Source organism: Mercenaria mercenaria, chromosome 19, assembly GCF_021730395.1.
Source record: "Mercenaria mercenaria strain notata chromosome 19, MADL_Memer_1, whole genome shotgun sequence".
Classification (NCBI taxonomy): Eukaryota; Metazoa; Mollusca; class Bivalvia; order Venerida; family Veneridae; genus Mercenaria; species Mercenaria mercenaria.
In genome coordinates this window covers 26720168-26857405 of record NC_069379.1, presented here as the reverse complement: position 1 = coordinate 26857405, position 137238 = coordinate 26720168, and the positions used below count along the sequence as shown (strand labels likewise).

Here is a 137238-nt window from a genome sequence, read left to right as displayed (position 1 = left end):
GGGTTCTATAATATACCTACTATACTTACAGCACGGTCAGTATGTTTTTAGTTGAATTATTCGATAAATTCCGATCATGGTCCGTTTTGGTATTAGGTGTACACAAAAAAGGTCATTTGGCGACTTCCGAACTTAAATGGTGGAGGAAGACCCCACGAACTGTTCGAGCAATAGTCAGGAACGCGAGGGTACCTACATTGAACCTCCTCCTCGAACCAGTGGGATAGTTATCTTACAGTAAAACAATTCTACATTAGGAGTGAGGGAAAATGATTCCAAAAAAAAAGACCCCATTACCTTTCAGCCATAGAGACCACGGGTCACCTGAAATGCATATGTTGTGACGTGTGGGTAATGTCACCCCACCGCCCCCCCCCCCCTCACAAAAAAAAAAACAACAAAAAAAACAAAAAATCAAAAAAACATCATAATTATGTTTCTTCCATTTCTTGTCTAAAGTTCCGTTTAATATAATTCAGTATGAGAAATTTAGATGTAACTATTCAAGGTAGTGGTAATATTGATTGAGAAATTTAGATGTAACTATTCAAGGTAGTGGTAATCTTGATTGGGAAATTTAGATGTAACTATTCAAGGTAGTGGTAATCTTGATTGAGAAATTTAGATGTAACTGTTCAAAGTAGCGGTAGTCGTAATTTGTTAGATGTAACTGTTCAAGGTAGTGGTAGTCGTGATTTGTTAGATGTAACTGTTCAAGGTAGTGGTAGTCGTGATTTGTTAGATGTAACTGTTCAAGGTAGTGGTAGTCGTGATTTGTTAGATGTAACTGTTCAAGGTAGTGGTAGTCGTGATTTGTTAGATGTAACTTTTCAAGCTAGTGGTAGTCGTGATTTGTTAGATGTAACTGTTCAAGGTAGTTGTAGTCGTGATTTGTTAGAAGAAACTGTTCAAGATAGTGGTAGTAGTGATTTGTTAGATGTAACTTTTCAAGGTAGTGGTAGTTGTGATTTGTTAGCTGTAACTGTTCAAGGTTGTGGTAGTCGTGATCTGTTAGATGTAACTGTTCAAGGTAGTGGTAGTCGTGATTTGTTAGATGTAACTGTTCAAGGTAGTGGTAGTCGTGATTTGTTAGATGTAACTGTTCAAGGTAGTGGTAGTCGTGATTTGTTAGATGTAACTTTCAACAGTGGTAGTCGTGATTTGTTAGATGTAACTGTTCAAGGTAGTTGTAGTCGTGATTTGTTAGAGAACTGTTCAAGATAGTGGTAGTAGTGATTTGTTAGATGTAACTTTTCAAGGTAGTGGTAGTTGTGATTTGTTAGCTGTAACTGTTCAAGGTTGTGGTAGTCGTGATTTGTTAGATGTAACTGTTCAAGGTAGTGGTAGTCGTGATTTGTTAGATGTAACTATTCAAGGTAGTGGTAGACCTGATTTGTTAGCTGTAACTATTCAAGGTAGTGGTAGTCGTGTGGTAGTCGTGATTTGTTAGATGTAACTATTCAAGGTAGTGGTAGTCGTGTGGTAGTCTGATTTGTTAGATGTAACTATTCAGTTTGGTAGTACGTGTGGTATCGTGATTGTTAGATGTAACTATTAAGGATGTGGTAGCTGGTGCATTGTTAGATGTAACATTTAAGGAGTGGTAGTCGATGTAGTCGTGATTTCAGATGTAACTATTTAAGTGCTGAATAGTCGTAGTGGTAGTCGTGATTTGTTAGATGTAACTCATTTAAGGTAGTGGTAGTCTGATTTGCAATTTCCATTTGGTACGTATTCTCAAGATTTGAGTTCCGGTGGTTTTTGATATATTTAGCAGAATACCGTAGTGAAATCAGACATTACGTTAACGCAACGAAATTCGGCATTCAAATTTAATACCTTCATAACCAATGCCACGTATTTCAAATCTATGCAGCTATGTTTAAATTATCTTATTTAAATATAGTTAAATAGCGTCTATTTACTGAAACTAATCCTTATAAATTTTTAAATAAAATATGACTAGTGTTTCAAAGATGCAGTTCTTTTATACAAAATAATTACAACCTCATTTAGTAATATTGTATGAAGATGAGCACACACTTTTATGAACAGTATTACAGAGAAAAACGACACACGTATTAAACATACATTAAATCGGACATTATATGGAAGCTTTTAATTTCAACCTAGGAGCATTTCACCTTAAAGGTGGTCAATCACATTTAATCAACTTTTAGTACATTTTTTACTTTATGTATATTCTGGTAGAGAATTATCTAAGACAAAAGACCGATTACATAGAATAATTCTAGTTTGAATGATTTTGTTTCTTTTAATATCAAATTTTGTAAATACTCCCCTTTAATATGAAAGTATATAAAAAGCTGGGTATTTCTTTTAATTTCGATACAATGTCTAGTTTTACATTTGCATTTGATAGACATATCAACTATTGAACAATCTGAACCAAAATGCAAGTTTTAAAGCTGTGTGTAGCTTCTGAATTCATTTATTTCCAATCTATCTTGGTTGCGCAACCAAGATAGGCAAAGGGAGGTAATAATAATTTTTCAAACTTGCGTTTCTAATGAATTCCATCTAAATACATAATTTTTAATGCAAATATTTTACAAATATATTACAATATGTCTAATATTTATACATTTCCTTAGGCAAAGTATGTTTATCAAATTTATACTTATGATAAAATAACTCTATCTTGGTTGGGCAACCAGGATAGGAAAATGAAATTTTAAAAATACCTCCAGTGAAAATCTAATTTGTATTAAGTGTTAAGTGAACATAAATGAGTGTAAATGATCAGATGCTAAAGTTTCGAACAAATCCGTTACATGGCCAAAATCTGATTATCCACCTTTAAACTAGCGAACGCTAACAGTTTTTCGGCTCACCATCAAATATATCCAGTATTAAAACATCGTTTATGCCAGTTTATGACGTTTATCGGTGCCACAAAGGTTGTTTTTACACAAGAATAGCGGTAATGCATGTTTGTTTCTTGTTAAAATATGCGCAGAATCCCTCAGATACGTTGGTGCCCTCGGTCCTGCGGATACCTGCATATATTATAGATAACTGGTCAGTATTATCTGTAGTAAAATGCCAATAAGTGCATTTAAATAAAACTAATGCGGAAATAGGTCAGTCTTTCTGAACTGTTGAACTATTCAGGATGTACGATAGGTGTGACAGTATTCTTATGTCACAATAGCACATATTTCTAGCGGACGTAATTCCGATTCTTTTGCAATCCTTGAAATTTGGTGAATAGAAAAAGGGAAAGACGTCTAAAAACTTTTGACATCCACAATAAGCCTGACAAAGCGAACATTAAACATGTGCACAATAAATGCCATCATGATAAAACACTGTGGCGTGCGACCGCATATCCACACCTGCGCACGGGCAGTCGGTCAGATCCATGCTTTCCTAAGTTCTTTACTTGCATGACTTTGAAGCGACAGCATGGATCCTGACCAGACTGCGCGATCGCAGCTGACAGATCATGCTGGTCGCAAAGACACTATGTTGGTTTTCTCATGGCGCGGCTCATATATGTATTTTAAAGCGCAAATCACTAGATCTGCATATATTGTTTCATTTGTTTTTGATCGTAACTAAAACTATAACTTTGTTCAGCGTGTTCTTACCAGCATCTTGTTATAAAAGAACGCACGTAGTCTTTGACGTAACGTTAGTTGGTGAGGTAAACCAGAAAAAAGCATACTTGCTTCAAGTTTTCACTCTCATGATTCCTGTATTTTTGTACCTATAAAATACTTACTATGTCCCCGAAATAACAATAAAATTGCTCTTTTATCCAAGTATATACAACTGTTATATTTTTGAAGGCCACAAGCAACTAAATCTTTCGAAGGGTTATTTTTCATCGAAAAACAAAGATCGCATGTAACATAAACTGGATCGGTAACCATAGGGCAAACCTAAAATGATGTCTCGGTGGTTCTACCAGGTGCCCAGCCGTGATGAAATAATGCACGGAGGGGCATCTGGGGTCTTCCTCCACCATCAAAGCTGGGGAGTCGCCACATTACCTATAATTGTGTCGGTGCGATGTTAAACCTTACCAAACAAAGTTATGACGTTACGTACAAGTGATGGATTTCTTGATAAATAGGCTAACATTTTGGTCCAGGACATACGATTTCACCCTTATTTTTTCTAAATGAAACTTTTCCCCTAGAAAACACAGCAGAAGCTGAACTTGCCGAATTGATTACGATTTCGGACAGATTTTATTGTCCAAACTTTCAAGTTCCGTTTTCATTTGATTTAATCGCACGAAAAAGAAACATTAGAAAGAATCACATGAAATATTTAACAATCCGAACCAATTATTTTCTGTTTATCAATAAATTTGATGTGCTCGTAAGATTTTGTGATGAATATTTGGTTAGTTTTACTGTTGTTCAAACAACAGAAAGAATAAATCATCTTAAGATACATTTTTAACATAGACTATACCGATATCGACACGGACATTCGTCAATAAATTATTCATGACCGCGTTGTATGGAAACGCGGTAAAAAGAAAATTTCATTTCGGAGCCTGTGAATAATAGATGAGTTTCTAACACGGAATGCACGCTGAAATAATGTAATTGTTAACCGAAAAGAGGACTTAATAAGATTAGCAAGTGGTTTACTGCGCAATACAAAAATAAAACTTATACACACGACCAAGTTTGTTTGAAGTATAAGGCAGCACGAGTGGTATTTCATCATTGTAAGACTGCCCCAGGTCTTGAAGGGGTTATAGATGACAAATGTAACAATTCCTAGAAGTAAATTAAACAACAAGTCTGACATACTTTATTGATTTGTAATTTTGTCTTGCCAGTCTATTTCTCTTCAAGTAACAGTAAAGATGATTTACATACCTAATATAGGAATGTATACAGTGTTGCACTGACATACGCATATCACACACTTTGCCTATAAAACTTACGAAAATTTTAATGATATGTCACGATAATCAGTATAAATTGCGAAAATATGTGAAATTATATGACCCTTTCTTGACTTTGAATCACAGAAATGCACTTTTTTCACTTTGAATCACAGAAATGCACGTAACCCCTAATTCGGGTGAGCCAGTATAGACACTACCTTCTGACAGGTGATGGTTACTCTGATAGTGTCCTTTAAAAGGTCAAGAGACATTAAAGTTACTATTCCCGGGAAGGTCTGAGCGATACCGAATGGTATTTCTCTCTGTGTTGTGTCAAGTTAATGTCCGACGTCTGAGCGTCTGCGACTTCAAGTTTCACATTTCTGCCACGAGAATAAAGAAATCTCTAATCAAAGGTTAAAAGACAGGAGAGACTCAGTGAATTCTTTGGGATTGTCGGAAAGCTTTAGTGATACGTTTGTATGTGCAATCATAGGCATTTACTGATGCAGATACTTAGTGCAGTAATCTGGTTTTTATTCGCACGTGGAACTCCCTGATCTCACTTTCCATTGTATGATAACTTTGTGAAAGAGGTCTTTGGTATGGAAAACTTTTTGACAAATAGATCATATTCTCCCGCGCATATATGCGCGTGAACCGGTGATAAAGAGGACATTGTTTCACACGTGGAATGTATTTTACATACAACTGGACATTTTCCATGCTTATAATCATTATTAAAGACTACATGAAAAGTTTATTCTATAGATTATATAGCGATATCTCTTTTGTTAGAGGGATATCTTTATTGTTAAAGAGCTCTCTCTAATTTACGACTGATAGCTCTTTTTCTAGAGAGATATATTTCTTTGTAATACAGATAGCAGTATTCGATAATGATATATCAGTCAGGCTTTAACTGATTTAGCTTAACTCAGTTTAATTTTTAAAGGTATATTAAGAATTACACACAACTCCTAAATTAGCCCCAGCAGGCACAGCAACGTTGAATCAACGTTGAATTTTGGTTGGATTTATATTTGATTTTGAAAGTTGAAATAACGTTGAAGCTTCAACCATTATTCAACGTTGATTTTAAGGTTGGAATAACGTTGACTCAACATTGTTTCAACGTTGATTTAACATTGAATTCAGGCCCTGTGTTCACAAAACATTTTCAGTTTCAGCTGAGTTTGATAATGAAACTTTATTTCTCATTTATATCTAAATAGCATTTTTAAAACTAAATTTTTATGTTAATAACTATTTTCAAGTGGCGATTCAGTACTGATGGTCAGTCTCAGTTTGAATTTAACCTTGAAATTTTAGTAAAATTGATATTAAAATTTCAAACTCAAACTCAGCTGAGACCGAAAAATGTGTTGTGAACACGGGGTCATGTTGAAATCAACCAAGTATTATGTACTTTAGGTTGATTGTTAGATCCCGTATTGTCAATGGCTTGATATCTACAGATCTGATAGTTGGTCAAGGACTTGAGTAACTACTAAATTGGGATTGGCTAGACATTGAAATAACGTTGATAAATGGTTTTCAGGACTTATTCACTTCATATTTTCAGGATTAAAAAAAACAACAACAACAACAACAAAAAAAAAAAAACCAAAAAAAAAAAAAAAACCAACAACAACTGAATCAAGTCCAAATTTATGTCCAGTCATCCTCATTCAAGTAATCGTGTGCAGCATTTTTCTAAAAGTATAAAGTAATTTGGCTAAATATTGATAAATCATTACAACTAAAATTCAAGTCTTATAAAATTTTCATTATTTGAACTGGCATTTGTAGTTTACTTTGTACGTTTAATTTTCTAGTCAGGTTTACTAAATGCTCTTCCATAGCCATTATACATAGAAACAGTGTGTGTTATACTCATAAGTGCATCTCAGAATAATATCTAGTGTACTTAAGAAAGCACGAACAGTCTTTCATTTTTTTCTCCTTTCTAACAACTGTTATAACTATAACATTAAAGATGTATACAAAATACCATCAGAAATGTTAGAGAATTTTGTTTGCAAAAGAAATGATAATGTGTAGAATTAGGATATCATGGGATAAATGACCGATAGGTACAAAGGGAATGCGAGCAATCCCTTAAAAGGTTACACACTAATTCTGTTTATAAAGAGCTTATAGTAGATGCATGCTAAAAACCATGAGAGAAGTAAAGGAGAAATTGTCTGCAATTATTTTCGGTGTTTGTGATTTTGTTTAGACTATTGTGCGCATATTCTCGAGCTGGATTGTGTTTAGTTCTAATTTACCTTTTATTTACGGGTGATATTTTGAACTTGGAAATTCGATTATATCTTACACTTATTTAATGAAAATCGAGGAAACTGTTATAGAGTAACTATCTTAATTAAGTCGAAATATATATATCTGTAATTATGAATTTTACTAATAACTGTACAATTAACTAAAATCTCAAACTTAACTAGAGCTGCGTTTTAGAAAAGAGCATGTCTCCCACAACTGCTTATCATCTAGATTGGCATTTCTTCTCCATTTTGTATCAACCATGCATCAAGACCTGTAGCACTGGCACAAGTAATTTAGGTAATTCAAGAGCCATAATTCCGAAGTGCCTGGGCCGATTTGGCTAGTTATCGAACTTGGCCGAGGACTTATTGGCAAACGTATTTTGTTAAAGTTTGGTGAAGATCGGATGAGAAATGTTCGACTTAGAGCGCGGACAATATTTGTGACAGACAGACAGACAGACACACGCACGCACGCACGCACGCACGCACACGCGCATACACATACAGGTGTAAATCAGTATGTCTCCCACCACAATGGGTGTAGGAGACATAATCAAGATATGTAAAAATGTAGCATGTCACATGTTCACTAGCAACAATAAATAACATGTCTTTTAATGTCATACCGGCAATATGAGTGTACGAGTTAGGCAAGTCAGTACCGAACTTTAAACAAATTTCAAAGCACCTCTTTTGATCTTAACCTTGCAAGAAGGTTGAAACATGACCAATATTCAACGTCGATTCAACGTCAGGTAGCGACCAAACAGCAACAGAGCACCTCCTATGGTTGCTGAAAGTTGAAATAAGGTTGATCGACGTCAATACCAAGTTTCAACGTTGATTCAACGTTGTGTGCCTGCTGCGGCAGAAGTGTTCTGCTCAGTCTTACTTCAAGATGTAGCATGTGTCTTGTTACGCTTAAACCAAAAAGAGTTGCTTGCGTTGTCTGCTTAACGCTATGGTAACGCTATGGTAACGCTATCATTGTAATGGAACGAGGTATCTCTTTTTTTCAATTCAACAGACCTCTCCCCAAGCTGGAGCGAATTAATTTGAGCGTTTCTGATTGGTATGAAATTTAATTTGTATCTAGGATCAGTCATTTTCCTTACTTTTTTGTCCTCTCTTTCGAAAAATACTACTACTAGTACTTTACATCCTCAAGCTGTCTCTTTTCAATAAAATGCCAACGCTTTTGCTTACAGAACTACATTAAAACACTGCTGGCTCCTTCACGCCAACTGATCTCTCCTCTTATACGAAAGAGAACGTTAAGAGATATCACGATATCATATTTACGCAAAAAGATGTCTCCCAAGCGGCAGCACACAGATAGTTCTCATAAATGAAGTACTATATCTAAATGCATAATGCTGTAAGATATATCTTTATTATAAGCTGATAGCCTTAAAAATAATTATGAATCTCTTAATTTTATTTATTTTAAGCATTTTCTGTTGTCAGTCTCACTGGATAAATAAAAAGACTAATTGTTTGACTACGTTGTTTTGTAATGCGGGCCAGTTACTGAAATGCGGAAATGCCAAGATGACTTCATTTGCATTTCAGTCTTTTCAATTCGATTTGTTGAAGCAAATGTATCTGTGTGGACGTCTTGTGGAAAATAGGTCTATGACTGAGTGGGAATCTCGAATGTTCGCCAGTATCTATACAATGTCTGTTGATTCTTCTTGTAACAGCAATCAGAAGGAGGTATAAACATGGAAATTCAATAGAATTCAAAAGAAATACAATGTACAGAGTTATAAAATTATATGAAACATAAATTTATAAAAGGTACCTAGCTCAGTGTAACAGACCTTTTTTTCTCAAAGTGAAAATGTCATTATTTTTGCTTTAACTGACCACCTGTAATGTGTAAAAATTTGGAGTAACTTATGAGACGAATCAGATAATAATATTATATACATGCATCTGTTACACACGGCGAGTTGACACCTTTATTTTGTCGTATTTATATTCAATAACTATGTTTCGGCGCCGGTGAGAAAATTATATATAATCATTTTTTGTTTTGCATATGGGCAAAAATAGACACATATACCCAACCATATGCCTAGACCGCCGATTCATTTCGGTACATTACATATGTTCCAACTCGCATATTGGTGTGAACAGACGCAATTATATCAATTTCTTCAAATATTTATATACGTGTGTCATTATAAAATATCACATCTGTTCAAACCTGACAAATGGTTTTCATTAACCAGTCCCTTTTAACAATCTAGAAAATGTATCTCTTAATTTTCAAGAAATTTGAGGATTTTGAATTTTGGCAAAAGAAACTTTCAGATTCATGTAAGGGGGAACTTTGTTTTATTTTCGAAATAGGATTATTTTCTCTTTTTTCCCTTTGATGTTTACCTTTTATACAACCAAAACCAGTTTCTTATATAAGGCAAAATGTTTTATACTGTATATTATGAATAAAAGGGAGGTAATTTGGACGTTAGCTTCTAAAAGTAGTCCTCATCTTTATGTTGCCTTCTGAATATACAATTTTTCTACAGTTTTGATCCAGCTTTTTTCGTAACAAGTTTTTTTTCTTGATTTCTCTTATTTTTAAAACGACTTTGATATTTTGGTATTTTCAGTCGAAAGTTTCAGCCATTTTCGATAATAAAAAAAGTTTTAAATTTTCAGTTTTTATTTAATTTTTTGATAGGCTGGTATAAAACCATGGTATCTTGGTTAGGATAAAGGCATTTTCGAGTAAATTTTGTGTAGAATTTCTGCAAAAATGATATTTAAACATTTTTTTAAAATGATAAATCTAGGATTGTTTACGTGAATATTTTCATGTTTATGACATAAGAACAACTAAAACCATTCTATCTTATTTCAAATTTCCCTGAATATATAGCATTACTTTTGTTTTACATATTTTATTGACTAAAAAGTGTTTTTATAAATAAAAACTACCATAAACTAACGGAATCACTTTGAAAAAAATTCTGCCTATTGTAACTGATAACTGCAGACAGCATTTTCCGAATTTCGAAAACTTGAACTTGGAGGCATATTTATCCATAAACCGGTGTTTCATCCTTCTTAAAAAAAGTATGAAATATTCATTCTATTTGAATCATGATTAAAATTAAATGTGTACTCGAATCTCTAATAGTATTCTTTATGATCTATAGATTAGAAGATTCATACATTTAGAATAGACCTTTAAAGTGTTGTAATTTATCTAATAGATTCTATCACCTATTTTCTCTTTCTTTAACAACATTCAAAAGGATTGTATAGAAAATAGGAGAGAATTTAATTATCTCCCCTTTAGAAAATCTGAATACATCGGGTTGAATAAATACTATGAAGTATTGAACACTGAATATAAATAATCTTTTCATCGAGAACAAATGGGAATGGGTATGATGTTTGGTTTGTATGTAACACACATGTAAAGTATTCATGTAAAATTAATAAGGATATACATCAAGTACGTACATGTTTGAACCCTGGTCTGTCTTTTTTTCCAGTGTGGTAAATAAAATACGCTATAGTATTTTAAAATGATTTGCTCATACTTTTGTATTCTTTGTTAAGATTTGTTCTATCATTCCCCTTTCGTATACTTGACTATCAAACTGCTCGCATACCACAGACAATGGACTCTTGCCGTATACCCACGGCAGGATATAGCCAAAAAAAGTGATAGATAAACAAGATCTGTCGTTTTTCACTCAGAGGTTGTTGTACCAACGACTATTTACCTTATCCACAAATGAAACTGTTAATATAATTAATACATGAATGATGTATTTTGCCTATGACGTACGGCCGGTGAGATAATACCTTACAAAGATTTTGATCTGAATCGTGCAGTTTCACGCCTTGCAATGTTTAAAGTGATCAAGATGTACTCGGTTTGACTCTTATGCTGCGGGGATAGCCATACAATGTACCGGGGATAGTTTTCATGCGGAATAAATCATTTATTAAATGCACTTCAGTCTCGTCTTTAATTGATTAAATGTACGCTGTCTTACTGTACTACGACGTATGCCCCATTTCTCATTATTCCGAACATTCTCGTCGGCTTGAACCTGTCATTTGCTTATGTCTGTCTGTTTTAATATATAAAAGTTTTCCTTTGATATTTGAGCCGCGCCATGGGAAAACCAACATAGTGGCTTTGCGACCAACATGGATCCAGACCAGCCTGCGCATCCGCGCAGTCTGGTCAAGATCCATGCTATTCGCTAACAGTTTCTCTAATGGCAATAGACTTTGATAGCGAACAGCATGGATCCTGACCAGACTGCGCGGATGCGCAGGCTGGTCTGGATCCAAGCTGGTCGCAAACCCACTATGTTGGTTTTCTCATGGCACGGCTCATATCTAAAAGTTTTCCTTTGATATTTATTTTGACCGTAACCGGTTCAGTACATATGCTGAAACAGTTGTACCTTAATTATACAATGTATCATTCATCATTTAAACTCGGCTACATCTTTGTTTACAAGCATAGTACAACTGCACCCCATGCTGTCTTTAAAGACATTGCAATTTCACACTTGACTATGTAATCTTGCTGAATTTTGAACATGGGTATTTGCAGCTCTTATTTCAAATGTATATACATTTGTCTATAAACAAAAGTGTAACAAAATTATGTTTCTCAGAAATGTGAAAATATAATGCTCCTGGAAATGTACATAAAATAAAGAAGTATCGATAACAGCTTGTACAACGAAAGACCCGTGGTGACATTCAACTTCATTATTTCACGATTTCCACTTCATGAATTCACGAATTCACGATTTCTGCCTCCAGATTTCACGATTTCTACTTCACGAATTCACGATTTCACGAAAAAACTTCACGATTTCTTGATTTCACGATTTCATGATTTCTTGATTTCACGATTTCTTGATTTCACGATTACCACTTCATGAATTTACGATTTCACGATTTCTGCTTCCTGATTTCACGATTTCCACTTCACGATTTCACGAATTCACGATTTCACGAAAAAAAAAACTTCATTATTTCACGATTTCATGATTTCACGATTTCATGATTTCTTGATTTCACGATTTCCACTTCTTGAATTCACGATTTCACCATTAAACTTCTCGATTTCATGATTTCTTGATTTCACTTGTTCTTTCTGGCCAATCCATTCCGTTACTCTCCATTCAATGAAGTGTAAACGTAATGAATGGTCTGGGTTACAGAGGATGAGTTTATACTCCTGCATATGTCTGTGTGGAGATTGGGGAGGGATATTGGTGCCTGTACCAACACAGTATTGGGTACTTTCAACACTAAAACAGGTATGAACAAAATAAGATGCCCAAGTAGCTTTACTGTTTTAATTCCAAAATATATAAATATGTTTATTATGCCCACGCCATTTATGGCTACGGAGCATTAAGCCTTGCAGTTGTCCGTCCGTCAGTCCGTTATTTTGGAATCCGTCTTTCCGTCCCAAGACACATTGGTTTCAGTTCATTTTAAAAGAGAATGCTTGCATGGGTTGAATTTATATCTTGTATGTCATGATATTCTTTTCACGCCTCGAAGCCGCTTTTTTTACGTTTTAAACGGCCCTCGTGGTAAGGCCGTACTCTTGATCAACTCAGTTTGCATACCATTTACACAGCAGGTGGCAATAGCTTACATGGGAATAAGATGCATCGCTTTTCATTTAATAGCACAAAGATGAGGAGCTTACTAAAACCGAAAAAAGGGAATGGAACAATTTCACATTTTAAGCAATAATGCATTCTAAAAGTATTGTTTGTAAGTCTATTTCCTCATCAGTTGAGGCATTTTCGGCCAGTTTTCACTTTCAGTACCGAAACCTGGTTGTACAATTATATAACACGCCATCTTACATGTAGCGAATATCAACCGCGGTTTTCTACGTCATACTTTAGTCATGTGACTAATAAAATCGCGAAAAGTTGAAATTGTACTATAATTATGAAATCGTGAAATCGAGAAATCGTGAATTCTTGGAGTGGAAATCGTGTATTCGTGAAATCGTAAAATTTAATGGTGAAATCGTGAAATCAAGAAATGGAAATTGTGAAATTGTGAAATCGTGAATTCATGAAGTGGAAATTGTGAAATTGTGAAATCGTGAAGTGGAAATCGTGAAATCGTGAATTCATGAAGTGGAAATCGTGAAATCGTGAATTCATGAAGTGGAAATCGTGAAATCGCGAAATCGTGAAGTTTTATCGTGAAATCGTGAATTCATGAAGTGGAAATCGTGCAATCAGGAAGCAGAAATCGTGAATTCGTGAATTCATGAAGTGGAAATCGTGAAATCATGAAGCAGAAAGCGTGAAATAATGAAGTTGAAATGTCACCACGGGTCTTTCGTATACAGGGATAAAGTGTTTTCCTGCACTTTTTCACAATATTTTTATAATGAGATTTTTTTCCCGAGGTATTTTTTTTCTCATCTGAATAATAGATAAACAGTATCAAATCAAACAAAAAAGAATAAAAAGAAAAGCAAAAAACGAATAATGGCAGATTTGGAATAGTTCTCAGTTCGTTTGCTTTTTTGTTGTATTTTCTCAGAAGAAGCATATATCCGATGTACGTTTCCCCGCCGTGATATCAGTCTTTATTCTATATCTATTTTATTTATCCAATCGTGAACGTTTATTTACAACACGTGACCGTACAATATATTACCGTATTGGACGCACGTGCGTACAAAAATCCTATATTTTTTCTGTATTTGGACGGCTGGTTCCCATGTTAAACATACGATAAGCCCGACACGCTTAAAAATGTTCCGAATGTAAATCGGGGGAAGTAGCCGCTCTATGCAGAGAGTTTGATTATGCGTCTTGAAATCAGAAAAGGCAGAAAAACAATATTGAGTTAATTATTCTTAATAAAAAGTAAATAAAAAAGATATAGAATAAAAAGGTTATTTAACATCGTATTGCACAATACAAGATATATTTGGACGAGTACCCAGCTTGGAAAACCATATTGGACCTGGGAAAACCATATTGGACGAGCCCGTCCAATATGGTTTTCCAAGCTGGGTACTCGTCCAAATATATCTCCGTATTGTACAGAACAATGTTAAATAACCTAAAATTTGCTTATAGTTTCCGGAATAATCTTAAAAAAAGTATTACGATGTGAAAAAATCTGTCGATTTGGAACTTTGGTTTGAAAAAGACTTTTCCAACATTCAGGATTTGAAATCAGTACCTTGGTTGATGAATTTATTTGAAACAGACTTTAATTTAAGACAAGATAATTTGTGTTTTGAAAACGATATTTGTTTAATATGAGCGTACATCCAGTTTGAAGCAATTATTTTGTTTATATACAAATAATTCATATATCTTCTGAGACCAATAACGTTCGAAACAACAGCTAGTAAATGGTTTCATACAGTTCTCTCTATCACTTTATTTTGAAACACAGGCCTTCATAACTTTTTATTATGCTCAGCAAAAAGGAAGCACGTTACAAATGTAGTAAATATTGTCAAAATGTATAAGAAAATAAAGTAAACGCAGAAAAAGGATGACGTTTGAAAAAATTCACTTCTTTGGTCTGTTGGCACAACTAATCAATCAAAACTGACCAAGCCGTACCTCCCAGGTACACGATTACCTTACTGCCAGTAAATTCCCCATACTATTATAACTGGATGTCTCTGACCCATATTCTCTGAAATTCTCATAGACCAGTGTTTGTGGGACTTTCCGGGAACTTCTCGTAAAACCAGATGTAGAACACCTCGCATACCCACGTCAATGAACCTCTCGCATACCAGCCTCTCTGGACTTCTTGCAAACCAAATTCTGTGGACTTTTTCGGAACTTCTCACATACCCGAGTCTCGGAACTTTTCGCAAACCCGAGTCAATGTAGCTCTCGTATACTAGTCTCCGGACTTCTCCGGTACCGAGAGTTTCAAAACATTTTGCAGACCAGTGTCACCGAATTTCTCGCAAACCAGAGTCTCTGAACTTCTCGAAAACCAGAGTTTCAAAACATCTTCCAGACCAGTGTCACCGAATTTCTCGCTGATCAAAGTCCCCGAAATTCTCGTATACCAGAGTCACGGAGCTTTCCACATAACGATATCTTTGAACTTCTCACATACCAATAGCCTCAGTCTCAGTACTACATATAATTAAATGACATCATTCCTATGCTAGAAAGAAACACGGAAAATTAACATAAAAATAGCATCGGTCCATATTAAGTTTTTAATCTATATTGTACACGGAATACTATTTCCACCCGATACTGTCCTCTCACTCTACAACACTTATGCCATTCTCTCAAACTACGAACTGAAATCGTTCTCTAACATTGCTCTATACCACTTCAGTCCTCTTGCCCCGTTATCTAACACTGACTGCCTTCTGACACTGTTCTCTGACACTGCAGCACATATCACCCTCTGACACTGTTCTCTGACACTACAGCACATATCGCCCTCTGACACTGTTCTCTGACACTGCAGCACATATCACCCTCTAACACTGCAGCACATATCATCCTCTAACACTGTTCTCTGACACTGCAGCACAAAACGCCCTCTGACACTGTGCAGCACATATCACCCTCTGACACTGTTCTCTGACACTGTAGCCCATACTGTCCTCTGACACTGTCGCACATATCGCCCTCTGACACTGTTCTCTGACACTGCAGCACATATCACCCTCTTTTTCTGACACTGCATCCCGCTAGCAATGCAACCGATATTGTCCTCCAACGTTGCAGTTTCCTGACACTGTTATCTAACACTGCAGCACATATCACCCTCTGACACTGCAGCACATATCACCCTCTAACACTGCGGCACATATCACCCTCTGGCAGTCTTTTCTGACGCTGCATCCCACTAGCAATGCAACCAATATTGCCCTTAAACATTAAAGTCTTTTGACTATGTTCTCCGACACCGCAACTTTGTGACACTGTAGCCTTCTGCCACTATTCTCTGACATTGTCCATGAACACTGTTCTCCATAACCGACAATTGTCTCTGATAATGTAGCAAACACTTTCTTTTGACATTATTCTCTGACAGCACAACTCATTTTTCCCTCTGACACTGTTTTCTAACACTGCAGCACACATTGCCCCTTGGCACTGTTTACCTATTGCCCTCCCTGAAGCCCTATGACAGCGTTCTCTGACACTGCAGTCCTATGACACAGGCAGCACACACTTCTTTTCTATTATTTTGTGTCTTTCCGCCAACTGATGTCAATTTAAGATATTATTAGGTCATATGACTACTCTTCTATGATGTATTTCTTTTTCCTCTTTTGGCATCTATTGTAAAATTCAAGTGTAGGTTAAACAAACCTAACCCTGGTAACAAAGGGATCATCAACTGTTCATGCTGGAGTCTTTTATTTTATTTTCTCCAGGGAAATCAGGAGGAGTAACATTTTCTTAAAACGACATACATAATTCAAGAATTCCATGGAAAATTGCCGGGTAATTAAACTGATAAAACATAGTAATCAAGTTTATCGAGTAGAGTCTGTGCAAAAATTGATCAAAACAGCACATGCTAGTCTACTTCGTATAGATAATGCAGTGTACGAGCTGGTATTAGACTCGATTAAACCTTAATCTGATTATTAGATGATTTGAAGAAACGAGAGAACATGAGCTTTAAAGGATCACTTTTGATTGTTAAGCGGAAGTTCTTCATAATCACGCCTATTTCCGGTTCCTTAAACTGGGCATGTGCAATTTAAATAATATACATGTCGGCAGAAAATGCGGTGCGGCAAACACTACCATTCATCAGCGTTTGGTAAATTCGCGGTAACAATGTTATTGAAATGATGCGATGCCATCGGCAGATGGCAATGACTATGCGAAAACGTGATATCATCAGCAGTGAGCCGACTCCGATGACTTGGTATTGCGATGACATGCTATTATCAGTAGCGTGCCGTGTACGCCGATTCCCGATGGCAGGGACAGTGCGATGACGTGCCATTAACAGCATCGTGGCAGTTCCCGGTGGCAATAACGGTATGATGGTACGATATTTCCAGCAGTCTGTCGATTTCTGGTGGTATTATAAGTGCGATGACATGGTATCATCAGCAGCGTGCCAATTATCGATCTCATTGATGGTTCGATAACACGATGCCATCAGCACTGTGTTGATTCACGATGTCAGTTTAAGTTCGATAACGCGATCTCATCCGCACTGTTGCAGTTCAAGACTGTATTTAATTGTGATTACCTGTTGTCATCAGCGTTGTGTAGATCCACAAAAGCAATAACGCATCGATAGCGCGAGGTTATCTGCAATATGCGGATAATGAAGGTAATGCCATTACATTAACACTTTGTCGACTTTAGATTGCAATGATAGTGCAATAACACGATGTTATCGGCAATGTCATTACTATTTTGCTGATTCACGATGGAAGTAAGATTGTGATAACAACGACATCACCTTATTTTCAATTAACGGCGGCCATTACGGTACGATAACAGAATGTTTTCAGCACTCTGTCGATTCAAGGCGGTCACGATAGTACGATAACATGACGCCATCATCTTACTGTCAATTCATGGTGGTCATTACAGTACGACAACATAATATCTTCAGCACGCTGTCAATTCAAGGCGGAAACGACAGTACGATATCAGGACGCCGTCATCTTACTGTCAATTCACAGTAGCCATGGCAGTACGATAATAGGATGCCTTCAGCTGTCAATTCACCGTGGTCATGACAGTACGATAAAAGGACGTCTTCATCTTATTTTCAATTTTCGGCCGCCTTGACCGTACGATAACAGGACATCGTCATCTTATTGTCAATTCACTGTGGCCATGAGAATACAATAACAGGATGTTTTCAGCAAGTTGTGGATTCACGATTGCCATAGCAGTGCTTTAACAAGAGGTTTTCCGACTGTATTCCAGACTTGGGGTCAATAACAAGGCAAAGCAACTACTCAAATCATACATTACCTGGAAAAATCTCAGTTGAACTACATATTAAAAAACTCATATGTTATAGTAATGCATTGATGAATTACACATTTCTGTAATTAATTGTAATTTATGCACTGTGGCCAAGACAGTGCGATAATAGGATCACATTTCTAATGAAATGATCGATATGCAATATATTTATGCCAATGCGAAAACACAAGTGCGATAACACGATGTTATCAGCACCTTAACGATACTTGATGGTTCTGACAGAATGATGTCGATTCGCGATGACCGCGACAGTGCGATAACACGATGTTATCAGAACTATGTTGATTACAGACTGACATGGTAGTGCGTAAACATGAGTACGTCGAATCATGATGTTTAATGACAGAGCGATTACACAAATTGTGATAACGTGATATTTCCAACACTAGACCAATTCAGGATGCTTATGACAGTGCGATTACACAAATGCGATAACATAATTTCATCCGCCATATATCAATTCAAGATGCTTATGACATCGCTATAAATACACGAAATGCGATAACATAATGTCATCCGCCGTATATCGATTCAGGATGCTTATGACATTGCGATTACACAAACTGCGATAACATTTTGTCACCAGCGCTATGCCAATTCACAATACTCATAACTGTGCGGTTACATGAAATGCTAAACCACGATAACACCATTGTTATGTCGATTCACAATGCTTCTGAAAGTGCAGTTACACGAGATGCGATAACACTTAGTCACAAGCGCTATGTGGATAACATGAATCGTGATATCGCGATATCATCCGCACTATACCGATTCACAATGCTTATGACAGTGCGATAACACGAATTTGATAGCACATGTCATCAGCACCATGTCAGTTGAAGATAAGTGTGTCTTTGCTTTAACACGAAGTGCGATTAAGCGATGTAACCAGCACTTTGTTGATTAACATAACTCCAGAGAAACTTAGAGGATTCATCTGGTTATTGAACTTGATCAAGATATTATACCTATATACATATAAACATTATTACCAAGTTTGGTTAGCATTGGATAAGTACTACGTAAGTTAGAGAGCAGATACTGTAAATTTTCACAATTTTTGGTAATTCAAGGGCCATATCCAAGAGCCTCAGTGACAAGCCAACTACTTATTGAGCTTGGCCAAGATATTTTGCGCACAAACATTATGACCAATTTTGGTGAACGTTGGATAAGAACTACTCAAGCCTTTGAGAGCGGACAACTTTCATGGACGTCTCCGGCTCACCGCAGATCATCACATAATACGTCATGTTTCATAACTGAATGAAAGGGAAAAGATGGGGTGCCATTTTAATGCCAATAAACAAAATTAAGATATCATCCATTTACATAAAAAGCTATGTATTTTGGCGATATCCTTAATCATTTTATAATGTGATATCCTTATTGCATTTATAGATAATTATCACAATGTCATTTTATGATATCAGTAATTATTTTTGGATATCACTGAATGAATTTAAAGTTCCATATGATGACTTTTAATTTTATGTGAAAATAGATGAAGCAAATAGAGAACATGCATAACAACAAGGTTCGAAAAGCGTTACGTGTAATATTGTTATACTGTCAGAGTCATACAAGAGGTAATCAAAAAATGGATTCAGTAATTACTTTCTAATTAATTTAATCAAATATTCGAACCTATGCGAAATACTTGAGAAAACAATAATCGAAAATAGCATTAAACAAGAAATTGATATCTTGCATGCAAGACAGGATTTTCCCATGCTTTTTACCAGTGCTGGAAAAAATGCCGTGCTGTAACGTATGAATGAATGCGTAAATTCATACGATACTATAAATAAAACAGTGCTTAAAAAATGAAAAGAATTAATTTTACTCTAATTCATCTATTATTTGAAAATACGATATGCATGAAATAGAATATATTACTGGCAAAAGGTAAGGATGAAAATATCTTGCTCTCGGGTAACTTTTTTGCTGTAACTCGGCGGAGCCTCGTTACCGCCTGAACAGTTAACCATCGAGCCAGATATATCAATCTACACCATCAACCAGTAAAAGATTTTTATATTTTTTTGTACGTAACAAAAATGTGGCATACATTGTAAGCATTTAAATATTTATAGATATCTGTAATTTGATATACAATTTACATGTATTTCATATCTTAGAATCACTTTTATTCTATGATATCCGATAATCCATAGATCAGTTGGATTCTGTTATTACTCGTACAGCATCGAGTTATAGTAAGCTATACAATCACAAGCCTTTTTTTGCTTAAATGCTTAGAAAAAATGTAGATTTTTTACCCTGTAATGGGTTAAGAACTGGCAGATATATACTGATCTATAGTACTCATTTTATCGCATTGGGAGGGCTCGTCAAGTTTACTTGAATACTCATCTATTATTGAACAGCCAGGCCAACTTAATTATTGTGTGAAAGAAATCAATTAACGCAAGAGTTAATTAGATCATGCGATCATCTGACATTGTAAGGAGTCCCTCATGCACGCGCATGTTCTCTGTTTACCATTATGTGACTTATTCACGAGAACCACGAGTACATTTATATCATTACTTACTTGAAGAGTATCAATGGGGGATTGTTACGCCTGGCATATATTGCAGACAGCACCGGGCTCTTTGGGACACTATATTTCCTTTGTACACCAATAAGACGTACTGGTCATTAATCTATCTGTGGCTGTAGTCAAATTGTACTATTACTTTGCCAAGGGTATACAGAAATACGAGGGGATAAAATTATTCAAGGAAAACCTGAAATTTTTGGAACAATTTTCTGTTCCGAACTTTTTTCTTTCCAGCTTTTAGTCATATCGGATGTTTCTCATAAAATAACAAATCATGAAGAGAACGTGATATGTCGCCTTTTGCCGGTTTAGGTTGACACACGACAATGCGACACATCATTACGACAAAGCCACTCGAAATAACGACAACGCGAGGTGACATTTCGACATAACGACGTTACCGCACAATATACGACAATAAGACATTAAACACCACATCGCGACAGAACTAGTGGTGAGGTAGTTTATGATTTACAACCGGTAACAGTTTATTGTAATGTCGCTGAACTCCTTCCACTAGTTCTGTACGTGTAGACAAACAGAAAGTCATGACAGTCGTTTTCTCAGAAAATCTGTTACATATAATCTAATAAAGACGCTTCCTTATGTTCAAGTCAATGATTAAAATGTTCTGGTGTTCATAGGGAGATTAAATTTTCTTTGTATTCGCCGATAGGCTAAAGATATAACTCACAGGGGTCAATTTCACAGAAATAGAATTACGTGCTCTTCTTAGAAGCACAAAAAAGTGGCCTCCTATCGGCATGTAGTCAGTACGGAATCCAATTAGGGCCATCGTCAATCCGTCCGTTGTATCATTAAGGAATACGAACGAAAATGCTATGTGACATTAAGGTACCACGACGTATAATAGCGCAATACGACATTACGAAACGATATTTTTACAATGCGATACCACTGCCACACCCTATATAGCCCCCTTCGGATATATGACTCCCCGGGGAGGTATATTCGGAACACATCCTTGTACAAACCCGGATATGACTCCCTATACATGGGAAAATTAAAAAATGCTATAACAATATACGTACTGTTCAAGTAATACAAAACAAGATTATTTGGCAGAGTGTCATTTGGGTATAATATTTCCCACACCACTTGGGAGACAGGTGGGGATTTAAGTGGCAGGGGCCAGTTTCGCATTGTGCTTTTGTATAAAATAGGTACATGTACTTTAAAGACATTTATATTCAACTGTTTATTGATGATGTTTATAGAACTTAGGATTCCTGCGTACGAGTAAGTATTTTTTTAAATAAATATGAGCCGTGCCATGGGAAAACCAACATAGTGGGTGTGCGACCAGCATGGATCCAGACCAGCCTGCGCATCCGCGCAGTCTGGTCAGGATCCATGCTGTTCGCTTTTAAAGCCTATTGGAATTGGAGAAACTGTTAGCGAACAGCATGGATCCTGACCAGACTGCGCGGATGCGCAGGCTGGTCTGGATCCATGCTGGTCGCAAAGCCACTATGTTGGTTTTCTCATGGCGCGGCTCATATATGCTTGAATCGGTGTAGACGACCTGGGTCTAAAATTTTACCTCATGTAACGGAAGTCAGGCGAAATGGAAACGGTCATCAAGTGATCCAGATTCAGCTTAAATTTGCAACAAAATTAAACGGTTATGAGACACTTATCTTCCCACCATTATTTTCGTCTGGTCACATGCCTTAAAAATATACATACGTTTTATGTCCGTCATTTGCAGATAATACGGTACAAGTCGGACAAGGTGCGCATTTTGGGCCAGTTTTGCCTTAAAATTTAGTGTCCTGAAACCGGAGTTTTACTCGTTTCTTTCATAGAAACAACAGTATCGACAGGTTGAAAATGTCACATGATGAGTGCTTAGTATATGCAATTCATTCGCTCAACATTTCTCTGGAATTTCTCAAAATTGGATTTTTGTGTGTGTGTTTTTTTTTCGCACTGGTATCAAGAAAGATTTGTGAAATTTTTCAAATTTACTGTCCCTTGTCCCGTAATAAGTTTGATTTCTCGAGCCTTTCGTAGGTATGAGCTAGAGAGCGAGAGTGCGTAGGTACATAGTCCCGGATACAATAAGACCAAGAATCACCAACCTGTACAGAAAAATAATAACTGGCAATTAAAGTTAGGAACATGGGGTTAAAGCTTTGTATCTGGTCTAGCAGTTATGACCCTCGAATCCAAATGCATACTTGATCATACTGTGACAGGCACTCGTCGTCTGTACTATGTGACAGAATTATCAAATTTGGATCAAATGCTAATTAGGTGTACCTAAAGATTTTAGTTTTCTGTCGGACTTGACGAAATATGGTAGCTGCCCCAAAGTACCCAAACTGTCCAGAAATGTTGACTGGCAAACAGTGGTTTAGTACTAGTTATGACCCTTGCATTAGAAATATTTAACGAAATGTTCTGAATAAGCCACGTGGTCCATGTTACATAAAAACACCGAGGAGCTATATATGGAATAGCTACAGGTGTTCTGTTAATAGCTCCAGTTTAAGTAAGGGAGCTTTATACGGAGAAAATACGAAAAGGTGTTCCAAAGGTGTTTCCTAGGTCTTTGCTTCGGACTGCAGGTTCGCATCTGAACTGTCCTAGACCCTTTCTGACTATCCGAAATATCTAAAACAGCAATATATAGCAATTCTCTACCATCAGTTGACGTATAAAACGTGTGGGTTTGATATAATAAACTATTACATAAATGCATCATGTATCAGCTTGACAGATGTGGAAAGCTTATAGAAGTACTTCCTGACCTTATAAAACAACTTAAACAATTAAAATACTCTTTGATTATTTTACACTATGTACCTAAGGTCCACATTGTAGCAGCATTGTGTAGAAAAACGCCTTTACATTATGAAGAAACATCTTTACATTATGTAGAAACGCCTTTACATTATGTAGAAACATCTTTACATTATGTAGAAACGCATTTACATTATGTAGAAACATCTTTACATTATATAGAAACGCCTTTACATTATGTAGAAACATCTTTACATTATGTAGAAACGCATTTACATTATGTAGAAACATTTTACATTATGTTGAAACGTAGAAACGCCTTTACATTATGTAGAAACATATTTACATTACGTAGAAACGCCTTTACATTATATAGAAACGCCATATTGTGTAGAAACGCCTTTCCATTATATAGAAACGCCATATTGTGTAGAAACACCTTTAGAATATGGAGTGCTAAGTGCCTTTACAGTACTCACATGCACTGTAATATTGAAATGCCCTTAATATTGTGTGCAAACGTGTATTAAAATCATAAATCGTAACTAAGATGAAACGTCTTTATATTGTTTAGACACCTTTTTATATTGTAAAGAAACGTATTTATATTGTTTGGACACTTCCTTATATTGTGTAGAAACATCTTTATTTTATGCAGAAACATCCTTATTTTATGTAGAAACGTCTTTATATTATGTAGAGTCTTTATATTATGTAGAAACGTCTTTATATTATGTAGAAACGCCTTTATATTATGTAGAAACATCTTTATATTATGTAGAAACGTCTTTATATTATGTAGAAACGTCTTATGTAGAAAATATCCTTATGTTGTTTAGAAAAGACCTTATATCGTGTGCGGAACAAAAACATGGGATTACCTAAACAGGAGAAATAAAGTAACCCACAGAGGAATATAAATTGACATTGATGAGCTGATTGGTGAGACGAGTTGTATCTGAAGAAAAAAAACTATAATAAGAAGGTTAGCACTTTTTTCAGTTGCTTAACTTTTTTTCTTGTACCATACTATTTAAAAAGAAATCATACTCACCCCATTTTACCACTTACGAAGATAATATTCGGGATTTCTACCAGGCCCTACAGCATAATCAAAAGGGCCATGATGACCCTATATCGCTCACCTGACTAATGGGTATATGATTTCTTGGTAGGGGACCTCCACCAAATGATGTGTGAAAATCTAAGCTCTAGGACTTGATATTTTAGAGACACTCTTTCTACACAGGTCTATGTAAAACACGTTATCCCCGACAAGGCCAATTTTGACCTCAATGAATTTGGAAGAGGACCACTCGACAATGCTTCATACCAAATATTTACGCTCTAGGTATTGAGTATTTAGATAAGAACTTTAAAGAATAACTTGAATAAACAAGTAATCCCCAGGCATGGCAAAATTAGACCCCTTGGGCAAATATTGAACGAACTTGGTCGAGGACTACCAGACGATGCCACATACAAAATGCCTAAACTCTAGCTTCAGACAGGAATATATTTAAAGTTTTTCTTATATAAGTCTATGTAAAGCAAATGACATCTAGACGAGGAAACTTTTGACCTTAGAGACATGGCTCGAATAAATCTAGGAAACCTTGGAGAACCACTACACAATGTGCTACAAGCCAAATACCGTAACTAATCTCCTGGGCTTGAGGTTTTAGACATTTAGACCAGAAGCATGATTTGAACAAACTTGATAAAGGACTATTACACAACGCTACATGACAAATATCTAACTCAAGGGCTTGAGGTTTTAGACAAAGAGACTTTTAAAGTTTTTCCATTATAAATTTGAGCCCCGGAACAAACTTGGTTTTACACAATGCTACATGCCAACTATCTTTGCTATAGGCTTTCATGTTTTAGACAAGAGTTTTAAACGTTTACTGTCGATGTAAAACAAGAGGGGCCAATTTTGACTCAAATGGCATAATTTGAACAAACGTGGTAGAAATCTACAACACTATTCTACACGCCAAAAATCCTAGCTTTATGTCTTCAGGATTTTTTTAGAAGTATTCCCTATACAAGTATATGGAAAACAAGTGAAGGCCTGGGTGGCGCCAACTTTAACTGGGGTTAGGGCATGATCTAAGCACCACTAGGAAATGCTAAATACCAAATAGCTAAGCTCTGAGCTTTTAAGCTTTTAGAGAGAAAGATGTTTAATGTTGTTTTTTTTTAATATGTCTATTTGAAACAAGTGAGTCCCGAGCCATATTTGATCCCATGGGTATGCTTGAAATGAACTTGGTGGGGGACCACTACACATTGCTACATGCCAAATGTATATATGCTGTAGGCCTTTTGTGTTTGCAATATTGAAGCTTATATGGGTCATTTTTGGCCCAAGGGGCACGATTCGAACATAATTAGTACCGAACTATCAGACAATGCTACGTATCAAATATCTAAGTTCTTGGTCTTGCGGTTTTGGGAGTAGTCGGATTGCCATGGCAACCAGAATTCTGCATGGAATGGACTTCTTTGAGGACATCAAAGGGACATCCACGCCAAAATTTCAACAACTTTCACTAAATGGTTTCAGAGTAGATGTTGACGTGGAGGCAGGACGATAGACGATGGACAATGAACGCCGAACCATTCATATACTAATAGCTCAGCTTAAACAAGGGGAAAATCGAATTCATTTTGCCTGCACTTTTTACTTATGTTTATGTTAACTTATTTTATTACGAGCCTCATTCTTTATATAAAAAGAATTTGAAAAGTGAATTACATTTTCCAACCAAAACGATGCGCGAGTTTTCGTTCACAACTTGTGCGCTGACATAAATTTAATAAAGTAGTTCACGCGGTACTGGCTCAAATGTACATATTTCTCTCTCTCTAAAAAATATGTATTACCCTGATGAAGCCTTTCGGCGAAACGTCGGTATATTAAAATTGTAATAGTTTTTTCGTGTTTCGATGGTATTTTCCTACCATATTCATACTTCTCTAAAGGATAAGTATAAGGGTTGTTGATTCTGATAACCTAGAGAAACAAGTTTCAAGTTTTCTAGTTTCAAGTTTTTTTTATTTAGTCGGCATATTACATGCTTGAGACTATGACAACATAATACAAATAAAACATCAATGTGGAATGCATATGGTTGCTACTCATAGCATACCATGGCATAAGTATTAACTATTTCAATAGCTACAAATAGTTATATTGACTTCCATGACTAGAAAGGTTGCAAGATGTGACATTTGTCAGTAAGTAACAATGTAGGATATACATACGGATACTACATATAGTGCACAATCTGAATGCCTCGAAAAAAAAAAGTATGAAGATATGCCAAAATATGCTTTACACGGAGAATGAGTTGTATGAAATGAGGCTTAAGGTTTAGGAGTATATCACCAAAACACAGAAATATTTTATAAACGAATAACATCGTTACCAATATTTTACTTAACCATTACATGTTCTGCCGTACTGTCCCGTACTGAAAATATTCTGAAAAGTTGTCCCCCTTTGAAAATGAATGCAATTTGTAAAGAAATAAAAATAAACAATTGCTGAAAACTGTGTTCCACTTAATTATGTGAAATTTCAACACTCGCATGCGATTGCAAATGAATCAAAACTAACATGTGTAACAGTTCTTTGAAAATGGTGAGTTTTTGGAAGGCGTTTGACTGCCCGGAAGTGGGTCCCATTTAGCAGGCTGGTAACATTGCCCGATCGGGCTTATGATACAAAAAGTAATATTTCTTGAAAAATAATGAAGATATTTCTTTCAAACTTGGTCCATTTGTTAAGCATAACAAATGATACAAATTAGAATAAAAATAACTTGGTTGCCTTCATTTTTGGTAGAATTATTTCCCCTTTTCAGATTTTTATGACGCATAATCTTTGAAGTCCAAAAAAACAATGTTCTAATGCTAAGTTTGAAACAAAAAAGGGTTAAATGGCTTTCTAATGCTCTAAATTATTGCGCTAGTACATGAATGTAAACATTTTACTATGCTTTCACTTACAACGTTACAGAGAAATGTTAGTCCTAAAAAAATTGCTCATACATCTGCAACAGAAACAAAGTATTTACCCTAAATATATAGAATAAAGGTATTGGCGCACAAGTTTGGAGCACTAGAAAGCCATTGAACCCTTTTCTGTTTTAAACATTGCATTAAAACATAATATTTTTGGACTTCAAAAATTATGCATCATAAAAATCTGAAAAGGGAAGTAATTCTAACTAAACTGAAGGCAACAAAGTTATTTCTATCTTGATAAGCATTATATGTAATGCTTAATAAATGGACCAAGTTTGAAAGAAAAATCTTCATTATTTGTCAAGAAATATTACTTTTTGTGTCATAAGCCCGATCGGGCAATGTTACCAGCCTGTTTAGGCAGTCTTTTTTTCGGAATTCAATGTTTATATTAGTATACTGACACTTGTTTTGTTGTTTTTGTAATGATAGCGTGTATATTACTTATATTACTCTACAAAACAAGTGTCAGTATACTGATATAAGCATTGAATTCCGAAAAAAGAACTGTTTAAACAGGCCCCACTTCCAGACAGTCAAGCGCTTTTAAAAACTCACCATTTTCAAGGAACTGTTACACATGTTTGTTTTGATGCATTTGTAATAGCGTGCGAGTGTTGAAATTTCACATAACTAGGTGGAACACAGTTTTCAGCGATTGTTTATTTTTATTTCTTTACAATTGGCATTCATTTTCAAAGGGGGACAACTTTTTCAGAATATTTTCAGTACTGGACAGTACGGCAGAACATGTAATGGTCAGGTAAAATATTGGTAACGATGTTGTTCGTTTATAAAATATTTCTGTGTTTTGGTGATATACTCCTAAACCTTAATACAAGTGTGTTATCTGGCTAACTAAAACATGACATAATGGATTTACAGAACAGGTGAAGGTTTGTCATTGCAATTCATGAGTTTTTCAAATTTGTAGATATTTTGATTATTCAAATAGTGATGTTCCAAATATTTATTTCTGACATTTACAAATAACTGACATTCCATAATGTAATGATACTCGACACCGAGGTAGTTGTTCGGACATAAACCACACAGGCGCTGATCTCTTTCAATACTTGGCGTTTGCAATATGACTTCTTCTCGGCGATATATGACCATTTTGTGTCGATTCGCCGTAAAACCCAACTCACTCACTCACTCTTTCAATACCCAGGAACCTGCCTTTTTCAATCTGTGGTTTGTAGTACGAAACTTACAAAATGATAGAGCTTTTGTGGGTAATATACCAAGATACTCTACTCTTCAACGCAATATTTCTGCTTAAAAATACGATACATTTTGAAGATTCATTAACAGTGCTATTCCAGGACTGCAAGCACTGATCATATAACCTTGTTTTTACCAAAGCCTTGAAATGAGATACATTTTCAACTTTTTGATTTATGAAACACTCAGGCAATCCCAGTTCGTTCAAACAATTTCTAACATATACAATCCGTGGAGAGCTCAAAGTACCTGCATTATGTAAAGTTAACATCGTTCTATACAGGATTCTGCTTTGCATTCAATATCTTACCAATAACATAACAATCTTGCTTTAATAAGCAAAGTTATGGGTTTAATACCCAGATCACCATATAACATAACATTTGGTGTAGTAGAACTTTTAGCTGAAACTGTTCAATTATCTTGATGTTTTTTTCAAACTATCTAAGGGAAGAAACTTTTGGCAAATATTGATGTAGATTTCTTGGATGATTGTTTCCCGTTTTACTTCTGGTAATACTGACGATATCAAATAAATATTGTACAAAAAAACTGAACTACATAATTATCACAAACTACTTAAAACCATTAAGAAAACAATGAAACAAAAAGAAATTAGTTCTAACGGTAAAAGACCTTTTCAATCCTGCGCAGACATAAACAAATTGAGGTTGCACTACACCAATTCAGTTCCTTCTTTACTTCAAATTAAATCTTAAGACTTCGTTTTCAATACTTAACAGCGTTTCAATGATAAAAAAATAAAATATTGAGACGCTATGGTACATATAAAAAAAAATTTGAGCCACGCCTTGAGAAAACCGACAACGTGGCTTTGCGACCAGCATGGAACCAGACCAGCCTGCGCATCAGCGCAGTTTGGTCGGGATCCATGCTGTTCGCTGTCATAGTCTATTGCAATTAGAGAAACTGTTAGCGAACAGCATGGCTTCTGCTCTGGATCCATGCTGGTCGCAAAGCCACTATGTTGGTTTTCTCATGGCGTGACTCATTTGTTCTGTAAAAACCCACCCTCTGAAAATGCTTTCATGAAATTTGTCGTTTAGCCTTTACACACATGTAGACAGTTTCTCAATGAATAAAATTCACAATGAAAGTGGTCTAGATCTTTTCAATACGATAAGCAATAAAACAAAGCCAAACATATAACTGCCACGTCCTTAATTATATGACTCAGTATACCAGATTTTATCAACAACATGGAACTACATTTTGGACGACTATTATGCAGTGAATTTTTGTGTATATTGTTTATGATACAGTTATTGTTTTTGTATATCGCTCAGTAAGATTCTTAATCCTTAATTGTCATTTTGATTACAGACAGTTTTTTAAGCTTAGAAATTATGTTAAAAACGAATTTAGGGATCAAACATATAGCTAGATGGCATTTTTAGTATCCTGTCATTTTTGCATCTTAACACCTGTCATTTTCCTTTGATTTTAGCTTACAGCAAAGAAGTATCTTTATAGTTTGCTTAAAGCCAACAAATTAAAAGGGTTAAGATCTATCCAGCCATTAATATCTTAACTTTATGATTAAAAGCTTTACAGTGATAGACTCTTAAAGCAGTCTTAAGAGGGAAAATGGTAATTGCATATTAAGTCAAAACGATAAGAATTTTCGCACTACTTTCGGCCATCACGTATACCACTGGGTGGGTGTGTGGAAAAAAAATTACACTTACATGAAACGAGGGTATATTTTATAGGAGAAATAAAGTAATTAGATTAAAACTCGAAATTGCACTTATTTAGAAAAATGACTAGGCTATTAATTAATCAGATCTTAAATGTGTTAATGGGGTAGAAATCTGATCTTTGCAATATAATTAGTAGCTACTTTTATTTGTTCTCCGTATACATTAATATTTTTTCATAGTCGACGGTTAAATAAAAGCTCCCAAGATAAGCTACTTGCATTCTTTCTTGCGTGGTACGGAGAGTTACGGCATTTACAGTAATGCAGGGACTATGATTATCTCCCTTTTATTAGAAAACACCATTTGCAACAGATTGTTAGAAAACACGATTTCAAATGTCTTGTTTAGGAAAACATCCCTTTAATTTACAGGTAAGGAAAACAATTTTATTAAATTTACATTTTTTTTCAATATAATGTTTTTCTGAGAATCCATTTTTGCAATACATTTTTGTATATAATCTCATCAACGTTTACTTTCTAAAGTTTTTTACACCTGAAACACTCCACTAGTAATAACCACATGGTGAACGATAACTCTTGCATTAAAAAGAAAATGTCCACAAAAGATCGAAATGCGCACAATGGCTTTACAAACCTAGCATGATATTGTGTTGCATTGTGTGCATTTTAATTAAATGCTGTATGAAGTACACAACTGGAATATTCATCTATATGAAATCCCCAACAACAAACCCAATTATTACTGACTGTGACAAAATGCAGAGTTGGAGCGCTGGTATAAATTACAGACTCCGGTATATACCGGATTAACTAAATTGAACGCAAGATATCTTAAATATATCTATTTTGTAACCATGGTGGTACTAACCCTAACCTTTAGTCAGTATATTATGCATATTATACACTAAATGCAGGGGTTCCACTAGACCCGAAAACCCAAGAGTCCCAGGACCCTTGGGCCCAAATTTTGAAGGGTCCTTTTCCAAAATACAGGAGTCCTATCCCAACATGTCAATATAATTTACTATATTTTTTATTCAGTAATACGTAGATCTTTACCTAAGAAAACAATAAACCCAAGATCATGTTACAGCATAATAAAAATGTCAGTCTCAGGTCATATAGTCTCATATTGTAAACTAATATTTATCAAAATTCATGTTATTTTAATTAGGTTTTTCTTCAATATTTCATTTCATTTTTAATAACAGAACAGTGCTTATAACACTCTAGAAAAATGTATCCAAAATGTACTATCCGAATACTGTTACACTTTCAGAATGTCATCGGAAAGTAGTTTTTGCTCAGTTTATTTGGCAAACTAAGCTAAATCAGCGATAGTTCCTGAAATAATGATGCTACTTATCATAAAAATCTGCATTGAAAGTCAGGTTTTTTTAGGAATTTTGGAAATATGCATATGACATCGGGTGTAATTAGACCCGTGAACGGACATTCTAAACTTATTTTTGCTTTCGAAATTCATCAAAATTTGTGAAGTTTCTTGTTGAAATTACGATATGATCACTAAACAATGGTCTAATTTAAAGTTGGCATGAAAAAATCTTGCAGGGCACTTTTCACATGCTCGGTAATCAGCTGCTTACGATAATTTAATAATTGGCGCCTTTTTTGACAGTACACAGGATTCGCTTTATCAATTAATTAACACTTCATTGATTTCTTGTTACCTATGTGCACTCGCCGTGACGTAACTTGCAGATAAAAAAATCAGCGAGGCATGTCTACAGGAGAAAGGGCGGGATTTAGCAGAGATCAAAGGCAGGAGAGCATGACCGCGAGTGTTTATTTTGAATACACGTGCCTATCGTGGAAATGGTTTTACTGAAGGAAATTAATGATAAGAGAAAGGATTATCAAAGGAAAATGCCCCCGGGTCCCGAAGGACGCACAGGCAAGTATTCTGCCGGGTCCTTTGAGCGTCTTTTGAAAATCTCCCGGGTCCGGACCCGGGGTCCCGGGTCAAATGGAACCCCTGTAAATGTGTGCAGACATGCAAAAACATGCATAATTTTGCTGTGCGCTACAATTGATAATCATTTTCGGGCATGCGCAGACGACCGCTCCAACTCTGCAATGAGTTACATCGATTATTACTAGCAACCCCAGCTGATTTTTAAACTTATTCAAATTCCAAAAACAATCTGACAGTTATTTAGAGCTCTTCATGAGCTTTACAGAACAGAACACTTTTTCTTTTTAAAATATCTTTAAAAATAAAAAAGTTATGACCATTTGAAATTTGAAAAATAACGCGTAATTTTAGAATTTTTCCACTATATAAAATACAGCTGAACATGTCACGTTCGCGGCACCGAGAAGTGAATTTTCTCCATTGCCATAATAGAAAAATGGTCATATCTTTTTTATTTTTTAAGATATCTTCATGAAATTTGAAATAGTTGCAGATCTAACCCTGTAGCATTAAATGCTTTATTTAAAATCATAATATATGTGAATGAGATACAGAAACAACACAACAAATGTTGGCAATATACAATGGATTTTAATAAAACGAACGAGGTATCTGGTAATAAATACATCTTATTAAAATATGATAAAATGACACACTATATTTGATCACAGATCATCTATGACTAATCTCAAACTGTTTAACAATTTCCTAGCAATATATACAAGACAAATGAAGAAAATATATAAAACCTATAACAAATTTTCACAAATTATTTTTAATTTTTGACCGTCCAGTTGATTTTAATAAATCTACACATTCAAATAAATGTCTATACACTATCAAACATTAACAGACACTACACTGATAAGCATGTCAATTTGTGGCTCAAACAGATTCATTTTATGTACTCAATTACAGTATTCAGAAAAAAACAGTGGAATATTTCTTAAAGACACTGTCAATGGAGTTTGCCTCTTTGATTTTCCACATACGTCTGAAATTCATACAGTCTGATATGAAACCGGTTGACAAAACAAAACATTTCTCAACAATCTGAATGTCTTCACGGCCAGGCCAGCTGAAACAGCCAGGCTTACGGGTTGGTGTCATGAACTTAACAACAAAATTTTCATTGTCTGTCACTTTCACAACAATTCCTGGGTACCATGCATCCTGATATGCGATTACAACATAGTCATTTTCTGACACAGTTTGGTTTGTTGGAAGTATCTCTAACAGTCTTGCTTCCTCCTCTGTATCAGAATAGGTTTCGTTATCTTCATATTCATACCTGCCATTTTTTTCGGAGTTTTTAAGGTTCAAGTCTGCTTTCCTTTTTTTGTTTTCTTTCTTTTTGTACCCCCCGACAACAAAGTTGTAAGGGGGGGTATACTGGTTTCAGGTTGTCTGTCTGTCCATCTGTCTGTCTGGTCGTCTGTCCGTCTGTCCGTAGACGCAATCTTGTGCGCACCATCTCTCCTTATCCCCTTGACAGAATTTAATGAAACTTCACACAAGTGATCAGTACCAACAGTAGTTGTGCATGGGGCATGTTAGGTTCTTTTAGAAAAAAAAATTTGCAGAGTTATGGGACTTTGTTTTTTTGTTACTATACTATATACATAGACACAATCTTGTGCACACCATCTCTCCTCATCCCCTTGACACAATTTAATGAAACTTCACACAAGTGATCAGTAACAACAGTAGTTGTGCATGGGGCATGTTAGGTTCTTTCAGAAAAAAATTTTGAAGTTATGGGACTTTGTTTTTTTTGTTACTATACTATATACATAGGCACAATCTTGTGCGCACCATCGCTCCTCATCCACTTGACACAATTTAATGAAACTTCACACAAGTGATCAGTAACAACAGTAGTTGTGCATGGGGCATGTTAGGTTCAGCGACAAAAATTGCAGAGTTATGGGACTTTGTTTCTTGTTAACATACTATGTACATACAGTCTGCATATGCAGTCTTGTGCGTGCCTAATCTACCAAACCCTTGCGCACAATTTAATGAAACTTCACACAAGTGATCAGTACAAACCCTAGTTGTGCATGGTGCATGTTACATTCTTTTAGATAAATATTCTGCATAGTTATGGGACTTTGTTTTTTGTTACTATACTGTATACATACAGTCTATATACATACAGTCTGCATAATTATGCAGTCTTGTGTGCGTCAAATTGCAATGTACTGTGTCAGTGCATGCGGTGGTACTTTCATCACCTTTAGTGATAGCTCTAGTTCTTATTCAATAATATGTCACTATTAATTTCATTAAGTATATTCTTGTCACTATCCTGATGCTTTTGTCTTAATAGTTTACCTCCTTTTCTTGCAGATTTCAGTAGTTTTTGACGATCGCTTTCAGGCATTTCTGTCCACCAGTGCATCATTTGGGACTGGTTTCTTTTAAGAAGTTGTACTTATGAGTGGTGATGAAGAGAGGCATGTGGTCTTCGGCGCTGGGTACTGTCTAGGTCACCAAAGTGGTGCTCGCAACCTAAATTAGTGACATGAGCGAAGTTTGTTCTCTGTAACTCATTCTCTGTTGCCTCCTGACTGTACTGACCCTCATTTAGGAAGTCCACTAGCTGTTTTTCAACTGTACACTTCATTGCTCCTGAAACTAACTTAATGGTCACATTCAAAAGTTCTCGATACACTGGGTTTTCATTGATATTTTCAAGTTTTTTCAGTAGTAATTCTTGGTAAGGGGCTTTGTTAGTATCTATTTCACTGAAGGGGATTTCATGGAGAATGGTTGCTGGCTTAATTTCACCAGAAATTGGTGGAGGACTGCCTCGTGCAATTCTAGGTATGGCACATTGTTTCCAACAAGCAAATTCCAGTACGGACCGGTAAGCTTCAAATAAAACAGTCCTAAGCACTGCACTACAGTCATTATTGTGTCAGAGTGAGACTGAAGGTCTGCCAAAACAGACTGGAGTTTCAGATTTGGGGCATTAATTGTTTCTAGGACAGTGATGAAGTCTTCTCGGTGGAGATAAATTTCAGCAGAAGTCTGGAAAAGGGCATTAAAGCGATTGTCTTTGTAGTTCCCGATGACAGATTTCAGTCCATTCTTTGCGCAGTGGGCTTCCCATATATCACGTACACCATGGTGATCACCAGATGGCCCAAATACATCTGAAGTTGTGCGTAGAGCTCTCTCGACAACAGTTCCTTTCTTACTCCAGAATTTGAATACAGAAAAATTATCCCTTCCTAGCGGACCATGTTCTGCGACAACTGAACTTTGCTGAGCTTTAAGATCAGCACAAATGTAATTGTGGAAGCCAAGAAGTACATGACTGTATTCTATTGTTTCTCTGATTAGCTGAAAACAGTTCGAAAAGTAATGAATAAATGTCATATCAACTTATCTTGGGTTATAAATAGTACTAAGGATAATAAAAATAGAACGAAGTAGGTGCTTGGAAAACCAATATCAACCTGATATGGTCTAAAAATAGAATATTTCCAATTTCAGTTGTCCAATTAAATGAGAATACAATTGTAATAACATGTTTGACATCTATTCATGTAATAAAACAATTATCGACTTTTTCATAGGTTGATATCAGGATTTATCAACCCTCAAAAAGTTAAATTCACCTTGCCTTCGGCTCGGTGAATATAACTTTTTGGGGTTGATAAATCTTGATATCAATCTATGAAAAGGTCGATAATTGTATAATAACAAATACAATGCAACACAGCAAGATTTGTCGCCAACAAGCCATTTAATCCCCTGCAACCAGATAGCGTCTCTTCAATCATCACAAACCTTCATTGGTCATCATTACAACAACGCCGCCAGCGCCTTGACGTCATCCTTTTACATATACCGTGTGGTCCATGGACTTATTGCAGTACCTGCTTCATATTTACCTACTAAAGCAATTATTCGAATCACTAGACAAAGTAATGACCACAAGTTCTTGCAGCCTCATTGCCGTGTAATTGTATATCATCATTCATTCTTCCCACGCACCATACCAGTTTGGAATGCTATACCCACTGCTGTTGTATCTGCGCCAAGCCTGGACACGTTCAAGTCTTCCGTCCAGTTGCTCCCCGGACTCTCTCCTTAGGTGAATAATAGACTATACAGTGTATATATATGTTTGGCATAAGTCATTTTAACAACACACATGTTGAAGATGTGTTTTTCACTCTGCCATGTTCAGTTTTTAACCCTCTCCAGTCGATGTCCACAGAGGCGTTGGAGAGTATATCGTCGAAGTCGAAGATAACTGACCAATAGCGGATCACTATGTACACTTTTAGCATGTAGTAAAGATTGTTTAGATTTTCATGATATCTAAACTTACTTACACTTAGAACTATTGCTCGCATTCATATAAATGTTTGATTTATTTGAATCTGTCTTTTATATCTGAGGTTATGAAGAAATACTTAAATCTGTCCGATTCACCAAAATGACCAATAGGGGATATATTTTGCCAAAAGGGGATCACCTAGTTTATCATATTTTCTATCCATTTAAAAACAGATTTTTTTCTGACAAAACATGGCTGTGGTATAAGAAGTAAACATTTCAATGCAGAATATATAATGAGATTCCGTATGTTTGCATTTCAAACAGGAGATACTAGGCAAAAGAATATAACTCTAGTTTCCACAGTTATATTTCTATGCATTACCACTAACAATATTTAAAACTTTCCTTGTGTTTCCCCAATTGTACCCTCTTCTCCATTTGTGACATCTTTTTTTTTCCTGATTTTACACACGTGCCGAACTGTATGACATACGAATTTTATACCATTTTTTCACTCATAGTCATACATTGCTGACTGTAAATAATCAGAAAAATGCGGAAAAAGCATGTAAAAATATTTAAAAAAATGATTACCTATAATATACTTTTTCAAAATGGTACCAAATTTGTGTGGTTTATCTAAGAAACTTCAGGTATGTTAAAAATATTCTATTTTGAAGAATTTAAGAATTCATAATTTTAACATGTCCAAAACATTGTGGAATTATACTTATTTCACTGGTATTGATTAACATTTAACTCGGCTTAATCATGAACTCCCTGTTAAAATCCAAAGTTTAAACTAAAATAAAGGTATTACATCAATAAATATTTCAATAAACTCAAATTTGTGTTTATGTCATCTCATGTGCACTGTTTTTTTATTTGATTTCTAAAATAGTTTGATATTTAATTTTACAAGCCATAATCTCATGTAAATAATCAGAAAAGTGGAAACATGCAGTATAAAATGCATCTATGATTTCAATGTAACCCAATGTACTGTGATTCATGAAAAGTTAGAATACTAATTCCAAGTTAGGAAACGTGGTTGCAAGAGTTAGCTACTCATGAAACTCAAACTCAGTAGATATGATCCATCTTTTGTCTTAAGAATTGCTAGGTGATAAGTCTATATAACTGGATACTTAAATATTATATACTCAGTCTCTCCTACGTTAGAGATTCACATTTTATTTTCAAGTGATCTGCTATTGGCAGTGATCCGCTATTGCAAGTTGACTGTATGGGTATTACAGTCACAATTAACAGGATAAGCTATATTACCTCTATCGAGAGATGTGCCCAGCCTGTTTAAGACATATAAGTGTACAAATTGGAAATTATAATCTGTTTTCCATAGTGAAAGCACCATGTTTTTTAATTAGGCTGAAATTTCATTTTTATTTTTTAAATGAATGGCATAGTAATAACTCTAAAGAAATTAGAGAATTCTTCAATTGTAATACATGTATATCCTAGACTCACATATTTTGTATCACATAACAGGCAACATGGCTGCGCCTTAACATACATTAGTGTACCGTTACGTGACTCTATGTGGTGCTGCATGTGCAGTTACCTATTATGCAATGAAATAAGACTACCGTCAACATCTTATGCTAAACAACTGACTGTCAGAAATCAAAAGTGAACAACAGCTGGTGTGGCTGGCCATAGTTTTTTCTAACACACCTATTTCGACGCATCTTACATGGTACTTGTTATGAATAATTTGATTGGCTTAGATATTTGTGCAATCACTGTAAGTCATGTGCTACACCATAACTGTCAAGGATGCTGCAATAAAATTTGAAACAACAGCAGATGCAAGTAGATAATCACTATTTAGGCCAAATGATAAATGAATATGAAAACATTCAAACATTCATGAACATAATTGACCAAGAATATGAATTAGAAGTTTATGTTTTCTATTTGTTATTAAAAGCTGCAAGCATCAAAAATGAAAGTTGACTTGGAAAATAGATCTAATCTGACCTATATATTTATATTGCAGGTCAGTACAGCATGGAGCAAAGATGGAAGATGAGTTTACCACTGAGACTAAAAGTATGTTTTATGTATAAAACGGAAATTGTCATGGAAGTCAAATTGTCAGATACCTGTTGAGGATATAAAGTCAGTATTGTTGTGAACCTGTACAGATAGAACCAAAGATATAGGCTGGTTAAGTGGTTTATTTAAGTGGTACTTATTAGCAATGTTGATGTATAAGAGGCAGTAATTTTCAGTGAGAACAAGTCAATACAGAGTTTATCTGTATAATAAAATACAAATTTATGATTTTTTCACCCAGAATTTCTCTAAGAAATATGTGAAATGTTGAACATGAGAAAAAAGGACACTTTGGTGTAATCGTACATGAAACAAATGGTGTATCTTAAACTTGGAATGGAACAAGTGACATACCAATAGCATAAACTTGATACAAATGACGTGTCTCCACACATGAATGGAACAAGTGACATACCACTGCATAAACCTGAAACAAATGACGTGTCTCCACACATGAATGAAACAAGTGACATATTACTGCATACACTTGAAACAAATGAATTGCCTCCACATCTGAATGAACCAGGAAGTGGGATGTCTGGGTATTTGAATGAAGTAGATGATGAAATATCTGGACACCTAAATGAGAACAACATTAGAATATTAGAAACTATGAATGAAGTGGGACGTGAGGGATCATGTTATGTAACAGAAACAGTGAATGGTATGCCAGAACATTTGACAGATTTACCTGATGGATGCTCGGAAAATCTGAATCACATGAATACAGAAATACTTGAACCAGATACTGCATTGGTAGATAAGGCGAAGGTAATGCAACATGAGATGTCACAACATATGAGTGAACACAAAAAGAAAGTATCCAAGAATCCAGATTGCTTAAAAAAGCAGCATGTTTGCCCATGGTGTAATCGTGCACTTTCTAGTGCTGGCAATTTAACGAAACACATGATGACACATACTGGAGAACGTCCTCACATTTGTGAAATTTGTAATAAAAGCTTTAGACAGAAAGGGACATTGAAAAGTCACTTAATTATTCATACAGGTGAACGGCCTTTTGTTTGTAGTTTGTGTAATAAAGGGTTTAATAGTTTATCAAGCAGGAGAGAACATATGACTGTTCATTCTGGTCAGCGTCCACATACTTGTTTGTATTGTAGTCAGTCATTTACTAAGAAATCAAGCTTGAAAATGCATTTGATGCTTCATACAGGCCAACGACCGCATGTATGTGAAGTTTGCAGGAAGGAATTTACACGGAAAACTCATTTGAAAACACATATGATGTCGCATACTGGGGAATGCCCATATGCTTGTTCTGTATGCAGTAAAGGGTTTAGACATAAGTCAGCATTACAAACGCATATGATGATACACACAGGGGAAACATTGTATGATTGTGAAAAGTGTGACAAATCTTTTAAGAAAAGTTGGTCTTTGAAACAGCATATGTTGATTCACACTGGAGACTATGAGTATAGCTGTGAAAATTGTAGTAAGGCATTTATGAGAAAAGAGGGTTTAAAACGTCATATGAGAATTCACAATGGTTACCGACCTTACATATGCACAGTGTGTGGTAAAGGATTTACAGCCTCATCAGTTTTAAAAGCGCATACGTTGACACATAGTGGAAAAAGAAATCAAGCTCTCCCGAACACAGAGCAAACAGATAACACAAACATTGACAAAATGTAGAAAATGTTATAAAGCCAGGACTGGCATAATGCACGCACATATTAGTGATAGAAGAAGTAAAGCCTGCACTGATTTATAGAAATGCGCCCTTACATATGTAGTGAACAAAAAAAAGACAATACAATGTTCATACTTTGATGTATAGTGAACTATAAAATAAAGTCAGCACTGACACACCGATCACAGAAAACACATACTTTGATAAAGAGAGTTCTAACTAATAAATTACCCCAGCGTGGACACACAGATCACAGAAAAATATCATTTGATACAGAGAGTTCTAACAAACAAATTACCCGAGTATGGACACACAAATCACAGAAAACACATACTTTGATACAGAGAGTTCTGTCTAACAAATTCCCCTAGCATGGACAGACAGATCACAGAAGACACATACTTTGATACAAAGAGTTCTAACTTAAAGTTACCACAGTATGGACACACAGATCACAGAAAATATATACTTTGACACAGAGAGTTCTAACTAACAAATTACCACAGCATGGACGCACAGATCACAGAAAACATTTACTTTGATACAGAGAGTTCTGACTAGAAAATTACCCCAGTATGGACACACAGATCACATAAAACACATACTTTGATACAGAGATTCTAACTAAGAAATTACCCGAGCATAGACGAACAGATCACAGAAAACACATACCTTGATACAGAGAGTTTTAACTACGAAATTACCCTAGCATGAACACACAGATCACAAAAAACAGATACTTTGATACAGAGAGTTCTAACTAGAAATTACCCAAGCATAGATATGCAGATCACAGAAAACACATACTTTGATTCAGAGTTCTAACTAACAAATTACCCCAGCATGGACATACAGATCACAGAAAACAAATACTTTGATACAGATAGTTCTAACTAACAAATTACCCAGCATGGACACACAGATCACAGAAAACACATACTTTGATGCAGAGTTTTAGCTAACTAATTACCCCAGCATGGACATACAGGTCACAGAAAATATATACTTTGATATAGAGAGTTCTAACTAACAAAATACCCCAGCATGGACACATTGATCAATGAAAACACATACTTTGATACAGAGAGTTTTAGCTAACAAATTACCCCAGCATGGACAGACATGTCACAAATATATACCTTGATACGGAGAATTCTAACTAGCAAATTACTCCAGCATGGACTCACAGAAAATATATACTTTTAAACAGAGACTTCCAGCAGGATGGACGCACAGATCACAGAAAACATATATTTTGATACAGAGAGTTCTTACTAACAAATTACACAGAGAGTTTTAGATAACCAATTAACCCAGCACTGACATACAGATCACAGAAAACGTATACTTTGATACAGAGAGTTCTATTGAACAAATTATCCCAGCACTGACACACTGATCACAGAAAACACATACTTTGATACAGAGTGTTCTAACTAACAAATTACCCCAGCACTGACACACTGATCACAGAAAACACATACTTTGATACAGAGAGTTCTAAATAACGCGTACTGCAGTATGGACACACTGATCACAAAAACACATACTTTGATACAGCGAGTTCTAACTAACAAATTACCCCAGCACTGACACACTGATCACAGAAAACACATGCGTTGATACAGAAAGTTCTAAATAACAAAGTACTTCAGCATGGACACACTGGTCACAAAAACACATCCTTTGATACAGATAGTTCTAAGTAACAAATTATCCCAGCACTGACATACTGATCACAGAAAACACATACTTTGATACAGAGTGTTCTTATTTCCATATAAATATTAGTATAACTTGGACTTTGATTCAAAGAGTTCTCGTTCCCATATAAACATTAGTATTCTAGTTATACTGGAGCACCACATGTCTACCGGGTTCTACAACAGTAATTTCTAGCTCCATATCATTTTCAGTAAATGCCTCTATTTTAACAGAAACATTTGGTTCTATTTCACACTTTCACCACTCTGTGTGTGACTATGTCTTGAAACCACATTTGACAAGTCTGTATCTAAACTAAAATTCTGCTAGAGGTTCATTTGGAATGGTATAATTCTTATTTGACAAAAGATGGAGCATTAGATTGATGAGATGAGATAGAGACTGGTAATTCAGTACGAAAACAGAAAAACATTCATTTCACGTTGAAACGTTCATTCATACCGTTAATCCATGTAGATTACCACTGTTGAAGGTTTATTTCTACAACATCCACAGCAACAAGTGTGCATGAAAATGAACCTTCACACTCATGAACATCTTTTCTCGGTCCTTTTTTAACCACACAAAAGCCCATTTTGGTCTTTGATACAGAGAGTTCTAACTAACAAATTATCCCAGCACTGACACACTGATCCCAAAACACATACTTTGATATAGAGAGTTCTAACTAAGAAATTACCCCAGCACTGAAACACTTATCACAGAAAACACATACCTTAATGCAGAGAGTTCTAAATAACAAATTATCCTAGTGTTGACACACTGATCACAAAAACACATGCTTTGACACAGAGAGAATTCTTACTAACAAAGTACTGCAGCATGGACACACTGGTCACAAAAACACTTACTTTGATACAGATAGTTCTAACTAACAAATAACCCCAGCACTGACAAACAGATCACAGAACACACATACTTTGATACAGAGAGTTCTCATTCCCATATAAACATTAGTATCATAGTAATACTGGAGCACAACATGTCTACCGGGTTCTACAACAGAAATTTCTAGCTCCATATTATTTTCAGTGAATTCCTCTATTTTAAAAGAAACATTTGGGTCTATTTCACCACTTTCACCACTTTATGTGTGACTATGTCATGAAACCACATACTACAAATCTGAATCTAAACTAAAATTCTGGCAGAGGTTCATTTGGAATGGTACAATTCTGATTTCACACTAGATGGAGCATTAGATAGATGCGATGGGATAGAGACTGGTAATTCAGTTCGAAAACAGAAATACATTCATTTCACGTTGAAACGTTCATTCATACCATTAACCCATGTAGATTACCACTATTGAAAGTTGATTTCTACAACACCCACAACACCCGCAGCAACAACTGTGCATGAAAATGAGTCTTCACAGCCATAAAAGTCGTTACCACACAAAAACCCATTTTGGTCTTTGATACAGAGAGTTCTAACTAAAAAATTACCCCAGCATTGACACACTGATCACAAAAACACATGCTTTGATACAGAGAGTTCTAACTAACAAATAAACCCTAGCATGGGCACACTGATCACAACACACACACAATAATACAGAGAGTTCTTACTAACAAATTACCACAGCACTGACACACTGATCACTAAAAACACGTGCTTGATACTGAGAACTCTAAATAACAAATTACCCCAGCATTGACACACTGTTCACAGAAAACGTATACTTTGATACAGAGATTTAAAGAACAGATTATCCCAGCACTGACACACTGATCACAGAATGCACATACTTTGATACAGATAATTCTAAATAACAAATTACTCCAGCATTGACACACAGATCAAAGAAAATATATATTTTGATACATAGTGTTTTAACTAAGAAATTACTCCAGCATGGACGCACAGATTACAAAAAACATATACATGTACTTTGATACGGAGAGTTCAACCTAACAAGTTACCCCAGGATGGACACACAGATCACAGAAAACATATACTTTCATACATAGAGTTCTTACAAATTACCACAGCATGGAGACACTGAGAGGGCTACCATGGCCGAGTGGTTAAAGTCGCTGACTTCAAATCACTTGGCCCTCATCGATGTGGATTCGAGCCTCACTCGGGGCGTTGAATTCTTCATGTGAAGAAGCCATCCAGCTGGCTTACGGAAGGTCAGTGGTTCTACCCAGGTGCCCCCTCGTGATGAATAATGCACGGAGGGGCACCTATAGTCTTCCTCCACTATTAAAGCTGGAAAGTCGCCATATGATCTATCATGTGTCAGTGCGACGTTAAATCCAACAAAAAAAATGGGCACAATGATCATAAAAACACGTGGTTGATACAAAGAGTTATAAATAACAAATTACATCAGCACTGACACACTGATTACAGAAAACACATACTTTGATACAGAGAGTTCTAACTACAAATTAATACCCAAGCACTGACACAATGACCGCAAATAAACAGCAAACTTTGATTACAGTATGAGATTCTAACCATAACAAATCCCAACAACAAGTGAGAACACTCATTAATTAAGATTACCACAAAAACACGTACTTTGATACAGAGAGTAATAATACCAGGACCAGTGTCAGTCACAATTACTCCACATTTGAACATAGAGCGGACAACAAATTCGACACAGTCACGAAACTCATTACTTTGATACAGAGAGTTCTAACTAACAAATTATCCAAGCACTGACACAATGACCGCAAAAAAGCACACTTTGATACAGAGAGTTCTAACTAACAAATTGCCCCAGCACTGACACACTGATCACAAAAACACGTACTTTAATACAGAGAGTTCTAAGTATCAAATTACCCCAGCATAGACACAAAAATTGCAGAAAATATATACTTTGATACAGAGGGTTCCAACTAAAAAATTACCCCAGCATGGACACACAGGTCACAGAAAATACATACTTTGATACAGAGAGTTTTAAATAACAAATTACCCCAGCATGGACAAACATATCACAGAAAACACATACTTTGATACAGAGAGCTCTTACTATCAAATTACCCCAGCATAGACAGACAGATCACAGAAAACACATACTTTGATACAGAGAATTCTTACTAACGGATTAACCCGGATTAGACACACTTATCACAGAAAACACATACTTTGATACAGAGAGTTCTAAATAACAAATTACCCCAGCATGGACAAACTGATCACAGAAAACATATACTTTTGTACAGAGAGCTCTTACTATCAAATTACCCGATCATGACACACAGATCACAGAAAACACTACTTGATACAGAGAGTTCTAACTAACAATATACCCAGCATAGACAAAACTGATCAAGAAAACCATACTTTTGATGTATAACAGTACCCGACATAGACAAAGTTACCACCATCAAGTGTACTACAACACTGATTCACAGAACAAACACATACTTGATACAGAGAGTTCTAACTGACATTAATACCTCCAGCATAAAACAACGATCATAAAAACATACTTTGATAAGAGCGCCTTACTAACAAATTACCCAGCATGACACAGTCACAGAAAACACATACTTTGATACAGAGAGTTCTAACTAACAAATTCCCCAGCATGGACACACAGATCACAGAAAGCACAAACTTTGATACAGAGAGTTCTAACTAATTAATTACCCCAGCATTGACACACCAATCACACAAAAAATATATTTTATTATTATTATTATACCAGATTTATATTGGGTCCTTTTCATGAGAAACACGTTCAAAGGCCTTTACAGAAACTGCAGCCACACAGAGCGCGAAATCATCCTCTGCTAGTACAGACACAGAGCGATCTGACCAGAGGGACAGAGTGAGATAATGCCCCCAGAACAGACAGAGAGAACTTTTCAGATACAGACGTGTCCGTCTAACTTAGCCTAGCTCTTTTCGAATAGACAGTCTGGTTCTTTAATGTGCCCGGTATATAGCACCGATACACGCGAAGCCGTCTTTCCCGGGAAGAACCAATACAGGCATCCAGTTAGGTGGGAGACACTCAACAGCATCTTAGAAATTTCCAGTGCCTGGACGGGGATTCGAACCCCGGTCCTCTGGATTGACAGTCAAGCGTGTTACCACTTGACCACCGGCCCACCTATACTTTGATACAAAGAGTTCCAACTTGGAAATTACCCCAGCATGGACAAACAGATCACAGAAAACACATACTTTAATAGAGAGTTCTTTCTAACAAATTATCCTGGCAGAGACACACATATCACAGAAAATACATGCTTTGATACAGAGATATTTTACGAACAAATTACCCCAGCATAGACACACATATCACAGAAAACACATACCTTGATACAGAGAGTTCTAACTAACAAATTAATCAAGCAACAACACAATGAAAAATTGTTGAAATAGACGTTAAACCCGAACACAAACACACACACTGACACAATGACCGCAAAAAAGCACATGTGATACAGAGAGTTCTAACTAACAAATTGCCCCAGCACTGACACAATGATCACAAAAACACATAATTTAATACAGAGAGTTCTAACCACCAAACTACCCCAGCATGGACACACAAATCACTGAAAATATTACTTTAATACAGAGGTTCCAACTAAAAAATTACCCCAGAAACACAGGTCACAGAAAATACATACTTTGATACAGAGAGTTCTAACTAACAAATTACCCTAGCATGGACACAAATATCACAGAAAACACATACTTTGATACAGAGTGTTCTTGCTAACAAATTACCCCAGCATGGACACACAGATCACAGAAAACATATACTTTGATACAGAGAGTTCTTACTAACAGATTACCCTGGCATAGGCACACATATCACAGAAAACACATACTTTGTGAGAGGTCTAGATAACAAATTACCCCAGCATGGACACACTGATCACAGAAAACTTATACTTTTGTACAGGGAGTTCTAACTAACAAATTACCCCATCATGGACACACAGATCACAGAAAACAATACTTTGATACAGAGAGTTCTAACTAACATTATACCCCAGCATAGACACACAGATCACAGAAAACACATACTTTGATACAGGGAGTGCTAACTAACAAATTACCCGAGCATAGACACAAAGATCACAGAAAACACGTACTTTGATACAGAGAGTTCTAACTAACAATTAACCCCAGCATGGACACGCATATAACAGAAAACATATACTTTTATACAGAGAGTTATAACTAACAAATTATCCCAGCATGGACACACAGATCACAGAAAGCACAAACTTTTGATACAGAGAGTTCTAACTAACTAATTACCCCAGCATGGACACACAAGTCAATCAAACAAAAAATATATACTTTGATACAGAGAGTTCCTAATTGGAAATTACCCCAGCATGGAGACACAGATCAGAGAAAACACATACCTTGATACAGAGTTCTAACTAACAAATTACCCCAGCATGGACACACATATCACAGAAAACACATACTTTGATACAGAGATATCTTACGAACAAATTACCGCAGCATAGACACACATTACAGAAAACACATACCTTGATACAGAGAGGTTTTACTAACAAATTATCTTATCATGGACACACATATCACAGAAAACACATACTTTGATACACTGTTTTATCTTACAAATTACCCCAACATAGACATACAGATCAGAAGAAACATAATACTTTGATATTATAGAGAGTTCTTACTAAGAAATTAACCCAGCATGGACAAACTGATTACAAAAACACATGCTTGATGCGGAGAATTCTAATTAACGATTTACCCCAGCACTGACACACAGATCACAGAAATCACATGCTTTGATACAGATAGTTCTAACTAACAAATTATCCCAGCACTGACACACTGATCAGAAAAGCATTTTAAATTATTTTACTTTGAAACAGATAGTTCTAACTAAAAGATGAACTCAGCACTGATACACATATCACTGCAAATACATACTTTAATGCAGAGAGTTCTAAATAACAAATTTCCCTGGCATTGACAACCTGATCACAAAAACACGTTCTTAGATACAGAAAGTTTCAACTAACAATTTACTCCAGCTCTGACACACTGATCATAGGAAACACATGCTTTAATACAGAGCGTTCTATATAACAAAATACTTCAGCATGGACACACTGATCACAAAAACATATACGTTGATACAGAGAGTTCCAAATAACATTTTACCCCTGCTCTAACACACTGATCACAGAAAATACATACTTTGATACAGAGAATTGTAACGAACAACTCACCCCAGCATGGACACAATGATGAAAATGACACATGCTTGATAGAGAGAGTTCTAAATAACAAATAACCCTAGCACTGACACAGAATTCACAGAAAACACATCCTTTGATACAGAGAGTTTTAAGTAACAAATTATCCCTAGCACGGACACACTGATCGCAGAAAACAGTCACATACTTTGATTTAGAGAGTTCTAACCAACAAATTACCACAGTATGGACACACAGATCACAGAAAACAAGGACATTGATACAGAGAGTTCTAACTAACAGGTTACCCCAGCATGGACACACGGATCACAGAAAACACATTCTTTGATACAGAGAGTCCTAACTAACAAATTATCCCAGCATGGACAAACAAATCACAGAAAGCGCATTCTTTGATACAGAGAGTTCTAACTAACAAATTACCCCAGCATGGACAAACAAATCACAGAAAATATATACTTTGATATAGAGAGTTCCAACTAAAAAATAACCCGAGCATGGACACACAGGTCACAGAAAACACATGTTTTGATACAGAGAGTTCTAACTAACACATTACACTACCATGGACACACAGATCACAGAAAAGACATAGTTTGACACAGAGAGTTCTAACTAACAAACTGCCTCAGCATGGACACACTGATCACAGAAAACACATGCTTTGATACAGAGAGTTCTAACTAACAAATTACCACAGAATGGACAAACTGAGTAGAAAAACACATGCTTGATAAAGAGAATTCTAATTAACAATTTACCCCAGCACTGACACACAGATCACAGAAAAAACATACTTTGATACAGAGAGTTCTAAATAACAAAATACCCGAGCATGGAAAACTTATTAAAAAAGCACTTGCTTGATACAGAGAGTTTTAAATACCAAATAACCCCAGCACTGACACACAGATCACAGAAAACACATTCTTTGTTCTAAACTTACACATTTCCCCAGCATTGACACACTGATCACAAAAAACAATGCTTCGATACGGAGAGTTCTCACTAACAAATTACCCCAGCATGGACAAACAAATCACAGAAAATATATACTTTGATACAGAGAGTTCCAACTAACAAATTACCCAAGCATGGACACACAGATCACAGAAAACACATACTTTGATACAGAGAGTTCTAACTAACACATTACTCCAGCATGGACCCACAAATCACAGAAAACAATTACTTTGATACAGAGAGTTCTAACTAACAAACTGCCTCAGCATGGACACACTGATCACAGAAAACACATGCTTTGATACATAGAGTTCTAACTAACAAATTACCCCAGAATGGACAAACTGAGTAGAAAAACACATGCTTAATAAAGAGAATTCTAATTAATAATTTACTCCAGCATGGACACACAGATCACAGAAAACATATACTTAGACACAGAGAGTTCTAACTAACAAATTATCCCAGCACTGACAGACTGATCAGAAAAACACATACTTTGATACAGGGAGTTCTAACAAACAAATTACCCCAGCACTGACACACTGATCACAGGAAAAACATACTTTGATGCAAAGAGTTCTAAATAAGAAATTATCCTAGCATGGACACTCTGATCACAAAAACACATTCTTTGAAACAGAGAGTTCTAACTAACAAAATACTCAAGCACTGGCACACTGATCACAAAAACATATTCTTTGATACAGAAAGTTGTAACTAACAAATTACCCCAGCACTGTCACACTGATCAGAGAAAACACATGCTTTAATACAGAGAGTTCTAAATAACATTTCCTCCAGAAAACTGCAGCATGGACAAACTGATCACAAAAGCACATGCTTTTATACAGAGAGTTCTAACTAACATTTCCTCCAGCACTGACACACTGCACAGAAAACACATTCTTTGAGATACAGAGAGTTGTAACTAACAAATTACCCCAGCATGGAAACACTTATCAAAATCAAAAATACACATGCTTGATACAGAGAGTTCTAAATACCAAATTACTCCAGCATGGACACGCATAGTTTGATACAGAGAGTTCTAACAAACAAATTACCCCAGCATGGACACACAGATCAAAGAAAGCATATTTTTTGTTACAGAGAGTTCTAAACTTACACATTGCACCAGCATTGACACACTGATTACAGAAAACATATAGTTTGGTACAAAGAGTTATAACTAACAAACTCAGGCATGGACAACTTATCACAAAAACACATGCGTGATACAGAGAGTTTTAAATGACAAATTAACCCAGCGCTGACACACAGATCACAGAAAACGTATACTTCGATACAGAGAGTTCTAACTATTACCCCACTAACAGATTTTTCCAACACTGACACACTGATAAAAAAAACACACACTTTGATACAGGGAGTTCTAACTTACAAATTACCCCAGCACTGACACACTGATCACAAAAGCACATACTTTGATACAGAGAGTTCTAATTAACAAATTACCCCAGCACTGACATACTGATCATAGAAAACACATACTTTGATACAGAGAGTTCTAAATAACAAATTACCCTAGCACGGACACAGTGATGACAAAAGCACATACTTTGATCCAAATAAAGATCGGCTCTTGGTGCGCCTGGTCCTCGTGTAATGGCTGGTATAAGTTGTTCAAGATCAGTTTGAGAAAATGGACAAGTTTGTTATCCCCCGCCGATGAAATCGGGAGAGGGGTATTGAAATGGCTTTGTCCGTCCGTCCGTCCGTGCGTCCATCCGCAGCCATTCCTCAGTAACTAGAAGGTCAAAGTCACAGTAACCAGGAACAGTAAAACAGTTTCGTTTCCGGGCGATAACTCAAGAACGCTTTGGTCTAGGATCAGGAAAATTGATAGGGAGATTGGTCATGACCAGCAGAAGACCCCTATCGATTTTGAGGTCATTAGGTCAAAGTTCAAGGTCACATTCGCAAGGAACAGTTAAACAGTTTTTGGACAATAACATGAAAACGCTTGGGCCAAGGGTCATGAAAGATGATACAGAGGTTTATCATGAGCAGCAGTTTACCGCTATTGATTTTGAGGTTAGTAGGTCAAAGGTCAAGGTTACAGTGACTGGGAACATTTAAACCATTTGCAGAAAATTTCTTGACTGCAGACAATTTCTTGAGAACGCTTGGGCCTAGGATCTTGAAACTTGATAGGGAGGTTAGTCATGACCAGTAGGTGACCCCTATAGAGTTTGAGGTCAGTAGGCTAAAGGTCAAGGTCTCATTGACCCGGAACAGTTAAACCCTTTTCGGATGATACCTTGAGAACGCTTGGGCCTAGGATCACGAAACTTAATAGGGAGGTTGATCATGACCAGCTGATGACCGCTGTTGATATTTGAGGTCAATAGGTCAAAAGTCAAGGTCACATTGAACAAGAACAGTAGAACTTTTGTTTATAGTGAGCAAATAATTTCTATTCCGTGTGCAATTACTGAATGCATCAAGGGGGGCATTTCGTGTTTGACGAGCTCTTGTTTCTGTCAACTTCTCTGTTGAATCTTTCCACAATTCCATGATACACGAACGACTATAGTAGAACTGCGTTGAACACTATCCAATAAGCAATCTCACTGCCTGCCACAAAGTTTTTGAATTCGCGTCTTCATGATTCTACAGAATAGTAGTCTAGTAGAAGAAGTAACATTCTAGTATCATACCTTGACACAACAATTTCGTAATTCCCCTCTGAATCTGACAAGTCAATAATGAATAGCATGTGTATACGTTCAATGACATCTTCAAGAAAGCCATACAGTTGTTCCTCAAAGTGTCTCTCATGACAATGGTTGAGCACCAATGTCTTCTCTGTCCGTTTGAACAACGGGTCATGTTGAAACAACATATCAAAAGTCTGAGACCTCTGTCTTAGTGTGTCGCTATTTATGATGTTCGCTTGCATATTGTTGACAATGGTTTTGCGTATACAAGAGACTGAATCTCAAGGGTATGTTTCTCTGGTCTTTGTCAAAAAATAACTTTTTAAATCGACTTGTTTTCTGATTGGTCAGTACAAAGTAGGCGTGGTTTAAGTGAAACGTTCTGATTGGCCAAAAAAAATTGCTAGAGAGTCTTACTGTCATTCTGCATCAGACAATGGACAGTGCAGTCGCGAATTTACTTAGCTTAGCTCATTCATGATGAAGAGTCATCAATAAGCAGTGGAAACTTTCGTCAAGTACAAGCGAAGAGGCTTAGTAAGACGGGCCCAGCACCTGATACAAAACATTGATAACGTCGTAACTTGCATCAAATTGGATCGTGGATTTATGGGAGAATGAAATTAGAGCGGCAATGAACGAATATCATATCTGCTGCAAGATTTCTCTTGGAGAACCAAGGCTTGCTAAATGGTGAAATTGGTGAGTTGAAACTCTTAACTTGAACTTGATATTTGTAGTCCTTTCGTTATAGCTAATACTGATTCGATTTGCTGTATTTGTGCTGGGTACCCAACGTTATAGAGACCTACGGTATACGGAACAACTGATTCTATTCTGTTCTATACTACTTTAGAAGACGATAGCGATATTTTTTGTTAGTCGTTAGCCAGAACTCGTAAAAGGCGGGCGGTTTTCACCGCACATCGAAAATTCCTTTTAAAGCCAAGATTTCTCATAGGCACAACAGTGTTAGTATTATTTTGAACTATCTTTATTAATATTTTTCTTAAAATGTATTGTAGTCAACTATCATATTGTCTTTTAGGCGTAAATTTCATCCTTTTTTGTCCCGTTCGTACCCAAGGTGTTTCGTACATAAGGTTTTCGCACCTCCTCATTGATAAATCCGTTTAATAGTTGTCTTGTATGTTAACAGATCTGGCAAGGTATTGAATGTAGCTTCTTTGTATACTTTCAGCTTTTACCATCAATGACATGAACCTCAATAAAAGAACTGAAGTTAAGCCACCTCTCGTTTTGACTTTATTGAACCTGCGTCTAGGGTAAAACTGTCTGCAATAGGCAGAACAGTATTGCCCATGTAATATTTTTGATGAAGTTTAACTGACGTTCGTTTTTTTCTCTGTTTCAGACAAAATTTACAGAGCGAAGAAACAGTTGCTTCTAACAGATACTATAGCGATAGATAGTGACGATGAAGAAGAACTACCAGATATCATTTGTCCGACTTTGACGTGAACACCTATATTGAAATCGAAAAGCCCTGTAAAAGGCATCAGAGGGCTACACAAGCTGAACCTTGATCAACGGTTACCAGCAGTACATTGTCCAAAACAGATTGGGAAGAGAGGGAAAATGAGCTGCTGGTGGCTCATCAGAGAGAACTGTCCAAATAAAAAAGCAGGTGGCAAGGGACTAACTGTTATTGTGTATAATATGCTTGACGGCACAGAAAGATCACACAATAGTGCCTTAATTGTGACCACACATATTGCAAAGACTGCGTGGATAAGATTAAAGTAAAGGCAAGTGTTTCTTTTGCAATGTAAAGTAGGGTCGAGTGTGAAAATGAGACTAACCGATTGCTACTATTGTTTTATTTTGACGAATGATGATAATGCATTGAACAATAAAATGTTTGAAAGACTACAATGTCTTGTTTAGCTTTTCATGTACTATTTAAAGCAAAAAATGGCCATTTTGTTTTTCAAGATGGCCGCCATAAAAGTGACATGAAAATTTGAGGATGATACTTTTCTATTTTATGAGAGGTTATCCTTTCATAAAAACCCAGTTTCAGAAAATCCAGGAGGATTTAAAAGTCATTCACCATTCACAACCCACTATACATTCTTATGAAAAATATCACACAACACTAGCTGGCCAATATAAACTTATCATGACCAAATAAAAGCAACACTGACATGCGAATTCAACTTGGAGACGAATGTTTTCTAAAGACTAAATGACTTAACTTCGACACAGAGCCTAAGCATATTCACCCATTTTCTGCATGCTGTTACGAATCCTTGTGATTTATCTCTTTATAACAGACATTATCATGCTTGAGGAATATTACAGGAAAATGCCAACTCTTACTGGAGAATACTGTGTATTAAACCTGAGTCTTGTATGTGTTGTATCAATTTCTGTCATAGTGAGAAAGAAAAGCTGGTTCGCTAATCTCATACAAAAGCAGTGACTTCTTCGTTTTTTTTATATATTTGAATCAAGTCCATATCGAAATAATGGATCTTGTATTGGCATCTATACTTCATTGTGTAAAAATATCGTGTCCAGTTTTCCAGTATGAGGTAGCATTTTGTATTTCAGTTAAATAGTAAGCAGGAAAGACATCGCCGACGTATTCATTCAGCATTGCAATTACTGTTCGAAAAGTACCATTTGTCGCCTTCTATGAACAAATTTCCTTGACTCTGCATTTATCCAGACTTGTGACTGGCTTGTCTCGAGGCCATACTGTCATCTGAGATTTGCATAGAAACTCAAGATCTAAATGCCTCGAAACAAGGTTGCATTAAAAGAAATGTGGGATAGTGTGCCAAATGATAGAAGAGACAGAGAGTAAAGTTGCAGCCAAATTCATAATAGTGTTTTTGGCTTTGATTGAAGAGAGAAAGAGGTTAATATGTTTGCCAAAGTTCTGAAATTTTGATGTCACTTAAACCAGAATCGGGCGATTTTTTCCAACTAGGATGATGATGCAGGCTTGTCGTAAGTAGGCACCCTTAAGGTGATTCTGCACGTTTGATAAACCGGAAGTGATGACGTAACGTCATTTCTCCGGAAAACGTAGAATAAAGCCTAGATTCGGCGTACGGAAATGAAAATCGTTTTATGAATTAATGACAACCTGTGAGTTAATTTATTTAAATGACAATGTTACTTTATTTCTAAAGTCAAAATATGATGTGAAAACATATGACACGTTAAATATTTCAAAATAATGTCTTAAAATTAGCGTGAAATGTCCGGTTCGCTTTAATTATGGTCAGATATCTCAAAATTGAGCACACGGACATTAACATTTTATTTCACCAAATTATAGACCATGTGTTTATTTACAACTTTGAGAAGTTTCATCAAAATCTACATTGTTGAAAAAATTTTATTCGCGAAAATGTTATGAAAGTTATGATTTTCCCATAGACTCCCATTGTGAAATATTGCATGATGTCCAAATTTTTCAAATCGGTCTAGCAAAAATTCAAGCACACGACCCTATCATTTTTATTTTCTGAATTTTCTGTGTATATTCTGAAGTTTCGAAAAATCAGAGTTTAATCTAATTCTACATTGTAGAAAAAAAGTTCGATCCAAACGTGCAGAACTACCTTAAGGCAAACAGAGCTGGTATGTTTGCCCGATCTAATAATCTTAGCGGACATAATAAGGCCAGATCCTGTCACTAGAAGGAGAGATTCCTACTTTTTCAAGCTTGTAACGTTTCGTGACGACTAGAAACGGTTCCTAATGCTACTGTGCATCACCCCATGTATCATTAAGCTGGTCTAACGACACCTCCATGCTTCTAGCTGTCCTTTTTCCCTAAACTTCAGCCCGACCCAAGCAATACCGACTGCCGTTCGGATCATTAGTGTTCTTGTTTTTTTAAGAAAGGAAGAGAGAAGGCAGAAAGAAGCATCATGTCGTGTACAGCTGTTATGTGCCGAATAATCTGTATGCTAGATGCAACATTGAATTTGAAACTATCTTTCAGTTACAATTAAGCTTACTATAGGTTTGCTAATGTTCCGAAATTTTGATGTGACTTACACCAGAGTCGGGCATTTTTCGGCGACGCCGTCTAAATTCGTTTCCGTTACCTATGCCACGTGACTTCAGTTTGCAAATCAAACTACTTTATAACACATTATAGATAATTTATCAATATGGAAGATTTATGCAACACTCTGCCTGATTGGACGAGAGTGTCAATTTCTTTCACTCTGTTGATTGTGCTACGCTGAGTGAAATGTAGACAAAGCGTTTATCCTAAACACAGTTTTAAAGCTAACTTTGGCTCAGTATATTTAGCAAGAATATTGATATATCTCAAAATGATAAGTAAGTTTAATAAATATGATAAAAACCTGTTCAAATACCAACATATATCAAATTAAACAAAGAGCTGAATACGGTCTGCGTATCACATGAATAAGGGTGTGCTTAGAGTCTTTTATGTAGAGAAGTGCTTTTTAAAAGATTTTCCTTGTTATAATAATTATTTACCTCTGTATATGAAAAAGGTTTCTTGCTTTTGTGACTTATTCAGATTGCATATTAAAATGAGTACTTGTTTGCTTTGATATATTTGTTATAAATTATTTAACTGATTTTTTATATATGAATATTTTTCTTTAGTATGGTATGCAAATATTGAACTCAGTTGAAATCTGTTTCATTATATATATGCTATATAATGACTGAATCTCATTACTCTGAAATGAATGTACGCTGCATACAGTTTATCTATGTGATATGACTACGGACAAACTTTGCTTATGAAACAGAAATATTGAAATAATTACAATTGTATGTTTTGCTTGACCTTCACTTTTTTATAGGTGTGACGTCATTGTCCAAAGATTCATGAATAGCGAATATGCATTTGTTAAAGCGGGATCAGTTGGCCTATTTTAGAAATAAATAAAAATAATAAATAAAAAAAAAATCCTTTAATTGATTTTTTCTCATGTATTCTAATCAAAATTGCATCTTAGCATCTTTATTAGGCCCGCAGCCAACCTTGTTCAGCTGGGACATTTAACCCCTTTTAGGGGCTACTAGAGCTAAAACTAGAAATGCCTTTATACAGCGTCTCACGAACAGCTTGGTGGATCTTTGTCATACTTGGTCTGGCCCGGAGCATCATTATAAGGTCCTCTTCCAAATTTATTTATATAGGAACTTGGGCCCTATTAGGGACCACTATAGCTAAAAGTAGATATGCCTTTCTTCACAATAACCACTAAAATGTAATGGATTTTTATCAAACTCGATGTGTAACAATATCGTAAGGTCTCCTGCTATTTTGTTACAAATAGGGATAGGGGCCAATTTAGCTAAAAATATAAACACGTTTAATGACCTCTTCTCATGAACCGTTTCATGAATCTTCATCAAACTACTGCTGTAATTATTCGTCTAAGGATAAACGAAACAAAATTGCAACCCTACGAAACCTTTGCGAAAAATTAAAAGAGAACCATTTAAATTGTTAAAGTGCGGTGTTTAGTTTTACAATTTGAAAAATGTTAGATGAAAGATGAATGTTACATGAAAAATTCATAAACTTTTTTTCCTTGTTACAATTCGCCGACCATCATTTTTAAAGATATTTCTTGTTGTTTTTATACTAGGATGACTTTACAGGCTTGTCTGAAGTAGGCACCTTTAAGGCAAACAGAGCTGGTATGTTTGCCCGATCTAGTAATCTTGGCGGACATATTAATGCCAGATCCTGTCACTAGAAGGAGAGATTCCTACTTTTTCAAGCCTGTAACGTTCTGTGATGACTGGAAGCGGTTACTAATGCTACTGTGCATCACCCCATGTAACATTAAGCTGGTCTAACGACACCAACATACTTCTAGCTGTCCTTTTCCCCTAAGCTTCAACACAGTCCTTGAAAATTTTCAAACACTAAATCTAAAAAATGAAAAAAAAAAAAAGAAAAAGAAAACTGACGCGGAAACACCTTAAAATTCTCATGGTGAAAGCCGCCAGACTGAACAACTGGGCTTGTGCAGCTGCCTCTATAGGCCTGCCAAAAAATTCACGAAACGTTTTGATTGGCTGATGTTTTATTTGGTTTCGCCCCAGAGGACGAGTCTACACTGAAAGTAACAGACCAATCAGAATCGAGCATTTTTTCCTAAGTTGTAAGTGGTCATATTGTGCAGCTGAAGAAAGCGGACGTGTTTTTGCAATGCTCCCGGCTAAATGTGTGAAAACATGAAATGGCTTGATCCGGCAAATACGAACATGTCCCAGTTTCGCGAAAAAGACTTAAGGTATTGCTTAGCTAAGTCTGTTATTTCAAGTGCTTGTTTTTGCCTTTTATTCAATGTTGACTTCTTCATCTATATCAGAATCATATATGACTATTTCATAGATCAAAACACATCAATTCTGAATTTAAAAGTAAATGAAGAATCGAAATAAGAAATATACTTAAGCAAATACTTAAGTTCCTTATATCATGCTTACTGTAAATAGAAATATTATATTTACTTGACTAAAATAAGTACTGCAGACAAATTCTACTAACTACAGTATAATTTAGCTATATAAATACATTTGTACAGAAAAAAACCAACATTAAATAACTATTACTTCAGCAATGGCACAATTTAAAAATAACAAACTTAACCAAGTTATTACTTAAGTCTTTTTCGTGAAATTGGGGCCAAAGAATGTTCTAAGCACTTGAAATGCCTATTGCCAAGTTTTCCATTAATAGTCTAAAACTATGAATATGGACCAACATAGCAGATTTGTCTCTCCAACATTAGACAGGAAGGATCACAAAGTCATACTAGTATAGTAAAAACTGATGCTTTCTGACCAAACTTGCATTAGATTGCAAAGTATGTTCTCAATACATGAAATAAACTGTACTGCAAATGCAATTGGCTTACAAGAATACAATGCTTTGACTGTCCTTATGGTTCTTGTATTAGTTGTACTGGCATACCAAGGATACAATGCTTTGAAATTCTTTACAGTTCTGCTACTATAGTCCGTTTTATTCGACCTGGCGGGGCGGAGTTAATCTCTGACATATGCAAATAATGGTAATCTAAAAAAAAAACGAGCAAAATAGGTAGAGCAATATAATTGCTTAATTCCACAATCTTCTGTAACCAATAGCTAAAATTTAACGCTACAATGGTTACATGTACTACATACCCTGCACAATAATGTAGTAGACCGTCGCGAAACCACGCCCCGCCAGGTCAAATAAAATGCACTATAGCAAAACATGCTATTATTATGTAATAGGAGAAGTTTCTCCCACATTGGACAAAATCATATTGCAATCACTAAAGTCAAATGACTTTGGTACCAGATCATACATGCATGCGTTGAAGCTCAACAGTAAGACAAAATGTTTAACGCATAAGGAAATAATTCCAACATCATGTTAACATCATGTTGTTTGTTTCTACTGATAGGAGTTGGGGCAGGACATAGTTACAATTATGACCTTTTGCATTGATAGCAATTTCACAGATGCTTAACTTCATAACGCACCAGGACAAAATTTCAACATCATGTTAGCATCATGTTTATATAGACCTTTTGCATTTCAGTAGGAGAAAATTTCAGCATCATGTAGTATAACATGATTGCGATGCCAGATCAAACCTAAACCTTCATCTCGGAGTACTTTTCCGTAGCGACTGTTATCACTGATAATTGAAAACGATCTCAGCAAGCAAAACTGTACCTCTTTTACGGGCATCGCCTCTTGTATGGGCAATTTAAATTTCATCATACAAACAATACATGCAAATATGAAAAAAATCAGAGTCTGTTCTTTTTTGAATGGTGAAAAGTCTATCTCTTGTTTCATTAAAATGTATACAGCACTGTGAACACTTTCATCATAATTCTGCTTTGGAAAATGTGTCACACACCACTGCTTTATGATAGGATAGTGAAACATGTACATCTTTGCTAGTAAAAATCACATTACCACTTCACAACAGCGCTCTGAAAAAAAATGAAACAGAGTTCACATAAGTCTATCAGTGTTCATATTTTTAACTTTTCTGCCTTACACTTGCTTAGGCCTATTCTGTAACATACACACAAAATCAGAAATGTGTAGCAAAACATTTTATACTGAAATTCATTACAAAGTTTCTACAGCCTTACACTATGATCAAGCTGAAATGACATTATGTTTCTTGAAATTCAATAGAATCTACATCTTTAGCCTAAGTGTTTTTAAAATGAATAGCTGCTTTTCTTTCCATTAGTTACTGCCGTGTAACTCACATCACTTCAGTACGCTTGTAATAGCTTGAACATCACACTACTTCAATATGCTTGGACAAATTTAGCATCTTGGCCTGTACATATTGCTCTGAAAAAAGAAGCAAAACGTCATTCTATCTGTGATTTTTCAAGAGTCATTTTGCCAAAGTGCTAATTCATTTCCATACGAAGAAAATCAGACAAAATCTGGTCTAGAAATATTTCCATTATATACAACTGAGCATGTCAGACATACACACTTGCACAGAAAGTAAATAACTGTTTAAGGACACATCAAGGAGTAGAGGGGTGACTCACCTTAACACGATCTCTCTCCGCATTTCTGAATTATAAACACCAAAATGAAGGCGGAAGATTGAACCATAACATGACCCTTTTTTAAGAACATATTATGCATCAAGATTCTTTTAAGATAACAAAATATGTAAAAGTGTATGTCCAGGCAGAATCAAATCTCTCATCAGTACCGCAAATGAGCCAAATTTGTGTGTACAGTATGAGAAACTCATAAACTACGAAAACAAGTCACAAACTCTCCCCGAACCCCATGAAAAAAGAGTTACAGTCATTTCAACCACTTGCGGAACCTGTTACCTTGCCAAGTAAATTGAAAGTGAAATAATTCAGAATGGGTTCATTTATAAAGACTGTGACACACTGATATAGAAAACCTTTCTAAGGAACAGACCACCAACTTTTGTGCAATTTCCTTCTTAAATAAAAGGAACCGAAACACACCAAACACCCCACCAAGTTGTGAATTTCTGTTCTGAGAAAAAAAAACAAAACAAAAAAAAAAAAAATATGCTCGATGAGAACTAAATCCTTAGGCTCCACCTTCATCAAAGCATGAACTTCCCTTGTTTGTTTTTCTATCTGCCAATGAATTGGACTACTTCATTCCTCCATTCCATGTGTTTATAAGTCCACAATTCGAACACTATCAATAATTATTCATAAATAATAAACCCTTTCACTAAGACAGCAAGTCAAAATCAGATTTATTTACGTGATATTCGATAAAAACCACCCATATAATTTCGATTACATCAAAGCAATATAACTCCCATTGACGCTGCCTCTAGAGCCTGGGATGACCACACTATAATAACCGAGATTCAGGAAAACAAATGTTAAGCTGATGGTCCAGAAGTACCGTGACTAAATGTCAAATATTTACTGTTAATCCCAGAAATTCATCATATAAAGGTTTTGTATTTAGACTTAAACATTTTTTTGGCATCTGATAGTGGCAAGTATTGTGAATTTATAAAACAAAAATGTCAATGGACCCGTAACTTAGGCTTCCCTTACAACATACACACTGACTGTTAAGCATTCTGCATGTATTTCGTTAGAGAAAATAGCAAGTTTCTCATATCACAGAGAGAAGAAAACAGCTGAATGAAATCATTTTCATATAATTCTGACTATAAAAATATGAAGTTGTTCATCATTTGACTAAAATATACTCAGCGTCACTGAAAAGTTACCACCCTGATGGCCCTTATATTTTAAACATCGCATTGGACTGTGTTAAAAGCATAGCACGACTACATTTTTGTCGCAACTGAGACGTCACTGGTGTAAAGATTTGTCAAATTCTATTAACTCCATTTGAGGCACGGGCTGCACGTGCAAAATGACTTTTTCCAGCAATGTCGACATGTACGAAAATTCTATCGCAAATCATTCATCGCACTTGAAAGTTAGTCGACAGACCAAAAGGAATACGTTAAAAAAACGCAGAATATCCTTGCTAAGAATTCCACGTCTAAGGCACTATCAACGCCATCAGGCCATTGGCATGGTTGACGCCGAACTTTCATGTCGTGAAATTGCACGTCATATGTGCTGTTCTCGCCTGACAGTCATGAAATGGGTTAGGAGACATGATCAGACAGGGTCTATGAGTGTAGAAATGCGAAAAAAGTTAGTCATTATTTATAAAAAGTAAAGTTAAAAAGATGGGTCAATTTCAGTGATCATGCAAATTATAATACACATACATTTCTCCAGCTCTGAATTGCACCTGCCATCTTATTATCTTAGATTGTCTTGAAAGACAGCATGCATAAAAAATGAACATTCCCTTAAATGCTTTATAGACATGTGCTGAAATAATTTGATTCAAGTCTTTGCTCACTTCATTATCTATGTTGTTATAATGAACTTAAAATATTTTCAGAGCGAGTAATCCATTACAAGTTTTCTCGGATCTTACAATCACGTGGCTTTAGGTACTCCCTGAAATACTCTCACATTTTTAATCAATCTAAGTAAGTTAACACTTGTTAATTTCTTTTCTAAAACTAGCACAGAAAACTATTTCATTTTGATTAGGAATTGAAAGTTGGTATCAGTCAAATCGACAATAATAATCGACAGTATAAGTCAATTAATTTTTTAGATAGTAGAAAAAATGTTATAAGATCTGGGGGTTAGTCCTTCTGTATTATTGAAATTTGCAACATTAAAAACACAATTACAATATTTTAGTCAAAGACCTGTTTGTAAATATTACTCAATCTTATTATTTGTGTACTTGCAAAACTAGCACTTATGTAAAAAAAGACGCAACATACAACCAACTAATCCCTTAACGTAATTAAGAACCTTTAAGAAATGTAAGTAACTGAAAACTATAATTTGCTGATCTTTACAAGTGATGTCCATAGCAAATTGAGTTTTTCCTTTGTTTGTTTGCCGTATAACAGAATGAGAAAATCATTCTTAATTCAGGACGCCCAATAAATTAAACCGATATTAACATAACAATATGTTTTTGATTAGCCATTTTCTTCACAAATAAAACGTGTTCACGCATTATTGCCGATTAAATTTTTACATTTGTTCTATCGATTATTAATATTTATACTGTTCATTTTGAACGTCACCAAACATGAGACTATGCCTTAACACATGGATTACTTCAAATATTTTATAAGATTTGACAGTTGTATCACAATTACTAGTAATCCGTCAATTCATGATCCAATCTAAATTTAGCCGTATGCAGATAAGGTTGTGTGCGTACGAATTCATGTATCGTTTAAAGTTATCATTGTACAGTGTTGAAAATCATTATGTTTCATCACTCATTGTATATTGTCCATATTCTTCTCATGTTTCTTTGTCGCCGCTTATGAATGCATAGGCGAAGAACTGTATATATGTTCATGTAATAAAACATTGAATTGAATTGAATTGAAATATATCACTTGTATCATTGCACAAGAAATTTGCGAATATAAGCATGTGCATCATTGCACCTGAGATCCGTCAATACATCTGTCTGAGATCCGTCAATACATCTGTCTGAGATCCGTCAATACATCTGTTTTCAAACACGACCACTTTCATCATTATAAAAGAAATATGATCCCATGTTCATCATTGCACAAGAACTTCGCAACTGTTTTTTTTTCTCTCCAAATATGACAATTACGTGCGCGTCCGCACAGGATTTGCAAATACATTCACATGCATCATCACACAAAATACCTGTCGCCGAGAAATTCGTTTTTCTGATTTTTAATTCTTATTGTTTTTGTTGTTGTTTTCTTTTATCAACGTGACCACGTTCATCATATCACCAGGAAATCAACACATTCAATTTTTCTTTTCAAGGAAAGTAACTAATCTTTTCAAAAGAAATCATGTGCGGCATTGCAACAAAATATGGTTGCTGCAAGTTCATAGTTTGCCTTCACTTCCGTGTTCAGCGTTGCACAAGAAACCTGCAACTGAAAATTCATTGTTTTGTTGCAAATGTAATGACGTCTTTCACTGTAACAGACAAATATATGCAGCCGACAGACTCGTTTGCTTATATTACTATTTATTTATTTATTATTTTAAGATATGATCCCGTTCTACATATGTAAATGAGATGTGGAACCAAAATTTGTAGTCCTGTTTGGCGCCATGTAACCTATACTGTGTTGGTGCGCCGTAAAACCCAAATAAATAAATAAATAAATACATTCAAGTAGACATATAATCACGTTCACCGCTGCACCAGACATCTGCAAACATTAACCTGCAAACAAGACCACGCGAACCACTGCACTTGGATTTTTTTCATTTTTTTGCACGTGCATGATTGCACAAAAGAGTAAATAAATTTTGTTTCCAAATTTGAACATGTGCATCCTGGTACATGAAAGATGATCACACTCGTCATTACACACAAGAACAATTAGCGAAAAAGATTTGTTTTCAAATGGGCGATATCCCTCAGAATGTAAGTACATGAAGGAGTGATATCCCTCAGATTGATAGTACGTATAGGGGTGATATCCATCAGAATGATAGTACATGTAGGAGTGATATCCGTCGGAATGATAGTACACGTAGGAGTGATATCCATCAGAATGATAGTACATGTAGGAGTGATATCCGTCAGAATGATACTACATGTATTAGTGATATCCGTTAGAATGATAGTACATGTAGGAGTGATATCCGTCAGAATGATAGTACATGAAGGAGTATTATCCGTCAGAATGATAGTACATGTATTAGTGATATCCGTCAGAATGATAGTACATGTATTTAAATTTAGTGATATCCGTCAGAATGATAGTACATGTAGGAGTGATATCCGTCAGAATGATAGTACATGAAGGAGTATTATCCGTCAGAATGATAGTACATGTATTAGTGATATCCGTCAGAATGATAGTACATGTGGGAGTGATATCCGTCAGAATGATAGTACATGTATGAGTAGTTCATGTAGCAGTGATATCCTTAGAATGATAGTACATGAAGGAGTACATGTATTAGTGATATCCGTCAGAATGATAGAACATGTAGGAGTGATATCCCTCAAAATGATAATACATGAATGAGTGATATCCGTCAGAATGATAGCCGAGAAGGATTATTATCCGTCAGAATGATAGTACATGTAAGAGTGATATCAGTCATAGTTACAGTACATGTAGGAGTGTTTTCTGTCAAAAGTATATGTAGGAGCATTATCCCTAAGAATGATAGTTCTTGTAGGAGTATTATCACTTAGAATGGCAGTCAATGTAAGTGTTCAAACCTTCAGACTGGTAGTACATGTGGGAGCGTTATCTCTCAGAATGGTAGTATATATAGGAGTGTTATCCCTCAGAATGATAGTATATGTAGGGTGCTATCCCTCAGAATGTAGTATGTATAGGAGTGATATTCCTCAGAATGGTAGTGCACGTAGGTGTGCTATCTCAGTGAATGGTAGTGCACGTAGGGGTGTTATCTCTCTGAATGGTAGTGCACGTAGGGGTGTTATCCTTCAGAAATATATTACATGCAGGAATGTTATCCCTCATAATGACAGTACATTAAGCAGTCTTATTCATTTGAATGATAGTTCACGTAGGAGTGTTATCCGTCAGAACGAAAGTACACGTAGGAGTGCAGTCTCTTAAAATGACAGTACATGAATGAGTGTTACTCCTCAGAAAGTTAGTACATGAACGAATCAATGCTGTCCCTCAGAATGTTAGTACATTTGGGTGGATGGATAGCTCAGTGGTTTGCACACTGACCTTCCAATCCTGAGGTCTGGGGTTCGATCCCCGGCAGCTACTCGGGAATTTTCAGAAACGCTTTTCAGTGTTTCCCACCCAACTAGAGGTGTACTGGTCAGGAACCCAGGCAATCCTTGCGTGTATCAGTGCTATACACTGGGCACGTTAAAGAACCAGGCTGTCTATTCGCAACGAGCTAGGCTAAGTTAGCCGGACAAGCCTGTATCTTATTTCTGATCTCTCTGTCGTGGGGGCTTTGTCTCACTCTGTCCCTCTGGTCAGATCGCTCTGTGTCTGTACTAGTAGAGGATGAATTATGCGCCCTGTGTGGCTGCATTGAACTATGTAAAGCGCCTTTGAACGTGAAATTGGTCAGGAAAAGGGCGCTATATAAATCTGGTATAATAATAATAATAATTATAATGTAGGATTGCTTTCCTTCAGAACCGAAGTACATGTAAGAGTGTTATCCGTCAGAACGATAGTACATGTAGGAGTGTTAATTCGAAGGAAAGTACACGTAGGAGCACAATCTCTTAGAATGACAGTAGATGTTGGAGTGTTGTTCCACTTAGAATTATAGTACATGTAGGAGGGTTATGCCCCAGAACCATAGTAAATATAGGAGAGTTATCCGTCAAAATTATAGGACAATTTGAAATGCTATCCCTTTGAATGATTGTCCATGTAGGAATGTTAACCGCCCGAATGAAAGTACATGTATAAGTGCAATCTCTTGAATGATAGTACATGTTGGAGTGTTACTACTCAGAATGCTAGTACATGTACGTATGCTATCCCTCAGAAAGTTAGTATATGTAGGGAGTGCAATCCCTCCCTCAATATGGTAGTATATGTAGGAGTGCAATCCCTCCCTCAGTATGGTAGTATATGTAGGAGTGCAATCCCTCCCTCAGAATGGTGGTATATGTAGGAGTGCCTCCCTCAGTATGGTAGTAGATGTAGGAGTGCAATCCCTCCCTCAATATAGTAGTATATGTAGGAGTGCAATCCCTCCCTCAGTATGGTAGTATATGTAGGAGTGTTATCCCCCAGAATAAAAGTACATGTAGAAGTGCAATCTCTTAGAATGGTTGTATATGTTGGAGTGATATCTGTCAGTATTTTAGTACATGTAGTAGTGTTAACCCTCTAAGCAAAGTACACGTAGGAGCGCAATCTCGTAGAATGATAGCACACGTGGGAGTTTCATCCCTCAGAATGGTAGTACATGTATGAGTGCTATCCCTCAGAGCGGTAGTATATATAGAGGCGTTATCCCTCAGAATGAAAGTACACGTGGGAACGCAATCTCATAGAATGATAGTACATGTGGAAATTTTATCCGTCAGATTGGTAGTACATGTACATGTATGAGTGCTATCCGTCATAATGGTAGTAAAAATGGGAGAGTTATGTCTCTGAAATGACACTATATATGGGGGTGTTATCTCTCAGAATGACAGTACATACAGGTACATATAGGAGTGATATCCCTCAGAACGAAAGTATATGAAAGTGTATTATCCCTTAGAATGATAGTACATGTAATAGTGCTGTCACCCAGAATTATAGTACATATAGGAACGTTATAACACAGAAGTACATGAAGGAGTATAAACCTTCATAATACTAATAATTGAACATTTTGGAATATCATTGCTGAGTATGATAGTACATGAAGGAGTGTTATCAGTCAGAATTATAGTAAATGAAGGTATGATATCCGTCAGAATGATAGTACATGTAATAGTGTTATCTGTTATAGTAATGGTACATGTAGGAGTGTTTTCTCTCAGAATGATAGTATATGTAGGATCGTTATCTTCCAGAATGGTAGTTCATGTAGGATCGCTGCCCTTCAGAATGGTAGAATATGAAGGAGTGTTATCCCTCAGAAAAAAGTACACGTAGGACTAATAAACCTTATAATAATAGTACATGAAAGATTGGTATCCCATAGAATGACAGTATGTATAGGAGTGTTACACGTGGGAACGTTATCCCTCAGAACGGTAGTGCATGTAGGAGTGGTATCTCTCAAAATGGTAGTATATGTAGGAGTCCTATCCCTTAGAATGGTAATACATGTAGGAGTGGTATCACTCAGAATGGTAATACATTTAGGAGTGCATCCCCCAGAATGGTAGTATATGTACTATCCCCAGAATGGTAGTTAATGTAGGAGTGCTGTCCCTAGTTAATGTAGGAGTGCTGTCCCTCAGAATGGTAATACATGTAACAGTGGTTATCCCCCCAGAATGGTAGTATATGTAAGAGTGATATCCCTCGCAGTGGCAGAACATGTAGGAGTGGTATCCATACGAATGGTAGTAAATGTACGAGCGCTGTCTTTTAGAATAGTAGTATATGTAGGAGTGGTATCCCTCAGAATGGTAGTATATGTAAGAGTGGTATCCCTCAGAATGGTAATACACGTAGAAGTGTTATCCATCAGAATGATAATACTAGTACATTCAGGAGGTAGTGCTATCCATCAGAATGGTAGTATACGTAGGAGTGCTAACCCTCATAAGGGTAGAATATAAAGGAGTGGTATCTCTAAGAATGGTAGTACATGTACGAGCGCTATCCCCCAGAATGGTTGTATATGTAGGAGTGATATCCCTCAGAATGGTAATACATTATGAGTGCTATCCCTCAGAATGGTAGTATATGTAAGAGTGGTATCCCTCAGAATGGTAACACAGGTATGAGTGCTATCCCTCAGAATGGTAGTATATGTAGGAGTGGTATCCCTCAGAATGGTAGTATATGTATGAGTGCTATCCCTCAGAATGGTAGTATATGTAAGAGTGGTATCCCTCATAATGGTAGTATATGTAAGAGTGGTATCCCTCAGAATGGTAAGACATGTAGGAGTATATCCATTAGAATGATAATACTAGTACATTAAGGAGGGAGTGTTATCCCTCAGAATGAAAGTACATAAAGGAGTGCCATCCCTTTGAATGCTAGTACATGTAAGAGTGTTATCCCTTGGAATGACAGTACATGTAGGAGTGTTATCCTTCAAAAGTGTAGTAAATGAAGGAGTGTTGCTCCTCAGAATGATAGTACATGAGGGAGTGTTATCCCTCAGAATTACAGTACATGCAGGAGTGCTGAGAATGATATTATATACAGTTGTAGCTCTCGGAATGATAGTGCAGATAGGAGTGATATCTCTCGGAATGATAGTGCAGATAGGAGTAATATCTCCCGGAATGATAGTACAGATAGGAGTGATATCTCTCGGAATGATAGTACAGATAGGAGTGATATCTCTCGGAATGATAGTACAGATAGGAATGATAATTCTCGGAATGATAGTGTAGATAGGAGTGATATTTCTCTGAATGATAGTACAGATAGGAGTGATATCTCTCTGAATGATAGTACAGATAGGAGATAGGAGTGATATCTCTCGGAATGATATTACAGATAGGAGTGATATCTCTCGGAATGATAGTACAGATAGGAGTGATATCTCTCGGAATGATAGTACAGATAGGAGTGATATCGATATTACTGATAGGAGTGATATATCTCGGAATGATAGTACAGATAGGAGTGATATCTCTCGAAATGATCGTACAGATAGGAGTGATATCGATATTACAGATAGGAGTGATATCTCTCGGAATGATAGTACAGATAGGAGTGATATCTCTCGGAATGATAGTACAGATAGGAGTGATATCTCTCGGAATGATATTACACGAAGGAGTCTTATATCTCAGATTGTAAGTACTAGTGAGAGTGTTGTCCCTCAAATGATCCCTCAGAATGATAGTTCATGTAGGAGTCGACATGATAAGTTTAATAAAAGATCTGAAATCATCCCTAACAGCTATCAAGTACCGAGACATTAATATACTCAGCGTCACTGAAAAGTTACCACCCTAATGGCCCTTATATTTTAAAAATCGCACTGGACTGTGTTAAAAGCATAACACGACTACATTTTTGACGCAGCTGAGACGTCACTGGTGTAAAGATTTGTCAAATTCGATTAACTCCATTTGAGGTACGGGCTGCACGTGCAAATTATTCATCGCACTTGAAAGTTAGTCGACAGACTTAAAGAAATACGTGGAAAAAACCCAGAATATCCTTGCTAAGAATGCCACGTTTAAGGTATTAGATCACTAATAGTAATGTTTTCAAAATGGCCTTTGCTTGGTATATTCTGAAAGGTAACCGTGTTTTGCACTATTTTGCAATTTTTAAACAACTTTTACCGTGCCGTTTTTTTTTTATAAATTTTGTATAACTTATGGTATCTCCCGCTCAAGCTCAAGTAGAGACAAATTTCAAAGTGGTGGCCACTATCCAAAACGTTTGCAGAGAACTGATTTTACCATTAATTTTAATAAAAGAAACATCAAACTATTGGTAAACAATTATAAAACCCAAAATAAAAATGTAAATATCATTTTTTCTATGGTGCCTCAAGTAAACGGATTTAATGAGATAGAATTCATACTTCAACATTGAAAAAAATAAGGTCGAATGCTGTGTTTCTGTTTTGAATTTTGCTTACTGCATTAAAAAATAACCTTAGGGTAGAAGTAAAACCTACCTAAATTTCTTCCACAATATATAATCTAAGAGTGAAAGCAAAGTAGAGAACTTTCACCGCATGTAACTCAATATTTTTAAAGATGTGTAACTCTACCCCTTCTGTTTAAGTAGTAAATTCACTTTTGACACCAAGAAATCGCTGTAAGATTCATCTTTTTCCATTTTTGTACAAGAAATCAGTAATAAGTCTTGAAAGAAGTAAAAACTTACTAGAAAAAAAGGAAAATAAGAGAAAAAAATTGGCCCCAGTAGGGCTTGAACCTACGCACCCCTAAGAATTGCAGTAAAAGTAGGTTTATGGTAGGAATTGAATACTCTTCAAAAAGGAGGTTCTCTATTAGTGATCTAATACCTTAAGGCACGATCAACGCCATCAGGCCATTGGCATGGTTGACGCCGAACTTTCATGTCGCGAAATTGCACGTCGTATATGCTGTTCTCACCTGACAGTCATGAAATGGGTTAGGAGACATTATCAGACAGGGTCTATGAGTAATAGACCGCGCACAGGTCATGAAAAAGTGACGTCGATATTGTATAAAATAGTAAAGAGGTATATATTAGGTGGTAACTTTTCAGTGACGCTGAGTATATTTATGTTTAAATTTTCAACGTGTACCTTGGCCTCACTGTTTAAATATTTGCTATCAACAAGTTATAACAAAGTTTATTAGATTTGAAATATAGCAATATCGATTTACACAGCCGCTATAATGATTTAACGTAGAACTGAAATGATCATTTCTTTCAATTAAGGGGTTTTACAGGTTATGAAAAAGTACACAAGTTTTCAAAAGGTAAACAACTTATCTCAAATGAAAACGTTTTAGTCTGTCTCCGGATTAGCTTGGATTAGATTGAACCAATTTTCAACACTAAAAGTCAATTAATATATAGACTTAGGTGGTTTCATTTAATTTCTGAATATATGTAAATGTAGAATCAAACTTCATGCACAAACTGGAAAGCGTTTGCAGGTAATCGATACACATTGTAAAGATATCGAGTGAAAACAAGCTGGGATATTGTATGTTACGCTGAAACAGGTGAGTTAAGTTTATTTCTATGAATATATGAACATTAAATAGCACTATATTTTTCATAACCGAATCATGTTACATATTGTTTTCATTTTTATAATATAGGATTTATACATTTAAAAAAAAAAAGTTAACAATATTTTCATAGATAGAAAATTGGTCCTCACTGAAGAGTGAATGTACATGTATATACATGTATGTCATGTGTTTTTTCCATATAGTTAAATTTAGAGATAAACATTCGTTTGATAACTGACAGAACAAATGTGGAAAATAATGCAAAAATCACTGGTTGTTCCCTTATCAGTGAAATGAAATGTGCTTATCTGCGAACATCTGCAGTTTAACTATAAATAAGCATTTTCTTACTGCAAACATTTTACGTTTATATATTTTATAAAAGGTAAGTGATGTTTATTTCTGTGATTACATCATTGATTTATTGTATTTCCATAACAGAACATATTGTTTGCAATATACTAGTAGGATTTTTAAAAGTGAAAAAATACGATAAGAAATTATATATTTTTGTACTTCAGAGTTCTTTTTGATTTGCAAATGATTTTACGGTGTTCAGTTAGCTAGGGCCGTTTCGTCTTGCAGATAAGTAGAGCTACGATGCGAAGGTAAGGTGCAAATATGCAATTCGTAATATCGCCCTTTGGTGGATGACACAAAAATGCGATAATACGATGCGAAGGTTGGATACGAAAATTTCTTGCAGTTCACCATCACCACTACATTGAAAAATCGAGACGGTTTGACTGAGGCGAAAGAAAGTATACAAAAGTAACGATTAGGCATCCGTCCTCAAGTCGCTTCCTACTGCCTTCTTCTACATGTACTAAATCTTTTTTAGTTTTCATTTCCATTACTTTAAATAAGTTATACATAAGCAAAAACAACTTCATCATAAATCTTATTTTGTCCAATTATCTGTTTAGATCGCAATATCCTGTACCAATATTAAGTATGCAGTGGAGAGAATTTCTATAAGCTTAAGCTTTCAATTCAATCCACTTGTCTATACTATGATTGTTATTTGCTATGCGACACTATATAGATGAATAAATGTGTTTAGACCAATTCCTAATATCATTCCTACGTGGATGGGACGAAAATGCGGTAATCCGATGCGAAAAAAAAAACAAAAAAGAAAAAAAAAAAAACGATTTGAAATCTACGTATTGTATTATCCAGTTTTCGCTGCGTCTTATCGCACTAACCGTCATACGAAAGGACGAAACATTTTGGCTCCTACCGAAACACCGTATGGTTTGGATATATAGTAAATAATGACATATAGATCAGGTAAAGAATTTAGTCTCTGGAGTGTTAACAGTCATTCTGAACTTAGTTTTTGACCCTGTTGCAAACGGAAATTATTGCTAGTTGCATTGATAGTTAACAATGTCTTTATCTATGATACATCATAAAACCACGTGACCAAGTTTTTAATACCAGATAAGCCAGTTTCACACTAGATCTAGGTTTTATTACGACAAACAATCTAACCAGGTTTTATAAAGATCGAATTATCACGATTTCTAGTGTGTTAACCATGCTTTTCCATATTCCACATTCCGCAACCATGCTGAATGACTTCCTCACATGAAGAATTCAACGTCCCTCGTGAGGTTCGAACCCACCTCGGTGACGGGCAAGTGATTTGAAGTCAGCGACATTAACCTATTGATGTATATTTTATATAGTTTCAAACTTGATGTATATTTTATATAGTTTCAAACTTGATGTATATTATAAACATACTAACAAGTGTATGTGAACAGGACCATGCTTAAACTTCAGTTTCTGTTCAAAGTGTGTATTTCGATTTATCATTACAAGTTTAATTTAATCTCATTATTTTTTAGATGTATGACAATACCAATTACAGTACAATATACAAAATAAAGGACACTGTGTTTTTCTTTTAGTTTCCAAAATCCTTATTTGATATGAATTCATCATGATCCAGAACGATACTGATATGGGTTGCAAATTTGACATTTTTTGTACTGTTGATTTTAGATTTGCTTACTGATAGATTGTTACGAAATCTTTTAGATATCTTAGTTAAAATGAAAGCAAACTATCCATAGATGACTAACACTATCGCGTGTGTACGTGTTAGTTATAAAATAAGCACGTGCAAAGGTACGTATAGGATATAAGACGAAAACGATCCAATATGTAAAATACTGGACTGTCCGAAGCGCGACAGTGCTGAGGATCCTCCAGTATTTTACGCATTGGATCGTTTTCGTCTTGTATCTTACTTAAAACACTGTTGTTATGACATAACGAATAAATAAGTACGTATCACTGACGTAAAATATTCGTAAATTATAAGTGCCGCACAGTATTATGGCTTTTTTTATTTTTAGCAACATGTAAATAAACAATCAGTACGTAGCATTCTCTTTTAAAACAAAATATATTGGAAGTAAATAATCGTTGGCTTGATGGCGCAGTTTTTTCGGAAGAGCGGCTAGACAAGTAATCCTTTTGTATACGCATATATTTTCAAGATAATCTTAAGTGGGATACTCATATTAAACATGTTTGCAAAAAAGTAGCATCATATATTTGGCTACTGTATAGAATCAGAGATTTTTTTAACAGTATCATATCGAACTTTGTTTTATAAAGCATATATTCAACCGCACTTGGATTATTGTGCTATTATTTGGGGAAAACGTCTATAATTAACACAAACAAAATTATAATACTACAAAAACGAGCCTGTCGCACTATTTTAGGTAACGAATTTCAAGATTTTGATCAAGCTTTGAAATTACTTAATACTAGTATTCAAAGATTTGATAAGCATCTTTTTTTCCAGAAGGCATGCTTTATGTATAAAGTGTCAACTGGCTTACATCCTTCTTATATAAATGAAATGTTTCTGCAAAAGCCACAAACAAATAACACATCCTTAACATTGCGTTCTAATACAAACTTAATTTTTTATATACCAAATACAAACTGAAATATTTAAAGGTAGTCTTATATACTCAGGGCCAATTGTATGGAATTGTTTGCCAATAGAAATAAAAACCTCATCTTCATTGTCATGTTTTAAATTTAACTGTATAAAATGGATCGACGAATGAATGGATTTTAATGCTAACTACATTTCATGTATTTTTACTTTTATTTTATGCATATATAATTTCTTCTTTGATTTCTGTTAAATATTTGTTGCTATGATCACAATACTGTACATTCTAGTCGATCATTCTAGTCGTAAGAGGGCCCCATGGAAGATTAGCTTTGCTAAATGGGTTACCCTCTTTAAATAAAGAATTTACTTACTTACTTACTTACTGTAATGATAGTTTCGATGGTTGCAACCTTGCATCCGTCATTTTTTTTTTAATTTGCATTTAACATATGTTTAATTTTATACTTTGTGTAAGTTTACTTTTCTCTGGCTTCCAATACATTTACGAAAGCTTCAAAAACATTAGATCATATCAAAGATGAGGCGTATTTAAACATAATTACGTGTTAAAAGTAACATACATGTTAGTGAACAAGTTAGTGTACTAGATTAAGCAACTTGTGTTGTTTTCGTTGAACCGTATTGAAAAAAAAAGAAACTAAATACATTTTATCAAAATAATTTACGGGTATGGGAATCGAACTCCCGACGAAAAAGTGTAAACTAACACGAATACCGTTACCGCTCGGCCAACGAGGAATTACTGTTTGCATCGTTATTAAAGTGGCAGGGGCCAGTTTCGCCAGTTTCGCATTTGGCCCGGGTACGTTTTTTAAATAAAATAGATGCACTTTAAAGGCATTTATATTCAACTGGTTATTTATGATGTTTATAGAACTGAGGATTCCTGCGTACGAGTAATTATTGTGTAAAGTAAATATGTACTTGAATCGATATTCCTAGCTCCGTGTAGACGGCCGGGTCTAAAGTCTTACCTGAGGTAACGGAATTCAGACGAAATGGAAACGGTCATTCATCCATCAAGATTCAGCTCAAAATAGCGGAAAAAGTAAACGGTTATGAGACACTTTTCTTCCCACCATTATTTTCGTCTGGCCACATGCTTTAAAAATATGCATGTGTTTTAGGTCAGTCATTTGCAGATAATACGGTACAGATCGCGCAAGGTGTGCATTTTGGGCCATTTTTGCCTCAAAATTTAGTGTCCTGAAACCTACGTTTTACTCGTTTTTATCACAGAAGCAACAGAATCGGCAGGCTGAAAATGTCACACAATGAAGTGCATAGTCTATGCAATACATTCGCTCAACACTTGCTTTGAATTTTTCAAAATTGGATTTTTCATGATTTTTTCGCACTGGTATCAGCGCAGATTTGTGGAATTTTCAAATTAACTGTCCCTTGCCCCCTCATTCCCCTAAACGTAGTGTATTGACTTAAATTATGCTACTGTTTTGTTTGTTTACATTTCAAAGCGCCTTATTACGGTATTTGCAACAATAACATGCTAAATGAACTATTGAGAAAAGGGGAATCGGGTAGTGAAACCATTATCTGTGACAAAATAATTGTACTACGTTTTCGTTATCGTCCTCTATTTATACTTTAGTATATTTTATAGTTCTTATAACGATGAACTGTACATGTTCAAGTTATATCAATAAATTACTGCTCTGTTCTGTTCTGTTCTATTTATACTGTGCGATACCTATAATTCGGTTTTATTTACTTTACCGCATTTAATAACAGTTGCTGCATGGTTATGAAATACTTTGTAGATCCTCATGACCATTTAACGCACATTTATAATGCACGATTGTGCTTTTCTCGTGTTTCTCGCCCTGAATAATGTATTTTCAAAACTTTATCTGCAAACTTATTCAGTCAATCTCTTTTCAGCATAGTTTTAAAAGAATACAGAAGAATAACTATTTAAAGAAACACCACAATATAACTGTATTCTTTTGTATTTCGATGATGGTTATTATTGGTAACTATACATGATTTGAATGAAAAAATATGAGATATAAAAAGAATTAGTTTCAAATTGACAGTGACATATATTAGACCGGGACAATGTGTTTCATATCTTTACATTTCATTGAATTAATGTAGTAATACGTACATAAATCAGTGTATATCACATTTTGCGTCTACAGTGTAAGTCAGTTATTCATCTATATTCCTAAAACTATGCTGAAAAGAGACTGACTGAATAAATTTTCAGGTAAAATTGTGAAAACACATTTATTCAGGAAGGGTCTAAATTGTCCACCTGACAACTTGTAGTATAGCCGTATATTACATGTATGATAAGAATGACTTTCATGCAGTTTCTGTAGACGAAAAAAGTAGGTCACTATGTCGTGGTGGGTCTTTAACTCATGTACGGAATAAGCAATTTTATTTCATCACGTGAGCTTTGAAAGTAGTTTTCTCACGAGTGGCGGATCGAGGAAAGAAATTATGTCACATTTCAGAAACAAATACAGGATTTATTTTAATTCATTGCAAGTAAAGGGTAATAGAGCTTATGTTCTTTTTATCTAAGCGTGTACAAAGAAACACTTTCTTGGTGTTAAAATGAACAACGGTATAGCGGATGCGGATAATGTTTCATTAAAGGCGTAGTTGTAATCGGACAGCTTGAGAAAATTGACAGCTGCAGACATGCGCAGTAATTATTTGTTTACCTGCCTGCCAATAATACTGTTACTGTGATTTATTAGTTCAATGACAGTTTTTACTTGGTTGCACATGAATATGCCCGAAAGTCTTCAAATTTAGTGTAAGAAGAACTGGAGGTGAGACTTTATTGATATGTTATTTATATTCTGACCGTTAATACCGCGATAAGAGGGAACTCCATCCTAATCGGATACAGCTACTGGTAAGTCCAAACTATACTAAATGATATTATTTTCGTTTCTGTTAACTGGTTAATACACGGTGCATAGCGAGGCGGAAGCTAAAAACTAAGGAAAACTTTTGTTTCAATATGAATTTTATTTGTGCAACCGAAACTACTCTTATTTTAGCTAAGGGGAAATATATTTTAAGAAGTCCCAACTGGAGTACTGTAAAATATATTTGACATCATTCACTTTGAATTTATTAAATGTATTTTCACTTATATCTCAGTATTTCATCCGAAAGCATAAAATGAAATAGAATGTAGGGATAATACACGTTTTTGTGTGTGTAATAACATCTGCAGAAGCCCGCGGGATTGTTTGTGACTGAAGGCAAATTGACAGTTTATGTGCAGAGTCAAATGGAAGGTCTACATGTTGTTTATTGTTGTTATATCACTTCCTATATAATTGCACATTTGAAATTGTATATATTATGTATATAAAGAATACTGTTATTATGTGTTTATAACTGGCTGTAAATGTTTAACTTAATTTTTTGTGTATATATTACTTTTGCATTGTGTGTAAATATTATATGCTCTTCTACATGGAGGAAATAAAGAAATCTCTATCTATTTTATTATACCGAACAAAATTAAACTCATAAAAAGTTAAAAAAAAAAAGAAAAAAAAATTTAGCTCGACTTTTGAAGAAAAAAGTAGAGCTATTGCACACGCCCCGGTGTCGGCGTCGGCGTCGCCGTTGGTTGAAGTTTTTGATAAAGTCAAATATCTCTGTAACTGTCAAAGCTATTGACTTGAAACTTGAAATAGTTATTTGCTATCAAAGTCTACACCAGGAGAAACAATCCCCTTAACTCTGATTTGAATTATGCCCCTTTTTAACTTAGAATTTTTGGCTAAAGTTTTTGATAAAGTCAAATATCTCTGTTACTATCAAAGCTATTGACTTGAAACTTAAAATACTTATTAACCATCAAAGTCTACACCAGGAGAAATAATCCCAATAACTCTGATTTGAATTCTGACTGAATTATGCCCCTTTTTAACTTAGAATTTTTTGTTAAGTTTTTGATAAAGTCAGATATCTCTGTTACTGTAAAAGCTTTTGACTTGAAACTCAAAGTATTATTTACTATCAAAGTCTACACCTGGAGACACAATTCCCATAACTCTGATTTGAATTTTGACAGAATTATGTCCCGCTTTAACTTGAATTTTTCGCTCGACTTTTCAAAGAATAGTAGAGCTATTGGACTCACCCATGCGTTGGCGTCCGCGTCCGCATCTGCGTCGGCGTCTCGATTTGGTTAAGGTGGAATGCGCCCCAAATTTTTTTTCCGAATTTCGTCCTGAAATTTATACTATACAAAATTCAGGATATATGCGATTAGGTTCCGATTTTACTTTGTCGCCATATTCTTCGAGTTTTTTGCTATTGTGTCACAAACATGGCCCCTGACGTCACTTTTCGTGCAGCGCCCAGTTCCGAATGCTCTCGGCATTTTTCCTTTCCTGCGCTCTGAATGTCATAAAAATGAAAAATACAAAATAATTGTCACTTTGCATTTAGAAAATGCTACTCAATGGTACAAAATTCAGCGAAATAAGATTGACGCTTAAGACGTCAGATACGATATTGTAACGTCAGAACGGAAAAACTCACATCAAGTTTTGCTATAAATTTTGCCTTAAAATCCAGTTTATAAAAAATCGGCTCGATAAAAAAACGTATAACTTTGGTATGTTGTTTCACAGTATGTGTACGTCTAGCAGACTTATAAATACTTAGGGGTCACCGACTTTTATTTTTCAATATTTGACGATATTTTACCCCTACCCCATTAAGAAATTTCACGCTAAATCGTGTTTTCACGCTAAATCGTGTTTTATTTAACAAAATAATCTAAATAGTATGCGAAGTTGCATGTATCAACGGTAAATCGGAAGGTATTGAGAGACATAAGGGGAAATTCGCTAAGAAAGTGTTAGAAAAAGTCAGATTTTTTAAAACATGTAATAAATTGAAACATTCAGTGATTACGGACATGTTCCGAAAAGAAGAATTGTAGATATGAAATATCTTGGTGAGATATTTGATAAAGGGTGTAAATCATGTTAACGACATGTCGTATCTAAGGATATTATCGAGAGAAAAAAAACTTGTTGCCCTTGTTCATTGGTTAAATTAAGTGTTGAAACTATAATTTCTACATCCAGGACATTCGGAGAAACAGATAGGATTTTTACTAAATCTCCGTACTCCGTAAATCTGAACGCTGCAACTGGTGAGGGTTTTATAACATCTTTTCTAGTATTTATTACTTTATTAAGAGTTTGTTACTGCACTTGATTAAAAGGTTTCCGCCAAGAAATGAATTCTTTGCATCGGACCTGCAGCTGTGCTTAATTGTAATAAAAAGACACTGTCTCAAGAATAAATTCTCTGCGTCGGACCAGCTGCAATACTTTATCGTCATCTGAAGATATGTCTTTCAGAAATAAAGTCTCTTCACTGGACTAGCTACTCTGCCTAACTGTGACCTCTCTGTCACTCTCTCTCTCTCTCTCTCTGTCTCTCTCTGTCTCTCCGGTGGGGCTCAAACTCCGAAACTCGCGATCCAGAGGCGAACGCTCTTCCACTGAGCTATAAATGCACACGATTCCACTTTCAGTGAAGTCATCTTGTTTGGAGCGTCTGCCTCCGGTGCGAAATATCATGACTTTGATCGCCAGTCGTTTACCAAGAATGTGAAAAATGATACCATTTGCTCAGCTTTATGCGGATAGAATAGACTCTTTTCTCAACTCGTAATCTCGCATGAATGAGATTTGGAGATTGATGTCTAAATTAGTAGAATTTATTTCATGATTTACCATAAATTAATTAGTGTAAAAAATAATAATTTCTTATCAGATATAGGATCCGATATACTATTTTCGTGCTGATTCGTGCTGATTATACATGTAAAGTGGAGCAACCGTCTGCCATGCGTCGATAAATATTTCTGGTAAAATCAGGCAAATGCTCATTTCGTAAAATTACATTTGAACGAACTTTCTAAATGTTAAAAACACGTTAAAGTACCTATTTTCACGATATTAAATCGACAACGGACCACATACAAGCTTTTTTACAAAGTTAAGGTAGCATTTGCAAGAGACTGTTGAACGTTAAACTATTTTTCAACCTTTGAATTTGCATTTTGAAAACATCAATAGGAAATAAACAATGGACAGTAAATAGTAGATATTGTCCGTAAGTATTGACCTGGCAGTCATGAATATTCCGTACATTTCCGTTATTTAATTCTCCGTGTCCGGACGTAAATAGCGTAAATATTTCTTGATGATAAACAAAATATCGCATGTGCAAGTAGCTGCGGGGACAAGCCGATTATCCATCAATCTCGGGGTTGTGGGTTCGAGTCCTCTGTCTGATAATCTATTTTTCAAATTTCCTCTCCAAACTGTACAGGCCGGAAAATTAAAACTTATCTGATCAAATTTTATGGTTCATTTATTGAAAGAAATACACTTGCATTCAAGATATTTTGTAGAATGTGTCGAGTAAAGGTATCTTAGATAAAAAGACAAATTACTCCCGAAAATTGATACTACAAGTGAAAACAAATAAAAATGCGTGAATATTGTCGCAAGGAAATGTAAGCATACAAGCAATTACGATAACACTACATTACATTTTGTACATTGAATATACAAAAATGGTCTGAGGTAATTTTGAACCCGCGGTAATGTGCGTGGAAGTCAGACAGTTGATCATAAAGGTTATTTGTGTAATAATAGATCTTTTCAGGATACAATATTGCGTAAAGTAACGAAAACGCCCGAAAATATTAGTGAAGATTAATGAGTGCCAGGTCAATACTTACGGACAATAGTATAAAATATACATTTTGTCAAAAGTGTTTACCCGTGGTAACGTGCGTGAATATTGTCGCAAGGAAATGTAAGAATACAAGCAATTACGATAACACTACATTACATTTTGTACATTGAATATACAAAAATGGTCTGAGGTAATTTTGAACCCGCGGTAATGTGCGTGGAAGTCAGACAGTTGATCATAAAGGTTATTTGTGTGCTAATAGATCTTTTCAGGATACAATATTGCGTAAAGAAACGAAAACGCCTGAAAATATCAGCGAAGATTAATGAGTGTCAGGTCAATACTTACGGTCGAAAGTATGAAGTATATACATTTTTTTCAAAGTTGTTTTCTTTTCTTCTGCAGTTCAGATCGAATATATCGTGAACATTTCTTATAATAAATACATCTCGTTTTTAACAGGAACGTAAGTTGTGCAAGTTGAAAACGCATTCTTTTTAACTTTAACGTCATATAGCCTAAAACCATGTGGGGGTGGGGGTAAAGTTATATTATATTGCGAAAAATAGAAGTCGGTGACCCCTAAGTATTTATGTGTCTGTTAGACGACCACATACTGTGAAACAACATGCAAAAGTTATACATTTTTTTATCGAGCCGACTTCTTGTAAACTGGATTTTAATGCAAAATTTATAGCAAAACTTGATGTGAGTTTTTCCGTTCTGACGTCACAATATCGTCTTTGACGTTTTAAGCATCAATCTTATTTCGCTGAATTTTGTACCATTGAGTAGCATTTTCTGTACGCAAAGTGATTATAAGTTTGTATTTTTCATTATTATGACATTCAGAGCGCAGGAAAGGAAAAATGCCGAGAGCATTCGGAACTGGGCGTTGCACGAAAAGTGACGTCAGGGGGCATGTTTGTGACATAATAGCAAAAAACTCGAAGAATTTGGCGACAAAGTAAAATCAGAACCTAATCGCATATATCCTGAATTTTGTACAGTATAAATTTCAGGACGAAATTCGGAAAAAAAAATTGGGGCGCATTCCACCTTAAGGTTTTGTATGTAAGCTGGTATCTAAGTAACCACTTGTGGGAATAGATTGAAACTTCACACTATTATTTACTGTGATAAACTGACCTACACTGCACAGGTTCCATAAATCTTTTTTGCTTTTTTACAAAATTATGACCCTTTTTCGACTTAGAAATTCTTGGTTAAGGTTTTGTATGTAAGCTGGTATCTCAGTAACCGCTTGTGGGAATAGATTGAAACTTCACACAGTTATTCACTGTGATAAATTGGCCTATATTGCACAGGTTCCATAACTCTATTTTGCTTTTTTACCAAATTATGCCCCTTTTTCGACTTAGAAATTCTTTTTTAAGCCTTTTGTATGTAAACTGGTATCTCAGTATCCACTAATGGGAATGGATTGAAACTTCACAAACTTGTTCACTGTCATTATCTGACATGCACTGTGTATGTCCAATACCTCTAAGTAGTAGACTTCGGACAGTTGGGCAGCCTGCCTGGTGCCCTGGTGCCATACCACGTGACTATGACGTCATCGGGTGGGGGCGGGGCTAACGCGGAAAAATCCATGACGTCACAATCGCGCAACAAGATGGCGGACGGGTCAATGCTCTAGAACAATGGGGAGCCGCACCCAACATTCCAAACTAACAATAGAGACTAGGTGAGTCAATAGGAAATTACCATGACGTCACGGCCGCACCCAACATTCCGTTACTATCCGGTTTATCTATTTTTAGACAATAGAGGGTATTATATAACGTTATTCCTTTTATTGTCAACCTATGTTAATATTTCATTGTTTTATCCGTCTAGAACGGCGATTTAGGGTCAAATTTGACATTCCGGGTTTTTGACATTTTTGGAAAGGTCGAGAGGTAAACATTACGAAAATCCATACTCGGACCGGAAATGACGTTATCAAAATTCAAAGTCGTCGTAGAGGCATATTGTTGGTACCGGTGGAAAGGTCTCGTCGAGCACGTTCAGAAAATATATACTTTTACGAGTCTATCTAGTACGGTTCTTGAGATATTGGGATTTAAAGCGAAATCATTCATGCGTTACAACCCGGGTTTTCTCTTTCGTTATTGTAGGGAACCTAGGCATGTAGGGTATCTAACGAAAGGTCTCGATGAGAACTATTCGATGACCATGTTTATTCTAGTCTAAAATCACTCATGCGTAAAAACCACTTTGGACTCCGAGGGTGGGTTCGAACCTTGTCAAGGAGGATACCACGATAAAGGTCTCGTCAGGCACGTTCAGAAAATATATACTTTTACGGGTCTTTCTAGTACGGTTCTTGAGATATTGGGATTTAAAGCGAAATCATTCATGCGTTAACAACCTGGTTTTCTCTTTCGTTATGCTAGGGAATCTAGGCATGTAGGGTATCTAACGAAAGGTCTCGATGAGAACTATTCGATGACCACGTCTAATCGAGGCTAAAACCATCACTAAGTATATATTAATATTATATAAAAGTATATATTTTCTGAACGTGCCTGACGAGACCTTTATCGTGGTATCCTCCTTGACAAGGTTCGAACCCACCCTCGGAGTCCAAAGTGGTTTTTACGCATGAGTGATTTTAGACTAGAATAGACATGGTCATCGAATAGTTCTCATCGAGACCTTTCGTTAGATACCCTACATGCCTAGGTTCTCTACAATAACGAAAGAGAAAACCCGGGTTGTAACGCATGAATGATTTCGCTTTAAATCCCAATATCTCAAGAACCGTACTAGATAGACTCGTAAAAGTATATATTTTCTGAACGTGCTCGACGAGACCTTTCCACCGGTACCAACAATATGCCTCTACGGCGACTCTGAATTTTGATGACGTCATTTCCGGTCCGAGTATGGATTTTCGTAATGTTTACCTCTCGACCTTTCCAAAAATGTCAAAAACCCGGAATGTCAAATTTGACCCTAAATCGCCGTTCTAGACAATGAAACAATGAAATATTAACATTGGTTGACAATAAAATGAATAACGTTATATAATACCCTCTATTGTCTAAAAATAGATAAACCGGGTAGTAACGGAATGTTGGGTGCGGCCGTGACGTCATGGTAATTTCCTATTGACTCACCTAGTCTCTATTGTTAGTTTGGAATGTTGGGTGCGGCTCCCCATTGTTCTTGAGCATTGACCCGTCCGCCATCTTGTTGCGCGATTGTGACGTCATGGATTTTTCCGCGTTAGCCCCGCCCCCACCCGATGACGTCATAGTCACGTGGTATGGCACCAGGGCACCAGGCAGGCTGCCCAACTGTCCGAAGTCTACTACTCCTCTACTTTGCATTTATTCAAAATTATGCCCCTTTTTCGATTTTGCAGTTTCTGGTTAAGTTTTTTTATGTAAACTGGTATTTCAGTATCCACTTATGGGAAAGGATTGAAACGTCACACACTTTCCATTTGTTTTTACAAAATTATGCCCCCTTTTTGACTTTTGTATTTATTCAATTGACAAGACTGTTGAATAGTCGAGCGTTGCTGTCCTCCGACAGCTCTTGTTTTACTGGCAAAGCTCTAATTCAGAGTCAAGCACTGAGAAAAGTCGAGCGCGCTGTCTTACGGACAGCTCTTGTTTAAGTACCATTCTGTTGTTCTTGGAAACGGTAAACATGTTTTGAATATCCATAAACAGTGCCCAGAAATCAACAACACTTGCAAAAAGATGAAGGTCTTTAGCCTTTTTTTAAAAAAAAAAAATAACCATTTTTTTTTAAATCTGTAATTATTATAAACAAAAAATTATCCATATTTTTACATATCACTTAAAAGTTTGGTAAACAGGAACACAATTTCAAAAGTAATAACTTTACATTCGAATTATTTTAAGTACAGATTCGTACGAACGTAGTGACAGGCCTTCAAATGTTTTATCCGAATTCTTCGCGAAATTAGATAAAAACAATCCGATGGATACTTACAATAATCATTAAAATGATTCCTAAAAACAATTGTGCAAGTTACACGCAGTGCTGATACATTCACAGTTAACAACAAAAAATGACTCGAATCCGACTTCTAAAGTGGGTGTAAACAAGGGTGGAGCGAGTACGTACATTTTTGGGGATAGTGCGTTTGGTTTTGGTAACTGATACAACAAAACATACTATGGATTAGATTGCATCTTTTATGCTACAAGAAGAGAATATTATGAAAGAATCAAGACGCAGATATCAGATGTCAATCTGCGCAGAAATACGTATATACGTACATCCCTGACAAAGCATTTCAAATCATGTATTAACAGCACGTGAATTGCCTTGTTTGCACACGGTTTTTCTCCCGTTAATACACTATTAACGGTATTCAATGGTCGGATCAAGTAAAAAGGTAGTTTTTATGCAAGAAAATAGGAGTACAAAATTAAAAAAAAAAAACCATTACAACTAAGGTTCGTGTAAGTTCATATGTTTAAAACTGGGGCACTTTATTTGCAGATTCAAATGTGAGCAAATACGTAAGACACAAGAAACGAAAGCAGTCAGTTATATGTAGGGTGTTATAAACGTATATATTTGAAAGGAACACATGCTGTTTTTTTTCTCAATACGGATATCGCCAAGGTTTTCGGTGGAATGTTTAGGGTAATGGACAAAATGTGTTTGGCGGACATAAAGTAGTCACTTAAATTAAGCATTTACCAATTTTGAATGGTGTATTTAGAAATTAGCCTGACATTCCATAGAAAACCCACGATGTGATGCACCTTTTCCGAAGGTACACTGAATGAAATGTGAACATATGGTTAATGCTAAACATTCCTCGCAATGCTCAAAAGAAAAATATAAAAAAATGCAGACGTTTACACGAACACACAAACATTCAGAAACGTGTAAGTTATGGAAAGGGAAATCCGCCACTTTAATGCCAACTCATTTCGCATGTTGCTTTATAGAAGTGTATTATCCCTATTTATATGTAAATTGTGATATTTCAATTATAACACTACTTTTAATGTTGTAACCAATGAAAATTAAAATGATTTTTTTAAATAATTCAGTCATAAGAATTCATATGCAGTTATTTTGATTTTTAACTACGTGTTTAATTTGCTTACTTTGCCAATAATATGAAAACCGTTGAGTTATAATGTAGGGATAATACACGTTTTTTTGTGTATCAACGTCTGCAGAAGCCCGCGGGATTGTTTGTGACCGAGACCGAAGGTCGAGGTCACAAACATATCCCAAGGGCTTCTGCAGGCGTTAATACACAAAACAAACGTGTATTGTCGCTATTCTTGCGTAAAAAAACATTACACGACGACTAAATGCATTGTTTTCATATGTGATGACTTGACGATTCCGGTTCATTTTTTATTTACCATTCTTGTTGTTCTTGGAAACGGTAAACATGTTTTAAATATCCATAACCGGGGCACACATAACAACAACACTACTAAAAGCGTGATTTGAAGGTTTTTGAGCATCTTATTTTTATTTTTAGTTATTACAAACGTTACATTACACATAATTTTGCATATAACTAAAAATTTGATAAACAGGAACACAATTATTTTAAGAATAACAACTTTACATTCGAATTATTTTGAGTACGAACAAACAGAGTACGAATGAGTACGAAGCTAGTGACTAGCTTTCGAGGTTTATTATATGAATTCTGCGAACAATCAGGTAAAAACAAACCGACTGATACTAACAAAAATCATTAATATAATACCTAAAAACGGGCAATAGCACAAGTTACACGCGATACTTATTTATTCACAGTTATTTACAATAACTGAACAGACGCTTTGTGAAGGGAGTAAACTCTAAGAGAAGCTAGTGCGTACATTGATGGGGGCAGTACGTTTGGGGTTGGAAACTGATACAGCTAAACATACTATGGATTACATTGTATCTATAATGCTACAAGAAGAGGTTATTATGGAAGAAACAAGATGCAGATGCCAAATATCAGTCTGCGCAGAAATATAGTACACGGCCCTGGCAAAGCATTTCAAAAATAAAATGCAGAAGCCCGCGGGATTGTTTGTGACCGAGACCGAAGGTCGAGGTCACAAACATATCCCAAGGGCTTCTGCAGGCGTTAATACACAAAACAAACGTGTATTGTCGCTATTCTTGCGTAAAAAAACATTACACGACGACTAAATGCATTGTTTTCATATGTGATGACTTGACGATTCCGGTTCATTTTTTATTTACCATTCTTGTTGTTCTTGGAAACGGTAAACATGTTTTAAATATCCATAACCGGGGCACACATAACAACAACACTACTAAAAGCGTGATTTGAAGGTTTTTGAGCATCTTATTTTTATTTTTAGTTATTACAAACGTTACATTACACATAATTTTGCATATAACTAAAAATTTGATAAACAGGAACACAATTATTTTAAGAATAACAACTTTACATTCGAATTATTTTGAGTACGAACAAACAGAGTACGAATGAGTACGAAGCTAGTGACTAGCTTTCGAGGTTTATTATATGAATTCTGCGAACAATCAGGTAAAAACAAACCGACTGATACTAACAAAAATCATTAATATAATACCTAAAAACGGGCAATAGCACAAGTTACACGCGATACTTATTTATTCACAGTTATTTACAATAACTGAACAGACGCTTTGTGAAGGGAGTAAACTCTAAGAGAAGCTAGTGCGTACATTGATGGGGGCAGTACGTTTGGGGTTGGAAACTGATACAGCTAAACATACTATGGATTACATTGTATCTATAATGCTACAAGAAGAGGTTATTATGGAAGAAACAAGATGCAGATGCCAAATATCAGTCTGCGCAGAAATATAGTACACGGCCCTGGCAAAGCATTTCAAAAATAAAAATCATGTATTAACAGCACGTGAACTGCCTTGTTTGCACACGATTTTTCTCCCGTTTATACATGGGCGGATCCAGTGAAAAAAGTAGTTTTTATGAAAGAATAAATCTAAAGGACTTTATATGCAATTACTTTAACTATTGTTAAGAATCTATTTTGCTACATTTTAACTTTCTCATTTTAAGTATGCTTAAAGTGGCATTGATAAAAGTTTTTATTCCTATTTTCAATTTTATTTCGATTTGGTCATGTGTATGTCGACAAGCTAAATTCGTTTCTTTACGATAAAATGGACCCTTTTAAGTAAAGGGAAATAACTGGTAAAACTGAAAGAAAAAAATAAAGGCTCCCCGTACCGGTGTGGACAATATTTTATACTAAGAAAATAAGTCCGCCTGCAGCCTTTCCATTAAAAATAAAGGTAATTCTGAACAGCTGAATGACCCTGGTATCAAAATACATAGTAGTTACCAAAGAAACAGTTAAAGCTCAAACGGGTCAAATTTTGATGTCTTTTTTCGACTTAGTAAGTGAACCCGGTCGGGATTTTCCGACGGACTTTGGTTGGCCCCTAAGTACCAAACAATCAATCTGTATAATTCTTTCTGCTAAGATATTGCGGGAAAAGGTAAAAATCAGGTGAATACTCACTTGTTACAAAAATAGGTGCATGTATATACTGTTCTGTCGCCGGCAGATCAACGGTATTAACTAGACTCGGTTGAACGGTGTGTTCAAGGCAATATTGAGAATGTACGATAATGCGATGTTGATATCGCACTTGCGCATCGTAATGTTGAAATTGGCCCATAATTGATATCTGGTACACATCCCCGTTTCGTGTTTACTCATTCTGGCATAAAACAAAACAAAGAAGTTTGTTCATACAATCATCATAGTAATACACATTACATGATACATTTGATGTAGGTCAATGGCGGAAATATGCTTAATATGTTTAACTACATGCATAAAAATACACCTCGTTGTGACAAATAATCATAGGTTATTAGATTATCGCTCGTCGCATCGTTCCTTCGCGTCTTCGCATCCAATTTTGGAGTCTTCACATCGTATTATCGCGCCAGGAAATCGGATTTTCGTATCGTATTATCACACAGTCAACATTCACCAGCCTACAGGGAAAAGAAGCGAAACAACGATGGCTCTATCGGAACACCGTACACTTGTGATTCTATTATTGGAAGCGCTGGAAACACTGTGTATGCAGAACGATATGTGTTCAGTGCATTATGTTATATTAATGGACTATGGATATTACGAGTTTAAGCGTGCATTTTTAATCATGTGTTTATCGATCATGTATCAAACCGTGACCTTTAAAAAGGAAGTAAAATAGCGTGACCTCTTCATACTCTGTGTCATGCATAGTGATTAAACTGGGAGAATTAACTGGGTATATATTACTAGGCATGCAAACATACAACATTAGGGGGAAATTAACACAGACTGTGGGTGATATCGAACCTAGAAACAAAATCACGGTGAGAAATCAATGATGACATGGTAAGTTTTAACTGACATTGTAAGTTTTCTGCAGTTAATGTAAAACGAATGAAATGCTGCAAGACGATCTATGAATCATCATGATTATCTATAATGTAGTCGTTTCTTTAATGTGGTATATCAATTACATTTCTTTGTCAAAAAACATTTTGTTTTTGTAGGGAAGATATCATTGATCTTACATGTAATTGTAACCTCTTTATGTAATGTAACATCAGTCAACCAAATAAATATGAACTGAAAATTTCCGTTCCGTATCGAGTTGTGTGGGAATGTATTTTATTCTGTGTTTATCCAATAATGTTTTAATAGACAATTTCTGCATATTTAGACTAGCTACTAGACTGATGAAAAATAATTTTTCACAAAATAAGCTTAAGGTAGTTCTGCACGTTTGGATTGAATTTTTTTCTACAATGTAGAATTTGATTAAACTCTGATTTTTCAAAGCTTCAGAATATACCTAGAAAATTCAGCAAATAATAAGGATAGGATCGTGTGTTTGATTTTTTTGCTAGACTGATTTGAAAATTTCGGACTTCGCGCAAGTTTTCATAATTGGAGTCTATGGGAAAATAGCAACTTTCATATCATTTTCGCGAATAGAAAATTTTCTACAATGTAGATTTTAATGAAACTTCTCACAGTCTAAATAAACATATGGCGTATAATATAGTGAAATAAAATGTATAGGTCCGTGTGCTTATTTCTGAGATATTTGACCATGATAACGTGAACCGCCTATTTGAAGCTGATTTTAAGACATTATTTTGAATTATTTAACGTGTCAGATGTTTAATATCATATTTTAACTTTAGAAAGATAGAGGCTGTTACAATTTAATAAATTCATTCGCAGGCTGCCTTTAATCCATAACTTGATTTTTATTTCCGTACGCCGAATCCAGGCTTTATTCTACGTTTTTCGGATAAATGACGTTACGCCATCACTTCCGGTTTATCAAACGTGCAGAACTACCTTAAATTTTTCTTTTATTCTGAGTCATTGACAAATGCTAGTCTATTTTTTCTCAGGTAACTGATTGTAATATTGGACATAGGATACATTCAACACTTTAAATACAAAATTAAAAACATTTATCATAATCTAGGAGCTAGTCTACTGCATAGTGTCTTTGTAAACACACAAAAATAGAAAGCAAGAACATCATGTGAATCTTAAAAAATTATCACTGAAATATTTTGTTTTTGAAAAGTACATTTAGTTTGTTTTCTGATCGTTATAAACTGTTGCTGTGTTTTGTTCATGATCCTTTTTTTTGGAAGCGTAGCCTTCCAAAAGTCGTCAAACTACGTGTACAGACATGGGTGAAATTGTAGTTATAAATTCCTTTAACCTACCTTTCTCTATACATCCGCTATAAAAGTGTACGTAGTTCAGTACTTGTATGAAATTCAAGGGTTTGAGAGTAAACAGATCGATACCATTTATTTAGCATATGCAACAAATGTGAAGACTTATGATTTGTAAATGAAAAATATATATTACATGACAGGGTTTATAAGTTCTTCTAAAGAACTTTGTCTACGCGTTGTACTACTTTACGGCGTAAATATTTATCACATCACGTGACCAAGAGCAAAAAAGACATGGTTGCGGTTCAGCGCTACCTTTTTATAGGCTGCACACCACTAAACCCGGCTGCTCTGTATTTCGTACAAAGTCCACTTACTTTATAACGGTTTTTCGACACTCTCTAGCATATCAGATTTTCAGAGACCTATATTCCCATAAAGAACTATAACGCTACTTTAGAAAAACAATAAGAAAAGTGGGTGTTTACTTTTATGTAGACTGAGTTTGGTCTGGATGTGGGTTACTTTTTGGGTTCAATGAGTTAAAAAACTGGAAGCATTGAGTGAAATATTGCAAAATGTTGGACTCTTTTCTTGCCTGGCTTCTCGAGTAAAATACATACCGGTTCAGCTACGCGTCCCCACTCTTCTCTCAGGGCTTTGATTAAATATGCTCACTTTCATGTATATATGATTGTCTTTGCCAGAAAGTTTTTATTTATGTTGGTAAATGTATTGCTGATTGCCAATAAAGCCGAAACTGTTTTTTTTTTTTTATATAAAATACAGTTATCATAACAGTAGCTTGTTCTCGGCTTCCATAGATTTTGCCCGACTTGAGTCACAAGAGGGGCGAAAGGTTTTGGTTGTAGGTAACTTATTCCGATATTTTAAGTTTCACATTTACTTCTCCGCATACTGCTATATTTTAGTGGAAAAGGAAATGTGAGAAGGATGGCATAAAGACCTGTATTGCTGTGTTTTTAGAGAGGTGGAATAAAGGCAAATTGCTGTATTTTCAGTTGAAAAGTAAATTTTGAGATGGGTGGAATTAAGACAAATATTGCTATATTTTCAGAGAAAGAAGTAAAAGTGATACAGGTGTAATAAAAGCCGCATCGAGGAACTAAACTTGGCGAAAATGGAAAAAGATAGAAAAGTAAGGCTTACTAGTATTATCTTGTTAAATCCAATAATAATTAAAAAAAAAAAGAAAAAAAAAAAAACAACAACAAACTGGAACTGAAAATGTTTGATTTCATTTGCATTGTATACTTTAAATGATTAAATAAATAAGTCTGAGAAGTTATCCCCGGTTACAGCTGAAGAAGATTTACGAATAAATATTTATTTAGTGTATGTATGTTGTTCATGTTAGCCTTCAAGTTATGATAGCATGTTTATTCATTGAACAAAAACCTGGTATATTTGTTAAAGACGTCTTCGTGTTCCCCGTTCACTTGGTTTACATACTATTAGACATTGTCGGTTTAAGTTGATGTGGACAATGCACTGTGAATGTGCTGTATATCCTGGGGTCTTCTCAAGACATACTTTATTTCATTCACTGTTACAGTAGCTGACTTTGCTTGTCTAGGAAGTAATTAAATTTGGGACACTTTAAATGAATGTTAGTATAGGAATGTTCTCATAAGACATTAGAAGAGTTACTTTAACCATGCATGAGTAAAGCTCTCCAAAATATGCATGTACTTAGAATAAGATTTCTTTTAAGAAAAGATAGTAATTCTACAAAAGTTCCATAAACTGTGTTACCCATTTCATTTGATACATTTTGTTTCTGCCTTCGCCATATGTACGTCCGCCTGTCCGTCTTCATATAGTCTGATCTAGCCTCTCAAAATCCTCTGCTAGGATTTAAACGGAACTTCACAGAAATGATATTATGAAGCCTTGTGCGAGTTAGGGTCCCTTAAAAGTAGTTTTTGAATGAAATTTGTCCGAACTGTTTTATAATTAGCATTATTTGAAAATAATTTCATAGGAATGACCCGTACAAATTCTAGCTGAGCATGTATTACCAAGTTCATAATTAAATGATCTTGTACTGAGTATTTTTTAATTAACGTCGCACCGACACATGATAGGTCATATAGCGACTTTCTTGCTTTAATGGTGGAGGAAGACCCAGGTGCCCCTCCGTACATTATTTCATCACGAGCGGGCACCTGGGTAGAACCACCGACCTTCCGTAAGCCAGCTGGATGGCTTCCTCACATGAAGAATTCAACGCCCCGAGTGAGGCTCGAACCCACATCGATGAGGGGCAAGTGAATTGAAGTCAGCGACCTTAACCACTCGGCCACGGAGGCCCCTTGTACTGAGTAATGGCCCTTTGATTATCATACATAAAGTCTATGAAGAGATTTTTTTCTGTAATTCATCTCCAAATGTCATTGAAGCCTAAGGGATTTTTTGAAATAAGATGTGCATATCGTTGGTACATACTGCTCGAACTATTTTTTTTTCCGGAGTTATGTCCATTATTCATTTTACTGAAAAAAAAAATTGTTCGGACTACTCCTAGTATACTCTTTGTGTGATTTGACTGAAACGTCTTAGGAATGATAGCTACATGTATATATTATTAAGTTATGGATTGTACGTTGTATGATATGACGAATTAATTGTATTTCATTATTAGAGATAGAAATTATGTAGACAGGTCCTTTTTCATCATTTTGGGAACGCCATCAACATCAATGGGATTAGGAAAATGCTCTTGAAGATTGTTTTATTTGAGAAAATTTGCAAATAAACAAAATCTATGTAAAGATATTTTTGTGTAAAATATTAATGGACTGCATTTTGAATTGTTCAACAGTATAACTGTTGTTTTAATTACCAAAATATACATACAAATTAGCAAAACTATTTTAAACCGGCACAATTCCTAAAAGGTAACACTAATTTGGGAATGTTAAATTCAGAATTGGGGAAAAATACTTTCTTTGCTTTGGGATTACCTCTTTTTACTGGAGGTAGATTTATAGGGAAAAAAAGCCCTGCTAGAAGTTTTTGTCAACGCTTCATTTCAAAATTCTAGTCCAGATTTCAGTGATAGTAGGAAGTGCTTGGTATAAAGCCTTGTTGATCATATCATTGGCACGTCCGCTCGAAATATTGTTTGCGGAGTTATAACTCTTAAAATCATTTTTGAATGAAATGAGTAGCAAACCTAGGTACGGGTCCTGCCGCTAAACAATTTTTCGCTGATATATGATCCTTGATTTTTACACTTAAGTTCACATAACACCGTTAAAAAATTTCACATAACACCGTTAATAAATTTCATAGTATTCAGTTACAAAGTTTACATCATTTATTTTACATCATTTTTTAGTGTAAACTGTAATTTTTATACATTTCATTCCGCTATTGTGAAAAGGTAAATAGTTATACATAATCATTCTCGCATAAAAGTAATGCTCTCACCTTTCTAAAAATCATATTCTATAATATAAAGAATCGTCATCAGATTTTATATAAAGGTTACAGCGTCAATAATAGTAAATATAGGTAAGTTGGCGAGCGTAGCGAGCCGAAAAAGAAGAATGGACATTCAAGGGTATTTTGATATAATGAAAAATGGAAGCTTTGCCGAAAAGGGAGTGCAGTCGCACCCGTCGCACCCCTCCCTTCCCCCTCTGGCTACGCCCTTGCAGTATATATGTTTCTTTGTTGTAAGTTAACATTAACTCCCCAGTTCTATTTTCTCAGCAAGGGAGAAAAATTGTTTTTGAAATATCTCTCAAGCATGACTATTAGTAGAGCAGCAAACCCCCAGTTTTAGCATTCAACCTGGCCCCAAAAGTTACAAAATATGTCATATACCAAAATGTTGGAGGGTCTGAAGTTTATTGTGACTGCCGGCATAATTTTGCAAATTTTGGTGCGGACTGAAAATCCAAGATGGCGTCCAAGATGGCCGCCATTTTAGTGCTTATACTTAGATTTGAAATAAGGCTAGTAAATATTTATAAAGAAAACACAAGTGACTTAACCACATACAAGTATCTAAACTAAGAAAGTGTTAAATAATTGTTATATTCTCGAGGTCACTCAAGGTCATGTCAAGGTCATACTTAAGTCAAAGGTCAAAAATGGTCTAAAATCACTGTTTTAGCTACAATCTTTTTATTTTCTCCAAACTGAATGACGTAATCTGTCATTTCTCATATCAGAGCATACTTAGATCTGTGTGTACTGCAGTTTCATTGCAATTTACAGGAGTGCATTTGGTTACCATGGTTACCATAGTTGAACTAAATACGTTTCAATATAGCCGCTATTTCAGTCTTTTGTGGATTTATGTAAAGTTTTTTGAAAAGAACAAATGTTACAAACTTACTTCTGTTGTGTGTAGTAAAAAAAGATATAATTTTGTACTGGTCCAATTCATTTCAAGGTCAATGTCAGTCAAAATAGACCAAAATTACTTTTTTTTCACTTACAAATTGAGAGCATAGATCTGGTAACTATAGTTATACCATAATGTTCTTACTATGGCCGGAATTTATCTCTAATAGGCAGATTTAGATATACTTATAAAGAAAACGTGTGTAACAAAACCTGTTTTTTTCTCTGAAAGACAGTTTTTAACAAACAGAATATTCTGGTCCGTGTCAGTGTCATTGCAGTGTTTTAAAATGGCCGCTTTTACTGTCCTTTTAGGTCGCGTCAAAAATAAGGCTATTAAATATCAATGAAGAAAACACATGTGACCTAATGGCATACAAATTCGAACTAAAAATAGTTTTAAAATAAATGTTATATATTGAGGTTACTCAAGGTCATTTCATGGTCATTCACAAGGTCAAATACGGTCTAAAGTCACTGTTTCAGCTGCAACTTTTCTCATTCTGAGACTCCAAAATGAATATTATTACTTTTTTATTTTTCATAGATCAGACTAGGCCTTTGTGTATGACAATTTATTTGCATTATTTAGGGTAAAAATTTTGTACCATATACAGTAACCATGGTGAAACCAAATGCGTTTCAATATAGCCACTAGTTTAGATCTAGTTAGTGAAACCGGTCATGGCCATTTTCAAGTCATATTCAAAGTCAAAGGGTGAAAATAGCTAAAACCACCTAAACCCATACACATTTTCAATATTTTAAATGCACGAATTTTCACATTAAAGATTGTACATTTTTAAACATATATATGATACATATTGTGCTCGTTTGGCTGTGTAGAAGACAACTGTAGACGTCAAGATCACGAAGTTAAATATATGGTTTCGGTGGGCGTTCTGGCCATAATGACCCGAAGGCCATTGTGAAACTAGATGTGCCATTAGTATGTACTTTTTTCAGCTTGAATTATGATGAAAGCTTAAAGCTTATTTGAACCCGTCTCCTGGAAAAACTAGTACCGATGCCATATGAGTTTTGTATGGTCTTAACCCCAGTAGACTCGATTTCAGAGACTCCGGTTGAGCAGTTGATACCTTAACCATAAACCACTGCAATTTAGAGCATAACGCACACCTAAGTCGTTTATTGACTATATCATGTTATCAACAAATGTACCAAAAATTTTTTGTTTACTTTTAATGTAAATTTAGTACTATTCATACCAAGTATATAATACGTTTTAACACCACGGCTGTCATAAGTGACATCACCGCCTGAGTTAACAACAATATTGACAGATGTTCCATTTCAAAGTTGAAAATAGTATATAATAATAGAAATTACATAATCACTTTAGTTACGTATGCAACATTTGATTTTGTAATTGGTATGGTAAATAATCTACATCCAATTGTTATTGTTATCATGTCTTTTTCAAACATCTTAATCATTAAAATATATTGACGTTACGCTCATTGTTGGCGTACATTAGCGTAACTGACGTTATCGTCGTTTTTAGCCGTTTAGACGTTACAGGGATTACTTGGGGTGGTTGGACTACAGTTTTCATAAATCATGCCGTTTCGATATTTAAGGAATTATTTGATATAGATGTACATATAATATTTATTCAATCAAATTATTTATCAGACAGTGAATTATATTGCGGTGTTCAGATACAATTGTAAACATATACTTTATTTAGTTTTCAAACTAACGTCGACGTTACATTAATTTCACGGCTGTGACATCTCGGCTAGATTTGCAATTTTCAGTGTTAAATTAATTCATATTCAACGTAAGACTTATGCATATCAATTTGCAGACAATGTAGTACTCTCAGACTGTAGTCGCTGTTTTGTAAACAAATACATATTTCTTAAATATTTCGGCACGTAACAACCTTCGTATTTATTATTCTTGCATTTTTTGACACGTGTGACATCGCGCTAGATTAAAGTATACATAATTTAACGCCATTATCAATGTCAAAATACGACAAAAACTTACTAATTCAAAAGTAAATTTATGACTTTTTGTCAAAATAAATTTATAGAAAGCATACAATAGTTAAAGAAAATACAGAAATTTTAACAAAACCTGTCGAGAAGACATTAAATCTTACGTTTTAAGTTGGATCGTCTTTTGCTTCCTGTTTGTCACAGGAAGTGTTGAACAGCAAATGACTGCAATGACGTCAAATATAGTTAACGTCACGTCACGAGTCTTCTTATTTGACGGAAATTTTTTTTTTATGAATTTACCAAGCCGTTAAATAATGCGCATTGGTGAATTCTGTTACATCTTTCGTGACGTTTTTGAGTTGTTTTCTATGATTCTATGTCGAATTAAATTTTTACTAATTGTTAAACGTAAATGCGATCATATTTACTAACAGGGAGATTGTTTTGCCTTTCTTGTGTGATATAAGAAGATAAACAACCGTATTTCTAAAACGAATTTCATGAAATATTGAAGTGAACGAAACTGAAAAATTTCCGATGTTCGCCAACAACGTACGCAATTACAAAATATTGCAGAATATAACGCTTCCTTTCGCATTTTTAACTGCATATTATAAAAGAACGTTTCCAATCCAAAGGAAGTATTCTTTGTACAGTTAGTTAATATTTCATATCTTCAAATGTTTTTGATATCTACCAATTTCCATCGGCTTCAACATCTACAAATGTAAAATGGTTGTACAAAGGCAGATCTTTTGTGGTAACTGATGTCACCAGCACAAAATGTTTTGCAGGTTACTGGAAAATGACACGGCTAATGGCTTTTCACCTTCAAATTGCCACTTTCCGGATATAAACTGAATATATTTATAGTTAATTAAACTCTAGAAGATATTTACATCCAACTTAAATTTGCAGTTTCAGGAACCATGAAATCAAACAATAAAGCAAATTTATTAGATACCAAATTTCAATTTGTATTGGCCAACAAATCACCATAATCTTTCAAACAAGAAAAGGTTTTCAAAAACAGAGGGTTTATGTCTTTCGATTGTAACATTGCCAGTATCCCAATATTTCTTAAATCCTAATTGAGAGAATTGCATGGTCTAAAAGTGCTAGCTAACCTTAAATCAGAAAAAGCTTCAGAATAAGACTGTATTCACCCAGTTGTCCTTAAGCGCTTCGGGTAAAAATTGTTGATGTTCTGGTAATAATTTTCCAAACCCATCTCCTTTGGTTACTAGACTAGCGGATTAGTCCCGCTGCTCAAAGAGGGAGACCTAAGTAACTTAGCAGACTATTGGCTTATGCCATAAAGTTGTATGTTTTGGTTAAGTTTTTGTTCACCTTACGAAACACAACATTCTTCATGACCTCCAACATGGCTTTCGTGACAAAGTCTTGTCTGACTCAGCTGATTGTATTTAATTTGACAGATGAAATGACTAGAAACATCACCATTTATAAACAAACTAACTTGACCTTGCTAGACATAAGTTTAGTTTTTGAAAAGGTAAACCACCTAAACTTCTTTTTAAGGCATTTGCCTACAATTCCTCGAGTGGCCTGTGGCATTCCTACTCAATAGATTCTCTTACTTCACACAATAGAAGTAAGTTTGTAACATTTGTTCTTTTCAAAAACTTGTACATGAATCCACCAAAGCTATATATTAAACAGTTTAGACAAAATATGGAATGGTTTGCAAAAGTTAACTAATTTCTGTGTCAAAGAAGGGCCATAACTGAGCTACAGTACTTGTCCTAGTTACTGTAAATCACTTTATATTCGCGTGATCTTTATTTCGCGAATTCCCGCACCCTGAATTATTTCGCGGATTTATGAATTCGCGAGGGGAGTGTCAGAAATTTAAATTCGCGAAGGTTCTTATCTTATATTAGTGAAATTCCAATTCCAGAAGTCGTGATTACATTAATGTCCATTATTCCGTACCGTAACCAATTTATGCCAAAGACTCGTTAAATGCATGGTCCGTAACGGCTATTTCGTATTAGTAATCGACAAATTGCTTTTGTTCGACTGAAATTGAGAGAGAGCCTTTTAATCCTTTATTCAATTTACGGGCGATTATTCTTATTACATTTAATAGCTGATAAAATGTTCAAAGTTTGTTACAGTCATTTCATAAATAATTGTACGGTACAAAGTATATAATACAATGGCGTGACATGTTGCTAATCCCAATTGTTATCTAAACAATCGCTATTGTTATCTAAACAGTATGTGTAAAAAATCACGCGCTCTGTTTGTTTGACACATACAAAGTGCATCAAGGAGATGCTCTCCGTAACCTGTTAAAAACAAAGTTATTATTATTGTACCCCACGACAACAAAGTTGTAAGTGGGGGGGGGGGGGGGGGGGGGGGGGGGGGGGGGGGGGGGGGGGGGGGGGGGGGTGTATACTGGTTTCAGGTTGTCTGTCTGTCCGTAGACGCAATCTTGTGCGCACCATCTCTCCTTATCCCCTTGACAGAATTTAATGAAACTTCACACAAGTGATCAGTACCAACAGTAGTTGTGCATGGGGCATGTTAGGTTCTTTTAGAAAAAAAATTGCAGAGTTATGGGACTTTGTTTTTTTGTTACTATACTATATACATAGACGCAATCTTGTGCGCACCATCTCTCCTTATCCCCTTGACAGAATTTAATGAAACTTCACACAAGTGATCAGTACCAACAGTAGTTGTACATGGGGCATGTTAGGTTCTTTTAGAAAAAAAATTTGCAGAGTTATGGGACTTTGTTTTTTTTGTTACTATACTATATACATAGACACAATCTTGTGCGCACCATCTCTCCTCATCCCCTTGACACAATTTAATGAAACTTCACACAAGTGATCAGTACCAATAGTAGTTGTGCATGGGGCATGTTAGGTTCTTTTAGAAAAAAAATTGGCAGAGTTATGGGACTTTGTTTTTTTGTTACTACTGTAAAATCATTAATATTCGTGGGGGACTAATTTTCGTGGTTGAGTCAATCCACGAAATTTAATCCCAACGAACAAGTAAAATTCCCTTTCATTTTATGTTCAAAAGTTGAAATCCACGAATTCATATCCCCACGAAATTGCCGTTTTGACCAAAACCACGGAATTTCATGCCCACGAAATTAAATGATTTTACAATATACTATATACATAGACACAATCTTGTGCGCACCATCTCTCCTCACCCCCTCGGCACAATTTAATGAAACTTCACACAAGTGATCAGTAACAACAGTAGTTGTGCATGGGGCATGTTAGGTTCTTTCAGAAAAAAAATTGGCAGAGTTATGGGACTTTGTTTTTTTTGTTACTATACTATATACATAGACACAATCTTTTGCGCACCATCTCTCCTCATCCCCTTGACACAATTTAATGAAACTTCACACAAGTGATCAGTAACAACAGTAGTTGTGCATGGGGCATGTTAGGTTCTTTCAGCGACAAAAATTGCAGAGTTATGAGACTTTGTTTCTTGTTAACATACTATGTACATACAGTCTGCATATGCAATCTTGTGCGTGCCTAATCTACCAAACCCTTGCACACAATTTAATGAAACTTCACACAAGTGATCAGTACCAACCCTAGTTGTGCATGGTGCATGTTACATTCTTTTAGATAAATATTCTGCATAGTTATGGGACTTTGTTTTTTGTTACTATACTGTATACATACAGTCTATATACATACAGTCCACATAATTATGCAATCTTGTGTGCGTCAAATTGCAATGTACTGTGTCAGTGCATGCGGGGGGAACATTCATCACCTTTAGTGATAGCTCTAGTCACTATTATCATACCAGATTTATGTAGCGCCCTTTTCATGATAAACACGTTCAAAGGCGCTTTACATGTAGCAAACGCAGCAACACCGGGCGCGAAATTCATCCTCTACTAGTACAGACACAGAGCGATCTGACCAGAGGGACAGAGTGAGATAAAGTCCCCCAGAACAGATAGAGAGAAATCCTTTAAGATACAAGCCGTTCGGCTAACTTAGCCTAGCTCTTTGCGAATAGACAGTCTGGTTCTTTAACGTGCCCGATGTATAGCACCGATACACGCGAAGCCGTCTTTCCTGGAAAGAACCAGTACAGGCCTCTTGGAGAGCATCTCAGAAATTTCCAGTGCCTTGACCAGGATATTATGTTATATATATATGCCTGCCAGCTTCTTGTAAATCCAACCTCTTGACCTTAGCGTTAATTCTGTCTTTAAGGCGGCTAGTATTCATTGCTGAAATTGACCATATTTCGGACATTTTCTTTCGGATATGTCTGTATGTTATGGAAGGAAATCTACGCGGATTTATGAATTCGCGATGCACCCATTTCGTGAAAAATAGCGAAAATTAAAACACCGTGAATAATACCGGATTTACAGTATGTAGTCTTACCTACATTTGTAAACTATGATGGTAAACAAGTGGTCAAAGCCATTTGACAAACATGTTTGACAAAATATAGATTGGTATGAAACATTTAACTGATTTCCAAGTCCATTAAGGGCCATAATTCAGCCGAAATAGATGAACTATTGCCTAAAGATGGAAATCATGATGAAAAACAAGTGTTCAAAGTTTCAAAGCCACATGTCAAATACAAATAGTTTCGACGAAACATGTACGAAAACTGAACCAATATTCAAGTCCAAAAAGGGGAATAATTCAGCCAAAATATGTAATAGAGTTAAGAACTCTTGCCTACAGATAGAGACTAATATAATAAACAAGTGTTCAAAGTGTCAAAGCCACATGTCAAATAGCTGATGCAAAACAGACTTGTACGTAATCTGAACCAATTTCAAAGACCAAAACAGGCCATAATTCAGCCAAAATACTTGACATAGTTACTTACTCTTGCTTACTGGTAGATACTGTTATAATAAACAAGTGTTCAAAGTTCAAAAGCCACATTTCAAACAGTTTTTACAAAACATGGACTTGTAAAAATCTGAACCAATTTTTAAGTCCAAAAAGAGCCATAATTCAGCCAAATTACTTGACAGTTATGTACTCTTGCCTACAGGTAGACACTAATATATATAAACAAGTGTTCAAAGTTTTAAAGCCACATGTCAAATAATTGACTTATCATTAGAATAGCTTCAAATGTAAATTTAACTTTAGGCTTCATAAAACGAAACATCACAACAACCAGTGAAAATGTTAAAACTCTACCATATAAAACTCTTATCCACCCATACATGACATAGCTGGAATATACACCTACCATCTGCATCATACACTCAAGTTAAAACACACAAAATTGAAATTGCTCCACATCCCCATTTAGAGAATTTTCCTGCTATACTTTCTTAAAGAAAAAAATATGTTGGTTGAAAAATAGAAAAATGAAATTAAAAATTAAAAAAAAAAAAAAACCTACTGCATTGTAAGCAATGTTTTTATCTTTTAATTGTACTTATTTCATAATTACACAAAATACGTTAACAGTTTTTTCATCTTATTGCGCATTCTTACTTTATCTGATGTTAGGCCCATAACTAATAAGTCTGAAAGAGGCTTTGGCATTACCACAGAGATAGAAAATAGCGTAGAAATATTTTTCAGAGTTACGTTATAAAACAGCCTCATTTCTTTATATCTCGTATAAACCCAGTCCTTAGTTAGCTTATTTTCTGTCTCGCTACAGGCAGTACTTTTTCAAAATTCAGAAAAAGAAAAATGTTTACGTCAATTTTAAGCGTTGGAACTTAGATAAAACTTCAAAATGAAACATGCAGTGACTGTAATTCAACGTGTTTATGCAAGTGCTGTTTAAGTATTTTATAACTACAAAGAAAAGATGATTTAAATACAGGAATTAATATTGATCTTGTAACTGAATTCTTATTAGTTTAAGTTTATTTGTTAATGTAGGAAATAAATATGAATATGTCTTTTTGGAAACGAAACAATTTAACAGATAAACAAGAGGGTCATTATGACCCTGCATCGCTCACCTGAGTAATATGAGCTACATGTTTCAAATGTCAAACTGATGATTTTTAGAAATTTTTTGAAGATTTTCCGCTGTACAATCATGGTGAAACTGGACAACAACCTACCAGTTGCAAATAGTTGTAAAAAACTGACCAAGTGTGCATGTAAACAGAATGTTGTGGTAGGTGTAAATGCAATTGGACTCCCGTGTACAGATCTATACAGCTGCAAATGTGACAACTATTTGGCCAAAATATAAAGTCTTGAGACATGCCTTCCAGAGGAAACAAGTATGGTAGATCTGCATTGTTTCACCTATGACACAAAGCAGGTCTTTTGTTTATCAAAATTGATGTGTCTACGTGGATTGCTACATACACTTTAATTCTAAAAATGTCTGCCTTATTTAAAGTTTGACTACAAGTTCCAATCTAGCAGTGACGGCCATAAAGGTACATAATTAAAATATATTCCATTTAGAGACACACAAACTTATCGTTACAATTTCCAATTTTAAAGGGGGTAATTTTGTTAAAATTCATGTCAGAATATGGAACTTGGCTTTGTACAGTGCTTAATGACCAAGAAGGCATGTGTGAAATTTCACCCCAATAAACTTAGAAGTTTCTGAGAAATAAAAACCTAGTACGAAGACTTAACATTGAAAATTCTAGTGTTTAAAAGGGGGATAATTTTGTTAAAATGTATGTCAGAGTTATGGAACTTGTCTTTGTACAGCGCGTAAAGATTACAAAGACGTGTGTGAAGTTTCAAATCAATAAACAGAGCAGTTTCTGAAAAAAAACTTGACATACAACCTTAACGTTGACGTCACCACCATCGTCGTCATTGCCGTCGCCGTCGGAAAAGCTACGCCTCTGTCCGCCATCAGTTTTAAAAGTCGCAGGCGAGACAAAAACTGTCCTTCAACACTCTAAATACTAGTATGTTATTTGTCCATAACATTAAGACTGATTTGACTAGGAACGTCAGTGTTAATGGCAAATTAGTGCTTTTTACATGAAACGGCGGCCATCATGAACAAAAGACGCCATATTGGATTTTGAAACCAGTCGTTTGTGTATCAAAAATAGATTTTGCACACGCAAAGCATCTTAAGAGATATTCTTTCCTAAAAATTGACAAAATAAACTCTGCATTAAGTGGTTCAGTCAAAAATCAACTTCCCATTTGAATTTTCAAGTGGCTAACGGCTTTTGAAAAATAGCTCAGACAAGTACACATGCTAAATTTCCTGCTTGCATCACCAAATGCATTATTGTTTCAGTTATCTGCCTAGCTAATAGGTTTATTCTGAAATGAAAATTTGTACTATTTGAAAAAGAATGAAAACGTGTGTACGGTATATTAAAAAGTGTTTTTTTTTTATGTGTCCTTTTTTGCTATTTTGACCAACAGTCCTTGAATGACCTCAATCACTCCCAACAATATAACATTTAAAAGAACCTTTCACTACAAACAATTAAAGGGAGTTTGTAAAATGTGTTTTTTTTTTCACATTTGTATGTGATTCCACCAACTAGATCTTAATAACAGATATATTAGAATCAGTTTTGTTTCACCATGGTAACCATGTTAGCCAAATGTACTCCTCTAAACATATTGCAAACGAAATTGTCATGCACACAAACTTGCTCTAATATGAAAAATGGCCAGTTATGTCATACAATTTGGAGAGAATGTAAAACTATTGCAGATAAAATAGTAATTTTAGACGTTTTTGACCTTTTGACCTTGACTTACAATGACCTTGAGTGACCTCAAAAATATAATATGTTTTTACACATTGTTAGTTTAAATACTTGTATACAGTTAAGTTAAAGAGTTTTTCTTCATAAATTATTTATATCCTTATTTTTAAATTTACCTATAAAATCTTAAAGTGGCGGCCATCTTGGACGCCATCTTGGATTTCTCGGTCCGCACCAAAAATTTGCAATTTATGCCGGCAGTCCGATAAACTTCAGACCCTGCCAAACATTTTGGTGTATGACATGTTTTGTAACTTTTTGTGGCCAGGTTACTCATTAACTAAGCCATTTATTAGGTTTTGCTGCTCTACTATATAGATTGACGAGCACTTTAATGTATAAGAGACTGTTGAGAACATAATGTAAAAAGGAGGATAATTTGTTTAGGATTGCACACTTTAAGCACATAATTGTAGTCACTGAAAATGAAATGCACGGCTTCTACCAGTTTCATCCACTAGGAATACACATTTTGATAGTTTAACAAGAAACGCGGCAATGCCACGAAACCAGGTTTTCAACACTTTTCATAAGAATAAACAAGAGTGCCAGAATGTCACAATATACGCCCGTCACAGCAAATTTCTTTACTCTAGCACCTGTATTTGCAGATGTAATTTTAATTTTGTGGTTGTTTAGTAATCATTGTAATTCTTTTGTTTTTCTAAGTCCACAAAAAAAACTCCTTACCAGGTAGAGATACCTTAAAATACACCTAAAATTAGAAAGTAACAACTATGTTGTACCACAGAAAAGTGGTCTTGGTTTTTCCCTACGGTCAGTTATAAAAAAGTTACAATATAAGTTATTTATAGTAACAACTAAGGGAAGTTAATCTTAAAAAAAAAAAAAAAAAAATACAAAAAAAAAAATTGTAAGTCCACACAGAAATCCTTACCAGGTAGAGATTGGTCAAAATACACCTCAAAATTGGATGTAACATGCATGTTGTACTACAGAAAAGTGGTCTCGATTTTTCCCTATGTCTAGTAATGAAAAAGTTAAAATATAAGCTATTTATAGTAACAACAAAGGGAAGTAATTCTAAAGAAGGGAACTGCGCAAGACACTTCGTCTCATGATGGTGTATAATTGTGCCAAGTTACGTCAGAATCCCTCTATGCATGAAGAAGATATGCTCCGGACAAAGTTTTCATTCTTGTATCCTTTGACCTCTAAGTGTGACCTTGACCTTAGACCTAGGGACCTGGTTCTTGCGCCTTACACTCCGTCTCATGATGGTGAACAATTGTGCCAACTTTCATCAAAATCCCTCCATGCATGTAGAAGATATGCTAACCCTAACCCTAACCTAACCCTAACCCTATTTTTAGTAACAATGACCTTGACCTTGATCCCAGAAACCCCAAAATCAATCCCAAGCTACAACTTTATATAAGTTTTCTATACACCAAGTTTCATCATGATAGCTCATTCCTAAGTTAAGTTATTGACCGGAAACCCTTTTTCTATTTTAAGTAACAGTGACCTTGACCTTGACCCCAGAAACCCCAAAATCAATCCCAGCCTTTGTCTTGATATAAGCTACATACATACCAAGTTGTATTCAAATATCTTTACCGAAACAAAAGTTATTGACCGGAAACCCTTTTTCTATTTTAAGTAACAGTGACCTTGACCTTGACCCCAGAAACCCCAAAATCAATCCCAGCCTTTGTCTTGATATAAGCTACATACATACCAAGTTTTATTCAAATATCTTTACCGAAACAAAAGTTATTGACCGGAAACACCAGTTTGACGCCGCCGCCGTCGCCCGCCCGCCCGACCGACATCTACCCCAATCTAATAACTCAGGTTTTCGTTGAAAACCTGGTTAAAAATCTCTACACTAGCTTAAAGTGAACTTCAGATGATCACCAAACTGTAGTTACATGGTCTCCGATCAGTCTAATTTCAGTATGCACAGCTAATGGGTGTGACTTGTCACTGTGTTACAGCAACTTAAAAACAGTTTGCTTGTTAAATTTTAACATTTTCCATGAAAAAACAGCAACAGTTACTTGCTGAGAACAGGTTAACTTGTACCGGTAAACAATCCAGGAACACTGGTTAGGCCAACTGCCTGTCGTTACATAACAGAAATACTGTAAAAAACGGCGCTTACCAAAACAAACTAATAAATGAATAAATGTGTTTTGAAACGCTCCCTAGACAGTCCGCATTCGATGTTCACAGTCAAACTTCACATAAACCGACAATTTCTAAATTAGTAACATGAAGTTTTGAGAGTTATCGAGATAATAGGTTTTTAACGTTATATTGAGATCATGATTTAAAAGAAATTAATAGAAATATTGCATTAATGTAGATATAAAACGGATGGCATTTACCTTTTGTTTATACATGTCAGACTTATTATGTGACAGGACAAACACATTTTTAATATGAGAGAAATCACATCGAAGAAAAAGATACTCTATGTTATATTATGGATGGGTAGGCGGACGGACGGTCGGGTAAAGTAAGCTTACTCAAGCAGTGTCGGGCTCATAAGTGAAATTCATTTAGATTTTTATCACTTCTGTCTAAGTCAACATGCGTTTATAATACTTAATCCAGGTATTTAACGATCCTATCCATGGAAATATAGAGTTACATCCACTTTGTGTGAAGATCGTCGACACGCCGCAGTTCCAACGTCTGAGATTCATAAAGCAGCTGGGCGGCGCCTATTTCGTCTATCCTGGAGCCGCACACAACAGATTCGAACATTCAATCGGGTAAACTGGTTCTGTAATAGTGAACAGTACAAGAGTAGTATCCAGTATATACACTCAACAAAATTCCTAATTGGTCAGTTTAAAACAGTATATAGTATTACTATTTTTGTTTATAAGGCATGTATTCACACGAAATTTCACATACCGACATCTGAATAGGTACTGTAGCTAGTCATTGATTTATTTTTGGCCGACACACGGCCAGCGTAACGCATTAGGCGTTTTGACCAATACTGCATATTTTTCACGTGCAGGGCATATGCACCAATATGCACTTGTAAGTGAACACTTTTGGCATTACTGACGAAAGTCCTACTAGAAAAACACGTAACATGGTGAAATTGACACAAGAGCAACGCGCCCGGGCTGTCGAAATTTTACAACAAAATTCAAAATCGGTCACTTCAAAAAATTGTCTTTGGGTTAAAGTTTGCCAAAAGAGCGCGGATGGTAGATAAACAACGATTGAAAGTTCTTGTAAATGGAAATAAGGTTAAAAATGGAAATAACCATCAAAGTAACAGCTACAAACAAATTATATCAAAATTCATTTGAAATTTAAAAAATAATTACACACGTGTCGTAAATGTGTCCCGGCTAGCAACATTTCGACAGCTTGATCGCGTTGTTCTTGTGTCAATTTCACCATGATATGCGTTTTTCTGGTAGGATTGTCGTCAGTAATGCCAAAAGTATAAACGAGCACGTGCATGTTGGTACACATGCCCTGCACGTGCAAAATATGTAATGTTAGTCAAAACGCCTAATGCGGTTACTTTGGCTGTGAGTCGCCAAAAATAAATCAATAATTAACTGCAGTACCTATTCAAATGTCGGTATGTGAAATTTCATGTGAAATACATGCATTATTAACAAAATAGTAATATAATATAAACTGACCAATTAGGAATTTTGTTGAGTGTATTTAAAAGTGTTAATTTAAAGGAAATAAAATTTGTTGTTCTATAATATCAAAGGCTTTTGTAAGATAACTGTCAATGTATGCACTTTTCGAATTAAGTCATATATAAAAGTGTTACAATTCTAACAAAAAGCCAGTCTGCAAATTTTCACAATATTGTCTGCAAGATCGAAAATAAAGGTACTGTTAACAAAATAGTTAATGCATATATGGTTCATTTTATACAAAAGATATGTCAAACATACTTTAACTGGCAAAGATATCTCTACATACAGACTTTGAAACCGCATATGGTCATTTTTTCACAGTCACGCTGGTGACGGAATATCCGGTTAAAATATAACAGATGACTTGATGAGATATTAGTGCGCAAATGATCAAGTAAGAGCACAAAAAGCATTTTATTCATAATTTTTTATGTTGTAATTGCAATTAGGCCTAGGTTTTTGTCTTTTCATCCATATTTTATCCGAAAATCCATCTAAGTAATTGGTGGAAGAATGAATACAGCAACAATAGCTTGAATTTATAAGTTGTTGGTGCAGGTCTTTAAAGTTTGCCAGAAAATATATATTGCTTTTGATATGGTATAATTTTTAAGGGTTTGCCACTTGGCTGGACGGCTGGTGCGAGCTCTAAGAGACCAGAAATCTGAGGCCCTCAAGGACGTTGAAATTACTCCTGTAGATGAACTGTGCGTAGAAGTGGCAGGATTGTGTCATGATCTCGGTAAACATTTAGATCAAGTACTTTTCTTTGAAGAAAAATGTCATAACAATTATTTACGAAACACCTAAAAAAATAACGATATGTCTTTTTGACTTAACATATTTTCTGTTTTACTTGCCCATTCGAATTTCGATAGGGTGTGGAAGTGTTGTTGATTTTTCTTAGGGATGGGTTGTGGTATAGACCATATCAACGTAGAGAGTCACGTGATCTTATCAAGATAAACACTCCAAGGGGCTTATCAGCTGAGCTCTCAGTACAGTTACATTCTGTTGAAATACACATCTGCAGGATACTAATAACTATGTTGATTTATTGTTGTGTGCCAAATTGTAAAGGCTCTGGTTAGGAAGAAAATGTATCTATGCATCAATTTCCAAATGATTTAAAACAGCAAAATGCATGTTTTATCTTTATTTACAGTCAAAACATAATGAAATATACTAGTAATACATCTTTACACTAACTTCTTGCAACACTTTTTTTCACAGCATAACGTATAGATTTATCAAATTGTATCATGTATAGTATCACTTTCTTAAAAGTATTACATGTAGATACCGGATAACAATAAAAGTTAATAATGATAACATGTTTAAATGGGTGTAGAAGGAAAGAATACTTGTGCAGGAGAAACATCAAATGACGACTTTGTTATAAAACAACTCTTCAAAAAAGAAGATTTTCACTACTTAATAATAATAATGACACACCAAGAAGAACCATGTTACACAGTGCCACACCATCTGTATTTCCTTAGATGAAAACAAGAACACGAAAATCCGAAAAGAAGAGGCGCCTAGAAGACAGTGACATTGACACTGCGTCAGAAAAACGATGACAGGGTTCTGCTGAAACCCAAACTGACATACCAAATATCTACAATCATCAGTTCTTATTGAAAAACATAGCATTAAAGATCAATTAACAAATGTATTAGAGAGGAGCAGAGATGTATTTGAAAACATCACTTACAATATTGTAAATGATGTGGGTGACCTTGACTCTAATATTACTTCATTTACTGAAACCATATATGAATGTACAAATAAGGTATTTGGAAAAACTTTTAAAGTAAGACCAAAAACAAATAAGCGTAAAAGTAAATGGTTTGATGATAACTGCAGAGCTGCTTAGGCAAGATTTTTTAATGCCAAGAGAAAATTCAAGTTAGACTCTTCAGTAGTCAATAAGTTTGCATTCTTAGAAAGTAGAAAACATTTTTCTGACGCCAAAAGAAAAGCCAAATTTAAATATTTCTCGAAAGAAAAAAGAAATTTTTACGACTTGAGCAAAAATTCCCCAAAACAATTTTGGAGCAAAGTCAACACATACAGAAATTTGAAAAATGCAGAATCATCACAAATTGATGCAGCCCAGTTTGCTTCATATTTTTCTGAAATTCTTAACAGGAAGGTTGAGAGTAATTTCATCCCTAATATGTCTAATGATATAGATAATCTCGTAGAAATACAATGCCTAGATAAACCTATAGAGGAGGGTGAAATAAATAAAGCAATTTCTTCTTTGTCAAGAAATAAGGCACCCGGTTGTGATTTAATAATATCAGACTTTTTTATTGATGCCAAAGGTTTTATAACTCCATTTTTACTTTCAATTTTTAACAAGATATTTAATGATGGTGTTTACCCACTGTGTTGGACAAAAGGTATTATTGTGCCAATCCATAAAAAAGGTGACAAGTCTGACCCCAGTAATTATAGAGGCATATCCCTTATAAGTACAATGGCAAAGATTTTTTCTCTTATTTTACGTGGCAGACTAAATAACTGGTGTGAGAGTCAATATATACTCAGCGATGTCCAGTTTGGATTTCGTAATAATAGAAGTACTTCTTACTGTGTATTCATCCTCCACAGTATTATTCAGAAACCTTTGTCAACCAATGAAACACTATATTGTGCCTTTATAGATTATGAAAAGGCCTTTGATACTATCGACAGAGAACTATTGTGGTATAAACTACTTGACATTGGCGTGAGTAGTAAAATGATTAAAATGTTAACATCAGTTTATGAACATGTATCAGCCTGTATTAAGGTTTTCTCAAATATGTCTGATTTTTTCGAGGTGTCACTTGGCTTGAAACAGGGGGAACCACTCTCGCCGATACTTTTTATTCTTTTCGTTAACGATGTAACATCAAACCTTGATTTTAATTCCCTGACTGAAACTGATTTAATTCAACTTTGTATCTATATGTTGTTATTTGCAGACGACATGGTCCTTTTTACTACCAACAAACAAAGCCTCCAAGCTCAATTAGATAGTTTATATATATATTCTGTTAAATGGGGATTAAAGATCAATATTAATAAAACAAAAATATGTATTTTTAGAAAACGAAGAAAAGTAGAAAATTATCAATGGTGTATTAATAATGAACCGTTAGAGACTCTTTTTGTTACCTCGGGGTAAAGTTTAGCAGTAATGGATCAATGGTGGAGGCAATTAAATCTTTGTCCGACCAGTCCCCCAAAGCAATAAATGGTTTATATTCAATCTTTTCTAGACTTAAATTTGATTTGAAAACTAAGCTTTTATTATTTGATCGCATGGTTGAACCAATTTTATTCTACTGCTCAGAGATATGGGGTGTATATGATACCAAATCTATAGACAGGGTTCACTTGAAATTTTGCAAAAAAATACTTGGGGTTAAACCCCAAACTCCTAAAATGGCTGTTCTTGGTGAATTAGGAAGATATTCTTTGTCTATACTATGTAAGGAAAGAGTTTTGAAGTACTGGCTGAAACTGATGAATAATAAAAAATCACTTATGTACCATGTTTTTACTATGCAGTGTAATAATATTGACTCCCCAAGATGTTTAAATTGGGCTAAACATGTTAAATCATTATTGAATGACTTAGGTTTTAGCAATTTATGGAACAACATTAATATAAATATAAATTATTTTGCTATGTTACAGAATCGTCTCCGAGACCAATTTAAGCAAAAATGGCACTTTGATATCAACAATATGGCAAAACTTGATTATTATTCAGAATTCAAAACCGAATTTAGATATGAGCCTTATCTTGATATTGTAGAAAATGACTATCTCAGAAAGTTGCTTACATGTTTTCGTCTTTCAGCACACAGCCTGGCTATAGAAACAGGAAGATATGTTGGTACTGATAGAGCAAATAGAATTTGTAGAAATTGTAATCATAATGTCGTAGAATCAGAATATCACTTTTTAATGACTTGCTGCAAATATTCTAATATTCGACCACATCTTTCATGGCCTACTATGCAGAAATTCAACAGATTAATGAGGTCAAGAAAAAGAAAAACTGTAATAAATATTTGTAAATTTATCAACGAGTCATATAAATTAAGGGCAGAAACGTTATAGTTAAGACCATTGATACGAATTTCTTTTATTATACATATAATTGTAATGTTTACTCATGTGCATGTAGATCTAGTTATTTATTATAGTTATATCTGTTCATTAGCCAAAGACATGTTATGTCGATATTGCTAATAAAGTTTGTTGTTGTTGTTGTTGTTGTTATTGAAAAACATAACTGAATCAAACCCCTAACTGAGATTAATGCAGTTCTACACAGGATTTCCAAACTTATCTATGTTCAATACTGTTCTACAGCTGCTTGTTCCAAATAAAGACAGAAGTCAAACAAATTAATGGGATAGACGCAATCCAAATCAGTTTACGAATACGAATACGAATAGTTTGTTGCATTAAACAATTTACATTGTTTCTAGCAAATATACAAATCAATTTACAAGTGGTGCTGATTCCGATGATGAAGGGTGTGTGAGCATGGACAGTGATCATGAAGGTGACGACTCAAAGCAAACCATTCAGATTACACAAACTTTCGCTTGAAAATGAGTTTTTGTTAACATTAATGAAATTAAGATTGGGATTACTTATAATAATAAGGATTTTGCCATGCACTTTCAAATTTCACTGGCGACTTAACAAAAATATTTATTACTTGGGTGTTTTAATATACGTTGTACTCGGCTCCATAGTGATATTTCTCATCAAGACATTATTTCAAAGTATATGACACCTGAATTTAAAAAGCAATACCCTAGTACAGTACTTATAATCGACTGTACAGAGCGAAAAATTGAAATGTTATAATCATTAGTAAGAAAATCTCAGACATATTCGGATTGTCAATCAACTAATACATTTAAAATCTAAATGGTGTGGATAGCAGAAAGGTTTTATCACTGCAAATGAACTGTCTGAAATTGGACTTCGCCTGAATATACCACCATTTTTGTAAAAAACGAAAATGATTATCTATGGCTGATGTTCATGACACACATGTTATTGCACAACAGCGCATGCACATCGAAAGAGCAATTTGAAAAGTGCAAAATTTCCGCATATTTGACCGAAAGCTACCGATAAAATCTGCTGTTGTTGTCAACCAAATTTGGACTGTTTGTTGTCTGCTGTCTAACTTTCAAAATCCCATCATTTCTACAGCACAGAAGAACCTTAAGTTATAAGCTTATGTCTGCAGGTTTCATGTACGGAACTGCAACATTAACATAAAATTGTGCTAAATTTATTTCTGTAGATTCATGTGGCTTTTCATTCTTCCTTTGGCTTCTCTAACATTTTGCTTTGCTATGGAACTTGTTAATTGTCTTACAAACAAATGCGTCATGAATGTAACTTTCAACAAAGAAATTATATCCTTTATCAAATGACCTCAATTTACCATTTTCCTTTATGAAATCAGCACTTTGAATAATAGAAAATAACTTTTGTTTCCCAGACAGCTTTCAGTCCATTCAATAGAACTTGAAGTTGCCATTTTCTGTTTTAATACAATGATAGACTGGAAGCTCTAGAAATTGTGAGAAATGCAGTAAACATGTAAATGAATGCGGAATATATATTTTGTAAATTGTTTGATGATGCTAACTGTTTATTTATTATGGGCCTATCAGGGATTTATCTAAGGTTTAACAGCTAATTATCAACACCACTCTCCTACTATAGCCAGTGTATTGCTATTGTGACTCTTTGTTGATATGGTCTATAGATTGCAAACTATTACAAAGTATAACAACATTTCCAATGTAAAATTTGTCCACAATATTTTCGAAACAAAAATTGTCAGAACCAAACATAAATTACGTAATTATGATTTACTTTACCGATGGTTTGTCATGTATATTATTTTATCTTTTTTGTATGTTTACTTTAGGTCATGGGCCATTTTCACACCTCTTTGACAAAACGATAATTCCTGCATTACGAACCGATAAAAAATGGGCGGTACGTTGTTACATTACTATTCACATTTTTTTGTGGATATTTTTGTCAGATTTCTTTCTAAAAGATGAAAACACATATTTTTGATGTATTGATGTACCAGATATTTAACAACATGTGATGAATGATGAAATGTTTTAAATGCATATAATTTAATATTGATAAATACAAAAATGTATAAAGATAAATACGACAAATGAACTTGTATTCTTCAGCATGAAAATGGATCCGTAGATATGTTTCGTTACATGTTAAAAGCAAACGATGGCCTGCTTGAAAAGGAATTTGAAAAAGAAGGAATGACATCTACGGACCTAACATTCATAGAGGAACTAATTGCTGGGCATGATGAAACGTCTCCGAACGTAAGATTATGCGGTTACGTTAACACGAGATGAGCATTGCATGGTATTATAAGTCGTTTATTTGCCAGTATTGATGCAAAACACATCTGTGTGCAGTTTGATACTTTGCCGAAATAAAAAGACTGAGAAAGAGTTATGTATAGAAAAGAGCCCTTATATTAAACCTGCGACGTAGATAGGAGAAATATGGTTAACATTGAATTTCGTGCAGATATTTGTATTTTTATCGATGAGTCAACATCAACATAATAGAAATTTATAGCCTAAACTTGGACTTTCGGTAGAGGCATACAATTATATTTCACCCACTTCCGGTCGTGCCATATAATGTGACATATCCTGGCTAAATGTTTTAAATTCAGAACCTTCTAACTTGGTAGCATGGTTCGAGGTATGGAGTAGAATACCCCTATAGGCTTGGGGGTTATCAGGTCAAAGGTCAAGGTCACAGGGGCCTGAACATTGAAAGCATTTTCAGCTCAATAACTCTAGAACACTTGATCCAAAACCTTTATATTTCGTAGCATGTTTGGGCTTGTAAAGTAGATTACCCATATTGTTTTGATGGTCAGTAGGTCAAAGGTCAATGTCACTGTCGCCTGAAACTAAAAAACGGTTTCTGCTCAATAACTTGAGAACCACTCATACAGAACCTTCAACTTTTATAGCATGATTTGACTTGTAAAGTAGATGCCACTATATTTTGTTTACCAGTACGACAAAGGTCAAGGTCACAGAGACTTAAACATTTAAAACGCTTGACACAGAATCCTCTAACTGGATAACATTATTAGGATTTTGAAGTAAATGACCCTAATGATTTTGGGATCAGTAAGTCAAAGGTCAATGTCATAGGGGCCTTAAACCTTGCAAAGCGTTTCTCTCTGGAACTTGAGAACCACATGACCCATTATCTTCAAACTTGATAGCATTATTGGGCTTATGATTTTGATGACCCCTATCATGGGTCCATCATGGGGGCAACGGCTCTTATTTTGTTGTAGATACTTAGGGATACGGAAGATTCTTATAAGGAGCACGTGTATTGGAAACCCAATTTTATTACCAGTTGTGTATTACAATAGTGCTAATATATCTCAGCCGTGACGTGCCCTTAAGTGTATCCATCTATAACATAATTTAATCTTCCAGATAGAGTTAGAAAGTGACTACCATTCCAGTCACTCTAAATAGAAGGCTTTCTTGGAAGGACTTCCGAGCATTCCATCCGTTATGTGGAAGTGTGGGAGTGTACTTAGGGGGAGAAATATGTTTTTGTGACAAAAAAACTTCTAGTTTATTCATTTATTTGAAACTATTAATTATGAGGCCTCGATAAAATCGTTTCATTATATATTTCTATCGGCATAAAACGAGTTGCACAACAGCTCGGAAACGCTAAACCATTCTCGACTTTTGCAGACTCACTTGACCGTGATACGTACGCAGTTACTACAAAAACTTCAGTAATGTAGTTGAAAGCTTGTTTTCCCCGCTAAAAAAGTTCGTCAGTTGGTTCCTTAGCAAATATGTTCGAAAGTAGAGCAAGTCAACTTACTAGCCACACAGTTGTTGCTTTATGGCTATTTGTGCGCAATTGGAATATTTTAGGAAAAACTCATTGCGCACATTTTGTTGTTTTCAGAAATGGAAGTATAAAGGAAGGACAGAAAAGAAAGGCTTCTTGTACGAGGTAAATATGTTCAGAGACTGTAATTATTCAACTAGGTTATATTCCAGACGTTTCTGTATCGGATAAATTACAAATTCTAACACGACCAGCAAATAACCTACATACATGTAGAGCAAAATCTATCTCGGGTTATTCTGCAATAAACCACTCGCGTGCAATGACGTCATCCGATCCAGGTGCGTAGCACGGTCGTAAGAAGTAGTTACCATTTTTTCTAACACTGTTGTACTAGTATATCGTGTTAGAATCGAAATAACAAGTTCCCAAGTGTGATTTATCGTAAATAACCCGAGTTCTTCGTTCTTATGCGAAATAATATATCATTCAGGCCTACGGCCTTCGTGGTATGTTCTTACGCATAAGAACTCAGAACTCGGGTTATTCTACGATAAACCACGTTTGGGAACTTATTATTTCTGAAATATAAATGCAGTTATTTCTACATAGAAGGAATCCGAAATTATAAACATTATTATGGATAAATATTTATAATAATCCATATAAAACGAAAATTAATTATCATACAGTCACTCGTTTCGGAAAAAAAACGAGGCGTATTATGTGATGGCGCTTGTGTCTGTCCATCCGTCCGTCCGTCCGTCAGTCATTAGTCGTGTCCGGAGCATAACTTTATAACCATTAAAAGCTACCGACTTTAAACTTGAATGATAGGTAGATAGCAATGAAACGATATGCAGAACGCTTGAACCAGTTTCTGTAGGTCAAAGGTCAAGGCCTCAAATTGAGCTTAATGGTCAAAACTGTCCTTTGGATTTTGTGCTAGAGCATAACTAAATAACCATGCAAGATATTGATTTCAAACTTGGCAATGTAAGTTAGTGGCAATGAGACGGTATGCAAAGCACATGAACTGGGTCCGTAGGTCAAAGGTCAAGGTCACAAATTGAGCTCAGAGGCCAAATATGTCAGTCACATTTCGTGTGCGGAACATAACTTTTAAACCATTTAAGGTATTGACTTTAAACTTGGCATGTAGGTAGGTAGTGATAATATGATGTGCAAAGAACATGAACCAAGTCTGAGGGTTTAAGTACAAGATCACAAACTAAGCTCAAAGGCCAAATCTGTCCGTCTTATTTCGTGTCCGGAGCACAACTAATTAACCATTCAAGGTATTGACTTCGAACTTGGGATGTAGGTAGTTGATGATGAGACATTGTACCGAGCAAGTGCATGAATCAGGGTGGTAGGTCAAAGGTAAAGGTCACAACATGGTCAAATCTGCCCATCATGTTTCGTGTCCAGAGCATAACTTAAAAATATAAAAAGTTTTGACTTGAAACTTGGAATATAGGCAAGTGGTGATAAGAAGGTGTGCAGACTGTAACAGTCTTTATAACAAAAGAATCTTTTCGTTTCTTGGCCTGTAGTGTCCAGTCACCACCACCGCACACACACACACACACATTCACACACCCTGCTTCTTCCCACTATTAGCACTTCACACCAAATCTTTAAATTTTGCTTTTTTCCCCTCCGTCCTCCACTGATATAACCTTTTAGCTCAACAGATTTTTTTTTCTGATGGACATATTAAAGATATTGAAAGAATCTAAAAAAGTGCCAATTACCACACTTTGAGTTCCTTGCAATGATGTATGATATCAATGGTATTGTTTATAATTATGTAAAGAGAAATCAAGATAAAACCATGGTACTGGAAAGCTGTATCAAACAGTAGTCGACTATGAAAATGAAAGGTCTTATCTTATACAGGTATCTATATACCGAAATTGTATTTCTATGAGACATGAATTTGTGTTACAGATTGTGTCTAACAAACGGAATGGTATAGACGTCGACAAATGGGATTATTTTGCACGTGACTGTCACATGCTTGGAATTGGAAACAACTTCAATCACGATCGATGTATAGCTTTCTCAAGGGTGATTGATGTAAACGGAGAAAGGCAGATATGTTTTAGGAATAAGGTAACAATGATAAATGAAAAAGGCAGATATGTATTCGAACAATACGGAAGAGCATTAGTGCCAGGTGTTTTTATTTATAACCTCGAAATTTCGAGTTATTAAGTCGAATTTTCGAGTTACTTAGTCGAAATTTCGAGTTAATGTCTCGAAATTTCGAATGACGTATTACGAGTTACTAAGTCGAAATTTCGAGTTTCTAAGTCGAAATTTCCAGTTACTAAGTTGAAGTTTTGAGTAACGTATCTTGAAATTTCGAGTTAGTAATTCGAAACTTCGACATGGTAACTAGGAATTTCGAGGTAATAACACGAAATTTCGACTTCGAAACATGCCTTTTTGTCCGCAATATTTGACCGTCTGTCCGTCTGTCAAAGTCCAAAAATGTAATGGACGAATTTTTGAAGTGGAAACATCTATCTACACATCCCTGTATTGTACCCAACATGTAGCGATTTGAACGTATACTACCATATATTAATGTATGACCTACCCCATAGCCTCTAGAGCTACTCCAGATTTCAAACTGTATCCAGGATATATACTTTCATGTACATGTATAGTATGTCACAGGTGGTTTGTGCTCGAACGAAGTCGAAAGTTTGAATACTTCCCAGTCTGCTTCTATGACCTCTCCTCAAAATTTAAATCTTTCCCGGTACCCAATCTTGGTCAGACTCATTACTACACGTTCGTGTAGGTTATGTTTATATTTCATTCCCATAAAGGCTCAAACTGGGACGAAAACCATCCGGACTTAAACATGGTTTAAATAGTGATAATGTTATGAGCAAACGCTGCCCGGTCATCTTAATCATATGACCCTGCAGTGCTACCCGGTGGATACACTTGGTACCAAATCTTGGCCAGGACCTATACATCAACGTAAAATATTGTAGTAAGTAACTCGAAATTTCGAGATGATAACTCGAAATTTCGACTTAATAACTCGAAACTACTTAGTAACTCGAAATTTCAGCAATTTCGCGTTAGTAAAAAACATTCACCTGGAAATGAAAAAGATAGTGCATGACTATAAAAATCAACCTCTTGGCCCATTAAGAAAATCAAAGTGCTTAAAGTTTGGGCGGCTGTAAATGAGGCTAAGAGAACAATAAAATACAGTATATCAACGTAGTGCAAATCGCGGTTTCAGAAGAAATTGAAAAAAAAAAAAACATTGAAAAGAGCTTACATGAATTGAAACACGCTTTTAAAAATCTTTTACATGGAAATTTTACTTCTGTTTGTATTTTATATCGACACATACCTTTCTAATTACGACACCATGATACCTTGATACATTTAAGGAGGCTGCCAACCTGTACGATATGTTTCATACCCGATACTTACTCCATAACAGGGCTTATCAACACAAGACAAACAACATCATCGAATATATGTAAGTCGATTATTTTGCTGTACTTCGTTATTAAAAGGGATGAGTAATTTACCTGTCATATTTAAAGTTTTGCAAAGTACACGTCTGTTTTAACAGACGAATTCTCAAAACTGTTTACGCGGACTGAGGTTTACGTAAAAAGTGTTAGTGTTTCAGTCAAACATTATTTTATCTAAAATTCAATATATTTCAGGATATCTGAAGCCCTCGTGTTAGCTAATGACTTCATTACATATCCTGGACAGAACGGGTAAAGACTACATGTATTCATATATCATCCAACCTACTAGGCCGGTTGTGTTATTTGAATTAATGTCAGAACCTTAACTTAATTCCAACATAAAGTTTTATTGATAATTTATAATCTTCAGTTACTTGTGCTATACAGGATAAGACCTCAAAAGAAATCCAATCCAAACTCTGAAAGTTAGGTGATAAGTAAGTGTAGCTTCTTCTAGATTCTAATTTCTAGTAAATAAAGTATTGCAAATTTATCTAAAATGAAAAACGAAATATTAGTATCATTTCATTATTCACTTGTATGCATTACATAATAAAGCAAGGCAAGAATCACTTGATGAATAATTGTTGTAGCTGTTTATGTTTTCAAGCAAATATTGATGTTATCAAGTATTCCACCCATCCTCAGTAACATTGTAAATACATTTTCGTTTGAACGTTTTCTTTCTTGTTTCTAAGTTTGGAATAAACGTGATTGGTGTTTAACCCCTTTTAACCCCAATACGGATAAATTTATTTAGAGATAGTATAAATTTGTTTAGATATTCTATTTTCTGAATTTTGTCGCCTATGTTCTGAATTTTGACACCCAGATGTTTTTTTTTGCTTTTTTTTTTACAAAGAACGTAGCGGACAGGTACATGCTAGAGATCTTAATATATATTTGTTCCTTATTTTAAAAAGTAAACTTGTATGCTGTAGTATAGCAGTAGTAGAACAATACAGCATTAGGTCCACATTCACGCCCTTAATATTTCTTAAACGTTACTTCAGAATTCCAGATGCAATATCTCAAAATGTGTCATGATGTTTTTGAGAAGTTGTTTCTGTGTTTCCTTTCCTCACATACTACCCATTCCACACCAAAAACTTATGTTGGAATTAGTTCAATCCAAAATGTTAAAATGACCAGCTTAATATTCAATATGCGTAGTTACATGAATAAGTCAAGACAAGAAAATTCAAAGGTGTTACTTCTATTTTCCGTGTATAAACGTTGAGATGATAATTAACATTTGGTCAATTTGATTTCAGGAAACAACGTAAAATGTCCGAAGCAATAGATGATATGGAGGCTTATAGCCTTCTGAATGATAGCGTCATTTACAAGATTCTTGAGAGTACTGATCCACGACTAGAGAAATCCAAACAAATCCTTCTACGTGTTTTAAGAAGGGATTTGTATAAATTTGTCGGAGAAGAAAGATTCGCCCACAAGATGTTTAAAGACGAGGTATCTTACTTAAAATTCTCAAAGAGTCTTTATCTTGATGCCTATCTAAGTTAAACTAATCATATTGTAAACATCATAGCAGAAATAAGTATACATAAATTTGATTTTACGTGTAATGACCGTAATATATTCGCAAGGAAATGTAAATGATAACATTGCTTAGAGAATATGGCTTAATAATTATCCGAGTTGATTATACAGTTTGAAAGTTTTGAGAATATTCTTGCTATACGCTTTCGTTTTTTAGCTCACCTGAGCAATGCGCAGGTGAGCTATTGTAATCGCTCGATGTCCGGCGTCCGTCGTCTGTCGTCCGTCGTCTGTCTGTTGTCTGTCAACATTTAGCTTGTGTATGCAATAGAGGCTGTATTTTTCAACTGATCTTCATGCAATTTGATGAGAATGATGACCTTGATGAAATCTAGGCCAAGTTTGAAAATGGGTTATTTGGTGTCAAGAACTAGGTCACTAGGTCAGATCAAAGGAAAACCTTGTGTATGCAATAGAGGCTGTATTTTTCAATTGATCTTCATGAATTTCGGTCAGAATGATTACCTTGATAAAATCTAGGCAAAATTCGGAAATAGATCATCTAGGGTCAAAAAATAGGTCACTAGGTCAAATCAAAGAAAAACCTTGTGCATGCGATAGAGGCTGTTTTTCGACTGTGTGTGTGTGTGTGTGTGTGTGTTCGGGTTTAACGTCTTTTTCAACAATTTTTCAGTCATATAAACGACGGTGTCTACTTGTAGCAGTGAGCACAATGCCCAACTTTATAGTGCTGCCTCACTGGAATATCAAGCCGTAGACACGTGGCATGATACCCCACCCAGTCACATTATACTGACACCGGGCTGACAAGTCCTAGCACTATCCTCTTAATGCTGAGCGCCAAGCGAGGAAGCTACTAGTACCATTTTTTACGTCTTTGGTATGACGCGGCCGGGGATCGAACCCACGACCTCCCGCACTCGAAGCGGACGCTCTACCACTAGGCTACCGAGGCGGTGTGTTTTTCGACTGATCTCTATTAAATTTTGGCAGAATGATAGCCTTGATAAAATCTAGGCCAAGTTCGAAAATAGGTCGACTGGGGTCAAAAAGTAAGTCACTAGGTCAAATCAAATAAAAACCTTGTGTATGCAATAGGGGCTGTATTTTTCAATTGAACTTCATGAAATTTGGTCAGAATAATTACCCTGATGGAATCTAAGTCGAATTTGAATATTGGTTATCTAGGGTCAAAAACTAGGTCACTAGGTCAAATCAAAGAAAAACCTTGTGTATGCGAAAGAAGCTGTATTTTTCAATTGAACTTCATGAAATTTGGTCAGAATGATTGCCTTGATAAAATCTAGGTCAAGATTGAACATGGATCATCTGGGGTTAAAAAGTAGGTAACTAGGTCAAATCAAAGAAAACCCATATGCATGCGATAGAGGCTGTATTATTTGATTGATCATCCTGAAATTAAGTCAGAATGATTGCCTTGATAAAATCTAGATCGAGTTTGAATATGGGTCATCTGGGGCCAAAAAGTTGGTAACCAGGTCAAATCAAAGAAAAACATTTTGTATGTGAAAGAGACTGTATTTTTCAATTGATCTTCATGAAATTTGGTCAGAATGATTGCCTTGATAGAATCTAGGTTGAGTTAGAAAATGGGTCATCTGGGGTCTAAAAGTAGGTCACTAGGTCAAATCGAAGAAAAATCTTGTGTATGCGGTAGAAGCTGCATTTTTCAATTTATCTTCTTAAAATTTGGTCAGAATGATTGCCTTGATGAAATCCAGGTTGAATTTAAATATGGGTCATCTGGGATTAAAAAGTAGGTAACTAGGTCAAATCGAAGAAAAACCTTGTGTATGCAATAGAGGATGTATTTTTCAATTGATCTTCATGAAATTTGGTCAGAATAATTGCCTTGATGAAATCTAGGTAAATGTTGAATGTGGGTCTTCTGGGGCCAAAAAGTAGGTCACTAGATCATATCAAAGAAAATACTTGTTTAAACTCATGAGACCACATTTTTGGTCAAATCCCAATGAAAATTGGTCAGAATAGCTGTTTCCATGAAATCACTAGGTCAAACATGTTTACACTGTTATGGTGTGTTTCTCAGGTGAGCGACCTAGGGACATCTTGGCCCTCTTGTTTCAGTTTGATATTAAAGATGACATGAAAAATGTTACCAGCATCACAGAAGATGACAATACAATCATAGACGTATGTATTCTAACTTCTGAGGGACATGTAAAATGCAATCAATTGCTTTAATTTCGAATAACTTGCTAGATAGACATAAATATTATCACTTAGATATGTGGGAAATGGATCAATCACATGCCGATTTTTTAATTAATTGTTTTAGCAATATGTAACGTCGCTGGATGTATGTGGGATTACGTCCAGTCTTAACCCGATTAATAAAAACACTTGATTCAGTAATATGTATCATCGCTCAGTATAGTATGTGGGATTGCTGCCCAGTCACAGGCTGATTATTCAAATAACTTGTTCTAGCAAAATGTAACATCACCGAAAGCTTGTGGGATATCGTCCATTACTATTATGCAGGTAGATAAAACTGGCAATACGTATCTTCGCATAAAGTATTAGGGATAACCTCCAGTCATTAGCCGATTATTTGAGTAAATGCATCATTACTGAAAGTATGTGGGATATTGTCTACTCACACTCCAATCATTCAGATAACTTGATCTTGCAATATGTATCATGACAGAGAGCATGTGGGACGACGTGCAATCAAAATCCGATCAGTATGTGGGACAAAGCATGCGATAATTAAAAAAAAAACAATTCTAGCAATATAAATAAATTATATCATTTCAGAAAGTTTGGTAATATTGAGCAATTTCCACCCGATTATCATTTAATTTTTATAAAGACTCTACGTGCTTTGGTAAATACAATGTATAAGCACACCTAGCAAGACTGACACTTGTAGTTTTACACGATTGTGAGGTACGCGCCCATAATTTTCTCTTCAGATATGGTTATCGTTATTACAAGTTAAGTTATACAGTAAATGTTACTTGACACATCAGTAAATAGAGCGAAATACTATATTTTTAGCTTGTTAACCTCGATTATGAGCGAGATACTATATTTCAAGCTTGTTAACCTAACTACTGAGCGAGATACTACAATTCAAGCTTGTTAACCTCAATTATCAGCGAGATACTACTTCAAGTTTGTTAACCTCAGTTATGAATGAGATACTATATTCCAGCTTGTTAACCTCAATCATGAGCGAGATACTACATTTCAAGCTTGTTAACCTCAGTTATGAGCGAGATACTATATTTCAAGCTTGTTAACCTCAATTATGAGCGAGATACTACTTCAAGTTTTTTAACCTCAATTATGAATGAGATACTATATTCCAGCTTGCTAACCTCAATCATAAGCGAGATACTATATTTCAAGTTTGTTAAACTCAATCATGAGCGAGATACTACATTTCAAGCTTGTTAACCTCAATTATGAGCGAGATACTATATTTCAAGCTTGTTAACCGTAATTATGAACGAGATACTACTTCGTTTTTTAACCTCAATTATGAATGAGATACTATATTCCAGCTTGTTAACCTCAATCATAAGCGAGATACTATATTTCAAGCTTGTTAACCTCAGTCATGAGAGAGATACTATATATCAAGTTTGTTGACCTCAGTTATGAGCAAAACATTGTATTTTAAGCTTGTTAACCTCAATTATGAGCGAGATACTACTTCAAGTTTTTTAACCTCAATTATGAATGAGGTACTATATTCCAGCTTGTTAACCTCAATCATAAGCGAGATACTATATTTCAAGCTTGTTAACCTCAATTATGAGCAAAATATTGTATTTTAAGCTTGTTAACATCGATTATGAGAGAGATACTATATTTATGTCTCCCCCAGGAGACATATTATTTTTGCCCCGTCCGTCCGTCCGTCCGTCCGTCCGTCCGTACGTCACACTTCATTTCCGAGCAATAACTGGAGAACCATTTGACCTAGAACCTTCAAACTTCATAGGGTTGTAGGGCTGCTGGAGTAGACGTCCCCTATTGTTTTTGGGGTCACTCCATCAAAGGTCAAGGTCACAGGGGCCTGAACATTGAAAACCATTTCCGATCAATAACTAGAGAACCACTTGACCCAGAATGTTGAAACTTCATAGGATGATTGGTCATGAAGAATAGATGACCCCTATTGATTTTGGGGTCACTCCGTCAAAGGTCAAGGTGACAGGGGCCTGAACATTGAAAACCATTTCCGATCAATAACTAGAGAACAACTTGACCCAGAATGTTGAAACTTCATAGGATGATTGGTCATGAAGAGTAGATGACCCCTATCGATTTTGGGGTCACTCCGTCAAAGGTCAAGGTCACAGAGGCCTGAACATTGAAAACCATTTCTAATCAATAACTAGAGAACCACCTGACCCAGAATGTTGAAACTTGATAGGATGATTGGTCATAAAGAGTAGATGACCCTTATTGATTATGGGATCACTCGGTCAAAGGTCCAGGTCACAGGGGCCTGAACATTGAAAACCATTTCTGATCAATAATTAGAGAACCACCTGACCCAGAATGTTGAAACTTCATAGGATGATTGTACATGCAAAGTAGATGACCCCTATCGATTTTGGGGTCACTCCATTAAAGGTCAAGGTCACAGGGGCCTGACATTGAAAACCATTTCGGTCAGTAACTTGAGAACCATTGACCCAGAATGTTGAAACTTAATAGGATGATTGGTCATAAAGAGTAGATGACCCCTAACGATTTTGTGATCACTCTGTGAAAGGTCAAGGTCACAGGGGTCCGGACATTGAAAACCATTTCCGGTCAGTAACTTGAGAACCACTTCACCCAGAATGATGAAACTTCGTAGGATGATTGGTCATGCAGAGTAGATGAACCCTAACAATTTTAGGGTCACTCTGTTAAAGGTCAAGGCCACAGGGGCCTGAACATGGAAAACGATTTCCAATCAATAACTTGAGAACCTCTCGACCCAGAATGCAGAGTAAATGACCCTTATTGTTTTTGGGGTCACTCCGTTAAAGGTCAAGGTCACAGGGGCCTGAACATTGATAACCAGTTCCGATCAATAACTTGAGAACCACTTGACCCAGAATGTTTAAACTTCATAGGATGATTGAACATGCAGAGTAGATGACCCCTATTGATTTTGGGGTCAGTCTATTAAAGGTCAAGGTCACAGTGGCCTGTTCATGTAAATCATTTTTTGGAAATAACTTGAGAACCACTTGACCTACAATGTTGAAACTTAATAGGATGATTGGACATGCAGAGTAGATGACCCCTATTTATTTTGAGGTCACTTAATCAAAGGTCAAGGTCACAGGAGCCTGAACAGTGACTTGAGAACCACTAGGCCACAAGTGTTGAAATTTAGCGGGATGACTGGACATGCCACGTAGATGATCCCTATTGCAGCCAACCATCAGTGTCTCTTTGACTTTCGCTCCTGATCCCTATTGACTTCTTGCCTATAGGACTTTGCATTGGGGGAGACATGCGCTTTTTTACAAAAGCATTTTCTAGTTTAAGCTTGTTAACCTCAATTATGAGAGAGATACTATATATCAAGTTTGTTAACCTTAGTTATGAGCAAAATACTGTATTTTAAGCTTGTTTAACTCAGTTATGAATGAGATACTATATTCCAGCTTGTTAACCTCAATCATGAGCGAGATACTATATTTCAAGTTTGTTAACCTCAATTATGAGCAAAATACTGTATTTTAAGCTTGTTAACCTCAATTATGAATGAGATACTATAATTGAAGCTTGTTAATCTCAATTATGAGCAAAATACTGTATTTTAAGCTGATTAGCCTCAATTTTGAGCACAATTTTATATATTTCAAGCTTGTTAACCTCAATTACGGGAAGAAGGATATGAATCCGATAGACTTCGTCAACTTCTACTCAAAAGGAGAACCGGATAAGGCAGAACCAAGACACAAAGAAGATGTAAACAACTTTTTCTGTTTATTTAAAGATGTTATTTGCTATATCTTATAATCAGATGTTTATTTAAATCTAGAAAATCTTCATTAAATGTGTCTAAATTGATCAAATATATAGATTAACTTCAAATGTAGAGCTGCAGTCACAATTTAGTCATATATAGCAAAAGCCATTTGTTTGATAAACATCATACCGTTTTTTAATCCTCCGCCGTGGCGGAGGGATTATAGGAATGGTCTGCGTCCGTCCTTCCGTCCGTCCTTCCGTCCGTCTGTCCGTGCCCGCGAAATGATGGTTAAGTGACTGCATAACGGTACTTTCTCTTTGATGTAATTCATTCCGTTCTGTTTATGTGACTATTTTCTTTTTGAGTCGGCTAAAGGCTGAAAGCCTTTTGACGAGTCCTTGCTGTTCAGCGATTCTCTAAATGGACCGAATAACACGTGAAGGGATGTAGTTCCATTAGATTTCTCAAACTTCAAACAGTTCACTGCATGAATGAAGTTAAGTTGTGTCAATTCCCTTTGCTATGACCAGTATACGATGTAATCTGTCATATTTATGACTTGTAATTGTGCAATACTCGAATGTAACTCATTAAGCATAAATGTGCATTTTAAGAATTACGCAGGCTTACAAAGCTTGGGTAACATCCAGCGAAAGACAAAAAATAGTTCCACGGCTCCAGATAAAATGCGTATTAGCGTAAATTACGTATAGAAATAATGCAAATACGCATGTCTAATAATTTCTAAGCGTATAAAAACGTATATAAAATTACAGAAACGCACACAATGCTTTTTTAAAAACAAAATCTGAATCGTCTGGATGCGTTAGGTAACATAGCCGATCAGCCTTAATTCTCCCACATTGAACGTAAACACGCATCGTATGATTTCTATAAACTTAGCGTGGGTTGAATTTTGCAGTCAGTAAACGGATAAATTATCGGAAGAAGAAGCTCTTACTGGTTTGTTTAGTTACTACTGATATTAAAAATGATTTTAATTCTTATTTTTCGAGAAATAAACAAATCGGCGAAACATTAAATTGTATTTTCTTGTAGTTTTTGAAATCGAAAGTAGATCGTCTATGTTTGGCTGCTTTTACCATATCACGAAACGAAACAACTTTTTTATGAAAAGATTTAAATAAGAGGTAATTTAACCGTAAACTTCAATGTCAGATACTGCCAATTGCTGCTAAATGTCTTCGTATCATCACAATTTGTAAAATATATTGTTAAAACTGGAGAAAAGTGTAATCGTATCCGGATATAATATTTTGGGTAAATATCGAGCTGTGTTATGAAATTTTAAGAAAAAAAACTAAAAACAAACTGAAACTGGTAGACTATACTGTCAGTACATCAATCATTAGCCGACTCAGGCTCTTCAGGCCTTTGATTATGTGACTGTTAGAACAATAGAGAGAACAATGGGGGTGTCACATAAAGACTGTTTCGTTAGAACGTCCGTCCTTCCGTCCGTCCTTCCGTCCGTAACAAAATCGTGTCCGGTCCATATCTCCTAAACCCCTTGAAGGAATTTCATGAAACTTGGGTCAAATAATCACCTCATCAAGACGATGTGCAGAACCCATGAGTCAACCTTGTCGGTTCAAGGTCAAGGTCACAACTCAAGGTCAAAGGTTTGAGCCTGCCATTTTGTGTCCGCTCTATATCTCCTAAACCCCGTGGAGGAATTTTATAAAACTTGGGTCAAATGATCACCTCATCAAGACGATGTGCAGAACCCATGAGTCAGTCATGTCGGCTCAAGGTCAAGGTCACAACTTAGGGTCAAAGGTTTGAGCCTTCCATTTTGTGTCCGCTCTATATCTCTTAAACCCCTTGAAGGAATTTTATAAAACTTGGGTCAAATGATCACCTCATCAAGACGATGTGCAGAACCCATGAGTCAGTCATGCCGGCTCAAGGTCAAGGTCACAACTGAAGGTCAAAGGTTTGAGCCTTCCATTTGGTGTCCGCTCTATATCTCCTAAACCCCTTGAAGGAATTTTATAAAACTTGGGTCAAATGATTACCTCATCTGAACGATGTGCAGAAATTATGAGTCAACCATGCCAGCTCAAGGTCAAGGTCACAACTAAGGGTCGAAGGTTTGAGCCTTCCATTTGGTGTCCACTCTGTATCTCCTTAACCCCTTGAAGGATTTTCATCAAACTTGGGTCAAATGATCACCTCATCAAGAACTCATGAGTCAGCCATGTCAACTCAAGGTCAAGGTCACAACTGAAGGTCAAAGGTTTCAGCTCTGTATCTCCTAAACCCCTTGAAGGATTTTCATGAAACTTTGGTCAAATGATCACCTCATCAAGACGTTGTGCAGAATTCATGAGTCAGTCATGTCAGTTCAAGGTCAAGGTCACAGCTAAAATCAAAGGTTTACCCTTTCACTATCCATAGCAGTGGCGGGGGATTTAGCTATCTTTCAGACTGCATTGTTCTTTTTGATTCTTAGGTGTGTAGATATTTTCAAATATAAAATTGGGAATGATATTGACCTTTAAATAGTGCATATGTCATACTGCGTGTCGTCAAGTTTCAACTATCTATCCATTAACAAAATGTAAGATTTAAGTCTTTTACATATAAATGTTCAATTCTGTTAAATACAAGGGACTTGCAAGTTCAACTAATTATTATAACACTATTTTTACTCAAAGGGGTATCGAATGTGCAAAAAAACTCCATAGTTTTCACTCTGTTTTATTCTATTAACATTTCGGCCTTAAGGCCTTTATCAAAATGACAAATGATGTGGAGATATACTTGAGATTTGTCATTTTGATAAAGGCCTTAAGACTGAAACGATAATGGAATTAAACAGAGTGAAAACTATAGAGTCAGTAAAACTTCGCCTTCTTATTTTGCATTTAGAATTGATAAACCAGGTTTTCTTAATGTTTGCAATAGACAATATTGCTCAAACTTGTCTTATATCTAATAGATAGTGAAGGTAGTTCTGCATGTTCACCACGAGTTTTAAAACGTCAAGATATTTTAAGAAAAATGACCAGTAATAAAGATATAGCCGTGTGGTTGAGGTTTGGTTAGACTGATTTGAAGAATATGGTTATCAGTCAAGTCTTCGAAATGGGAGTTTATGAGAAAATCAGTTTTGATGACATTTTATTCACAAAAAGTCTAGAATATAGTTTTCATGAAACTTCTCACAGTTTTAAATTTACGTATTATCTTTCATTAGGTTAAAATAATACGAAAATGTATACTGTATGTCCGTGAGGTTTTTTCAGACATTTGTCAATCATTAAGAGATTTGTCATTTTCCAAATCACCAAACTGTCATAACTGTTTAATGATCCGAATTATCGGTTGGTTTATACGATCACTCGACATATAAAATTCATTTGTAAAGGTCAGTTAGTTCATTTTTTAAAGGTATCTCTGTTACTGCCGAAGGACTTTGCAGAACAACTGGTGCGCGTCTACTGCAAGGACCCGAAGTTCTACACAAACGTAAAGAAAAGGTTCGATACTTGGTCGAAAAATACAAAGAAAAGTACAAAGAAACAGAAAACGTCCAAGTGATTGGAAGTCGAGGCTAGTCAGAACCAAGTCAGTGATTGGAGAATGAAAGCGGGGTAAATCAGAATCAACGTAGTGATAAGGGGAATTGTCAGAACCCCAAGCAAATCCTGATACTCTTTACAAAAAGGACCTGAATGCCAAATCTTCATACTTATTATCAAATGACGCATTTAATATTTATGTATTTATTGTTGTTGTTTTGTACTTAGGTATTCTACCATAGTTCAAACCGAATGTGTGTGTTTTTTTCAATGTCAAGCAGTTTTGAAAAAAGTTGAAAAACGTATTGGCAGAAGATATATTTACTTTTTCTTACACTATACAAAACTTGAAGCTAAACTTTTATGCTTAGATTATCGCAACATTTTTATGAATCAGTTTTACAAGAGGTATAAATCATATTTAATGATAACATACATCGTTTGTTTTCGTTTATTACTTAGAAGTGATACAGATGATTCAGTTTTGATTTTTATCTTGAGATAATTGATAGTTATATTTGAAATTGATAGAGTACATTCGCTGAACTGTCGGCGTCTGTATTACTATCGACGTCCTTTTATTCGTTTTTTTTATTTGAATTTAATTCATGTTTGTTCTTAACTCAATGCACTGATTTTATGTGTAGATTGTAGCTTTACCTTTTTGCTGTTGAACATATCAAACATTTACGACTGAGGAGCAATAGTGATGTACATGTGTGATATCTAAATGTGATAATTTCTGTAATTTCTTTTTTTAACTATTTCTACATGTTGTTCCCATTTTAAACCAACATTATAATTTCATGACCTAAAGTGGTACAATTGGCAAATTACGGCATTTTCCGGTTACTACGGAAAGCCATGTGCGTCCGAACAATGCCGAATTGCTAAACGATAATACATAATCATCCGAAATTTTACATGCGTCAGCCTTCTTTTATGTGTCATGTTTTCCATTTAATGTATACTGAACAGCAAAAGAAACTATCCAGTTTTATAACTGGGGTATTTCTTATTAAAAAACTTTAATTTATAAATCATTTGTGTTTTTCATATCACATTACACTTGAAGAACTTCACGTTTTAAATTTTAAAGAATCAATCAACCGTAAATTCAGTAGTCCCACAATAGCCGTTTTGCACGAAATTCACGTGCGCCTGTAACTAACAATTTTCTTTGTGAAATTTTATTGTCATTGGAAATATTGATAATTGACTGACTCGGAAAACAGCATAAAATTTAAAAAATAATGTTGGTTGCACCGCACGACTGAATCACATTTGGCGCGAGCGCCAAATTTGGATGTTACAATGCAACTGACGCGCAGAAGATATAGCTTGTCAAACAGCTATTGTGTGACTACTGACTTCACGGTTGATTGATTTTTAAAAAATTATCACGTGAAGATCTTCAAGTGTAATTTTGATATGGAGAAACAATTCAAATTTGAAAAATTATTTTTTTATTTCAAAATATACCAGTTATACATCTGGATAGTTTCTTTTGCTGTTCAGTATATATGGAAAGCGCTTGTTAACCTTCAGTAAGGTATTTCTTTACTTTTGATTTTTAGCTCACCTGAGCACGAAGTGCTCAAGGTGAGCTTTTGTGATCGCCCTGTGTTCGTCGTTTGTCGTCGTCGTCCGTCCGTCGTCGTCAACAATTTGACTGTTAACACTCTAGAGGTCACAATTTTGGCCCAATCTTAATGAAACTCGGTCGGAATGTTAACCTCTATAAAATCTTAGACGAGTTAGATATTGGGTCATCTGGGGTCAGAAACTAGGTCACCAGATCAAATCAAAGGAAAAGCTTGTTAACACTTTAGAGGTCACAAGTTTGGCCCAATCTTAATGAAACTTGGTCAGAATGTAACCCTCAATAAAATCTTGCAAAAGTTTGATATTGGGTCATCTGGGGTCAAAAATCAGGTGACCAGGTCAAATCAAAAGAAATGCTTGTTAACACTGTAGAGGTCATATTTATAACTGTATCTTCATGAAATTCGGTCAGAATGTTATTCTTGATGATCTCAAGGTCCAATTTGAATCTGGGTCATGTAGGATCAAAAACTAGGTCACCAAGTCAAATCAAAGGAAAAGCTAGTTATCACTCTAGAGGCCACGTTTATGACCATATCTTAATGAAACTTAATCAGAATGTTAATCAGAATGTTAATCTTGGTGATATATATGTCAAGTTCAAATCTGGGTCAGATGGGGTTAAAACTAGGTCAAATCGATGGAAAAGCTTGTTAACACTCTATAGGCCACATTTATGACTGTATCTTCACAAAACTTAGTCAGAATGTTAATCTTGATGATCTTTAGGTCAAGTTTGAAGCTGGGTCATGTGGGGTCGAAAACTATGTCACCGGGTCAATCAAAGGAAAAGCTAACACTCTAAAGGTCACAATTTTGGCCAAATCTTAATGAAACCTGGTCAGAATGTTACCCTCAATTGAATATTGGACGAGTTTGATATTTGCTCATCTGGGGTCAAAAAACTAGGTCACCAGGTCAAATCAAAGGAAAAGCTTGTTAACACTGTAGAGGCCACATTTGTGACTGTATCTTCATGAAACATAGTCAGAATTTTAATCTTGATGATCTCAAGGTCCAGTTTGAATCTGGGTCATGTAGGGTCAAAAACTAGGTCAGCAGGTCAAATCAAAGAAAAAGCTAGTTAACACTCTAGATGTCACATTTATGACAATATCTTAATTAAAATTTGGTTAGAATGTGAATGTTAATCTTGATGATTCCTAGGTCAGGTGAGCGATACAGGACCTTCATGGCCCTCTTGTTTTTCTAATATCTCTTGTTTAACATATTAGATTTTCGCAACTGAAGTTTTTTTTCTACATTCAAACAATATATAAAACAACATAAGTTTTTATAATGGTAATTTCAGACATAGATTGAACCTATTTGTTCTGAGGATATAGGAAAATACCTCGCGCATACGTGAGTTAAATTAGCACTCAAAAACGAACGTCCCAAAATTATCCCAACTGTGCTTAAAACTTGGACTGAACTGAATCCAGTTAGCAGAGTGACAAACATTTTTATTAATCAAAGTGATATTTCTTGTATTCGTTTTGGTACTTTTATAGACTTTTAGGCCAAGGTAGAATGTATACCACATTACCTGCGTATGAGCTTTGCATATCAGGTGTTTACCAAAGAGCTGTCTTTAATGGCACACTTAGTGCAATAATTCCACAGGGGATTAGCCTATTGGCTGGTTAGAAATTATCTAACTTTTTATTTATATTATATAGATCGATATACAGATGATTTTGTAATCATAACGTTTTCATATATCTTATTTATTTTAGTTCAACCGTGTGATAATGTTAATATTCTAGTAATTTATTTTTCCCAGTCTCATCAATTTGTCCCTATATATTATCCCTTTATTCGTTCATTTACTTATTTTGCTTGTTTATTTATATATTCATGTTCAATAGAATGATTTAAAACTTTGTAATTGTTATCCGAAATCGCTGTCTTGGATTATGATGCGTTTGGTAAAATATAAAATTGAAGCCGTTTTTGTGTTTCTATTGTTCAAATATTCTTAGCTCCTTCTAGCCTGCTTTCAGTACAAATTGTGTAAATGTCAAACAACACCAATTAATAAAGAAAACTATTATGCTTTTATATGTACGATTGACCTCTTATTGAAGTGAAAGTGGTTTTAGTCTGAAGGTCACTGCGAACTTGATCATTGGCCGCAAAACAGTAGGGTCATATACTGACCACAGGCAATCATCCTGAGAAGTTTTACTACTGAAGGCTCTAGGCTTCATCAGGCTTTGAGCGGAAACTGTATTCAGTCATTTTAATCATGTCCTATGAGCTACATGTCTTGAAAACAAGAGGTTAACTTCTGACCACACAATCATCCTAAATAGTTGGTTTTAATCTTCTCAAGTTACTGAGCTGAAACCGTATTCAGTCTGGTTGATGATCACAATGAAACAAAATCTATTTTAGTAATTGTGATTTTGACCTTGACCTACTGACATTAAAATGACCATGATTCGGATTTGAATAGCGATCTATCTGTTCCACAGCACAAAAGATCACTTTGGCCCAACGCTCTACATCACTACGCCACAGAGGTACTTACAAGCTCTGCAGATTAATTGTCAGTGAGCTATTTAATTTCAAACTAAAGCTATTGAACGGAAACCATTTCTTTTCTATTCTTAGTAATAGTGACCTTGATCTTGACCCGAGTGACCCTCAGATACATTCTCAACCTTTGTGTTTGATAAAATGTATGTACACTGCACAGCAAGTTTACCGACAACAGGTGTACCCAACTTTTAGATATTATGTGGGAGCCATTTCTCTATTTTTAGTAAATTACAGTAACCGCCAAATACTATCCAATGCTGATTCTTCATAAAAGCTTGTTATACATCAGCCGGAAATGAAACAAGTTGTCGCTGTCACAAATTAGCTTTGAGATTTTCTTTTCCATTTTCAGTCTCGAAGCGGCGGCGGCCTTGACCGTTACCTGTCTGACGCTTGAAAACAATACTGGTCATTTACTGACTACCCACAATAGTGCTGTAAAATGTAATACATATAGGCCCAAACGTTCTCCAGCTATTTATTAGAAACCATTTTAGTCTAAAGATCATTGTGAAATTGCCTTTGACCTTCTGACACTAAAACATGGGCCATCAGCTAAGCACAGGAGGCCAGATTTTTCGCCTTGATAACTATCATTTTGACCCCCTTGAAACATAAAACATCATTAAATAACATTAACGAAACATGGATATATATATTTCAACGCTTAATAGTCCTTAATTTTGCAGAAAACACAAAAGTATCGTAGAAACTGGTATACAATATACGATTCCGATTTACACATGCATCTGCTTTTGTGCTTCTGGAAACATAGTTTGTTATTCATTTTGACACAAAAGGACATTCGATCTAGAATCGAATTGATATAAAACTGCTATACTGCTAAAAAGGGGACTGAAAGAGTGTGGTTGTACCTATTATTACCTAGGTTAAAATACACTGTAAATGTTAAACAAAAGCTACATGCCTGTTAGTAACCTCTGGTATTTGTCAAAACTAATTGGAAAAGCAGCTCTGTTCAAACTCACCAGTCGTGTAAATGAACACAATTTTCTACCCCAAAATTAATCTGCTTGCAGGAAAAAACATTCTTATGAATCAGCATTGTTACATCGAGTAAAGTATTTTCTGAATGCAATAGAAAAGAAAGAAGTTACGGCGCTTATTGCCATTATTCTCAGTGTAGCCTTTGATATTATAGACCATGAAATTCTCGTTGATGTGTTAAACAAGCAGTATGGCGTTTGTGGAACAACTTTGAGTTGGGTTTATTCCTATCTTCGATCAAGAAGTTGCCTTGTAAGTGTCAATTAACCCATGTCCTTTCTACGCCAGTTACATTGTAGTGTTCCACAAAGGAGTTGCTAAGGACCGTGGCTGTATTTGATATATGCTGGGACACTGTTTTATGTTTTTCCGCCATCGATTTCAGTTTACGGCTTTGCTGTTTACCACAATGCTAATAAACGCTTTAAAACAACATCTTCAACAGTGGAATCCCAGGTAATACAAGAACTAGAACAATATGCTGTAACATGAATGAAAAATAAGCTCAGCTCATTTCAAAAACCGAGTTCATAATGTATGGTAGTAGGCAACAGCTCTCTTAGTGTGCAGCTGACAAAGTATGCAATGTAGTTGATGACGTGAAATCAGCGAGCTTTATTTGATATCTAGGTGCATACCTGGGCAAACATTTGAAGAGCATTGTGAAACGATAATGTAGAACAGCGATGCTCAAGTACTCTACTTCAGAATAAAAATATATGTTTTCTGACAAAAGAAGCTTCTGAACCTCTTGTGCTGACATTAGTGATATCCCATTTAGATTATTTTGATGTTAATTTTTGTATGGTATCGCTCAAGGCGAGTTAACAAAATGCAACGAATTCGAAACATGTCTGCCAAACTTGTCCTAAATCGAAGAAAATATGACATTTCAAAACAAGCGCTCTATGATCTGCACTGGCTACCCATCAAAGCCAGAATCACATTCCAGATCCTCACCTACATGACATTGTAT

At 35.4% G+C, this 137238-nt stretch overlaps 2 protein-coding genes across 8 annotated transcripts; both read left to right on the top strand.

The window, feature by feature from the left end:
* The first annotated feature begins 30774 nt into the window (after positions 1-30774).
* On the top strand, positions 30775-41310 carry LOC128550878 (gastrula zinc finger protein XlCGF52.1-like). The gene is made up of 2 exons (XM_053530829.1): positions 30775-30871; positions 38719-41310. The coding sequence occupies exon 2, from the start codon at positions 39171-39173 to the stop codon at positions 40437-40439; it is 1269 nt and encodes a 422-aa protein (XP_053386804.1). The 5' UTR covers positions 30775-30871; positions 38719-39170; the 3' UTR covers positions 40440-41310.
* Positions 41311-71170: 29860 nt separating this feature from the next.
* LOC128550881 (deoxynucleoside triphosphate triphosphohydrolase SAMHD1-like) lies at positions 71171-134661 on the top strand. Of its 7 annotated transcripts, none has more exons than XM_053530838.1 (14): positions 71171-71192; positions 91941-92021; positions 107534-107694; positions 109218-109345; positions 114575-114645; positions 114858-115007; positions 116653-116700; positions 118489-118653; positions 119961-120052; positions 120246-120302; positions 121328-121526; positions 123687-123752; positions 127446-127550; positions 130972-134661. In XM_053530838.1, the coding sequence occupies exons 2-14, from the start codon at positions 92004-92006 to the stop codon at positions 131119-131121; spliced, it is 1410 nt and encodes a 469-aa protein (XP_053386813.1). In that variant the 5' UTR covers positions 71171-71192; positions 91941-92003; the 3' UTR covers positions 131122-134661. The 7 variants fall into 7 exon arrangements, with proteins under 7 accessions (XP_053386813.1, XP_053386811.1, XP_053386810.1 ...); XM_053530836.1 differs by lacking the exon at positions 71171-71192 and adding an exon at positions 71229-71441; XM_053530835.1 differs by lacking the exon at positions 71171-71192 and adding an exon at positions 76865-76924.
* Positions 134662-137238: the final 2577 nt, after the last annotated feature.

Bases quoted from the DNA above. Each gene is read 5' to 3' on its own strand.
- LOC128550878 (XM_053530829.1), top strand. From the start codon at position 39,171: ATGAATGGAACAAGTGACATACCACTGCATAAACCTGAAACAAATGAC.
- LOC128550881 (XM_053530838.1), top strand. The intron at 109,346-114,574 runs GTAAACATTTAG...TGTTTACTTTAG, and splicing joins AGGATTGTGTCATGATCTCG to GTCATGGGCCATTTTCACAC. The intron at 120,303-121,327 runs GTAAAGACTACA...ATTTGATTTCAG, and splicing joins ACATATCCTGGACAGAACGG to GAAACAACGTAAAATGTCCG.